This window comes from Dermacentor silvarum, chromosome 6 (assembly GCF_013339745.2).
Source record: "Dermacentor silvarum isolate Dsil-2018 chromosome 6, BIME_Dsil_1.4, whole genome shotgun sequence".
NCBI classification, from domain to species: Eukaryota; Metazoa; Arthropoda; class Arachnida; order Ixodida; family Ixodidae; genus Dermacentor; species Dermacentor silvarum.
The window spans coordinates 139,280,834-139,402,729 of NC_051159.1; the positions used below are offsets into that span (position 1 = coordinate 139,280,834).

General features: G+C 45.4%; 2 protein-coding genes across 2 annotated transcripts; one reads left to right on the plus strand and one right to left on the minus strand.

The window, feature by feature from the left end:
- The first annotated feature begins 56,896 nt into the window (after window positions 1–56,896).
- Window positions 56,897–121,199, plus strand: LOC119456919 (transmembrane protease serine 9). The gene is made up of 13 exons (XM_049669139.1): window positions 56,897–57,127; window positions 59,522–59,610; window positions 60,780–60,877; window positions 63,829–64,121; window positions 65,211–65,344; window positions 66,965–67,149; window positions 82,236–82,407; window positions 110,289–110,391; window positions 112,679–112,773; window positions 113,421–113,509; window positions 114,052–114,332; window positions 118,442–118,617; window positions 119,667–121,199. The coding sequence occupies exons 1-13, from the start codon at window positions 57,040–57,042 to the stop codon at window positions 119,823–119,825; spliced, it is 1,962 nt and encodes a 653-aa protein (XP_049525096.1). The 5' UTR covers window positions 56,897–57,039; the 3' UTR covers window positions 119,826–121,199.
- On the minus strand, window positions 67,894–96,259 carry LOC119456089 (transmembrane protease serine 9). Its single transcript, XM_037717690.2, has 6 exons — window positions 95,850–96,259; window positions 93,932–94,026; window positions 86,315–86,403; window positions 82,320–82,609; window positions 76,644–76,822; window positions 67,894–73,081 (listed from the first exon to the last, which is right to left on the minus strand). Exons 1-6 carry the CDS (start codon window positions 95,929–95,931, stop codon window positions 72,917–72,919), a joined length of 900 nt encoding a protein of 299 aa, XP_037573618.2. The 5' UTR covers window positions 95,932–96,259; the 3' UTR covers window positions 67,894–72,916.
- Window positions 121,200–121,896: the final 697 nt, after the last annotated feature.

Here is a 121,896-nt window from a genome sequence, read left to right on the forward strand (position 1 = left end):
TGCCCATGGAGAGGGATCTCAGCTAAGCGCCTTGATTTTGTTACGCGTTCTCGAAGGCTTCTCATTTTTGTTATCTAAAAATACTCTGCTGTGTTACTATTCCCTTCCTTAGCAAACCGAATTTTTATAAGCTTATAGTTCCGCAACCATATCTCTCTTCCCTTTAGGTCAATGAGCCATACTTAGTAAATTAAGCTATATAAACATCACAATATCAGTTAATGACAGACTGATGCCGAGAAGTTCTCTCAGCCTCCGCCTTCTAGCACCAGACAGACAGTCCAGAAGAAAACTTTCGCAATAATGTAATTTGGCATTTTCAGCTAAACATTTTCCTTGCGCGGCAATAAGATGTGTTTTAGGTAATTCCTGAGTTTTGAGTTCGCACATTAACACGATTGTCGCCACACGTTCCAGCGTTCACTAAAGCATACGTGTTAACATTCGAGCCATTGAGTTGCGCGGTTTTATAGCAACAATGTTAACGCCAGTCGTGAGATAACTCAAGTATATGTCGCTACAGCGAAAAAGAAACTTCCTGAATAAAAAAAATCTTCACCTCACACTGTGCTCACTCTTGAACGTCTTCTTAGTCGGATTACATAAAACAAAACCAAGGAAAACAAAACAAGAAGGCTCAGTATTAGTGATGTCTTATGCGCATAATAGTATCGTTATTTTTCTTCCTTATCAGGTCACTTGGCGCGCGTTCGAAGCTACTGTGTCTCTTTGTTTTGTTGGTGCTTAGCTCGAAAGTTAGTTCAAACGAGGCCGCATTCGACATCGGCGATAAAGACATATCTCCGGAAGCAGAAATAACAAAGTCGGACGCAAAGCGATATACCGTGGATTTAGGGTCGGCATAAGAAACGAAGAAGGAGAAAAAAATAAACTGGGGATTTTTCTCTCGAAGAAACATGTGCCTCGTCGTCCATTTTGCTCGCTATAGTGTTTCGTTTTGCTTCGTTTCTCCTGTGAGTCGCGCCACATTCCCATAAGGAGCTGCTGTACGCTCGACCTGGCAAGCACGCGCACCGCACGACAGCCCCAAATCCCCCGGAAAAATGCGACGCGTGCTTTTCGAGGTCGCATGACGCGAGAGTATAGCAGCAGTGGCGGCGGGAGGGCTCGGCGAGCCCAAGAGTCAACTATTATTTTCGGTAAGCTTCACCGCGGAACGCACTTGTGATTTATGGACTGTCGCTCCTGCTCAGCGGAGAGCGGGCGCATTAGTGGCAGGCGTACATTTTGTGTACTTGCTGCGTTGCTGCTCGTCTATGGCGCGTTACAAAAGCGCACAGGTGGGAAAACACAGTAGCTATACGAAAACTTGCTATAAGTTGTTTTCTTCTTTTTCATAAATGCGAATATTCGGATAAAACTGAAAAAAATAGGCATTTGAAACAAAAAAAGTTGTCCGGGGTCACTAAAAGTAGGTTTTGACCTTTCTTTTCTAGGCTCACACATTCTATGCGACAGGTGGCCGCGTGTCTACACTGACGTGACGCGACAGAATTACATCGCTCGTAGTCTATAGAATACGCAGGGCTGAGTCAGTAGTAGCCGGTGAGTTGTTTCTTCAACCGAAGGCCGTTCCTTTTCATCGCCAGACTTTCTTATTCGATTTATTTGTCTCGAAGTGAGTGAATAATTAAGCCACCAACCTTTGCCAACATCCAGTAACATTCCTGCAACCAAGTCTACCGAAGGAATGTGCTGTAAATAGGGATCCATTATTCCAATATATGGCTGGCAATCTGCTTGAAGTGAATCAGATGTAACAATTTCATAAGACTACCAGGAGCTGTCATATTAAACATAAAATTACATGGCTGTCTCGCGCTCATTTGAGCTCGAAGGTCTCCTAATTTACATTTGAATGCGCTCTCGGGAATAAATAAAATAAATTCCAGAGCTTGGGGAGTACAAGAAAGTTCTGCTGCTTCTCCATATGATGGCTTACAAAAACGGTTGACTTTTTCTTTCATCATATGACGAAATGTGGAAAGCCGCCAAAGAACTTATATTCGTGTATGCACGAAATCCCCATACAATACGAACATGCAGGCCTTCTTTAGCTGGCCTAAATGCTGGAGCGAGAGTAATGTGGCCTAGAGTTGATAGTCCGATAACTTTTTATGACCCAGTACATGCAATGTTGCAGAAGATGCGATGAACTGTCGAGAAGAATTACTTACATCTGGATGGGAAGAAGGCTATTATCAGGTAATAAGAATATGGAGTGCTTATACATCACTTCACACTTTCCCACTGAATAGATTTGTTTTGAAGGGCATAGTTGCAATCTTACTGCGGAACGCTATGACGAGAGAGTTTACTACCACCAGTAAAAGTGGCTGGCCAGCATGAAGACCACAATACGACAGCACACTCTCGCAGACAACACCATTTATCGCGCTGTTCCATTCAGGGCTTATCATCAGTGTAGCGAATGTGAAACTCAGACTGTGGACCTTTCAAACCCTCCCCTGTGGTATTTTTTTGTCCATCCATATATTTTTAACGGGAAAGAGCAGAATGAATGAATGAGAGTGTGGCAGGCTTTATCTTCATATTATGCCCCCGGCCTGGCAGATATGTGCGCAGAACGCCAGCTTGGCTGTCTTGGGGGAAAATGATGACGACGAACTGGCTGCTGCTCACCCATTCCTTTGACACCATGACCGAAGTCATGGTGTCAAATAATAATAATAAACCGATGCAATATTTATCTTTGCGGCGTACGGAGCATCTACAGTATACGGCTTGCCTTATAATCATATCGGAGTTCTGGCACGTAAAACTCGAGAATTTAATCAATTAATTACTCAGTTAATTGCGCCACGTAGCCTACCTGTTCTCATGGCTGCCATCGAACAGTAGTGTCCATGCAACCTCAAATTGAACTCTGGCGTTTTACGTGCCAAAATCAGGATATGATTATCAGGCACGTCATAGTAGGGGACTCCAGATTCATCCTGACTACCTGTGGTTTGTCAACGCGCACCTAAATCTAAGTACACGAGTGGTTTTGCATTTCGCTTCCATCGACATGCCGGGATTGAACCCGGGACCTGGCGCTCAGCAGCGCAACAGCATGGCCACTGAGTTTCACACGGCGGGTCCACGCAACATCGAGAGACCATAGAAACAACAATTTTCGCGAGCGTGTATGCCGGCATTCACTCTATTCCTCGCGAGAACTTCACCTGAGCTACAGCTGACGTCCCACTACCCTCTGGAACGATCACCCAGGTTCGTGGTTCACCGAGACTCAGAATGGGTCGTGTCGTAATCGTTTTGCTGCTGATGCTTGTAAGGACGAGTTGCGTCTCGAGGTACTTCCACGACGAAGTCTATCAGAGGTCCATGGCCCTCGGTGAGACACCTTATATGAACTTTATATGACACTCAGGAACGCTCTTCTAAGCCACATCCAGTAACTCCTCGTTACCAAGGAGCTAAACGACAGGTGCGCTACCCAATTTATTCGTATATTTTCTAAACTCTGCTTGAAGACATACTTCCTTGAAGTGTGAAAACACGCGGTCGTAGACAAAAAACTGTCAGCCTTCCCACTGGGGTGGAGATGGAAGACCAGCGAAGCTGTACTATGGTGGGCATTATGTATTACCAATTAGGACTATTAAGATGTCATGGCGTAATTGGTTATTTCAACTATTAAAGGATGAGAAATATATATGATGTGGTGGTTTTAATTTATTTAGTGACCACAGGGACCATGGCCTTATGGTCACTACGGTACACCGCCATAGGGTGTACGGCAAAGGTTGGCATATTCTTCGTAAACATGTCACCAACGCCACGCGCGTTCGGTGCGAACGTGGGCAAAACGCCGCCGCCGTCGACAACAGTTGTGCGCGTTGTTTGTGTGACCGCACACAACTGCTGTCAAAACGCTGGCTGCGTGACGGAACGGTTAAACGCCGTTGTCGTCACTGTTAGGGGAGAGGCGGGCGAGAGCCCAGAGAGAGTCAGCGGCACAGGCGGCAGAGGCCAGCAGGGCTGCGCGCATGCACCGCAGTGGGAGAGCGGGCACGCACACGCACCGTCTAGGGTACTCCTCGCCCACCACTCCCCTTACACTGTGAAGTCACGTTTGCTCTCCGCCGTGCGTTCGCTCCCCATGAAAGCGCGCGTCCCTCGCCCTCGCGCGCTTTCACTCGCACATACAGCATACGGCCAATGAGTTTTTTTTCTATTGCCGGACGCGACATCGAAGAGTGAGCCCTTAGCAGCTTCGCTGTAAAAACACAATTCAAGTGCTTGTGTTTCTTGTCTACAACAGCGTCTTATCGCACTACAACAAAGTATGTTACGCTAGTAACTCACCAAACTATCGATTCTTTTTAAATTCCTTGACGTGGTGGTTCAGCGGAAATGGTTTGCGCAATAAGTACCAGTCAACGTAAAAAATGAGCATCTTCACTGACCATCACTGCTCACTGTCCGACAATGTCAACGGCATAATGTGCGTCTCGCCTGTAGCCGTCAACGCTGTATTTTGATTGATATTATTTATGAACAGGGCAATCCAGATTAGCAGATTCGCATTAGAGTCACTTCATTATACTAGTATCTGATTACCTAAGTGTCTCAAACACACATTCTGTATGTCACCATGCCAAACTGCAGCAGGGACCTTAACTAGACTATTAATACCTTTAGTCTCTGCCTCCACTCAATGAGTGATCGCTTTCTTCTCAACTTTCTTCTGTGCCACCTGGCACCACATAAAATGCAGATGCGGTGACCACAACGCCGGCAGTTCAACGACGGCTATCTATCGATGAGAAATAATTGGCAAGCTTTCATTCGAAATAGGCTACGCTTGAGAGCTTGAATAGTAGCGACATATTGCCCCTAAGAGTAAACGACCCTTTACAAGGCGATGAAGCACGACAGACCGTCAAAAACGTGGCCTCATGCTGCCGCATACTATAGTAGTGCGACCGGCTGCCGTTTCCATCACCTATAGTGCAACGACTATACCCTGAAGCTGACGCATGTGTACGCTCGATTTCTTCAATCCTTGATAACTTATTCATGGCACAATAGAGTACATTCACATACATGCAAGCACTCACACACAACACCCTTTCTTGGGCTTTTTTCGGGGTGTTTGTGTGACACACACAAGCACTCCCAGAAAACCCCAAGAAAGGGTGTTTGTGCGTTTGAGTACGTGTCAGAGCGCGCGTGTATGTGAGCGTGTTGCCAAGACGGGTTACCAACTAGCCCAGCTGCAAGTTCTGCTTCAATTATCCCCGAAGAGCCATAGGGATTAATCTAAATGTGCATCTTCGGCTACCCTGAACGGATGAGAGTACTCACGTGAACAATGTTAATCGGAGAGAAAGCTCTTCAACAAATCCTGCCGAGGTTTGCTTAGTGCCATGCCCAGCATGCGACTCCAGGTGGGTAGGATAAAAAAATGATATCCTTAAATTATATGCATAGTTCCCGTCATAGACAAACAAAATACACAAACAACATTACACACAACATTCAAGTTAGCTGATGTATCTCATTGAGCCAAGAGTCTCTAGTGGCACATTTTACTGGTTTTATCGCTTTCTTATAGACCCTTTCCCTGTGATTCCCTGGGTACCTCCATGTTTGATCATGTGGGGCGTCTGTTGGTTGCCTCAGCTACCTCCGTTGCCTCCGTGTTTGCAATAGATGTGCATGACGTCCCGGTGCGGCTCAGCAAACTTCTGTCTCTGCGGATTTCGGACGACGGGGTGAACAACACGACACCTTGGCCACAGCGAGGACATGTTAGCGCTTTCGGAGCTCATTACGCCTTTTCCAAACGGCGCGAGCTGCTTATACGGTGCTTGTTCTAAAAATCGGCGCTAGGATTGTATTACCAGCTGTCCAAACTTTCCGCTTATGAATTAAATCAGGATCAGTGTGCGTTGCTCTTCGTTCTTAATTTGTCAACACTTTAAAGCAGCCGTTTGTCATGTGTCTGGCTCAGTTAGGTTCCTCGGTGCGATCACTATCTGATTGGTTATCTTCTGCCTAATCGCTTGCGGGTGTGCTCAGTTGCAATACATTTGTCCTTGCTGCGCCCCCAAGGAGTTTGGAACGTACAGATGTGCTCTACTTTGCAATAGCTCACTCGCCTACTCCTGTGGACCGTCACAAAACATTCAGCCGTCCAACATTCGTTTGCTGTTGGTGTAGTAGCCATCACCCATGCTTCGCCGCTTTGTTTCAAGTGTGCACCCATTCACTTATCTTTGATGCGTTGCGAGAAAGAGAGCGATAGAGTGTGCATAAGTTTGCGTATGATTTGGGTTAGATGCGTGCAGATAGCGTGCAAGAAAATGACTACGCAGGAAGCGGTGACACTCCCTTTTTCACTGTGTAACGAGCGGTGCTCACTTTTGCCGACGTTCCGGTGTTGAAGTCCTTTCTTTGGAGGTTAGCGATACAATTAACGCTGGCGGATGAGTGACCTTTTTTTATCCTCGAGGAAAGCTGTGCATCAAGAAGGGCCGGCAACACAGACAGTTCTTTGTAGATGCGGTCCATGAACTTCGTCACTCAAATTTATTTATTTCCTTGTTCTCCAAATCACAACACTTGCTGCCAACTAGAACACACGTCATCAATCTACCGCTCCACATTTTGCAGCATGAGTGGAGCACATCGCGTTAGCAAACACCGAATGGCATTTCCGACAGGTGATCGCAGCACCAGGGCAGACTTGGTAATGGTTTCGTGTTCGTGCGCTTTCACTGAGGCAAGGTGCGGCACACCGCCGAAAGCGCCATCTCGTTCCTCTAGAGCAAACCGCTCCGCGAAAAGGGTCTATGCTCGGATTCCACCGATGCCAAGCCTGCTACAAATCAAAGCCAGAGGAAGTGTGCCCTAACCGAACGTATACAGCGTCTTGCCAGAGCAATCGGCCGGTATCGGAAACCTGTCAGCACTATTTCGCGCCGCAGGCACAGCAGGTGCCGCGGAAACCACGACAATTGCTGCAGCCACGTGACCAGAATTCCTCCAGATCTGAGGTCGCGCTCCCAGAGGTGAGAGTACCTCCGAGGCGCTCTGATCTCGAATACGGTGCTCTGCAAGAACCAGTAGCATGTGTTCCCACTGGTCGATTTCAACCAGCCGAATTTACCACAAGCAAGGTAACAACTCCTTTATTGCTCCAGCCGCACAGGGAGCATCTCTTCTATGTGGCCAGAAAACACTAGACCTCTACAATGCTTGAGCTACATCTACTCTTAGAGCTGTTCTCACCGGCCATCTGATCCACGACAGGCACTGCGTTTCTTAAACGCGCTGCACATGGCACCTCGAACACAGCATGAAGGTTAATCTACAGCAGAGTTTGTCAGTAAGCAAGCACAGTCTCGCAAGAACTTTTGCAGACAAAGTTATCATTTTATTTAATGAACCTACTCCAGCGCTTAGCAGTGCAACGAACTATGAAGAATAATGCTGTCATCTGAAGAAAACGCTTTGATGACTTAACAAAGCAATTCATAATTCTTCAAACAGGCCTTGAGCACACCAGTAAGGTGATAAGGGGAGCTAATATATAACGAACGATACTGAAAAACACTGCAATGAGAGGATACACGCAAGGTCACAAGATGCAGCATCGGCCCGGAAAATATAGAAATATATTTTCCATTGCAGTTGTCACACGCAACAGGTCACGCCTCTGTCAAACGACTGCATGCGTTCTGCTTTGCTCTCATTTGTAACGTTAATGTAGGGGTTAATGTACGGTATTTAAAAAACAGTTTAAAAAATAAAAAAAATGTTGAAAACCTCTCTTGCCGCTTCATAGAACCATGAAGGATAGGTGCACGAAGTTCCCCAAAGAGGACAATGCACATAAATAATCATGGTTCTCAGTTCTAACGCTTGATCAAAAGAGCAAACAAAATAGAACACGTTTGTGTGGCTCTTTATTATGCTTTTTCTTTCGACACCACCGAGTACATCTACTTCGATATATCAGCAACCACGATACGCATCGATGTGGCGGTGGTTCGCGGCTACGATCCTCTCGAGGGAAACATTCTCCCATACAGTATTCTTCGTGGGGGGTGCAGAGGTCTTTCACGAGTCGTTATGGCCTGCTCTGTCTCTCTGTCTCCTTCGACCCGCGACGCCTCTCGTTGAAGTAACTGTTTCACTATACGCATAGACGCAGACCAGAAACAAACCAATCCTTTCGCTTGTTCTGCGGAATCTTTTTTCGTATTGAAAGTAGGCAACGTAGATAACACCACGCGGCGGTCGCGGCCCATCGGGCCGCGCTGCATGTCGCCTACCGCATTCATACGCAGTATGCATTCAAGTTGCGCCTGCGATCACCATCGCCTGGCGGAGACCTTTCTTTCCGGCTCGCGCTGTATATAGGCATCTCGCTCGAACATCGCGGTTTCGTCTGGGTAGTTTCGTGGCTTCCCAGACGGCTGGGCTTCAATTTGTCTCTCATTGCCAGCCCCTGGTAGAAGAGACGCGTACTGCGGGCCCGGTAGGTCGTCGAGTCCTTCTTGACAGTTCCTGCCAGGACCGCTGCGAAGGCACCTGATAGCGAGGTACCTTCCTTCGGAACGGCAGAGAGAGGGGGTTCCGGAGTAGGTGGAAAGTGGAGGAGGGCATTTTCACGGCCACGAGTTCGCGTCTTAACTTGGCAAAAGAGAGAGAGAAATGGACGGAAGGTACCATCACCACCACCGCAGGAGGGGTTCCTTTTCCTGCTTCATCCATCGTGGCGTGCTATCTGCGCCACCCATCCTCTTCTGGGCTCGGTGGTGCGCGCAGGAGGACCAGACGACGATAGTGGCCTATGCTTCCCAGCGCCGGTCTTCGGCAGCGATATAGCTTCTCTCCAGTTCGCTGCGTCGAGATGAATTTTGACAGTTTTGAAGCCCCGATGGAAAAACAAAAAGCCAAGCCCCGTACGCCCCTCTTCGGAAGATCGTGTCCCTTTTATCGCTCGGACTTCGCAGAACGCGGCTCTCCGGCAGTGGTTGCCTGCCTGCTTCTTCCCTCCCCCTTTTGTCTGCGACCTGTACGGTGCTGCCAGGCGGGAAGCCGAGATTAGAGCCGTCTCGCTAACTCCGTTCTACGACGGGCGAGATGGCATTAATGGAAGCAGCAGAAGCGTCGTGTGTTTGTCTTTGCATACTTGTGTGTACGCAGGCGCGATCACAAGTGTGTGCGTATGTGTGTGTGCGTGTGTGCGTCGACGTTCTGTATTCGCATGAATCGAAATATAGTTTCGCCACAGCCTCGCTCGCCCCCTCTCCCTCCTAGCCAACGGCCGGGAAGGCTATACTCCGCTTGTCCGCTCGTCGTCGTCGTCGCAGTGTGCTGGGAGGGGTCAAGTCCGTCGCCGCTGATAATGGTGTCGCAAACGAGTTCCCAGCGTGTGACATCGGTCATAGCTGGCGGATGAATGATACGCCGGAAAATATTAATCGTCGTCCGGGCTGCCTTGTATGTACAGAATGAAGCTGGACGCGCCGTGTCCGTATACACACGGGGCAGGCCCGCGTCGCCGAAGATGGTTGTGCCTCTCCGTATCGCGCCGAGTTGATATGCGACGCCGCTGGGTTGTGGATGGACCCGGCACTTGCTTCCTTTATTTATTTTTCATTCTAGCTGAATTACAACCTGCTGACTGGCTGAAATGCCAAGCTACTCTTTGCTAAGCTAACTGGCTCGAATACAATTACGTAAATGCAACGAGGTGCCCCACCTGCTTTCCGAATTGCTCATTTTGTAACTACGTCTCAAGGCCGCAGATCTGCCGTTTTATACGCCGTTCGCGCAACAAGGTTAATGACAATAAGCGATTACACCCTTGACTTCCTGAAGTCAAGGGTGTAAGATTATGAATTAATCAGAGCACGAGCTACCAGCGCGCAGATTATGAATTAATCTGCGCGCTGGTAGCTCGTGCTCTGATTCATTACTATATTAAACATTATGGCGACAACAGATGCCGATTATGTGAGATTAATATATAAAGTTGAAATTCCTTTGCAGCAGGACAGATGTCTGTCCGCCGGACTCTCTCAATCGCATCTTGATGACACAGCATTTCACAAATAGTGCGCGGTGGAAAAGAACGGTAAAATGGACGGCTACCATCGCGTCAGATGCTTCTTCGCAGAAGGCAGTGATAGCAGATTCGAGGACAATACGAACACGTAAAATATATAGTTTCAACTACTTCATCGAAAAACACCAAGGGATGACTGGTTCTTCTTCAAGAATTAGTGACGCAACGATATGGGGCAGAGCATGAGGTTGACGCAACGCAGCTGCAAAATTAGCCTTCCCTAAAAAATTGGTCAAAGACATCGCGGAAGCGACAAAAAAGTTGCGTAACGAAGACGTTGACGAAGGCCTCCACTTATTGGTAGAACTAAAATTTTATCCCGTCTCTTCCAATCACAACACGTGCTGAAAGTAAACGTGACAGAAACTCGATATAACGCTTCCAAATGCAGCCATAGCTATGCAATATATACATAAGACGGGCAAACCGGACACACGTTGCAAGCTTCAGTGCAACTCAATTTAGACGGACGCCACACCTGCCAATAATTCATTTTACATTGTATTTCTTTGTATTCCGCCGACCAGAGAGGATTGTTACTCCGGTACTAAGAAAGTGTGCCAATAACGAAGGTCATGCTTTCACTGTATTCCTGAAGAGAGATCTGTGATCGAGCAACATGTGTTCAAACAAAACCCTGAACGTCAGTCACCAGTGAGAATACACGCAGCTTACACGCTCGCCCCATTGCTCGGGATTTGTAGCGTGCTTGACGCCGACTCTGAGAACCTTGCTTCTGCGCTATGAAAACCGTAGCAGACAATACGCCAACGCTACGTTGTTGCATAGTGCAATGCAGCAGTACTTCGCGGTGCGACGTTCGTTGTCGTAGTACTGCCGTCGTTGTAAATAGGTTGTCACCATGCCTGCGCCGTCGTCTTTGTCATTTTGTGAATGCAGTTAACTGCACTCATGCATGCGATCCCGTACAAACCCCTCAATTGAGGGGTTTGTACGGAATGGCATGAGTTAAGCTGACGGTGTTGTGGGGAGTCGCAGGAGTAAGTGCTGTCGTAATACCGTCATCATCATCATCATCATCATCATCATCATCATCATCGTCATCATCATCATCATCATACTATTTTATGTTTACTTCTGGACGGAGGCCTCTCCCAGATGTTTCTATAGTTACCCTGTCTTGCGTCAACTGATTCCATTCTATGCATGCAAGCTTGCTGATTCCTTCACACCACTTAGTTCTCTGTCGTCCCCTGCGGAGTTTCAGATGTCTTGGTACTCATTCTGTAACTCTAATACACAAAATATGGTTCGACTCATATCGGATATTGGTTCTACTCATTACATCCCCTTCTCAGCTTCATTTTTTTCCCTCGTAATTTGAATCCTGCACTTCTTGGTTGTCAAATCCACATCACCGTCTTTCTGTTCTTAGTGTTACGCCTATCATTTTTGTTCCATAGTATGCTGTGCGATCCCGAAAGGGACACTAAAGGTAAATACTAAGTCGAGCTAAATATAGAAATTAGGCTTTTCTAAAGATAATTCATTATTCGTCACAAGAAAAGCGCTTTCGCGAGCGAGAAAATGACTAAAGTGGCACCACCTGTTGTGGACTATGGCACCTCTCACATGTGACGTCAGCACGGCTGATTCTCAGAGAGCGGCTTTGTCCTGCCACTGCGAGCCGCGCTGCCTTCTCTGTTTACATGTAACCACCGAGGCCACCGAGACTCAAGTGACCGTACCTGAACCCAAGAAGAGCTGCGGAGCGTAGACTCACGAAAGTGGAACACTTGCAGCCACCAAGCAGTACGCTCAGTAAATAAAGCTAAATAAAGAATTTCTATAAGACATAACAGTGGCACAGAGGGAAGTCATCACACATGGATGCCATTCAGGGATTACGTCAAATCCTCCGTTTTGGCGCGGGCAGTTCAAATTCAGAAACAGCAGTGGGACCTTCGTTGGCCATTTTCTACACTACAAAGTCATATATTGCACACAGAAAACGATGATATACTTCTAGGTGAATGCTCTATTGAGCTATTCTTGACTTATTATTTTCCTTTAGTGTCTCTAAGTTTTTCTCCAGCTTGTTTAAATTACAAGGTTCTGTCCCGTATATAAGTACCCGTAGAATGCAATGATGGTACAGTTTTCATTTCAAGGATAACGCAGGAAATGCGTGCAGTCAAAGAAGTCCCTGAAGCCGGCTAACTTTCTTGCGTGTGTTATTAAATACCACATGCTGGGGAGGGGGGGAGGGGGGGGGGGGGACAATACTAGTTGCGGCACCTTACCCAAAACGTTGGCATTTCATGCGTCGAATTATTTTGCTATTTCATTGACAGCAACACACGCAAGTGCTCACTAGGCAAGCTAATAAGTTATCTTAAAGTGAGTTGATGATGGCATAGTTGGCACCTACTTCACATAGAAAGGAATCGGAAATGCAAGAACACACTTTTCTTTTCTTTTCTTTCGGGTCGTGTGTGTGTTTTTACCCTTAGTTACAATTTACTACTTACTTATGTAATAATTCATCGCTTTCGGATATGATCTGCTGACTTGTCTCATGGGCGGAAATTCTACACGATCTTTAAGAAGAAGGGAAAGCTCTGTATTCACCAACTATCACAAACGAAGTAGAATGTGGTAATACTGAAATGCAAAGTTAAGCAACAGATGAGGGCGTAGTTCTAGCGCTACACACGGCGCACCAAGAAAGCACTAAAGAACGGCAGCCATGGTACTCGTTCATTCAATGCTTATCTACAGCTACGCAGGCGGTCCCGTGATATTGTCAGTGGCGGTGCACGGCCATTCCATCAACGACAGGAAGAAATAAATAACGCGCGGCAATCAATAACACGCCTCGTAACAATATCAGCCTGCGTATGGGGAAGAGGGAGCCAGCGCTTATCTGCTGCCCAAGGGTTGACAAAACACGCTTGTTCCCGAAACGGCGCTGCACGCCGACAATCTTACTGCGGGGCCGGGAATTAAGCCGGGCGACGACTGGCTTCCTCCTCGAGCAGGCTCTCTCTCTCTCTCTCTCTTGTAGGTATGAAAATTGCATTATGTCATGTTCGAGCGTGTATAGCTATAAGCATGCTACGCATACGAACCCGAAAGTGCGCGGGGTGTACGGGAGGAGCGAGCGGGCGAGAGTAAAGCAGGGTCAGAAGGGCAGAAACGCTGAATTTCTCGGGGAGAGGACCCCCACGCCCCAATCACCGAAAGCGAATCGAACTCTGCTGCGCGTATACGGAGGACGCGGGCCAAGAAGGAAGGAAGGAAGGAAGGAAGGAAGGAAGGAAGGAGTTGGGAGAGGCGACCCACGAAGGATTCACGATGCTGCATGCCGGGCACGTAGCTCCCAGGCACGTCTGGAGCGTTCGGCGACGCGCAGGTATCGGTACAAGTGCAGAAGCGCGGGTATATAAAAGCCAGGCGAGGCTGCAGTTGTGGCGAGGCGAGAGCGAAGAAATAAAGAAAAGGCGGCCCCGCGTCGTTGCCTCGGGCAGTTCACGATTTTAACCCTGACCGAACAGTAGCCACCTTCCGTTCCTTGGTATATTTTGCTACCCGGCCGCCTCCCCCTCGCGGGTCGGCACTGGCCTCCTCCTCTTCTTCCCCGCCACCTCGAGACACAACGTCGTTCGGGCGCCGCACTCGCTCCTTCTCTGTGCGTGCGTGCGCGCGGGTAACGATATGTGCACCCGTGTAAATACCTGTGCCCCAAACTATGGAAATGACAGATGGCCCTGCGCGGCGGAGTAGCCTATGAAATTGGCGGTGAGGAAGCGGCGAGGAGGCACAAGCACTGGACCTCTTGAGGGCTGGAGGAGGGAAACCCCGCTTAGGTATTTTGGAAATTGCGGCGGCCGCAGAATAGACTCAGTTGGCGCTCTTTCAACCACCGATTCTCTGTCTCTTCCTTCTGTTCTCCGTCTCTTTGCTTTTGCCTGGCAGCTCTCACGCGCGCTTCGCCGGAGACAACGTTCGAGAAGGCGCTACCTGCTCGTTAACGACCTTTTATGTATATCGCTGTATGACCTGGCGCGGCGACGAAGCCCTCGCGAGCAAAGGCCGGAGTGGAGTAACGGCTATTTTTAATTTTAAAAGCGATTAAAGAGATACTCGTGGGTGAGATCTCTCTGTCTCCCTCTTGAACGCCTGGGAACGTGACCTAGCGCTCTTGGAGGGAAAACAAATGCTTTCTACCTTTGGATTCATGCTCGTCTGCGTTTGTTCTTGTGGTGCAATGGCAAGCCAAACCAATTAATGTCTTGTGTGCGGAATACCTCGAGGGAGATGTTTGCGAAATAAAAAAAAAGAAACGCTCAGATTGCTTTCAGCTGGTGGTGTGCCTTAAGGGCGAGCTTTCACTTAAGCATCAGGTGAAGCTATACTTAAAAATAAAGAGCGAAGAGCGAGGATTGTAGTTGAACGATTACACGAATGCCTTTTCTCTCGCTCTCTCTCTCTGCAGGAAGAATCACAATTTAGCAACTTTCGTACGCAATCACTGATTACGAATCACAGTGCGGGACCTGTTTGCAATAAAACACTGCATCAGTATCGTACATATGTTAAGCAAATTTAATTCATATGTGAAATAGTCGCATATATTTCTGTTGAATTCAAGATGTACGTCGACGGCCGTATTCCCAGAAAAACATGAATGAAATTATTCCTGAACCTAATAACTCTAGCAAATCGGCTTGAGGTATATCATTTATTTTTTTCTCATTGCATGTGTTATCACAATGAACTGCTCAAGCAAATAATTCTTCCACACTAGTAAATATCGCTAAGACTTGATACCGTTCATAAAGTTGCTGTCCTATATTAAAGGGCTACTTCTTTTTACATTCATACCTGCCAAGCATACCTAATAAGTAGAATTACCATTCCGCATCCGTAGCTGCTGATACCACGAGGCAGTTATGAACATAAAACATGTTTGCTAACTATGTGGGAGAACAAAGCTTGTTTCTGTGCTACTTGTACTAATCTGTGTTCTTTAGATTGTTAAACGTCATTTAATTCCTAAACTCTTCGTGTGTTTCAGCCGTTATGCTTTTAAGAGGTATAGATTTTGTTAGTTGACGCATTAATAGAACGATCTCTACTGAATATTCCGGCAGGTGACGTCGAGTTTACTCGCGTCTATTGTGGACAGAATAAAGTTCACTCACTCACTCACTCACTCACTCACTCACTCACTCACTCACTCACTCACTCACTCACTCACTCACTCACTCACTCACTCACTGTCTTTAGCAGTTGCACTATATTATTAGCAACTATTTTATGCGACTGTATGCCTCTGTAGTGTCACCTTTTTTTTATCCAGCGGCCGTGGTAGTGTAATTTGAGGTTGAAGGTATTATAAACTGATAAATTTATTGACAAAGTTCCTCACAATGCGGTTACCCATCGCGTTGGCTTAGCGGCTATGACGCTGCACTACTAGGCACAAGGTCGCGGATTCGTTTTCGGGCCGCGGCGGCAGAGCCGAATGCAAGAACGCTCGGGTACTCACGTCTATCATCACGTTAAAGAACTATAGGTATTCAAAATAATGAGGAGTCAATTTCTTTATATACACGCTAAACGCCGAAACGTTACCATTGTACCAATCCTTGATCGAAGTGAATTAAATTTGCTGCAGTTAAGAGAGAAAGCGAAATCCTACCATCTGCTGGAAGTAGAATCCTCATTTATGCCATTAGTCTTATTTTTAATTCCTGAGTATTGGTAAACAAAGAAATAATAAAGCATAAAGATCGTCGAAAATGAACAGATATACTGCATCAGGTTACAGCCTATGCGAAATTGTTACATTTCTTCGTATGCCCTATGAACAAAGTTAGAGCATAATTTATAGTGGTGCATAAAATGTGGTTTTTCTTTGATTTGTATATCTGAATATACGCGAAACTCCAAGGCATTCCACGGAGTTTACTTTGTATTAATGAGCTACAATCTCGAACTTCAAGAAAAGGTAAGCTGTGCACAAGAAACGCTACCGAATTGTTTGGTCATGGAAACAGCAGATTCAATATCAGGCTTGTTTGTAAATATAAAGGCGAGATCACCAGCATCCACTAATACTTTTTTTTTTCGCGTAACTTTCGCGATCGGTAGTTTAGGCTGGGCTTGGGCGCCAAGCAGCCTGGAGGAGTGGTGGCGTCTACGCATGTATTTCGGAGGCAGCAGCAGGCAATAAAACTTGGTTCACTAAAACTTGTTGCTGGGCGAGTTGGTTCATACTTCGATGAAAAAAACAATATACTGCGCAAGATTCAAACCAGGACGAACATTGAAGGACATGCGTGTCCCTCACTTCGTCCTTGTTTGAATCTTGCGCAGTATATTTGTTTGCTTTTTCCTCGCAGCAGGCAATACTGTAGCGGACGAAGGCAGAGTTGTGCGTATGGCAAGGATGTGCTTGAGACGATTATGGTGTCAACTCTGACACCCCGCTGTTGTAAAAGTGAATAAATTTAAAGCCGAAGCAATCGCTAACATTTGCTGATTTTCTTTTTCTTCAACCTATGCCCTGCTTTAACGTCGAACGCAGCTCCTTCGCGTTGGTGGTCAGTTAGTCGACCGACGGTGGGCAACCTAAACTTGGACAAAACTTATCTTGCGCCGACGACCTCTACAGCGCTTCCCCCAGGAGACCGTTCTTTATCTTATCTCTTTTTCAAAGCTGTAACTTTCACACAACGCAAAAGCCGTCAGCACAAATTTCAAAACGATGTCAGTTTAAAAGAACACTCCTTGTAAAGCGCTTTTCAAGTAACTAAAGAGGCACACGTCACATAAAACAGCGTGCGCACGCCTCTCTTCGCTGGCGTGCACGCCCCAGTGTGTCTTGCGTTTCAGTCCAACGACTCTTCCAGCGCTTTGCGCACTCGATTCCATTTCAATGTGCAAATAAAACCTCCCCAACACGGACCATCGATTCTCGATCCACTGAGAGAGGCCCCTGCGAAACGTCGGCAGTGGTCACCGGCAGAAGCCGTACATGAAGATATGAAATTCATTAGGTGTCTCCAGTCAGCCGCAATGACGCACCTTTTCTTGCACGCCTGGGAGTGTCCCGCATTTAAATGAAGCACACACGGGAGCGCAGGGCAGCGATTATCGGTCAACCGCCCCTTGATTATCGAATTTGAAAAGAAGCAAGGCAGCAGACCCCGCCCTGCTTGGTGAAGGGCGTCGAGGGACTTTCTTCGCGGACGCGTGCGTTTCGTGATCGGTAAAAAGCGAGGCGGTTGCGTTAACGCTTGCGGCGGTTTCGTCGCGTTTGTGTAGGCGTGCACGTGGCTTACGACGAGCTGAGCAGAAAGTCGTTGGGAAAGAGACTGTTCTTTCTTACATTTTATTTCATCAGGACACGGGTAGCGAGTGTCCGTGTGTTATGTGCATAGCAGCTTCAATGTGGAATGCAGATGGCGCTGAGCTTCATGGCAGTATTGTTACACAACAAGATAATCGGTTAAGACAGACATGGCCAACCAAGCGAGTGCAACCAGTGGAGCGCGTACTCTTAACAGCGAAGCTGTTCTAGCTAACCGTAAAATGTGGCGCCTGATGTCGCAAAACCTCGCCGAGCTATGGCGTCACTGCGTTGCCTAGCAACCACCTCGCGGAGCGGCGTGTGCCTCGCCTCCTCTCCGTGCCGTGCACATGTTGCCTTGACATGGGACGTTAAGGAGAGGGAAGGTGGGCATGCGCGCGGCGCGCACAATGCTCGGGAGATGGAAAGAGAAAATGAGAGCGTGATAGAGAGAGAAAGAAAGTGTAGTAGCACCAACGAGGCAACACGCAAAGCTGCTGCCGACGCCACCTGCGTTGAGCAGCCCGCATGCGTCGAAGCAGTAGCGATGACGTCACTTCACGTTGCCTAGTAACCACCGGCGACGTGCGCGCTCGCTTCGCCCGACACAAACACGGCTCCTGCCTGCCTGCCTGAGTATGTGGCATGCCAGGAATGCTGTCGCTCGTAGGCGCCAACGCGTTCAGCGCTAGTCATGCTAAATGTCGCGAAAGGGAAGGTACCTCCGAAAATGATCGCTCGCGAATACCTTCCCTACATGCGTAGTTAAGTTAAACCAAGTTAAGACCTAGCAGTAGCAGCCAGTAAGACTTGAGGATTGACACTTTCGCTGTGCCTAAGCTTTGCACGACCGAGTGCGAACTTGCCCGCTTTTTTCTGATAGAAAACGAACAGACAAACAGCAACAAAGAAACTTCAACATTCAAAATAAGAACACTGTGCTATAGTGTGAAGGCTCAAAGCAAAGGAGCGACCACGCGTGTAGAAGTTTTCGATTCAAATGCTTTTATGGAGGGAGTGTTTTATTTTAGGTCCCGATTCGCCTATGTGATGACATACCGAGGGTTGGTTATGGTTCGTATAGTTGCGACTATTGAAAAATGAAGCCCCTCGGATTTACTGGGCTTTATATCAAGCCCCTATTCTTATCGCGCATGACCCACTAGTGGTGAACGATGAGTGGCTAAGTTAGATTACATGCAGTCCGGAAAGACATGGCTTCACCGCTTACAAATTTGACTATGGTTGAAGGAATTTACGACGCTACTGAGTTAAATTGTATCTCTTGTTTGACACAATGGTGAGTGACATTACACTGACCTGCAAGGAACTGTGGCCTCGGTGTTTTTTTCGCGATGTCAAAGTTCCTATATAATCCATGTGGGCCGGACTATGAGTGTTGTAATTCGCTAAATGCGGAAGCAACACCTCATTGTAGGTTTAATAGGAAACACTTTAGTTTGTCGTGTTGGACGGCCACGAGCCACGCAGAATTGGGGATACCTTCTTGCTCATTGCGCTTCGCAGCCCACTGACGGAATACTGAATATATGCTCATCTATATAGTGGCCGTTTATGCCGATTGCCAGCCAGTAGCTACGCCATTCTGCCGCTTAGCGCAATGTCAGAGATTCGATGACAAGCCCTCGATGGGCACGCTCTGATCTGAGCGTAAAATAAAGAACGCATGTGTGCCAAGTTATATTGGCTACACATTAAGGAATTCTATGTGGTGAAAATTATTTCTGAACACACCAACCCTGCTTTGCTTTGATACATCCTTCAATAGTAATGTCACTTGCAAACATACATAATGATTTCTGTTAGCTAGGGTAATTCTCCACAAAAAATAGCGCTTCCCCACTTGGTGATGAACGGATCTATTCGATGACGTACGGCACCAGCACATGAAGAGATCCCGCCGCTGACACATTATGCAGCTGGCACATTAAGCGCCCCCATACAGCGCTGCCCACACATGCATCGTTCTTACTTCTGTTGAGTGTGAACTCTGCAGCATAGTTCATGTCGGAAGCTGAAAAGAGCAGAATTCGAGAGTGCCCACGAAGCTCTAATAATGGAGCTCGTTGCACATGGCAACGCTTCGTGGACACGCGCACGTGATGCTTGTATTGCACCCGCAGGCGACAATCGAGCACTCGGCTACTAAGTATACGCGTGGGTATGCGTGTCTTCCCTTGGCTGCAGTGCACGCCCGCATGTGGCGTTCGTTGAAATATACCCTAAACAGGCGCGTACAAAGCTCAAGGGGTTTCAGGCATGGATATGCCTCGTGATGGGTAAGGGTTCAACAAGGCATGTAACTAATGCGGGAGGGGGGTTAAAACGTTTAAGGCATTCACTGTTGCGCGTCTTCGCCAAGTGCCATATCACGCAGCCGATGGAATAAAAAATGGTAGGCCGAAAAGCGACTACTTCGTGCGATAGGTTATGCGTCAAACTCGCCTACTGAGGAGTTTTCGACGGTGCCGGTGAGTGCGCTGTCGCTGCCTTTACAGCTAACGGCGCGCGATGTGCGCGCTCAGAGGAAATGCAACAAAAACAACAACAACAACAACAACAACAACAACAACAACAACATAATAATAATAATAATAATAATAATAATAATAATAATAATAATAATAATAATAATAATAATAATAATAATAATAATAATAATAAATAAGCATTTTAATTTCTAGTAGAAGTTTACCCTATCGAAAAATCCATATGCCCCATAACTCCCATATCCAATAATCCGGTATGAAACATACAAGATCCTATACAAAAACATATACAAAAACCCGTTCTTTGTATATGTCATATCATGTAATAAATTGGATATAAGAGTTATGGGGAATACGGGTTTCTTTCAGTAGGGAATGGCTGCCTCATCGAATAATTTAGATCAATTAAGGGTTAGAATTGAGCTACCTACCACAGGCAAGTTTTAAAAAATTGGGGGCACATAAAATGAATACAGCCTATATACGTTTTGCGTTAATGAGTGAGTGATTTGTTCTGATGACATTGGAAATGTTGTCAACTATTTCGTCGCCGGCTTCTCCTCAAATACTAGATTGTCCAATGAGCAAGGGATGAGGTGATATGAAGAAACAAAAAACGGTGCGGCAATAAGGGACATTCCGTAAACACGTGTAAACAACGACAGTCAATACAGAATAGAAAAACAGCACACAAACAAACCTATAACTACCACAGAAAAATAACACACAAGGACAAAGTGTTATTACATAGATACAATGTCACTCTCAGTTATGAAGGTTACTAAAGCTTTCAGAGCTCATCGTTGTAATAATGCGTTATCCCTTGACCCAAGCAACTTTCCTATGCTTCAAGGACTATTATCAACAGTCATCAATGTTGCCTTCAAAGCACATCTTTGCTGTTTGAACTCTAGGCATCTTAATAGAACGTGTTCTAAGTTCTCGCATGAATGACCGCACGTGCAACAAAGAATAGCTGAATGACGTTTACGATACAATAATCTACCTGTATATATACAGGGTGTCCCACGTAACATTATCCAAAGTTTAAAAATATGCAAATTTTATGAATACCCGCGAAATTTTTGCGCGACTGGCCGCTCGAGGCATATTGTGTGTATTCGCGGGCTCCTTTCACGCAGGGAAAAACACTTTTATGTGGCAGGTATTGAGCAACAGAAAGCTGTATCGGGAGTTTTTTATGTTTCTCTACAATTTCCTCATAGGCACTTTTCATATAGTTATATTATTTAGAAGTTGATTATTCAATTACCACTAATTATGCAATTAGGCGGAATGCAATATATCAACTGAGTATCTCCAAGCGACGGCAAACAACACTATTTTGGTTCGGTCCAGCTACGTGGCATTAGCCTATTTTTAAAGTTTGGCTAAAGTTACATGGGACACCATGTTTACACGCCACTCCTAACCTGATACGATCAATGAGAGAGCGTATGTCACGGCCAGTATCAGTAAAAATCGGAAAATGTAGATGGGGTTAACTCTATGACAACTTTTCGGCAAATCGGTAAACCCGTGTTATAGGCTTGCATAGTTGTTTTGTTCTTAATTTAGCATCATCCATCGGGAATTGAATTATCGTGACAGCAGCGGAATGGCGTGCTTCTCTATCCATTTTGTTGACTTCAGTGTTTCCTGCGGTACCGGCACGTCCAGGAATCCATTTCAGCTTCGCTTGATGTCCTGACGACGCAGTTTCAGTTATTTAAAAGGAAATCTTAAAAATCATAATTGCCCTTGTAGCACGCGTGCAAAAGCGCCGCAAGCATTAAAGAGCCGACTTTGAGCGTGTAAGAATAGACGGTTCGTGTGGCTAAGGCTATAGAGAGGCTTGCAGAGGCGCACCGTGAAACATTGATTTCTCTCAGCTTTTTTTTTTTCCTTTTTTTTAAATTTTGGCTTACTGGATTCAATAGCTTTTATTTCCAGGTATTGCTTTTCTTTAAAGGTAACTTAAGGAAGCACATTAAATTTGTCACAAGACGAGTGGTACGAACTGAATAAGATTTAATCTCTTTAATCAACTTCCTTATTTTCTTAAGTGTACGGCAATGTGCGCGTAGAAAGCTGCTGTGCTAGACATGCAGGCTAAAGAAGAGGAGCGTTCCCCCGGCGCCGCAGAATGGGCGTTCACACGGGGTAAGTTACTCGTTTACCCCGATATGCAGTTCGCAGCGAGAGACGAATTATTCACGATTTCGTCGACAGGCTTTCATTATTAACTGCTCTGTCACTTAGGAGACCTCCCTTCCCTCCGTGCGCACCCGAAACACCTGTGCGGAGCCGTGTCGTTGGGGGGTTATACCGAAATTACGAACGGCAAGAAGTATGTATTGCTCGAGCGCGTCTCGCGGTGCAGGTAGTCGTCTTTGTGCCCGCATCTCAGCTGTTTATGCAGGCTTCAGATGAGTCGTAATTAGGATGAGCACTTATCCAGCTCAGATCAATCATCTGAATGCCGTGTAAATTGCCGCTGCAAGGACGTGAAATAAGAGGGCAGCGATGTGAGACAGTGTTTATGGGTGCGTGTTTATTTTTCTTATTTTTTTTTTGAAGTGCTGGTTTTAAGATGTGTGTTGTTCTTTGACACGTCTGCGCTACACTGTATCCACGCTGGATGCTATATACAAAACACGTTCTTATTCTCGGAGTGCACGTGTCTGTTTATTGTTTCATTTTTATTTTCGAAAAGGAAATACAGTAAAGTACATTCTACGAACAGGTGGTATTGCAGATGAATTAACTAGAAAGGTGCACCCTGTATGCCACGTAAAGCTGTTAGGGACAACTCAGTGATTTTTACACCTTTTTTAATACACAAATTAACTTTCAATAGATTGAATTTACGCAGAAGAAAGAACGAACTGGCTACATAATCAATTTTTTTCAGGAAGCCATTCTGAAGCTCCTTAAAAATTTGGCAAAAAAAAAAACGGTGTCCCCGAAGCATGCACACGATTTTTAAGAAACTTTTTTTTTTAACCAACGAGTGTCTGCGCGCAAATCGTGAGCGGGTGCTCCAGCAGTACCGTAAAGTACGTCACCTATCAAAATAATTTGTTCTGTGTTTCGGATAACGAGTGCTTATTGCATTAGACACCGAATTTCTAGCGAAACAGTTTTAACTGTTTAAAGAATTCAGAACTAAAAAAGACGCATACACAAGAAAGGGGGGCCAATTCAAGCGCTAACACAAGTCCCGGTTAAGGAACCGCTTTAGCGTGTTTACTGTAAGGAATATGTGGCCCACACGGCCTGTGACCATAACTAACTTCTGGCAAATCCGTGGGTTACCTGCCACATTCCTATAGAGAACCCAAACTCAGAAATGTGAAAAAAAATTGTTTTGGCCTTCACTATGCTTAGGTGCGTTGGTCAAGCAATAGAATGCTCACTGGTGCTGACAAGGTATCCGCTTTTTCCTTAGATGCACAATTATATCCTGCAGATGCTGGTGCTTCATATACCATTGACGCTGTTGTAAGCCTACCACGCTGCACCTGTGGGTAAGTCAACGAACGCTGGATGTCTTTGGAATGCTGAATGTATAACAGAAAGACAAATAATATTAGACAGACGCCGGCGCTGGCATGAGATTTGGGGTGATCAAACTGCACCTTCATGATGAAACTCGCCACTCGTCAAACAGACCGTTCAGACGGGCTTAGCTTCGCCGTTAATTGCGCAAAAGATATCATGGCAACATCATACAGCGACGTACCCTTTGGTATACGACCACAAGCCTCAGGCAGTCAAAATTCAATAAAAGCGGTGTTTCTCAACAGAAATGTCTAGCTCTGGATCTTGAACATCCAATCAGGACTTCCCATCGAGACGACCTATTATGAAGCATTACGCGGCGCTAAATGTCTACCCTGCTATCAACTGAATTAACAAATACCTCGCTCCCAAGGACTAGGTTGCCTCGTGCACGTTAATACCGGCGAAAATTCATATATATGTATCAAGACGTTTCATCATGCTCAACTTTACAGTCTTAGAAAACACACAAACCTACAAATACAGCGGCCAGATCGACGAGGCCACACAATAATGTCGTGTTTTTTTTTTTTTTTTTTTTTTTTCTCGGGACTTGGCGCTCCGCAGCAGTGCACGTCGTACCACAAATCTCGTGCATTTTAGTAATCAACCAGAAATTGCCATTAGCGTGAGTGCAGATACGATCTTCCGAGTCTTACAGTATTTCCTTACCGTAAGCACTCTAAGTATGCGTACGCCTCGTAACGCGTGCTGATAAGGTGTTTTTTATGTATATATTCTTCAGAAAGACAGGCTTACATTGAGCGAGAAACGGCTTACACGCGCGCAGGGAATACGTGACACATGTGTGTTAGGGGCCACGGGCAAGTCGTTGGAACACCGAACGTCGTTCGAATCCACCACCTGTGCGCCGTTCACGACGCAGTGGATGAGCGAGGCATCTACGTAGGCCGCCGGTTCCGGTGACTTGTCCGCGAAGCGCTATCTTCGTCGACATTCGAGGCGAGTAATGAACTGTACTGATAGAGGCTATATAGGCGAAGGCGCGGAAAGATAGGGGGAAAAAAACTGCCGTCTTGTAGTGTAACCCGGCGAGCGCGGTGAACCGGCAGGAATTGATTTTGACGCAGAGTGCGTTATCGCTCCCGAAGAGTTCTAACTGGTTTTGAGCAAAGGCGCTACTGCAGCAACAGCGGACTCGCAGATGCGGCTCGGCTGCCACTGCACGACAGCCGCATATCGTCGCCGCTGCTTGCGCGGGCGCTCTTTCTGGGAATAATGCGTGCGCGGGCAGCGCGCGGCCAACGCGTGATAAACTCTGCTCGAAAACTGGTTTCTCATTTCTCTCTTTTTCTCGTTCTATATAGCCAGGCTGAGACGGAGTGAGGCAGTTTCGTTATGGTTCCTGCCATGGCCTAAGGTGAGGCGTTTGTTCTTCGGGAAATAAAATAATGTCTTAGCGAACGAAACGAAATACGAAAACAAAAGGGAGGCCAGCAAGTAATGACTGCAGCGGATGCATGGCTTTCAAGTTCAAGAAGACACCTTTCGCTTAACTCGAAGGGGCCTAGGTTTCCGTGCTCTGGGTGCCCGTGGTCGCATATATTTCGAGGTATTTCGAAATTCATAGAACGTCGTTTTCGCTGCTATGCACTGGCGCTGACATAAGCTGTAAGAAAGAATTGTGAGTAGAACAGAAATAGTGGTATACAAGCATTTATTCGGAAGTACCGATTCCATATGTGGCCAGAGTGCCTGCAGGAGAAATCGTCCCTGTGAATGATGGGATAGGGCTACCGTATGTGCTCCCTGTAAAAGAAAGATAGTCTCTTGATTGAAAACTCTAAAGGTTTGTTTGCCTGGTGGAACGCCTAGCATGTTACCCCTGATGAATGCGATGATAAATGAAATGACGCACACAGGACATACGAAGGACACATAACACACATCACACAGACTTAAAGGAGCTCGTTGAGACAAGTGTATCGCTCTAAATTTTCAACTGCCTTCTCAGCGCCCGACGCGCAGGGGGCAGTATTCTATGGCCCAAGCTCGTGGTCCCGGCATGAGCACATACAGTAGCTCTACGGGTAATGGTAGACAACTGCTCTCTCCACCTCAGACACCTAATGCTCACTTTCAGAAGGCATTGCTGGAGAACTTAGAGTACAGTTGCGGTGCCCAGGTTCTAAAAATAACAATGAGTGTCTCTGCTGCGACGTATTCTAAATAGTTTTAACAACGGCTAATTGCAATTAGAGGAAATCTTAATCCTTTTTACCCCGGTTGTCAGGACGCCGTGGTTTGTCGAAAGTAAGCAGTGGCCCACGTCCACTAAGAGCCTTTACTATTCAATAGTTCAATTATAACCTTTTGTTAAAATAGGATTTACTTTGTACCAATAGCACACTACGTGAGAGAAGAAAATCCGTCTTAACTAACTCGCCGTGGACAAAATGAGTGTAATTATTCAAAGAGAAATATTTGTGACGCACTTTACCTATGCCAAACAGATGTGTTCGAGTTTACGGTGCAGATGCCATTGGTCTGCTCATCGGTTACCCTTGTTCAATATGCTCCTGCCCTAAGCGTTTCAAGATCCGCTCTTGTAATCATGTATGCACCACCGGGTCTTTTGGCATCTCTAACATTTTAAATAGCTGTTTAATGATATACGGGTGGTCAAATATCAAAATGTTCAAACAAATTTATTAGAACTTACAGAAAACTAGGTCGCATATTTGATAGACTACCGATAATTTCCCAATTAAAAAACAAAATAAAAGCAAAAAAAAAGAAAAAAAGGCAAAAAATAAAGAAAGAAAGAAACCGGTGCCCCAATAGAGCTGGGCTGAGACAGCATCGGGAGGAAAGCTTATTCGTGTCACTCGATACAGTACATTTCAAGCCGAGCGACAAAGCAAATTCAGCTCGGTTCGATAACTTATCGATGCGAAACCAATGAAACTCGGGAGACACTTAAGCTTCGCCTTTAAGAGTAGAACGCGACAGCATTCAATGGTCCCTGACTGCTTCTCACGCTTCCCGGCAACTGCAGCTTATGCACCCGTAATCTTTACCTTGAAACGCTTGCGGCGCACGCTATGCACGATGGTGAGCTTTCTGGTTCTTTTTCTTTCTTTCCCACGAACGGCCGGCGCTGCCGCGGAGGCGAGCGCCATCTGGTGGTGCTGCAAGGAACCGAGCGGCGCGCGCAGCTATGTGATTAGTATAAAGGCGGCTCGCGCCGTGCTGTGATTGGTAGAAAATTGGAGGACGCTTAAGCTTCGCCTTTAAGAGTGGAACGCGATAGCGTTATCGGGCTCCGTTCGCACCACACTTTTCTTTATGAGTAGGCTTCACTGCAACACACAACGTGGGAAAGCCAGCTTACAAAGACCAAGCTTACACTGATCCCCTTAAAGTCGGCTTCACTTTTAAGCACAACGGCATTGCTGCGAAGCCATTTTTACTGGAGCAATTTAAGCCATCTCATATCAAAATGTGAAGGCTCTAGGACCTCTTAGATGCGAAGCACTTTGTCGGGGCTATGTCACTCTCTCTCTCTCCCTCCCTCCCTCCATCCATCCGCCGTACGACGTCCACATCCGCACTGCGCATGCGCACCCTCCTCCCCCTCCTCTCCTTGTTTCATCTCCTCTCCTCTCGGCATTCCTCCTCTCCTCTCCGACGCTCCTCTCCTCTCCGGATTGCGCAACGAATGGCAACACCTGCGGCAGCGCGCGATAATGCGAAGCAGCTTAGGTTAGAGGCGCCGGTAAGCGCTGCGTACTCCGCTGGGGGGCACCACTGTAGCTCGCGGTATAATAGACAGTTTTAGTTTAGCGTTTTTACGCTCCGCTTAGCTGCTGAGTGGAGCGGAAGCACGAATGCGCATGCGCTCTCCGCTTAGCCGCAAGCGGCCTAGCGGAGCGAGAATCACGGTCCGCTTACAAACTGCCTAAGCGGAGCGGGGAGCGTTGCTGCCGCCTTTCGCTAGCGAGGGTGGGCGATGCACGCGCCCTCTCTCGCGCGTGCATCGAAACACCTTGCATCGAGGCACCAGTCGTGCGAGCGCGAATAACTTGTGTAATACACCTCCAACTTGTTCTTTAAGGAAATAAAGTGAACCGCACAGCTAACAAAAACGTCGCCTGCGCATTGGCGTCACAAAAGATTGGATTGGATTCGAAATGCAACCTCGCTGGCTATCACGTGGCGTTCACCAAGTCGAAGCTTCATTTTCCACTCGATAAAATGGACCGGTAACGCATTACAAGCACCCGTCTAGATACTTCATGAACAAATAAGTTATATATATATATTCGTTGTACTTTGTAAAAGTCATAAAATAGTTTTTTTATTTTGTTTCACTACGCTGAATTTGGCCAGAGGGCGCTGCAACTACGAAAGGTCCGCTCCGCTACGCTACACGCATAACTAAAACGTGAAAATCGCCCGCCGCTCTGCTGTGGCTTAGCGGGGCAACTCTGAGCGGAGCAGACCGTAAAGACGCTCAACTAAAACACTCTGATGAATGACACGCGCGCGCTCCGCTCCTCTCATTCTCCTCCCGCAACGCTGCGAAAAGTGCCACGGACAGCGCCAGCGTCAACGCCAGTGTCAGCGCCGTGGACAGCGCCGCGGAGAAGAGGGCTCGAGCCGCTGCCACGAAACGGCAGCGGCGACAGGCCGATCCCGAACTTCGAGTCGACCCCATGGCTGCTTCGCATACTGCTCAGGGTTCCCCTACGGGAAGATAGTGTAATTTTTTTAATGAATTTATTAACGTTTTCCTGTTGCCCCGAGGCAAGCGCGTGTCCAAAATTTAGAAAGGCTCGGTTTTCAACAGTCGCCTCAATTTCGCCTAGAACCAAAGTACAGCGAAACACCGTCAGAATTGGATGACGCCTAAGCTTCGCCTTTAAGAGTGGAACGTGATAGCATTCAAAGATCCCTGGCGGCTTATCAGGCTTTTTTCTCGTATATTCAAATTACAATCTGACGCTATCACACCTGTAGGTTGTGGCTAAGTCGTACTTTAAGATTTTTCTGTTGGATTTTACTTTGAGAAATTAAATTTTTGTTCTATAACGCCTTGCTCCACGCGGAGGGCCTGTGTGGTCGGGGTGGTTTGGGGTGATGTGGTTCGACATGATTATTTCCGCCAGACGCCAAAGCTTAACGCCGACGCCGAAGCGAGAGCAGACGCCGGATTTTCTGCGACACGGGGCCCTTAACGCTGTCGCGTTAAAGGTTGATCATATAAGCAATGTCAACGATAGTAACTGCGCCTAAGGTCTTCATAGAACCACTTACGCGTTGCGTTATTTTCGTTGTATTCGTTAGAGTAAACATTGAAAATTGCCTTTCTTTTATATATATATTATTTGGTGGAAACCTGGTGACAAAGAAACAAACGTCATCGTCTGCTGGCGGCAATCTATGGTCTCCAAATCCACGCCCCATAGCGTGGCGCCCCCTGGATTTAAAATGCGGATCTTAAAGGCTACGCTTTTGCTGGTTAAATGCGGCGGTAAGGATTTCCGGAACCGAAAACACGTCACAGCCGTCTTGTTTTGGACACCACCTATATTCCTCTTGTTCACAGCGGCTGGATTCTCAGCCGCTCTCGGTCCGAACTGTAGGCAGAGCATCTCAGCCAAACACTTTTAAGCGTTCCTGAGCGTCGCGACCGACTTCCGCACTTTGCGCAACATTAAAGCACCGTCGTTTGCACATTTCGACGTTTCACAAAAAGCTGACGCTCAACGCACGGACCAGAAGTGCAGCATCATCATATCGTTTTAGGTTTGTGGGATAATTACCGTGACACGCATGCGCCGCCTGTGCGCGGAATTGTGGCATTCCACGACGTCAACATTTAGCATATAGTCATCGCGTACTCCGCTGGACAGTACAAGTAAATTATTGAGGCATTGAAGGATTACGCTTGTGGCGCATTTCGAATAGCCAACGCATGAACAACGTTAAATGTTGTGGCACCACCTAGCAGATATAAATCAAAACACTTTCGCGGATAGGTAGCATCTTATAGGCCTAATAGCGCCAAAACAAAAACCTGGAATGGTATTCTGTAAGAGTCCACCTAGTGGACTGTCCATTTCGGCGACCGTGGATTCGTTGCTGCTTGACGTGCAGGAAGGAGACTGGCTGGCACCTTCCTGCACGTCCAGCAGCAGCGAATCAACGGTCGCCGAAATGGACAGTCCACTAGGTAGACTCTTACAGAATACCGCCCCTGATCTCAATACTAAATACAAAACGTCACCAATACTTTGTCCTCAGCAGGAGATGAAACAATGCGATGGCTAAATTTACCATTTATGTATTGTTACTGCCACGACGAATAGCACATTGCAAAGGCGAATACGAATTGAAGCGGGCTGCCTATAGTATATATGGGCGCTGCCATGTTGTTACGCAATAATGATAGTCGCTGCACAAGCGGAGATAAAGTCATCATAGCATGGCCAGATTTCGGAGCCGATCCGATGGAACCATTGGGGCGCCTCCGTGTATTCTCAGCTGGAGTCGATCGCATGATTTCAACCAGCCGAACACAATTAGAGCGCTCTTTTTCAACCAGCTGAATATGAGGCAACAGTTAGAGGGCTCTAGAGCGTTTCGTTTAACGACCAGGTGAAGATATCACAAGAAAACCGAAGCTAGTTCCTCGTAAATCGTTAGTGTGAACTTTCCAGCTGCCGAAAAACGAGACTTCCGTAATTACGCAAGCACAACACGAAAGAAAAAAAAATCCAAGTTAGCTCAGTAGCCGGTGCCTCTGGTAAGCAAGAATTCTTCTTACTGCGTCCGGTGTCATTCAGGAACGGCTGTGTATTTACGAGTGAATTGATTTCGTAAAAGAAATTGGTAGCCGCCAACGGCGACGAGCCTCATTTCGCTTCTGAGCCTCCCTTCCAGTGACCGGAGTAATCGGTCAGTATTAGCGAAGATTTAAAAAGCTAGAACATTAAATTCTCAAAACGAATAGAACCCGAACATTAAAGACAACGCGATCTGCATGTAAAGCTTTGAACATGCTTGAACATGCGCGCATCACTACATGAAGTCGTGATTCAGTTAAGACGCCTCCAGTATCGCTTTGAATCATGCGCATGAATTCGCGCACGTTTTCTTTTTTTTTTTTCCTGTGAACTGCACTGGTTGGTTGCGCGGCCCAAAATGAAACCGAAAAAAAGAAACGAAAGAAATTACGAGTAAAAGCGTCAATTTCTGAAACGATCTAGCCTAACAAACGCCTCACGCGGAAACAGGCACGGTTATCTCATATCACATGCGTATATCCCCATGGGGAGCTCTAAAAATTTCCGCCCTCTTCCTCTGAGTTAGTGAAATAGAGCTCAAAAGCTATGACGTACCATAAGCATTTATAATTATTTAGCTTGCGTTACTAAAAGAAAATAAAGAAAGGAGAAAATAAATTGCATAGAATAAGGTCAAGCAGCTTTACCACAACACCTCATTATGAACTAATAGTTTTTTTTTTTCTCGCCCAATGTAGGAATGAAAAAAATATGCAGATTGAGCGCACATTTTGGAATCTATGTGAAGCGAAGCTTTCGTGAAGCGGTTCATTAAATGCTATAAAACTGTACTCCTTCTGCAACGCGTTTTGCAGCGCAGCAATTACGTACGCCTGCATGGCTAATCTCCCACTTGATCCAGGCGAGCACGGATTACGCAGTCCCCAGGATCAGCCCACTTTACATCTTCACCATCTCCAGGACCGCTCGGCTCACCTTACGCGGCAAGAAGCCGACCGAGAAGGCGCGCCAAACCCAGGAACAAAATGACGAAGAAATCTTCGCTTCAGTAAAAGAGTTATCTGCTCGAAGGCGCATATTTGTTACGCTGAGGACATTTAGGTACCATTTGTTGTTTTACAGCGTAATTCCGGAAATAGGATAGCCGGCCGCAGACAATCCGTAGGGGTATAGTATTGATGGGGCTACCTATAAACCGGCTCAGTACATGTGCACACGCCTGTGTGCGAGCTTTTCCGCAAGACAGGTCAATCACTAAAAGGAAAAAAAATAGACATCACCAAAGCAAGAGCATATGTATTCTTCGTAGCATGACTATCTATAATTCCCCGTAAAGCGTTAAATCGAATCATGACGTTAGTAAATACATATTTATGGGAAAACAAACCACCGCCTGTAAGAAAAATAATTACTTCAATTACCTAGACACAGGGGAGGACTAATCCTGCCAAACCCCGAAAGAAGTCCGCGTGTACTAGCCATAAAAACAACCATCACGTATTATTGAAGACGATAATTTTCAAGGATGTGATCTTGTAGCATATCGGCTAAACACGCTCAGGAAGTACTTCGACATCAAACAACACAATATTTCAACTGGAAAAGACAACGGGGAGTACTCCCTACAAAATAGAGGCTTTATAAGTTCCGTATTTACACCCACAAAATGTCATAGCTAGACACGCACTCTTCGAATGCAGCTCAGACCATCCACTATCGAAGATGGTGCAAGGAATATTTAAAATCCGACATTAAATACTCACCTAAACAAAACTTTTTTGAGCAATTAGTTATTCTAATCCCGATGTTTGTCATTTAGGAATGCAGCAGTAGTAAGTAAGAAGCCCAAATGAGCAGCGATCCCCGCCATCAAAAAACTTACACTTATGTTATGGGAGTTTCTGTCAAACAAGTTAGAGAAAGACGGGAAGAGAAGCGTCCTTTTTAAGATACTGGCACACAAGAGGTTTTCAAACGAGGGAAGGTAAACTTGAAATTCTTGTGACACCGTATTGGGCAAAATAGAAACAAACACACACAGAAAAAAATGATAAGAGTAAACACAAAAAGAAATGTGATAGACAAAGAGCGCGATATAAATCTTGTAAAAATTTATAATGTTGTTTATGAATGCATTTGGTAGAAATGTATTGCAAAAAGAACCGATTTATGAAGTGTTTGCTGTATAGCTATTATGTAGCAGATTGAATAAGGTTCTGTTATCCTGCATAGAAGACACAGTGAGTTATTAAGTATAAGATTGATGAAACATTGGAAATAATTAAGAGCATGTAGATAGTAAACATGATACAATATTCAATAAACTACTCCTATGAAACAGCAGTAGCATCCGTGGTCAGCAAGTCCGAGAGGGTTCGTCGAGAAAGGTTCGCTTTAAGGATCATTCAAAAGAAAGGACAAGTTGGCACGAGTTATCGAAAATACCAGTTGATCAAAAGCCGCAAAACGACAACTTTTGACTGAGTTGTATTAGTGCTATGGCACCAAACTAAAAACAACTCGCATCGCCTATCGTGTGCAAGTTAATGATAAAATAACCAGAATAACAATATAAGCAAGTTGCCCTAATAATATCAAAATTTGAATATTCAGTCCGGGATATCAAATACTGCTGTTAGCCAAGCGTTCATTAAAGTCACTACAGCTTAATTAAATTCGCAGTACTCCCTCGCATTCACGCAGTGAGGAAATCATTCTTACTAGCATGTTTCCGCAACATTTCGTTCTTCAATTACCCAACATTTCTACGTGTGCTATTCATTTTGAAATGTCGGAGGCGTAAAATCAATAAAGAACTGGCATTGTTCTGCAGGGGCTGTAAGAAATATCGTTCTATACACTGATAACAGCCTTCTGAACTTCACTGAAATATCGTTTAGTACGTGTTTCATGTGCAAACATCTACTGCAAGAACGAATAAGCCGCCTCTCCACTGCTTTGCTGCCACCTCGTGAGAAGTAGCAACACCACTTGTATAATGGTTTGTTTTAGTGCCCTATGGATGGCGCTGCTAGCTCAGTGCAAACCGTTTCGGGAGCATCAGATGCATATACAGACTAGAAGTCTATGCTAATTATGGTTTTGTATTGTACCCATTTCCATTTATGTTATACATGCGAAGCAATAGGAGGTGGCTAGAGGCATATAACTTATGTTATAATTCCCGTGCTTCGAATAGTGAAGCATCCAAATCGAATACGAATATCCCGGACAACGACGTGTTGATATCAATCCAATAGCGAATATTTGCTAATTTACAAACAAAGTGATGGCTTGCGTGGAGTCCATTTTGTAAAATAATTAAAAAAATGGCAGTTTCGCGCGAAGACCACGAATTGAAAGTGCTAGAATATAATTTATTTATTTATTTATTTATTTATTTATTTATTTATTTATTTATTTATTTATTTATTTATTTATTTATTTATTTGGATGCCCTCAAAACCTGGAGTGACATCACATCCGGGGGGGGGGGGGGGGGGAGGGTTGAAACAGGACGAACAAAAATATTCACTGTGCAGTTAAATATGGCAATTCAGTAAGTAGACACGAGAAAGCAAGGCTAAGTATAGCATGGTGAACCAAAACTAAAAACGAAAAGCTACAGTACTAAAACAGTTCAATATAAGAAAAAGAAAAAAAAAACACATTTTTCGATGTACAGTACGTCTTCGCCACACTTCAGAATACAATGAGAGCATCAGGTGGATAACTTTCGTGCTTTGTTTTAGTTTCTATATAAAAACGGCAACAGGCACCTCATACAAAAAGGAAAACTATTGTGAAATTCCTTGATCTTCGAAAGAGGAATGAAGCGCTGATTGAAAAGATTGAGAATCATTGATAGTGGCAATGCTAGATGGCAATGAATTCAATTGATCTATTCATAGTGCGAGAGGTGAATTCCTGTATTTTTCAGCATGAGCGAAACTTGATTTGACTTTCTACGCGTGATCCAACCTAGTCGAGATGTGATGCGCTGGAGAAATATGTGAGCGGGAAAATGCCGTTACTATGGTACAGGGTGTGAAAAAAGGATAATCGGGCAAATGTTCTGCTCAAGGCGAGTGATCGCATTCTGAGGGTGTCTTTCAGTTTGGTGATGCTTTGAAATCGCGAATAAGATGTCAAGATGAACCGTGCGGCTTTGTTTCGGACCGTTTCGAGATGGTTAGACCAGGTGACATGATGGGGATGCCAAATGATGCAAGCATATTCTAACGAAGGCCGAATGAGCGAGTTATATGTAATAGTCTAGTGTCCCGGGTTAAAGGCACCGCTTGAGTAGACCGAGTTTCTTCAATGCTTTGGAAGTTATGTGTTCCATATGATCGTTTCATGTTAAACTAGAATTAAATTTTATTCCGGTATTTAAATGTCGAGACTGAATCAACTGGTATATTGTTAACTGCGTATGTATTGACCTGGGTTTTCGATGCCGGGCTAAAATTGAGATTTTTTGTTTTATTTATGTTGATTTGCAACTGCCATACAGAACACCATTCTGTTAGTTTAAGGACGGCATACCGCAGGTGAGTAATGTCGGTATAGGGCTTGCTATTTCTTCATATATTACGCAGTCGTCTGCGAATAATCAAATTGTCGCATTTATGCTAGTTACTATATCATTATATAAATTAAAAATAGAAGTGGGCCCAACACTGACCCCTGTGGTACCCCTGATATGACGCGTGCGCGTCTCGTGATATGCTTTTGTAGTTTGACGGACTGATGACGGTTTGTTAAAAACTGTTCGATGCAATGCGTTGTTTTGTGATTAAGTTTAAGATTATGGATTTTTAAGACTAGACGGTTATGGGGGACGCGATCAAATGCCTTTGACAAATTGACAAAGACTTCATCGACGTACAGCGATGAGTGTAGTGAACGGTGAAGATCCCTTATGAATTCAAAGAGTTGAGTTTGGCAGGAAAGGTTTTTCCGAAAACCGAGCTGATTGATGAGACGTAGGTTGTTTTCGTTTAGATATGTTATCATATAATTTTGTATTAGATGTTCCAGCAACTTACAGCTAATTGAGGTTAATGAGATGGGCCTGTAGTTGCTTGGAAGGGAACTGTCACCAGATTTAAATATACGTAGGTATTATAAACGCTGACTTCCAATCTTCTGGTACGCATCCTGTGTCGATGGATTGCTGAAATATTATTTAAAGCAAGGGAGCTGAATACTGACTGGTTAGCTTTAGAAGTTTGGTGCTGATGCCGTCGGGACCAGGACTTGCTTTAAGCGGGAGGCGTTCTCTTGCACGAGCGACGCCACGTGCTGTAACTACGATGGGTGTAAAAGGAACGGAACGTGAAGTTGTGAGAGCTGAAGTGAACTCTCAATAGGCAGTTCATCTGTAAAAACCGTGGCAAAATTATTGTTGAATTCCTCGGCGCCGTCGGCTACTGGTAAAGCCCTGCCGTCTTCCCCCTGAAGTGTTGTATCGAGTGTTTATTTTTTGGGTTTACGACTTTCCAGAATTTTTTTGGATCGGTTTTTAACATGTTGGGGAAGCGTGATACTAAAATACTGATTTTTGGCTCCAACAATAGCTTTTTCAGCCAATCCAGATATGGCTTTTGTAGTTCTGACTGTCAGAAGAGGTGTTCATTCGTGATGCCTTTTTGTACGATATTTTCTTCTTATTTAAGCACCTGTTCACTTCTAGTGTGAACCAAGGATGGTCAAGACGCGATTTTAACGTAGACTTCGGCACGCAGGAAGCTTCTATCTCTTTTAACTAATCGCGAAATATGCACCAGTTGTGATTAGTCGAATGGTATTCGAAGTCTTCTTAAAATTTGTTTGAAAAGGTCTGCAGCATTCGGTTCATGTTTTCAATGTGAGCTCGCGCATAGTTCAGAATTATTTTTTTTATTTGTGTTTTTTCAGCATGTCGAAGCGAGAAGGAACACTGCACTACTTTGTGGTCACTGATGGCTTCTAGAACATGTGTTTCAGCATTATCAGGGTTGTTCGTGAATAAAAGATGCAAAATGCGATTACCGCTCGTGGGGTCGTGAACTACTCGTAGTTGTGTGACATCATGGTAATGAAGTGAATCAAGAAAACGAAGGTGTTCGGCCCGGTTAATCTGTGTACTAACGGATGATGTTGACCAAGTCTATGCCAGGGTAGTTGAAGTCACCGCCTATTATTAGGAGGCAACTACTAAACCTGTTAGTAACCAGCTCGACTGCTTCATTAAATAGGTCAGCAAACTCAGGACGGCTGTCTGGTGGCCGGTAGAAGACGCCTAAAACACACCGTGAGTGGACAAATTTGAGAGAAATCTAAAGTGCTTCTAGGGCTGCATCGACAGCAAGAATAGACGCTTGATAGGCCTCTTTCACTGCAATAAGCACGCCATCTCCTCTAGAACTAGTCATATCATAGCGCAAAATTACAAACGATGAGGGGAGCGCGAGATCATTGCCATATTGATGTCATCTGAAAGCCACATTTCCGTGCCAAGAATGATATCTGATGAGGTAACATGAATGATCCCTTTCAATGTGTTAAGTTTGGGGAAGGTGCTGTGAAAGTTTGCTAAGAGAAGTGACATCGGGCTGTCATTAGTCTGCATGTTGTGCGTAATTGCAGGCTGTCATTCGGTTTGGCGCTTCTCTGCTTTTATAGGAATTACTTTGTCCGAGGCAGGATAATACCGGTAAATTCTGGTGCGCATGTGCAGTTTCTTAAAGCACACGGAAAAGCGTTCATTTGGTTTCCGTTTTTCTTTCGAGAAGTCACGCAACTTCTTTCGCAAAGTTGCACCGTTGGCGAAAAATCTTCTAAACAAACTTAAAGTGTTTCCAGGTCCTTCAGCTTTCTTGCATTGCTTAAAGTACCCATTTTCGACTTGAGGTTCAAAAACTTCACAATCATCGGCCGTTTCGCTCCTTCTCGACGCTGGCATACGCGGTGCGCACGTTCGGTGTCCCCTGCCTCTATGTCCAGGTGATTTCTGAAGAATGCTTTAACAATTCGTTCCTATTCAATGTATCCCTCCTGCTATTCCTCGGGAAGTCCTTTGATGATTAGACTGTTTCTTCTCTTTCTGCTATGCATGCCTTAAACTGCCTCCTTAAGCCCAGTATTTGTTCTCTCTATGTTAACCTTGACTTCCTGGACGGAGTCAGCCACCGCATCAATGTTGTTGTTGAATGTCGACACGTTCTCTATACTTTTTTCAACAGCGCTAACACGGTCCGTTATGCTGCTGATTTCTCGCTTGATCTCACTCAGAGAAGCAGTGGTTTCGGCATGACACTCCCTAAGCGATGTCAATACATAATCGATCTTTGGTCGTGGGTTAGCCTCCGCGTCACCAGCGCGGAGCAACTGTAAGGCAAAACACATAGACAACAAAAGCGAGGAAGGCATAGGAATAAGGTTGTGGGTGCAGCCCACTCGCGCCAGGCAATAGATGTCATGATTGCACTTCAAACACTAGCAAGAAACAAATGATCCGATGCGCGCGCACGATACGTGGAAACGTCGACACCCATTTATACAGCAATGCACACTCAGCAGCGGAGATTGGCGGACACAAAATTCGCGCCTAGGCAGTTAAGCCAGACAAATGCGAAGCCTACCTAGAAAAGCGAAGAGCAGAGGTTCAGCATCTGCCACCAGTGGACGCAAATCCCTGGACGGTGATGTCTCGTCTCTGTAGCCTTCTGGCCCTTTCAAGCGCGGGCTACGCAGGCGTATCAATATCGTGATAGCGCGACGGCTGGCGGCAATGGTGCGAACGCACCTCTAGGAGTCTTGCAATTGCTATTGAAATAAACGAAATAGTTATTTAATTATTTTGTATACGCTTGCCGTTCGCAACATGACGCCCGGCCAACTAATGCGCTTGAAAACGAGGAACAATTGGTGTCATATCTGGAGAACCATGACAATGACACTAATGCTAAAGGGAAAAGCCCTTCATCAGATGCACGCAAATTGTTGTGTTCGTTGAACTAGTCAAACCTAATACTACAGCACCACATTCGCCTTCACGGGGGATGGCCCACATTCCCTTTCAATTGTTTCTCGATTCAATCAAAGAAATTTACTATTTGACTAGTTTCACCGTGTTTTCATGCCTTCAAAACAAATTTGTATATAGGCTGCGTAATAAGGCATGATTTCTTATTGAGTGACTGCCAATTATTCAGCAAAAGTTATCTTCCCGCACATTTGTAAAGGAATTGTGCATCTGTACAAAGTCCGCCGGCTCTCCTGCGCCAAAATCATTCGGAACAATCAGACTTCAACCAGTCTCCCTCCCTGAACAGTCCGACGCGTTTGGAGTCACGACTACTCGAACAGAAACAAATATTCCGGTATATCTAATAGTGAATTTCAGAATGGAATACGAATCGAATAGCAAGGGCTCTTTGACTAGTATTACAAAATCTGCGGACACCAAGCCCGTCTTATGAATGCGAAAGCATTCATGTTCAATTGAACGCCGCTCAGCGTTCTTTCGAGTTTTGCGCAGCGAGTAATGTACCATAGCGGTACGTGCTGCCCGAGCCAGCAAGAAGCACCAGCCTGATATGCCAACGTCGCATGCCACCGACGTCCTGCGCGACGAGAGACCGAGGAAGAAGCCACAGCGGCCACCAAGGCCGGCAGGCGATAGCGGTTCCGTTGTCAGAGGGCGTGCTGCCCGAGCAAGCAAGCTGCAGCAGCTTGTGGTGCTGCCTCGGGCACCGTGCGCCGACTTCCGAGAGTGATAGTGAGGGTGACGAGGCGTCGCGTCGATGCACTCTCCCTTCACGCAACACCTGGTGCGCTACCAACCGGCAGGTATTCCCTTTGGCTCGCTCTGCATGCTCCGTCGAGGCGCGCTCGAGACATGGCGTCGCAGCCAATGGTACTTTAGGTGCCATTTAGCTGCTACAGAGCACAGACGCTGGCTTTTTCGGTGAATGCGCTATTTGACGCTATCGTATCAACATTTTGAATATTCTCACAAGGCCATAGTTTTAATATTTGATATAAATAAAATGTTGAGGTATGCCTTACAGGTTTCATGTATAAAGATGACATTGATTTGTTAGCGGACATTCCGACAGATATTTAGAGTAAAGAACTCAACGGAGATGGATAAAGCCGTTCTTCAATTTTATTGAGCTTCTTTCTCCTCTTCCCCTCCTCCGGTACTCGCGCCACTTCGTCTTTGTCTTGACGGCACTCCACATTCTCCGGGGCCTCTGACTCCATCCCTCCTGGGATGATACGGGATGATGTTCCCAACGGAGCTAACTTCTAGTGTCTTCACCGGAGTCTCGTAGTACACCGACTTGAGGATTCCTTGCTGGCTTGTCGTTTTGGTGACCATGTATGGACCACTAAATTTGCACTTGGGGCCGTTCAGTCCTTTCTTGACGAGTATGAAACTGTGAGCCCTTACTGTGAGTTTAGTTCGGATCTCGCGTGGTATGTCATGTTTGTCGCCGTGTTGGGTGTGGTAAGAGATGCCGAGATTCTCGAGTATCTGGCGGCCTGGCTTAGTCTTGGACAATCGCTCGTATTGTGATATTTGTTGTGCCTCGATAAGCTCCTCGAGGGTATTGTGTAATCCCAGTTTAAGAAGGAGGTCTGTGCTGGCGTGTTGTGGCAATCCTAGTGCTTGTTTATGTATTCGCCTAATGAGGCTGTTGAGTTTTGCCTTTTCTGCGACGAACCATCGTTGATAGGCTGCCGCATACGTGATCTGGCTGAGTACGAATGATTGGATGAGGCGGAGGATGCTAGCCTCTTTCATGCCTTTGTGTTTATTGGTGATGCGTTTAATAAGGCGCATCGTGTTCGATACTTTTGCGTCAATGTTACGAACTGTCTCGCCGTTTGTGCGCTTACTCTCGATGATCAGTCCTAACACCTTAATTTTATCCACGGTTGGTATGATGCGACCGTTGCTTGTCGTGAGTGTTATATCGGCGTGTGTCTGTGCTTGGTGATGTTTGGGTGGTCGGCCCTTGAGTGTAGGGCGATATAGCAGTAGCTCGGGTGTCTCCGCCGAACAGGATAGTCCTGTCCCTTGCAAATACCGTTATACTGTGTCAATAGCCTCCTGTAATATTTGTTCTATGGATCCATCACTGCCCTCGCATACCCGGAGGGTGATATCGTCAGGCATAAAGAGTGTGATGGAGTCCGGGGATTGTCTGAAGTTGTGACGGAAGGCCTAGGAGGGCGAGGTTGAACAGCATCGGAGAGATCACGGAACCCTGCGGGGTGCCCACGCTTCCCATGGTTATCTCGGACGATGTGAGCGCTCCTATGGTGATGGTGGCTGTCTTGTCCGTTAGAAAGGCTCTGATATAATTAATTGTACGTGCGAAGGCCCAAGTTTAGGGTGTTGATCTGATTTAGGATGGTACTGTGTGTGACGTTATCAAAGGCCTTCTTAAGATCTAGGTCGAGAATGGCCTTAGTCTAGCGGCCTGTGCCGTCTATGATGTGGTGTTTCAGCTGCAGCATGGTATCCTGGGTCGAGAGATGCCTGCGGAAGCCGACCATGGTGTATGGAAATAGGTCATTGTCCTCTAGGTAATTTGTTAGTCTATCCAGGAACATGTGCTCCATCAATTTGCCCATGCACGACGTTAATTAAGGAGATGGGCCTAAAATTGTTAGTATTTAGTGGTTTGCCTGGTTTGGGAATGAGGATCACCTGGGCCTTTTTCCACTGCGGGGGCAAGCTGCCGGCGGTCCAGCATTGGTTTATGTACTCTCTGAGTGGCGTGAGGCAATAATATTTGTTTTTCTGCCAATATTTCTCTCTTTTTTTCTAGTGTGTCATTATTTCCTCTGTGTACACATATCAGTACGACCCGCCGACTGCCCAGCCTCGCACACAAGCAATGTTGCTTATGCGGGCTGGATTTGTAACTGCGACATGGTAGGATGTAATAAAGATTATTATTATTATTATTATTATTATTATTATTATTATTATTATTATTATTATTATTATTATTATTATTATTATTATTATTGATAGTTCTTTTGAAACTATCGATAGTGCGATTGAAAGTAACCAGTTACACCTTACCAACAAACTTATAGTTCTGATATTTTTATTTTTAAATCACAAAATGCCATATAAATTTGAAGCAGTGCAGTTCCGCCACATTTAACGTCTCCCTTTTCACTATAGCTGAACAGTTCAACTTAATTATCACGCATTCTGAGGAGGGAACCCAAGCATGTCAACTTTCTTGCCCTTCAGCCTGCTCCTCCTATCTGAAATGATCTGTCCGCCGCTGAGAATACGCGTTCTGCGGGTACCGACGTTAGTGGATTACACAAGTACTTCCTAGCCACTTCAGAGAGTGTGGTTGCGGAGCATTGCCAAGACTTCCCGAATGCTAAAGAGTTGCTCTTCCTTTCCTGCGGATGTAACTCCAGATACTGGCGAAGCATTAGCTCTGCGTTCGAGGTTGCGGTTGAATGCTCCTGTTGCTGTATCTCAAAGAACTGCAGGATCCGGCTTCCTTTCGGAGCTTCGCTTGGAACCGCCTGCTGTCTAGATGGTTCAACTGGGACATTTGCGACACTAACACATTATCCAGCAACTGTACGTACAGTAAGTCTGCAGAGCTCGGTGACGGGTAGACTGCAAATAACGAAGAGTGCGGTCATAGTTACCACCACCACCATATACCACGCACTCGGGGAACCAAGTTTATGCTGCAATGAGTTCGCGCTGTTGATTTTATACCTTCAATAGTACTATAGAAAGTACAATCGATAGTACTATCGATATTACTATAGATAGCGCTATCGATAGCTTTTTTTACCACCGATAGTTCGATAGTGAATCAATTATCGATGGTATCGATAGTACTATCGATAGTTCTGCATCACTAGTTCCACCACATATGCTCTGCGCAACCAAGAGATTTCGTCGAGAGGAAGCCTCCCTTCTATATCGAATAAGGATAGGATCTGTTAGTACACCAGCATGGTTATTTAAGACTGGTTGTATCAATTCTCCGAACGGTACAACATGCGACGAGACAGCAGACAGTGAACACTTTCTGTGGTCATGCCCGAAATTCTAAGATGAAAGAGGACCTTCCGCATGCGTGCCTGAAACACCTTGTGTTCACAGAAGGATCTGTTATAGCCCGCAAAGAAACTTCGTCTCCTTATCGCATTCTTAAGTGAGACGGGGTTGATGGATATGTTAGGAAACACCGCAGTGATATTATAAGAGACGCTCGGGCGGAGCAAATGCCGGTCTTGACCGCCAGCCTATACCCACTTGTTGCTACAACTCACCACCGCTGCCGCCGCCGTTAGGCGTAGAGCGCATTGGTGAATCTGCCCACTGAACTTCGCACTGAATGCAGTTAGATGTAGGCCCGTTGAGTCTTATGCGCTGAGGACACGCTTGTTCTTGCTGACTAAGGCTTCGCGGCACATGAATGTCACAAGATGTATCGATATCATTTGGGGTCCGTAGTGAATGCTTCAATCACACCAGGGAGACCACTGCGAGGGCCAAGCGACTGTAGATACGGGCTGCCGCAGACCGGTATCTGTATCGATTCTGTCAAAGCGTAGAGTGCGGTGGCTGACAGTGCGGTCTAGAGCACTGCACGGGCTCGGGCTTACCCGAAAGCCCGGGCCCGGCCCGGCCCGTGGGCCGGGTCGGGCCGGGTAGGGCAGTTCTTTCACGTGCTCAGGACGGGCTCGGCCACGGCATGGGCTTTTTGACACCGGCCCGGGCCGGGCTCGGACTTTCTGGTGATGTGCATGTAACGGGCAACGAGTTATCTTCGCGCGTCTCGACTCTGAAAAACCTGTGGCCCCGGCGCAGCTAGAAGCTCGCACAGCTACTCTGTGTACTTCCCTTTTCTTCTTCCGTCGTATTTTGCGCTGTTTCAACAGAGTGTAAAAGTCCAGAAAGTCCGAAGTCGCCTGAAACCAAAGCATGCCATTGTATTCCTCACTTAAATAAATGTAAATAATGCTTTCAGCGCGGTGCAAGCGCGTTCGCGACTTGCCGATTCTTCTAAGGCGAATTGGTAAAACGATGACTGGTACGGTAAGATAATTCGACACGCGGCTGAAATATGGCACTGCGTCCATCTATGATTGCACGCATGTTCTCAACCGGCCGCCTAGCAGCAGCGCATTACGCTGCACCATGGACGAACGAGAAGCTTTCTTTCTCCATTTACTCCATCCATATGCTGCGCTCACGACCGGTCGGGGCTGTGCTTCGGCTATAGTACTAGAATACGGTTGAGTGGGACGAGCGGCTGCGGTGGCGCATGCTTTGCAGTGAGGTGCCCGACGTGGAAAAATGCTTTGGCGGCACTGCGATAGAAGTGTATTGGGCCACATCAAGGTCTCGCCTTTGGAAACTGCTGGCGATACTACTCGGCAGGGTCATTCGTACTACTTTGCGCGCTGGTATTTGCGTTCAGACCGCTCAAATAGTGTTCATAATTGCATATGACATGTATTTATGCCTTAAGAATAAATTCCTTTCATTCTCTTCTTTATTTTATTTTTTAATGCCACTCAGTGGTCTTTTTCGGTCTCGAGCCGGGTTCGGGCCGGGTTCGGGCCGGTTTCGAGCCGGGCTCGGGCCGGGCTCAGGCCTGAGGTAAAGGGGTGGCGGGCCGGGCCGGGCCGGGCGGGTAACGTAGATTATTTCCGGGCCCGGGCCGGACCCCGGTCTCGCCATAAAACTTTTCGTCGGGCTCGGGCGGGTAGCCCGACGTAAAATCGGGCCCGGGCAGTGCCTGGGCTGAAAAAATCGGCCCGTGCAGTGCTCTAGCGCGGTCAGCCTAAACGTTGCATTTTGTACCACAGTGTGTGGGTAACCGCAGAAACACCACATGGTGATGCAGCTCATGGGCGCTTATTGTTTATGACTAGTCGTTCCTGCGTGCGTAGAGGCTTCAGAGGCTGCATGCAGGGCCGCTGGTGAGCCGCAGAAGATGACCCCAAGACAACTCCCTAATTCACAACGTAAACAATATCTGCCCACAGTGCTAATTCAGTGGCTGAAACTGAACAGATAGCTGAGCGTAGAAGAGATAGTTCTTTCAGACGGAATACACGCACCAATGACAAAATGTTGTGGGAGTTGCACAGCGACTAGAGTAGATGTGATAGTGAGCCCTGTAGTAGGTGTTATATGCTCATGAGGAAAAAGTATGCCGGGGCAGGCCCAGGAGTATTTAGCTTGGTCTTGAATCCAGGCGTCACGATTGACCACGCAAGCAATTTTTACGGTGATTCTTCATATAGAGGCTCTGATAGTTCGCTGTAAGCAAGTTCTGTACATTCGGGCCCCTGCTTCACAGTAGACAGTACCGCCTTCTACCTAGGTCGGGACGGAACAGGTCATAACGGAACTCTACTGCAAGTATCTCATAATGCATCGTCCCGACTTTAAAGGTTACGGGATGGTCCTCCTGTCGACACTGTGCAAAGGCTTGCTAAATACTCCCCCCCCCCCCCCTTCTCTTCTGAAAAAGACGTACATAAAAAAAAAAAAACCTCCGCGCTAATGCAATAATAAACTCGGTGGTAATGCAGTTCCACTCAACGTGATAGCTGGGGAAGTGCGGAGCAGTGATTCGCCGGTTTTTCCCTTGTGTTTTCCTTGTGTTTATCTTGTTTTATACTGTGTCAATCTTGTGCTTACCAATCCATCATCCGTTTTGACAGCTGCGCTAAGGCACAACTGATGGGAAACCGCCACGCATATGGAGCCAGCCACCATGCACATGAAGCCAAAGCCTTTGCTGATATTTAGAAGTGATTTTAGCCTATTTCTGTTAATAATTGCTCGTAATGCTTGATTATTCCTGTCTTTTAAATTATTGCGAATCATGTTAGTTTATTCAGAACTGGTTTTCATAAATTCTGCACTTCTTTTGACCCTGTTTTGAACACTTGTTTTTGAGCGTGATCACGCGACAGACGCCGGCAGCCCGGGCCCCTAAAGTGCTTCGCACTTAAATATAACTACAATATACAGCTTAATAAACCAAAGCCTTGCAGGTATTGAAAATAAGCAGAGACTACACAAATTGCTCGTTGGTTTATGACCTATACTGAGTAGCCCTTATACCGCAGGGCTGAATGTTTGCAGCACTAAAGGCTTGAGCGCTCTAGCCGTTTCTGTCTCCCGACAACTTTCGTGGGTAAGCGCGCATCTGTATACCAAGCAACACTGTGCGCACGCTCGGCGTGAGTACTTACGCTTCCGTAAAGCCGGGTCAGCGGAGCGGCCTTGGCGAAGGCGTGTCTCGCTTGTGGTAAACAAACTGGGAAAGCATCATGAAACAAACAGACGCTGTTTATCGCCCACGGAGGCCATACAGGAAATGCAGGAAGCGTATGCGCCTATCTGCAGCTGCAGCCGTGGCATCAAAGTCTTGACGCCAGCTGTTGCGTCAGTTTTATTCAAACCTTGATACAGTGACACGAATGAATGTGCGTCAAGGTGCGTCTCCCGCATTCGGGTCTTCGCAATGCGGCTGCATAACTAAATGTCTACTTGAAAGCTTGCGCTAAAAGGCGAATGCACCTACGCCTTACGTATCACCTTGACTGCTGTAATACACAAGCTTAGCATTACGCATTATGCATTTTTTCGGAGTCCCCCAAAATATTCGCCTCTGTTCCACTCTGCACGTAAGTGAACGCTCTATTGGGTAACCACCGTAAAAATTCCTCGCGAATATGCCAAGATGTACACAAAAGGCGTCGCGTAGAACATGAGTGAATTTAATAGCCGGAACTTGATGCTTGGTCACCGTCGGGGAGTTTTGTATAATCTTATCGACACTATTTCTTTTTTTTTAAAGCGGAGATGTTTAAGCCGGCCGTAAGTCCGTAACGCGTCGGAAAAAATGTGGGCCGATCGTGTAGTGCAGAAAGGGTCCAAGTGCAATGGCACATTAACTAGCGAAGCTAGTTAACTAGCGAAGCTGAGCCTGGCTAAGTCTAGCTAAGCATTATTGGGACTAGCTACTTAAGCTTAGTCTATCATCGATGGCCAATCATTAGCTAATTGATAATCTCCAAATAATGAGTAAATTCCGGGAAATGCTGGGGATGACTTGGTAGTGCTTAGCCTAGCCCAAAAATCAGGAGTAGCTACGTGTCCATCAGCTCCGCTGTCTCTTTAGCATTGCGCCTCCAGTGCAAGCTGCGCTAATTGTTACTCCTAATAACTGTATTGAAGGAGAGGTTGGTGCATATATAGGTGGCACCTGCTGCTCCCTTTGATGTGTAACTATGCTCTAAATGATAGTCAAAACGTAAACAACAATTAGTAAAAGATACAGTGACATCATTTCTTTTTCTAGGCAAACACCTTATTGAAAACGATCCCTATTAGTTGCAGCTTTATTTACAGCCTTATTTAATGAAAATCCTTGAAAGCTGTAACTAATAGGGATAATTTGCAATAACATTTTTGCGTAGAGCAAGATATAATGGCACCGTAGCTTTACAAATCGTTACGATTTAGGAAAGTCTTCCTAATGAAGTTTCTGTGGTGAAGTGCAAGAAATATTTCAAGTCGAGAACATTGTTTTAGCTAGAATAAAGCATGAATGAATGAATGAATGAATGAATGAATGAATGAATGAATGAATGAATGAATGAATGAATGACGGATTTAATTTAATGAAGGGGATGGCTATTGTTGAATCTTGAGTCAATAAAATATTAAAAATGCTAGTTTACTATTCTGCATGCACAGTAGTCGAAATTGGATCCGATTCTTTAAATTAAGTGATACAAAATGTATCTTGTAATCTTCGCACCTCGAAGACCCCTATCTTCAAATTAAAAATATCAGCTATATGAACTATAAATTATTTCATACCTATTAGAAAAAGGCTTACAAACAGGCAATAGCGATCAACACAAGCACCAGCAGGTTACTCGATCTGGGTCTACACAACACGCTGGGGGAATTGATAGAGGCACAGAAAGCGCAGTATACGAACGCCTTTCCAAGAGCAGGACGGGCAGATACATACTAGGTAAGTTAGTTAAAGGGAAACTCTCCACCTAGCGGATTTCTGCTGAACTATTACGTCATAGATAAGTTAGGCATCGGGTATCACGCTCAACACGGCGTCAAAGTCGACGTACCGAGCAGCCTCAGGGACAGGTTGGTCGTCCCTCCGCTACCGAAGATAATGCATCCGGAATGCCACAGGGGTAGAAGGGAAAAGAGAGCGCGGGACGTACAGGAGAAGTACGGCAACAGTGAGAACGCGGTGTTCGTGGACGCGGCCGGGTACGCGCGCAGGCGCGGCTTCACGGCCGCGGTGGTAGATCACGAGAACGCTTGCAAGACTAGCGTAACAGTACGCACTGTGCACGCGGAGACGGCGGAGGAGGTGGCCATCCTGGCCAAAATGATCATCAGCGAGTCAGCGACTCCCAGACGGCAGTTCGCAACTTCGCCAATGGCCGCATCTCCCCCGAGGCGTTACGAATACTACTCGCGGGCAAAACCGAGAATAAAGAAGTTTACATCGTATGGGCGCCCGCTCACACCATCTCGCTCGCCGGCAACGAGGTGGTGCACGGGGCGGCTCGAGGGCTTACGGACCGAGCCACCAACGACATTATTAGAAAGTTAAGTATCGGATAGCTGACGATGTTTGGTTACAAGAGGTGCCTTTTTCAATGAGACAAGTGTTTTTAACGCGTTAAGAGTGTCAAACTGAAAAAAAAAGTGTGTGTGTGTGAAGTGTGGGAAGCCGGTCACCTGGTAGTAGTAGAAGGGGATGTGAGAGGTTTGGCTTGGCTGGTTCTTAGCCAAACTTGGCCGACCGCGAGTATCGGGACGATACTCGGGGTCAGCAAGCAGTCTTCTAAAGTTAACTTCCTAGTCCGACGTAGCGTTGACGCGCGAGCGCGCTCGGCACGGGGACGCCACGTCAGCGAAAGCACAGCACTTTATAGTCCGACGCGAAGCGTGGCCGACGTATCCGGCGTTCGTCGGCGTTCCCCGGCTGCAGCTGGCGTCGAGATGCGACATGCTGCATTTCGCGCCAGCCTCTGGCTCTCCTGGACCAAGCCCAGCGAGCCGCTCAAGCCAGTGGGGCCCTGGACTAGGGGCTCTATCCACATTTTCCTTCTTTTTTTGCAATTTCCCAATAAAGTATACTCTCTCTGTCATCACCCAGAATGGACCGCATCCGCGCCTCGTCGAGCAAGATGGGCTGATGGATACTGGTGGCGGCACGTGCAGCGAGTTCTATATATATATATATATATATATATATATATACTTGCACAATATTTCCTTGTGGTCGCTGTGTTAGACGGTCAGAGGCTCTTCCGTTGCCGATACACGGGATCGGCCTTACGGGCACGATCGCACTCGCGCTTACGTTCGCGTACGGCAGCCTCTTCTGCCGTGCAATGCCGGGAATGCATTGCGTGACGCGCGTAATGCAATGCAGATATATGCAGTTTGTCTGGGTAGCGTGGAGTTACAGTTCCCATTGTTCTAATCGGTACAACTGCGAATGTAAACTGTAGTGTTCTACGATACGTATGTCGTGCGCCATTGTTCAATTGTGTGCGCAAATGCGCAGATGGTTCCATTGCGTAAGTTGGCTTTCCTGCAGTGCGTTTTCTGCGCTCATGGACGAATCAGTCAGACATAGAAAGCTTCGCTTTAAAAAAAATTGCGTAGCTTGCACTGGAGGCGCAATGTTAGAGACAGCGGAGCTGATGGGCACCAAGCTAATCATGGCTTTTGGGCTGTGCTAAGCACTACCAAGTCATCCCTAGCATTTTCCTAAATTTATTTATTATTAACCGATTTTCAATTAGCTATTGATTGGCTATCGATTGGCTATCGCAAGGTATTGGCCACGTATTTGGGCTAGGTTAACACTACCATGTCATCCCCAGCATTTTTCGAAATTTATTGATTATTGATTGATTACCGATTAGCTACTGTTGGCTATCGATTTGCTAACGCAAGGTATTGGTCACGTATTTGGGCTAGGCTAAGCACTACCAAGTCATCCTCAGCATTTTCCAGAATTTATTGAATATTGATCGATTATCGTATAACTATTGATTGACCATCGATTGGCTATCGATAACTGACTAAGCTTAAGTAGTCCCAACCATGCTTAGGTAGACTTAGCCAGGCTCAGCTTCTCTAGTTCACAGGCGTAGGTGCTATTGTGCTTGCACCCTTTCTGCACTACTCCCAGGATCGGCCCACAGTTTTCTGTCTACGACAGACGGTTTACGATGGGCATAAACAGCTCCGGTGTCAAAAACTACAATAACAATTTAAAATGCCAGCAGCATGGGAAGGGTGAAGTATAGCCGTGAGACATTTCATATTTTCATAATTTGCACTAGGATTTTCATTTTCACCTTATGATATGCCTGACAAACAGGGTAAGGAGGCTCGAGGAAAATAAGGTTGCAGTCCCTCATATAAATGGCCCGGTGTGGTGATCGAGGAATGCCAGGTTTAATGTAGGTAGGTGACTCTTTTGGCAGATATCTTAGGAACAGGCCGAAACCATGTTTCCTCTGTTTATATAACGAAATCAGGTTTCATGATGTTTAATAATATTACTCATCTCAGCATAGGAAAATTAAATACCAATGAATGAAGAATTCAAACACCTAAAGATATGTCTTTATAGAGAGAAATATTTACATATTAAAGCATGAACACGTAGTTATATCTAAGGGCAAAGAAACACAGCCATAATAAATATGCAGTGTTATGGGGGTACGGCAAGTATGATGTAGTGGGTGTCATTGAAGTTTCGGAACGCGGTGTTACACTAAGAATCTAAAGTCAAATCAGGCCTAGAAATTTATCTACAAGCGGTTGGAAGGCTTGGTTTGTGTGCGTGGCGGAAGTACAAATCACATCACAGAGATACCTATGAACTGAGCGAGTTTCATACTGCAGTAGACTCAAAGGAAAGTTTGATTTGGAAAAGCGTCGAGGAATGTGAACGAAAACAGATGGATGTTCACGGTAATTAGGTCCTTGTACAAAAAAAAAAGAGAAAAAGAAACGTTGTCAAAGTCGTGTTTTGTTTACGCCCGCATTGACATAATTATTCATTAGAAAGCTGTAGAATGCGCTGGTAAGTATTATATAAATGTTTCTCTTGGTCTACGATTTGTATTTTGTTTTGTTAGGACAGAAAAGTGAGTAGATGCAGCTCTCCCTACAGCTTGTCCCCTGTGCCCTTGACCATATTCGAACCAAAAGTGAACACATGCTTTAGTTTTGTATGACTCGTTTACAGGCCTGAAAAATAAATTCTGAAGATATTTACCAGGCAGTTCGCAATTTTGTTGCGAAAGCGGTCGAAAGCTTTCGTTACGTCCAAGTTAAGAAAATTGTAATATCATATTCAAATTACCGCTAATTTCTACACCAACTCCGTTAGCTTTTAGGCATTTGTTAGGTTAATTTGATTAAGCTGGAGGAAATACCCATATATGAGGCGCAAGGATGGCAACTAGAGCAAGAGCTACACTTCCTTGATCCTCACCGGCCTTTCTCGCTCGCAAAATTGCTGGGTCCATGGCCATGAAAAATTGCTCAGCGAAAAGCATTGAACGCACTCGAACATTTTTTCGAAGGCACAGGCATCCTTAACAATTACTAGACATCGCACCGAATAGGCACACAGTGTAACTACAACTTGCTTCTATTATTTGTAATTATTAGCGCTTGTATATCACGTGTTCTATATAATCTTTTGTATTCTGTGTAGTTTCATCTGTTTACATGCTCATCACAGTCTACATCGCGGCCGCTTGTGTGTGTTTGTGACTCTGTTTACAAACTCATTGGGGTGTGGCTTGCCTTTGCCTTTTATGTATGTTTGTGGGTGTAGAGGACTGTGTGCTGTGGAGATCTGGCCCTGTGACGTTTCTTTTCATTTTCTCACTACCTACATTTTTTATAGTGCTGCTTCTGTTATGCGAAAAGTAGTAGCCATCACCATTATAGGGTGACTACATCACTTTCATTTTATTTTATAAACGATAGGACTGATGATGATAAACGATAGGACTGATGGCTTATTTGTTTGTTTCAACTTTGAAATTACCTTAATGAAAAAAACATTTGTTATATACAACTCGACCAATATCTTCTTAGAAATTATTACTTTCGGCTGCTTAGAGCCACACGTATTAAATTTGTAAGTCGCGAGAATTTTCCTGTTTAAAAGAGAAGGAAAAGAATAACATTCCTACAGGTACGTATTTTCATCAAATAGAAGCAGGCGTATTTTTAAATTCACTGTGCTTTCTTTTCATTTTTCGGTGAACCTGTGAATCGGTTTTTTCTTATCAACAACGACAAACCCGTTTCAGTGTCGTCATGCGTGTGTCATCTGCACTTCTTCAGAAGTGGCGCCAATAGAAGTAGGTTAGGGCCTCTCGTATTAACCGCGAATGCAGTTTCATTATACGCCGCAATGAATCAGACCTCACGACAAGGCCACGTACGTGCAAATGGCGGTGCAAGCCGGGTCGTTACGATTTGACTAGCAATGATCCTGATTCAGCTTCTGCCATGGGGCGGTACGCGACGACCGAGCTCAAACGCACATCCAGGACATGGAAACGTACGCTCAAAACACGAAGGCTACAAAGGAAACCCGCCGTATTTGCTCGACTTTCCCGTGTTCTTTATGTGCTGGCTGTCGGCACAAGTTTACGCACCCTTAGTGCTTTGTTTTATATTATAGAGCAACTACAACTCATGGCAGTACAAATGCGATGTGGGGAGAGTAGAGCTAAAGGATTAGATTTCTAAAGTAGCGATGCTAACTCTCAAAAATACTTTTTTAGGATAACCACATAAATAATATTCGTGACTTAGTTTGCTTCAACATTGCAGACGATAGAAACTACAAAAAGACAACAAAATTTTTATAACATTCATACAAAAGAGATGTGCAGCCAGTATGATTTTGACGGTGTTCAATGAGGGCCCGGACATGAGTTCCACGATTGTTGGAGCCAGCTCGAAACGCTCCTTTTTTTAGGTGATTTCACTGGTTCGTAAGGAGGGGGAGAGGAACAAAACAATTCTGCGGCCTCAAGCTCGTCCCTAACATTGTCGCAGAAAGCCGCACTATTCGGCAGTGTGCTGTCAGTAGCCCCGGCAAATTCGTTGGTGCATGTGGCATGATGCTAAAAGCGGTGTTTTTTTAAGCATGAAATGCTTTTAGCTCCCGTTGTCGGCGAACTTCAAGAGACCTTGAGCCAAAATCCAGAGCCGTTATCCGGGCATCATTGCGAGAGCAAAATGTGATCATCCGGGCAACCAGTCAAAACATGAGAAAATGCGATCTCTGGCCCCTAACCCTGTGTACAGGACCGAATTACATACGCTAGTTACTGCTCAAACAAGTAAAAAAATATTGCTTCCGATTTCTTCCTAATGTTTGTTCACAATATCACTCAGGCTGTAAGTTCTAGTGCGCTGAAGCTCAATATGTCATTTCCAATAGCGACGTTCAAAAGGCAGATACAGTGCACCATACAGTTCATTGTCATCTTTTGGCGCTGAGACAGGGTTGTCTGTGCTCTTTTCAACGCCAGCGGTCCGTGAGCTCCGCGGCGCGGGTTTTGCGCAGCCTCCTTCGAGAGATGGCACCACGCTGCGTGACCAGGCCGGCAGCATCCGGCGCGCCGCGGATGGCTGTTTGGCCGAGACGAGGCTTGCAACGAGGCTCAGTTGAAAACAGGTTTATTTCGGCTCGGTAAGCTTTCAGGCCTGCGTAGCGGCACCCATCTCCTTTAGCGGTAGCCATTTCATGCTTACATATACTCTCGATTACGGGAGAGCCAGCAATTTCTTTTCTGGGGTTTTACTTGCCACAACCACAATCTGATCATCAGGTACACCACAGTGTTAGGCTGCGGATTAAGTTAGGCCACCTGCGGTTCTTCAACGTGCACACAGTGCGTGGTACACGAGCTTTCTTGCATTCTGCCTCTATCGCAATGCGGCCGCCATGGCCGGGATCGAACCCACGCCCTCGAGCTCAGCAGCTGAGCGCCGTAGCCACTGAGCTGACGTGATAAATTCAGTATAAACGTGATAAATTTAGTATACCAGGCTTTGCCGAACGGTTTATGCCGTTTATGCAATCAACCTATGACCAATAGGAGACACCATTTGGTGTTCAACGTTAGCAAAATGACAGCAGCTCTTGCACAGAACGGATCGTTGACGAGTTGCGGAAGCTTGCTCACTTTCCGGGCTCTGGTTCCCCCGACGCCTGCAACGCGGCGTCGACTCGGTTGCCGTCGCCCGCGGAAGGTAACGGCAGCACTCGAGGCTGAGGTTTTTGCGAAACGCTGGCCGCGTACACAGTCAGCGTGTGTAAACAGGGAAGGCCTCGGTGAAGCGTATTGGCGGTCACGAACCCGCCCTTGCGCATCAAGGTACGACCTCCGCCGATAGGACGCCGACCGGAGGGCACAACGCGAGTGCTGGAAAAATTGTGCCTTCGGAATAATTACTTCCCTTTTCACTGTTCTTCAACGTCGGAACTTTTGAGCGCACTTTTTGGAAGTCGTGCATCAAGTGCAAGATATTTCTCGTAATTAAATTTCGTTGCATTGCCTTATGATTACAGTTTAATTTGGATTGGACGCGGTGCACTTCAGTGGAAAGAACGTATTATGATTGGCAAAGAAGGCAATAGTAAATGAGTACAAGGGCAATATCAAAAAGCTTGTCCCATGGGGACAACAGCGTGTTCGCGCTGGAGACCGACAGAATGACAGCTATCATGGAATAAAAGAATGCACGGGTATTTATGAGAAAGTCAACTACATCGGTTCGCAGAAGTTCACTATGTACAAAAATTAAACACAGAATCTCCTTTTGGGGATGTCTAAATGATGCATAAGCACTTGGTACAATCACCTGCTGTTTTGCCGTCTTATGCATGCCGTTGTGTTTGGTACAATTGCGAGAAATATCGCGTAAGAATCATGAAACGGAGAAGCGCGTTTGCAACACCGAAATGTTAACTGGGACCAGCATGAAACGACTAAGAGGCGAGTAGTAGCAATGTTCACTGATGTTACATGATGGCGCATTTGGATGATGCCGCAGCTTTATGGAAGATGAGCACTGGCCGACGCGTGCTGTATAGTACGTGACGTAACTGAACAGTGTCACATATGGTAGACCTCGTACGTAGACGTGGTGGATGATGCTGCCTCCTCTCGATGTGAACAATTATCAACTGTGATCAACCGTATTCAGGCGGCGGTACAGCTACGTATGGCGCGGCCGCGCGGATTCTATCTTGAAAGCGATCTGCGATGGGGACAGAGTGCGCCGATTGCAGATAGCTTCGTGTGCGCTGTGACCTCGCCGTTTAGTTTGCGTTGAAGCGAGAGGCAGCACGAAGGTCAATTCCCTTGCTGCTGCGGGCCCTATCTTGAAAGCGATCGTCTTACGTAACGGACGGACGGACGGACGGGTTTTCTCGTTGGGCGGGCATAAAAATGCTTGCGCATTTAAAATTCACTAGACAGAAATTCACCATGAAAAGGAGGCAACCAAACTTCGCTGGGCAACCGTAATTAGGATAAGCAAAAGAGGGCGGGGGCAAATATTTTGCAGTACTTTATCCATTGTCTTGGACTTCTTCAATTATTCCTATACCTTCCCTCTGTAATTGCTGACCAAATCAGTCACTGCGCACTACTTGATGCAAAATAGACCAGGCACCTCGCCTAGATGATATTCACGAAATAAGCCTTCTAATAGCCTATACTGCCGTTCGCCCAACTGTTTGGCTTCTGTAAATAAGAGGATAAAACTTGGTTGTAAGGTTTTCTGCCAAATAAGTGGTTATAGGGCGCATTTTGTCACCCGTCATAAGTGCTGCTTTTTGAAGCTCCCTGCGCAGTTTAATGATTAAGACTCTTACAAACACCAGTTTTCTGCACGACCTCACCTTACCTCACATTCCCCCCTCTCCCTTTCTCTCTAAATGCTGTGTGCGTTTTTCTTTGTTAGCTCTTTGTCAATTTAATAGACGGTTTCCATTTGATCACATAACCATGATAACAGATTAAGAATCAATGCCAACATAAGATGCGGGCAGATTACTGCTGAATCTGCAATAGTAGGCTTGCAGAACCGAACCATGATTGCAGTCTTATTAGCGACCAGGTCGTATCCGTAACGATAGAATCGTGTACGAGAGAAGCAGTACAGTAATGTCCTCAAAAAATTCTGCAGTGAAATCTACTGCATTTCTGCAACCGTCGCTCACCTTAGTTCGCACAAATCACAATTTTCTTTGTTACTATTCTCTCCGTATTTCTCTGTCCTGGCATTTCACTACTCTCTTCAAATCCTTCTCAATATTATCTAACTCTCAATATATAGGTTATATCTGCGCATTCGATACTCTCTACGGTGAGCTTTATAAAAGGATTTACAAAAGGATTTATTCTGTCTCACTTAGCATTTATTAAGGAGCTTCAGTCTCAAGCACACAGGTTGGCATAGGTAATTTTATCCAGAGGGTAAACCTCAACGAGTACGCCAAAAAATTTAATTGTTTACTAAATTCTGAGGTTAACGTTACGTGCCAATACCACGATACCTTTAGGCGGCACGCCTAGTGGAGGACTCCGGGTTAATTTTTTACCATCCGGGGTTCTTTAACGTGCACCTAATGCACGTTGCACGGACATTTTTACATTTCACCCCCATGAAAATGCGGCCGCCGCCGCCGGGATTTCATCCCGCGCCCTCGGGCTTAGCGGAGCAACGCCAAAACCACTACGCCACCACGGCGGTTATAGTACGCAAGGAAGCCCGCTTGTTTTCCCACCTGAACATGAAGAACACGAAAAACTATATCCTGTAACAACAGGACCGAGCACGGTCGGCCTTTGGAAAGTGCCTCGGAAGTGAGGTCAGTCGAGGACTCGTGCGACCTTCACAACTGCATGGCGCGGGGGATTCTGCCGCCCTCGAAAATACGAAATCAGTCGCCATCGCACTCGAAAGGAGAGAAGACCGCGTCAACTCATGAGTGTCGTCATCGTCACTGACACTCGCCCTCGCTCGCTTCAGCCTCGCAGCCGTTCCGAGAAAGAAAGAAAAAAAAAAAGTAGAGAAAAGCTGAGCACGCAGAAAGCTCGGCAGCATGCGCAACAATGAAGATAACAAGGGGGAAGAAAGCATAGAAAAACAAAACAAAAAGGGAAAGGGGCGGAGGAGGAGGAGGAGGTGACGGAAGCACGCGAAAGTGTTGCCCATACGAAAGGGATCCCGAGAGGGGCGGGAACAGGAGAGGGGGGGCAAATCGGCGCGAGCATATGCTGCCGCGCGGAGGTGTGTGCCATGTTCCATTGCCGATATCGTAGAGAAAAAATGGGTCAATGAAAACCTCTTTCCTCTCACGAGACCCCGAGCGTGGTGCGCGCACGGGCGCGCGCGCAACCTGCGTTGAACATTGGGCCAGTAGACACATCACACATTTGGAAGGACAACCGAGGAGACGTTGTATGGTGCCCATGCTTAAATACACCGCCGAATCCCTGTCAAGACCAGTGCGCCGCGAGAAACTCAAAGGTGCCTTCACCAGCGACGCACAGTGACGACCCCCGACGCCCTTTACCGGAACCCAAACGCAAGTCGACATGCTGTCAGAAGTGCAAGTCCGTCTGCTCGGCGTCTTCGTCGCTGTGTTATGGCTGCTGGATGAGCCGCGAGGCACCGATGCGATGGGTGAGCCCCCACTCAAGCTTGAGACTCAGCAGAACGGCAGCTACCCGCGTCCTTACTTCCTCTTGAGGACGTTCTTCCTCGCTTCCGCCACTGGGCACTTCCGGTGTTCCACCAAGTTCCGATCCTTCCAAGCGGAAACGTTGGTGCCAGTGAGAGTTCGTGGCAGCAGTTGCTGCTGTGCGCTGAGTCAGCACTAAATTAAGTGCTCTGATTGCTTGTAATCCTAATACCTCCACCATTCAAACATTTCCTATATATATATATCATACTATTTCGACCACCGTTCGATTAGACCCACTGTACGTTGTCATAGTTGGCGCGAACTTGTATGTAAAATTCTGGCGAATGACAGATTGGTTGGAGATTCAAATTAACTTTGAAATTCCGGCTTCCTGCTTTTCTCGGCCAATAACATTTTTCTTTGCAATGTGTACCACTGCAAATTGCACAGAGCTATGAAGCCAAAACGAATTTCTTAGGAAAGCCTTCGCAAACCACGTAATTAGATCGAAAACCTGGAACATTTCACGCAGAAGCTTCTTTCCACAAAGAAGGTTTCGTTCCGGGTTGCATTGAGGATATCACCCGCTATTCTATACTCAGAAGTTTTAGCTGGAACGATCATTGCTGACAGAAAGGCTTGTGCGCAAGCTAGCTAAACACCCCTCTTCAATTGATGCGGTTGTCAATATTTTAAAAAGTGATATGCATGCAGTTGTTCAGCAACATACACAATTTCGGCACTCAAGTTAAGCAATATCACGCAACGCAAATTATGCTTTCTACCGAGAATTGTGAGCTATTTGCCTAGCTCGATGCTTTCGGTGTTGAGCAAACGCTTTCAAGGTCACCGCTAGCCAAATGCCAAACTGAAAGCATTGCTTTTTCAGGTCAAGGCCGTGTCTTTCTAATATACAAGCACGGCTATAAATGGCACATTAAGGTTTCGTCAAATTTTGCATCTGATTTCTAAAATCAGAGCCTCTGATCTAAACTCGGCTGCGTAAGTACATAACGCATGAAAGGAAGCAAAACGACTGCGCTATTACGGTGTTGCTGCTATGGCATAACTCGGGTGCTCCCGCCGGCGAGATGCCAGAGCAAAAGCGAGGAGGGCATAACGGTGCGCAATTTCCAAGCCACCCTTTGATGGCCCATTTGCCCAAGTCGCCGGATGCGCCGCGGAGGTGCGCGTGTGTATACGCCGCTCGGATGCCAAGAGCGCAATTAGCTTCGCTAGAATTGGGTCAATTGCATACGCTCCAGCGACATAACAATGAGCACGTGTTTTGTGCGCGTTTAATGGATGAAACACTGTACTTTTCCATCTGAGTTCGCCGCTAACATTGGCCATTTAGTAGTTCTCGCGGCGGAACGTCGTTAATTCGCTTTTCAAGAGCACGGTTTCGCAGGCATGCCTAATTCAGCGAAAGTCAAGGTGAAGCTTTTCTTCTAAGACTACATGTTGTCCGAAAAAAATAACAACATAAAAATTCACCGAAGATTACGCTAATCCCTAATGCGAAATTTGAGCGCAGCTCTATGCGTGTTTTCATTTCGTGATATATTGACCGGCGCGGACAATCTGTCTCGTGCGGCACGTTGCAAACGGAGCGAAGTGTGGCTGGAACGCCTCGCTTATTGGGAGATCGCGAGAGGCATTATAGTTTAATTAAAATTAAAGTTTATTTAATCACGTGGGTGACGCATGGCGCGATTCACAGCAGCCACCGCAGACAGACCTCTGCTCATGCAGTGCTTTGTTTCCATATATGGTATCGGTGGCGTCATCGGTGAACAGACAACGCGCGCTACTCTGGCGCCATCTCGTAGACGCTTTCGCCATGCCTTCCTCTTCCGCTTTCATCCTCGCGCGCCATTCGCTATCGCCGTCTTTCATCGCCCCGCTGCACTCTGCGTTTGCTCTTTCATCCGTCGCAGTGCTCGTCCGCTCGGTTACGAGGGCCGCCGACACCGACGCTCGCCACCGGAACGGGCGCCTAACAGTTACGTTCTCAAAAAGAATGCGGCAATGAAACTGGAATTCACAAATTCGCTTCATTTACAGCGCACCACAGCGCAAGGTTTCACACATCAAATTAACGAAGTAGCATTGTTGCATAAACTGATCGCCATCGCCATTAGGATAATCACATCCCAATTTTACTGCAGTGCACCCTGATTAGCCACGTTTCCTGTCAATCACACTTACCACACACACGTAAACTTCCCATTGCCGCCGATTTATCTGGTATTCTCCAGTCCAAATATAACTATATAACTAATATACCTAAGGACATCATGAACTAAATGCTGCTTCTGACAATTACAAGTTTTCTGTGTGTTTCAAGTTGCTTTTACGAATGCATCTCTTTTTTTCTCGTTTTACTGCAGGCCCCCATCGGACCTGCGGCCTTCGGACTGCAAGACGTGCTCGAGTGGTTGGGGGCCAAGTGGCATATGACGGAGAATTCCCCTGGCTGGTGAGCAGGATTCACATCACCTTACGCCTCAGTAATGCATCTAATTTGTGAAGCACGCGTACCCAGTATTTAACGCGTAAAGAGACGCTCAAGTGGAGGAATTGCCGACCAAATCTCCCAGGTTAACCCTGTCTGTAGCAGCATCACCAACACCACCCCCCACACTACCACCACTACCAGTACTTAAATATTAACCGTGGTGAAAGAAGAATAGTATAGTTTTTTTTATTATGCATTACTCAGGAAAACGGGTGGATGAAGACTTAAAAAACGTCTCTGATATGTGTTTCCCAAGTCCATACTTGATAACTCATCATGATGTGCTGCAGCGTAGTATTCATTGCACTGGAACGGATGCACACTGAACTATACATTCAAACTCAGAGGTCATCTAGAGTTTAGAATTTACCTCGGTGTTTACAAATCCCGCTGCTTCGGCAGATGATACTTGCTTCAATAGAAGGTACGTAGCACATAGTACGTATCACAGGAACGGCCACGTCGACTAATATTGTTGTTCTTGTTCATTCTCTTGGCCGTATGGATAACCTATAACGCACACACAGGGTGTCCCAGCTAACGCTAGCCAAGCTGTTCAAAAAAAGAAAAAAAAAGGTTAAAAAAAAAGCATGGCTCAAGATACAATAATAAGACCTATTACGGTGTTTGGTTGACATACCTGTGAAAACCGAACACCGTAGGATTTATATTTGTATATTGCACTATTTTTTAAGCCGTACTTTCATTCAGCAGCTTGGCTAATGTTGGCTGGGACACATAGTAGAATGCCTTAAGAGTAGTGCGTGAAGGAAGGGTAGCTGCTTCATTAACACACCATTTGCACATAAATACTTTTCTTTTTTCAATTGCATGACATATAATGGTGCTGCACTAAGTTTGCATACCATTTTATTGAATACACGTAACATTGAGCTATACCTCTGATTACAGGTAATATCAACAACCTTGGGCAAGCCCAATACTCTTGCAGATATATACCCTTCAATAAGTAGGGACTTCTTTTCACTGTAGGTTTTCATAAATCGACATTACGGTATACTCAGTCAACACCTAAGAGAATTTCTTCAAAATACTGAAGATGTTGCGATTTTGCAGCTCTGAATCATAACTGAAACGGCGCCTTAATATAGTTCTTGTATTTTTTATAGGTTTCCGTACAGTTTGTGCCGTCAATGGGGGAAAATAAGTGTGGCGGTACTATCCTGAATGAACGGTGGATTCTTACAGCGGCTCACTGCTTTTACGGGTAAGTATTGGCGGCTTAACAGCGACCCACCGCGATGGCTTAGCGGGTATAGTGTTGCGCTGCTAAGCACGAGGTCGCGGGATCAAATCCCGACCACGGCGGCCGCATTTAGATGGGGGCGAAATGCAAAAACGCCCTTATCCCATGGATTTTTGCCACGTTAAAAATCCTCTCCACGTTAAAAATCCCGAGTCCGCCAATACGGCGCGACTCGTAATTAAACCGTGATTTTGGCCTATGAAACCCCAGAATTCAATTGCGTGCTTCGAGATTAAACCAGTCAGACTTAATGAGGCAAATTCCGGAAAATTTATTGTTCTGATTTATACATGTTATGACCCATGCCTTCTTGCACAGTTTGTCCAAATGATTGCAAATTCTATTGGTTAGAAAGAAAGCAACTTATAATTAATGCAGAACACGACCGCATGCTCCGAATACTCGTTTAAGTATACGAGTATAAGAAAATCGAAACTAGTTCTCGTTCGCTTGCGGTCATGCTAACTTGTATATCTCATAATCGCGAACTAAGAGACCGAAGGGCACACTAGAAACGACGGCGGAGCGCAAGCCACTAATTGTATTTTTCGTAAGACCTTGCACATGTAATAGTGGAACGCCTGATCATCTAAAAATGAAGCTTACAATCACATCTAAACAGCGGGAAGAACCTTAACAAAACAACACAGCGATAAACTAAAGCGAAATTTCTTGGCTTGGCGCAGTTTTCAGAAAGCCCTAACACACAGGTTACTACACTCGAGATAAGAATTTTTTTTAAATTCAGCAACCTAATAGACAACCCATAGATTCGAGAATATTGCAAAAAGACCTGGCGTTCTGGTGCTCTTTTTTTGCCTCCGCACGCAGGCCTAAATGAAGATGTAACAACGTAAATTCGGCAGAAAAGGAAAAGTGCGATAGAGTTTGCGACGCCGAGAACATCCATTAGCCAGCAGATTTCATGGGCACTCTTTGACCATGCTCTCTCAGGTCAATATAAAAAATTATGGGGTTTTTCGTGCCAAAACCACTCTCTGATTATGAGGCATCCCGTAGTATGGGGTTCCGGTATAATTTGGAACACGTGTACCTAAATCAAGTACACGGGTGTTTTCTGCATTTCGCCCCTATCGAAAGGCGGCCGCCGTGGTTTGGTATTGGATCCCACGACCCCAGGTCTAGTTAGCGTTAACAAAAAGTACTTTAGTGTAAGATCAAAAGGGAAACTAAGCAACCTGAAAAAAGCGTTTCGTCGTGTTGTTTTGTTAATGTTTTCCTTCAGTATATCTCTTCAGATGCCATTGTGAAGTTTGCTTCTTTTTTCGTCACTCGATATTCAAACCGGATACGGGCACTAGAGTGACCAAAGAAGGACGCGTCAGTATCCAGCCTAACTCCCATGTTCAAGAACGTTCGTCCATTCAAGCAATCCACCTCAACTCAAGAAAACCATTCGACAGAATTCCTCCCCGCTTATCAATGGCACTGTCCGGCAGTTAATAGGAAGCATTGCTCCGTATTTAGTCAAGGGATGGCGCTGTGCTCAACTTCGTCACTGTAAGTACACAACCAGGAGTCATCAGAAAGAAAGAAAGTGAGGGAAACCGAGACAGTGAATTAGATGCAAAGAATAGGAACAAAAAAAAAAGACCATGGAGATTTACAAGAATGACAAGAAAGAAATTAGAAGGAAAAATCTGTACGATAACCTGAAGAGAAGTGCCCTGCTATGTGAGGCTCGAGCTGGTTGCCTAAGGACAAAAACATACCGGAGCAAATATTCGCAACTTGATGAGGCACTAGTATGCTGCAGCCAAAATCCGGAGACCACTCAGCACATCCTAAGGCAATGCGGAGGGATTCATCCAGTGAGACTCCTAGGTAACATACGCCTTCCAGAAGCGCTTGAACTTAAAGTGGACGGAAGCATCAACCGGTCAGCAGTCGAGATAAACAAGAGACGTTTAGAGTATTGTTGAAAAAAAGCAGGGAAGAGATTGATACGACCAGATCCGTTACAGGCACAGGATATCTGCCCGATGTGCATAGAGAAGTTTTGAGGAAGAGAAAAAAAAACGATTAAAGAGATGTATACAACTTGAAACTGCAGCGCGCACACAAGAAACGAGGACAATAAGGCGAAGGTGACAGACAGGCGCAGTGCGCCTGTCTGTGCGCCTGTCTGCGCCTGCGCCTGTCTGTCACCTTCGCCTTATTGTCCTCGTTTCTTGTGTGCGCGCTGCAGTTTCAAGATGAATAGTTACCAACTCGCCCAACTATCAGTACTTTTAAGATGTATACAAAAATGCTAGAATGAAAAGCATGTATAGCATACCTGAGTAACTCAAGCAGGCTGGGTGACTATTTGTCACAGCCCCGTTTCAAAGCGAATGCCAATAAATCATCATCATCATCAAGCGGAGAAAAGCTTCAAGTTCAAAATCATTTGAGAATACGGCAGTAAGGCTTCCTCTGGTTTCCCTGGAAGCTTCTTGCAGCTCAAAGCTTCCAAACAACCAAAACCTGGGCAATTTGGTATGCATTGATCTTGAAGACCGAGCAGCAACATTCTTCCTTCGTCCTTCGCCTGCTGAAGCTTGGTCCTGAAGATGAATACTCAAGGCTTAACTTCTTCGCCCACTGTTCATCTCCTCATCCTTTGTCTTGCTTGAACTTACACGTGCGTTTCTTCACGCAAACTAAGTTAGATGTTTGGTAGATTGCTGTTCATGGTCATGTGCAGTGTGCATCATTCAGTGCCCTTATTCGGTAATGTTAAATACTTGGCACAAATACACAAACACAGGAAAAGGTTCATGCAGTAAATTTTTTGCCAGCTCTGAGGATCATGGTTTAGAGAAACGTCGCACGAGCAGCGTTTTGTTTGCAAAAACAAACCTGATGCTCCAATTTTCTCACCTTTCTATGTTTGCTTTGGTCGCTTACAGATACCAGAAGTCTAACTTTGTTGTGCGTGTGGCGGAGTATAACCTTCGTGCAAAGGAGCCCAGAACGCCCGCCATAACGTACACCATCGACCAGTTAATCATGCACCCGGACTACCGCAAAGTCAAGAAGTACGACAACGACATCGCGCTGGTTCGGCTGAGCCGGAAGATTCGCTACAGCGAGTACGCGCAGCCTGCTTGCCTTCCGAGTCTCACACTGGCCGACACAACGGGCATCAACGTTACCGTCGTTGGCTGGGGGCAGGTGTCCGAGGATGTCCCTAAGACGCCAGGTCAGTCGCCTGCGCATGCTTAGATGTGCAATTGTGTGGGATCACGACGGTGTGGGATTGTGTGAGCACGCAAGTCTGCTTTTTGTTGGCAAGCACTGCTATAAAAGTGAAAAATTACTTTTCTTGGTATGAGGAATAAGGATTATAAACAGGGATAAGGTGCCTCAGAAAGGCTGGCCAACGTTTCGATAGGAGGACCTATCTTCGTCAAACGCCTTTGACGAAGATAGGTCCTCCTATCGAAACGTTGGCCAGCCTTTCTGAGGCACCTTATCCCTGTTTATAATCCTTATTCCTCGTGTGCTACTCCATTAGTCAGCCATCTTTTTTTGATTTTCTTGGTATGATGAGGTGCCACATAACCGTCCTTTATCGCTTCACTTAAAAATTAAACTAAGATAAATTTAAATTTCAGTGTACTGACCTGTGTTGTGTTGACTTTTGAAGTCATATTCAAAATCAATACACCTGCCAGGTTGGCTTAGCGGCTATGGTGTGGCGCTGCTAAGCACGAGGTCGCAGGATATAATCCCGGCCGCGGCGGCCGCATTTCAATGCAAAAACACCCATGTCCCCTGCATTGGGGCACGTTAAAGATCTCCTGGTGGTAAAAATTAATCGGTAGTTCGCTACTACAGCGTGCCCAATAATCAGATCGGGGTTCTGGTACGTAACACCCCGAATTCAATTCATAAAAATCAATACATAACATTTCTTGCGACCACTGATATACGTTAACACAGAAATTTTTTCGTTGTACATGGTATTTTTATTTCTGTCACTCAGAATATAAAATTAGGTCCCACATCACCCTCTGTACCTTCGTAATCTTCAGTTAGGTATAACCTCAGCGACAGCCATTTTCTTAATAACATTAAGGGTAGAGTTGGTCTTCATAGTTGTGTCGGTTGTTCATTTTAACGTAAATTAGAAGAAATTAAAAGAAAAAGCTTTATTTTGCTTCTACTTTAGGCTTTGATGGAAATCTTAATGTTATGCCGGCCTTAAAAGTTCAAGTCAACAGAATTTATTTGATTACCTGTGAAAATGAGTATGTTTATTTTTACTCTTTTGAACACTGCAATGCAGCTGTCCCACTGAAAGCGGTCCTGACAGTCTTTGATAACCAGATCTGCAACACCTGGCTCCATAATCACTCCATGAGAGTCCTCGACAACCACATGTGTGCGGGTCTTGAAGAAGGTGGAAAGGACGCTTGCCATGTGAGTACTTCAAGCTTATTCAAATATTTACGCAAAAAATGAAACACTTGCTAAATTAGCAAAATAAAAGGTAAAGTGGCATTGCAATGTAAACTTAAACCTGTTGTCCATCTGAAAACAAATTTTCCAAGACAACATGATTGCCTGGCTTGAGTGAAAAATGTCGACTCTGGCACTTGCATGATAGCTAAGGCAGACAGCAGCAAAAAGAGGGGATCAAGAAATGTCAGCGCAGGATATAAATATAAATATCACTTATGTCTCCGAAGCGTTATCGCGTTTCATTTATCGTAGCAGGTGCTTACGCCACTGCGATATTTGCACTAGAACCGGCACAACTTAATACGACACTGCCCCAATCTTCTAGAACAGCTGTAGGTAGTTTGTCAATCTGTGAAGCTCAGGAGCACTTTGGCATAGGCTCGTTGTGTAACTTGGACTATATTAACCGCATATTCACCAATGATCGTCACCAAGCATTGTATTTTTGAAGATATTTTTACAATAAAGGGGCCCTGAGCCACTTTTTATCGAAGAGGAGAAAGGCATTTGAATTGAAAATAGGTTATTTCAGAAATACTTTGCCATAAACAGACCTCCAATGCGTTCAGCAGAAGTGGAGTTATCGCAATCAAACGGGGCCTCCGCTGTGCTCCCGTTAGTTCTTCAATGCCTTGCACTGCGAAGGCTACGGTTTAGTGGGGCGGGGCCACAGTGCTCCGCCTTCGAAATGTCACCATAGCGCGCAGTTCAAGTTTCATTGGATGTTAACGTAGATGCCACAACTTCCGATTGAGGTGCCTACGACGCTCTAAACGTAAGCCAAACGCGATTGTACTCAGCGAGCAGCAGTGCACTTAGCCAGTGGACTCGTGGCGGCACCCCGTGGCCACCGCCGTGTAGCCGACCGTCACGACCAATAGCAGCCGCGTATGGTAATGCGCTTTATTACGAAATAAAGCACCCAGAAAAGAGTGAGAATCATGGCTTCCATTGAAACGAGAGCGTTTGAAAGAAAGGTGACTTCGCGCTCCGCTAGCGACCTCCATGCACCGCGTACGACAGCAAAACTTTGCGGAGTGTTCACAGCAGCGTAACCCTAAGTGAGAAGCTGTTAGTGCAATAGCTTAGAAATAAGTTGCATCCTTTCTGCATGTTTTGTTATAAATATTGTGCACGACTATCGCGCGGCTATGCACTGCGTGAATGATTTCTGTAATAATACGTAGAAGTTTCTGCACAATGTAAGAACATGTAGTCACCTATGTAGCCTTACACCGCGTAACGTTTACGCTATTCTCCGATTTCGAACTCTAAAGTTCAGTAGCAGAAGTGAAACAAGGGCTGTCACTGGAATCATTGTTCTGTCAAGGCGGCTTGACTTCGTCAGGGCCTGAAGAAGACACGTCCCCTTAACTGAAACGTTAGCTGCAGAGATATGCTTTGTTAAATCAGTGTTGATCACTTCAAGCCTTGATTCTCTTGTGAACTTTTGTCTAGTTTGGACCTCACAGAGGCTGAAGCTTTCAGAGCAGTTTTTTTTGTTATTGATTTTTATCGAGACTGATAGTTCTGCACCAGATTTCCTTACAGCAATTTATCATTGTGGACCGTACACAGGGTGACTCTGGGGGACCCCTCCTTGCGCTGAACAACCGTCGCTACGTGGTTGTGGGTGTGGTGGCAGCAGGCGACGGCTGTGCCCTGCCTCGGACGCCCGGCATCTACACGCGTGTCACGGCGTTTCTGCCCTGGATAATGGACCACATCGCTCCGGACAGCGGCGACATTGAGAACATCGCTCGGTTTTGATGCGACGAGCTCTATGCTTGCAGGCAGTAGATGTGAACGTTGGTACGGTAGGCATTGCAGATATCTACGTGGCGTTCCTTGCCACCTTGAAACACACTGGCTGATTTTCGGAAGTGTCCATGTAATTTCCAGGTCTCATAGCAATGTGGACTGAAACACAATGATTGTATTGAATATTGGCTCTGAAGGTATAGTTCAGATTCAAATGATATTTCAAACGTGGCATTTCTATTTAGAAACGAGGCAGCTCAGACAATTCTGACAAAGCGCTATTGCATTATCTGGTTATTTTTAACCTAGACTGCTTATCCTCTTGATGACATGTGGAACACTGGTTTGGTTGGTGTACACCTCATGGAAAGTCTTCCAGCCATATCAGATACAAAAGATTTTTGCCAGAGCTGTTGGGTATCAGCCAAGTTCCACTGCTCCAGCAATAGCTCTGTGTAACAGCTATTGATTGCAGGTGTTTAGGGGTAGCTTTGACTGGTATTAGGGGTTGGTCTAGCCAAGCCAACTCTAGCTAAGGGTAATAACGCAGTGAAACATCTACGTATGAAGATTGACCTTAGTTTTCAAAGCACTAACAGATATGCCCCTGATGTATTATAGGTGTGACGGCTGCTATGCAGTTAAATCCTGACTTACTACTTCCGTTGCTCTAACAACATGCTTTAATTATGGAAGCCGCTAACACGCATATTCTCTACAGTCAAGATTGTTATTTACTACTTGACCGGCCCTAATTTCATTAATAAGAGGTAATGACGCAGAAAAGAGCACATTTGTGATAGGAACATGTGATCTCTACTTAAGTATGCATTATGTTAACGCAAGCTGCGTATGGTAATCTGCAGAATTCCGGAATGCATGAGGTTCCGCCATTTATTCTGCCAAGGGAAGATCCGCGGGCATCAACATCTCTCTAGTAATAGAACTGAGCGGATAACCGTGATGATGATAACATTTACTGCATGCTTTGAAGTCGGACACATTAGTAGTACGAGACTGTACTACCCAGTAACCACTCCCCTGCTACCGTCCTAATGCAAGCTGCAGTAAATATTCAGTTTAGAGTTATGCTTACACCATGCTCCAAGCGCCGTGTTAATTTGTCTAATTACAGTAATTTCTTTATTGTAAGAAACTGATACCTTGAAAATTACGCTTACAAGTTCCATTCATATACATGCATTTAATGTTTCACACATGAATATGAGTTTAATTACAAATGTGGTCCTTGTATACTAAGCGTGGGAATACAGGGTGTTTCAGAAAGAGGGTTACAAAGAAACATCGCATGAACTGTACAGAAGCAAGAATATCAAGGGTGTGACCTGTTTTCAATATTGCTTACAAAAGCGTTAAGTGAAAATATTCTGGCAGTGCCTCCTCGTACCGGTATCTTAAAGCTAAGAGATTCCAAGAAGGAACAAAGGCAATTGCTATGACGCCAGCGGTAACGTACGTTCAACTGATCAACATCTAGGAGTGCTCTGGTGTACGATGTGTTCCTTGTGTTTGTTGCTAGATGATGTACACACAATTGATGCCCTTATATGCCACTATATACATCATTTTTACTAGATATCAAAGTTGCTGATTATAACGCTCAGCATAGATTATTTATTTCTGTACAGAGTAGAATGTTTCACGTATTTCAACGTTCCTGTACATAAAGACACGCTTAGGGCATTTTGCATCTATCGTCATACGCGCACTGTTATAAAATATCTCATCGTCACAGCAGGCCATTGTGACCATATGGATAAGCCTGTGCCTTTAATATTTGACTTCGTTCGAGCACTATCGCTGTACCTTTGACATGCACTGTTAATTTTGAGAACACTGATCAAACTGTGTTCCAAATTGCTGGAAGTATACAACAAACATGCTCCCAAGAGTTGAATTTGTGTCCATATTCAGTGTAGTTTTGTCAGTGTCACATTTATTGTATAGGCCACAAATTTATGCACAATGCAGCTGGTGCAAACACGGAAAAGGTATTCATGTTGCACCTATGACATCATCATAAATGTTTGATTGAAGTGCTTGAGTTTGAGAGCTCAAGTCTTCTGTTGAGTGCTCCTAGTCAATTCTTCGTTTCATGAGGTTTTTATATTCCCACCATGAGCGTTCCTCTCTTCTCCGTTCACCGCGATTGGATTTATTATTACACCTGTTTTACACATGCACAATGTTCACTTTACAAATTTAGAGAACACTATTGTTTACTTTGTGTTCACAAGGTTTACTACATTGTTGGTAATGTCCGTTGCAATTTACTATCGGTATACTAACAATGCAAAACCGGATGAAGACAGACATAACACACGAACACACAGTGCGGTAATCACACAAACGCATACAGGAGTTGACTACGGTAAGAACACATCCTTGGATACAAAAGTGGCGGATACTATCGCCGAGTTGTACGATCCAATGTTTCACACTGTAGTAAACGTTGCAGCTGAGTGCTACATTCATCCTGTGCAAGCTGTCTGTCCCAAGAAAACAGAAACAGTTATTCCATGCAAGTGATGAAGATAATCTCTGACATTCAGCTTTTGCTATAGATAACACCAAATTAAATAGATAATTATCAATGGAAGCAAGCTGCAATCATAAAGCCATTTTTCCCGACTTTCTACCAAGCATAATTTATGATTTTGTTGTTTGCCAATCAGTTGTAGCTAAACACGCACAAAATGTAACAGATCTGGGCGATACACTTTCTTGTAAATATCTGTACATACAGTACAACAGGTCAGCACGATAAAGTTTTTTTTCCTAATGAAGGCTATAAAGTGATATGCCAGCTATATACACGGTTATGAAAGTAGATGTTCCTGTCATTATTTGTGTCTTAATATTTGTGGGTTCTTTCTCAAATGAAAGATCGCTGTTTTATTATTTCGTTGAACTTGTTGGCGATGTGTTTTATGCATCAAATAAATTTTACGTGTGCAATTATCTATGGTCTCATAATTCTTGAGTTGTGTTTGCTCCAACTTTAGGAGCATTGGTTCCAGTAGAACCAAACATTAGGATAATAGCCGTGGCAAGCGTTTTAGTTTGTATTCCGTGACAACTATAACTCTGAAAAGACGTAGGAACACACTGAAAACTGCTAAAAACTCGAAGTTCACTTGAACAAACAAAGGTATAAAAAGAGCCAATAATTTCATTTAAAATGGGACAAAATATCGAAATCAACTAGAAAATAAAACCGAAACCACCATCACATGAAAAGATGTCACCGTTATTGGTAGGCATACGCATATGCCTTCTGATGAAACATATTGACATTTCATTGCCACGTGTTTCACTTTTAGTTTCTATTTGAAGTGTGTTACATTTCCTTAACCATTTTTTCAGTGCTCAGAATATTTAGGTGCACGTTCAAATTATGAATTGACACCAGGCAGTTTATGGTTAACAGTCGTTTCTCGCACTTGTTTGCGTCAGTAATTTGTACCAGTTTTGTTTTATTTCGCCACATATTTCCACACTCTTAGAGCCATCACCATGTCTCCACAGTTCACGGCTGTTGGCTTCAAGTATATCCTCCGTACACTGAAATCGTCGTAGGGTATACTTTGCAACAAAAATACATTCAGCAAAACAATCTGATAGTAATACAAAACAATTTATGTCTTCATATTCTTTATTGTGGTCGACAATCTGCAATCATTCCGCGCACGGCCGCTTATATATATTGTTGAAGTCACAATAAAACCGGACACGTTGTTTTGTCCTTTGCGTACAATGAGCTCTGGCGTGGTACCAAGTGTATGGATTCAACAGTGATATTCTCATCGCGGTCACACTTAAGCAAGTTGCACCAGAAACAGGCGTACACCACAGTTTATATGGTAAAATTGAAAGACAATACTGAGTGAATCGGTGATGATGGCTTTATGTACACAAATCATTCCACAATAATACACGCAAGTAACTAATTACGATCTGTGATTGCTTAGTGACTTTGGCGTTACACTGCTAAGCACGAGATCGCGGCACCAATTGTGGCTGCGGCGGCCGCATTTCCATGGGGAGGATGCAGAAACGGCGTTGTACTATGCATTCGGTGCATGTTAAATATCCCCAGGTGGTCAAAATTAATCCTTAGTCCCCCCGCTACGGCGTGCTTTATAGTCGGATTGTGCTTTTGGCTTAGAAACCCCCAGAAATTATTAAGTATTGAAATATGATTAAAATTCTGATGCCTAACTAAGTACATCAAAGCAACATACGCCACCAACTCTTAGAAGTTGAGAGCTCAAGCATGCACAAAGCATGCAGATGTAGAAGACATCTCTTAACATTGTCACTTGTTCTAGTCTTGCATGGCTAGGACTTTTCATGATTGTCGCTCGCCATCTCCTCATTCACAAACATTTTTCTTTGCTTCACCTAAGCCACCTCTATATTTGTCGCTCTAGTTTGCTCCTCCCTCGCAAGTTCTATATTATCTTAGGTAAGGAATACTTAATATAAATATAACAGGCAAATACTACTATACCATCATATTCACTTATGAGCGAATCAGTCTAATTACAATTTGTGTTCAAGGAGATGTTTGTGCCTAAGATGAGCGCTGGCAACTCCTGCTCTATGATCTGACTGATGTACTCAAAATAATGAAAATGGTAAAGGAAATGATAGGACATAAAATAAAGTGGCATTAGTTGCAAAATTCCCAAACATACACACATGTACACGAGCACAAATGTTCTTAGACAGTTCACAAGACACGAGGGTTCTTGTTAAAGCACAAATTAGGTGTTTCGTGAGTTCGGCATGCTAAACCTAATATTTGCGAACAAGCATGCAAAAGCCACAGAAACAAGAAGAAGCAGGGATACAAGAACAAACAAAGAAAGACACAAATACAAGTTCTTGCCGAGCACATTCAACTTTAGTATTGTTTAGATATTGCTGATTTTTCAAGAACACTAAAGTAGTGTATCATGCCCATAGGCTTGTGACGTAGTGTCACAAAGGCACCTATACATGATAAATATTGCGGCTTCCCTTACGTGGCAGAAAGAAAACACACTACGCAGAGGAAATGTACCCAGTGGCGCCGACAAGCATTCGTCAAAGAGAAACAGTCATCTATGTGAAAGTAGCACTAACTCACAAAAAATACCCTGTTTGGGTATTTACAAATGTATAAGCGAATGTTTCTTCAACTGGTAAGTATTTCTCTGAGGAAACCCATTTGGGCTTCTTGAGCAGCTTCGTGCTTCTTTCGGGTGAATGTCAATTTTATCCCGTATAAATCTTCCTTTCAGTTTGCAGATTTCAGCAAAGCTCACTTGATTACTCAGTGCTCCCATGCTTATATTTGTGGATTAATTCGCTCTCTTTTACTGTCAACTGTGAGCTTTCTTATTAACTCTGTCGACAACTCCAAAAGAGTGGTGCTGACGGGTTCAATTCTGAGACTAGGGCGAATGTTTCTTCAACGGCGAAGCTTTCTACTTCAGGAACTGGTTTGTTCTATCATTGTGCTACTTTCGTGCTACGCTCGGGTCAACGACTGTTTTCTCTTTTATAAAACTTTCTTCACATTGCGGATTTCCACCAAAAGGATTCCAAAATCACTTCTATTAGATGACACCCAGTAATAACTAATGCTCTTTGCGATCTTTGGCCAAAGTAATGTTTCGCGCTCTAAGGGAAGGGGATCAAAAAAGATCAACTGATGATTAGTGCAGTTCTTTCTCGTTGGTCGTACAGCAGGAGAGGCAGCTAGCGGCTGCTCCTCAGGTGACTCATTATCCACGGCATGTAGGAAGTGATGCGGGTGTAGAGTCCCGGGAGCAGCGGCCGAGCACACCCAATGCCGCCGGATACGACGCCGATCACAACGTACGTGTTATCTGCCACGACCATCAGAGGCCCGCCAGAGTCTCCCTGCGGTATTCAGAGTGCAAAGTAGAACGATGTGCTTTAGCCACTAGCATTTGGGTTTAACTTCAGCAGAGGTATGCAATCGCTTTTTCCCCTGAATGGCACTTAGTAGGTGTGCAAATGCATCGATAACGTTGACTTTCAGTGACATTTACACATCTTGGAATGCATGGAGACCTTTGTTCGTGATGTTTAATGAGGATGAAAACAAAGCCTATATATCATACACCCGAGTAAGCTCACATGTATATAATCATGGAGTAAATTCATGGGCACCCTACAGCCACTTATTGCGCTAATATTACAATGACGTGGTGCGAAACAGGAGGCACTGGTAGTCTTAGTGCGGCCAAATGCAGAACACCTGATCGACCAACTTCTCAGTTCTAAAACAGTGGCCCAAAAGATCATGGCCCATATAACCGAAAAAGGAGTAAGATACATAAACATCACTTTCAATGATTGGCGACGCAGTGCTATTTCATCGGAATGGGAGACATCCTCTGGTATAGAACTCAAGCGTGTTTTTCTAAATGAATATCATGGTAGCTTTTCATGGTTTTCGATGGAGCAGAAAATCCCATGAGTGCTATTGAAGTTTACGAAACCGACTGACCTCAGTGACCAGTTACAGCGTACCATTCAGCCCCGAGTTCGGGCACAAGTGTTATTACCATTCCTATTCTCCCTATGCATCCGCTTATACCCTTTTCGTAGGTATAATGTACAAAACCAGACTCACTTGATTTTTAATTTTTACTCACATTTTTCTTATGTGAATTCGAAAGGCGCACTCATGCGGATTTCAAAGTGTCAGACTGGTCAGATCTTGTGGCAATTTCAGAAAAGAATCCAGTATGATTGCTGACCCGTACTCGTATGTGGCTGCCAATAAAGCGGTGCTGAGCAACCTATGAAGAAGGCCGCTGTGATCGCGTAATATTAGAAACTATGGAATTACATGATTGAGTAGTGTTAGTAAGAAGTCAAGATAGCATCCCTACAAGACTGGTAATTACCATATAATTCTTTTCCATCAATGTTCCTTCTGCATTGTCATTCTACAAAAATGATAACTTACTCTACTCTTGGGTGGAATTGTATTCGCAACCATAGCATGACACAGCTATCGTGTTTGTTATGATTCCTTTGTAATGAGAATTCTTCTGGACAACAAGGGCTCAACCAATGCCACGTAGGTTCCTGTAAAGTATTGGATTATCTTAGTGGGATATGTTGTATGGCATGCCTTATAATACAAGGAAACAACGCAGTCACATCAGTACGGCCCTGTCAGGACCTTTCCGACGCTATTAGACCCTTTGACAATGACTTGCTAAGGTGAAGATGTTCAACGTCTCAACCGAAACTGAGCTGGACAATGAGAATGGGGATATCATTTGAACTTGTGAAGCATATTTCGAAATTAAGAGAAATTTGCAGTACAAGTACAAGAGTAAACATACCAGCAATGAACGCAAGGTACGACGTTGTTTTTAGTAATTTGTTCAGAGGTGACTTAACCAAGGAAGATCAAACAGGAAGTTCATTGTGCGTGAGCAAGCACTATCTGAAGAGGACCATTCAAGAAAATTGACGTTAAACTGGAAAAGTGTGTTCCTCACTATCAGCTTGCAACCATGTAAACGTCATCAGAATATGTAAATGCACGACTACAACGTGCCTGGCCATACTTAGGAACGTGCAAACACCATAGTGTGAGAGACATGCTTCTATGTGGTCATCACAAAGTCAGCGTTTCTGTAGTGTGACAGCATGGCGATTTGCAATGAAGAATGAGCACTATGGTTAAACTTGTCCTAATCCTAAACGTCCTAACGCCTCCCTTGCACCATAATGTGACAGCGACTGTGTCTTATGGGCAGCGCAAACGGCAGTTGGAAACAATAAAAATATGGCTGGCTCCCCTCTTAAAGAATCAGTATCCCACTATCCCTAAAGATGCAACCTTTATTAGAAACTTGCCAAACATCAAGAATTATTAAGGGAAGAATATCGTACTCCCCTATGACGCGCGGGGACATGTGTCAGGTGGGACGAGAAGCTGAATCAACCTAGCAACGAGTAGCCTCACTAAGAAAGAAATGCTACTACGTGTGACGACTATCTTAATTTCGAGTGCAGATGCTTCTCTATGGTCAAACATTCAAATATACATGCAAATATTCTACGTGTAAAGCTACACAAGCTCAGTAGCGGGTTTTGGACCTATTTCAGGGAGTGTGACTCCAACGATAGCATTTCTTATGAAGGAAGGCCTCTTAAAGCCATCATCAGAAAGCAACATCTTAAACCTATAGAAGTCGTAGTGGCATCCCACTATATCGCAATCTGGCCTAAAGCATGCTAGATGAGTTCTGCTCATCAGCGTCAGTGGGCAGCAACAAGTTTTGTAGCGTTAGCTACACTGGCCTAGCCAAGCCCGTTTCGCGCGGCACATCAAGAGCCGTGCTGCGCATGCGCAAGGATCAGTGATGTCACACGGCTTGCGCACCGGAGCCACCGGAGCCGGCACCTCTCGCGCACTCCGCCGCAGCCGCGCGCGACTCTCCGCCGCCGGTCTGCGAATTCCAGAGGAGTGACGTCGTAGCCGTGGTAGACGCACTGGCGCCGGCGCGCGCTCGCATGCAGTCGCCGTCTGACACTGCGCTGGAGCCGCTGCGCTTCTGACTGGCGTTTGCCAGCCATGGAGAAGGAGAGCGCAAATGCTGCTCAACAGCGCAGAAGAACGGAGAAGCTTGACTCATCGGATCCCGAAGTAGTTGCCTGGCAATTAGCGGTTGAGCATAGGAGACAACCAGGAAAGCTAAGAATAATCAGCTGAACCTTTGCTAACGCTACGTATATCCTGGCATAGCCGAGCTAAGCCACTGCAACTTTTTTCCCATACACTCCTCTCGTTATGACACATCTGCGTCCAACCCAAAGATCTCCAAAATTCAAGATTTATTTTTTCCGGCAACGGCCACATCGCAACATCACCATTGCCCGCCGTGCTGGCTTTGTTACTTTGATGTTGCGCTGCTAAGCATGAGGTCGCAGGATGTAATCCCGGCCGTCGCCGCCGCATTTAATCGAGGCGAAATGCAAAAGAGCCCCTCTACCGCGTATTTGGTGCACCTTAAAGAACCCTAGTATTTGGTGCACCTAAAAGATTATTTCAGTATTTTGGTGCACCTTAAAGAACCCTAGATGATCGAAATTATTCCGTAGTCACCCACTGCGGTGTGCCTCACAATCTACCATGCGCTTGACATATAAAATCCCAGATTTTATTTTATTTTACCCGCACCCTCATTTACCGCACTGTGTGAGTTATTTCAGATTATGACCTTTCCATGACCGTGCTATTATTGTCCTCCACCGTCTTCAGCGTTGCTAGCATCTGCATTTTTCATACACTCAGAAACGTAAAAAAACCAGCTCTCGACGGCAAGAAATTTTCACTTCCGCTGCTGAATTTTTATAACAGTGACGCTCGTTCTTTGTTCACTTCTGTTCGTATTATTAGCTCTTGTGCTTTTTAAGTTGTGCAGCTCCTCACCGTGCAAGCATCCTTCTTGCCCTCTTTATGCCCAGCGCAGAGTTGCTCCCTGCTGACGCGGATGGACTTTTTCGCCTCGCTGTAGAGGCCATTGCACTGTCCGTTGCTCATGAGCTGCACCTCCACCTTCTGGAGGACGTCCGTCATGTATGCACTCAGGCTCTCGTCCTTGAAAGAGTCTGCACATAAAAATACATTCATATTGGCCACGTAATGTAGGAAGGATATTTATTTTTTACATTATATTTCATGACAGTGAACGTTCGCGCTTCCAGCTGCGGGTTTCGCAGACAGCGGATGAAATGTTCTCAGCAACTAGAGGAGAAACTTACTTTGTTGGTGAAGGTAAAAACCTAATATTCACAACAAATCTTAGTTTTCTCCAATTTATGTGAATAAGCATGCATTTAGCAGCGAGGTTTCAAACTCTCCTTCAAAAAGATGCATGATGTTCATGATGATGATGTATGAAATTTAATGGCGCATGGGCCAGTTGTAGCCAAAGAATAGCGAGAACAAGGTGCATCAACGAGAACGAACAAGTTTGCGCGGTATTATGGTCGATCCAGTGCATAAATATTCAGGGATCGCGTAGTACAGAGAGGCACTGACTGTTCCAGTGTTTTCTTTCGCAGTTATGCATGTAATACTCATCGCCAATTCAAGAGCAATACCCGTGCCACTTTACTGCTAAAATATTGGTGATCAATCTGCAGCACGTGAAAATCATGTCTTATTGGGCGTTCTTTTTTCACGCTATTGTACTATTAAGCACTTTAGCATAAAATATTGACGTAGTTCAGCAGCCCCCGTTTGTATTATTATAGTTCTCAAGACAATCTCAAGGACTGCTTGCCGATGTATAGTGTATATAGAGCGCATACAGCCACCGAAGATTGTTTCAGACACGTAAGGTTCTGCACAAAATACAGAAAACAAAGCGGAAAGAAAGACAAGAAAGAGCAAGGTTTTCCTTTTCGCCTTCTTGTATTTTGTGCAGTAAGTTACTCGTTCCGTATAAACGAACTAGTCCGTAACAGACTACTACTGCTTTAGACAAATTCGTGCGCATTCCCACTGGCGGGCTTTGGAGTCCGCGCTACCGAACTGGTCTCGAATTTAGCTACAAGTGGTTGTAACGGCGGAAAAGCAACCTTTCGCGTCAATCGCTCGCTGCTCGGTTAGTCAACTTCTGAGCTTCGACGCGCAGGACCCGGATGTTGGGATAAGCTGACTGCTTATTTTACGTGGCGATCATGGTGCGAGCTACGAGACGCTCATGCCCACTGCCATGTTCTTCTCTTTTCATTCAGGAAAGGAACCCAACGCCGCAGCTGAAACCTCCGTTTCAATGTTCTTGTAACAAGCTCGTCCTTTAAATAAAATGACCAGTCTAAAATATCACAGGTAATAATAATAAAAAAAAACGCGAGAGGCAAGGGTTCGCGCGATAGACTGGCGTGCAGCACGAGTCGGTGCGGACGGTAGAAAATTTTGCTCTCTTGAGCTAAATCAGATTTTTTCTTGTTATTATGCCTTTTCTGCTGCATCATCACAAAAATCATCGTCACTGGCAGGCGTGAACGGCGCCTATATTGATACATTTTGGTGTGGCGATGGACAGGTCCCGCTTGCCGGTGCAGACATCGGCCACCACGGGTTGCTTCCTTGTCGCCAGTCGCGGTCGGTAGCGCTACCTCTATCAGCGCAACACACGCGGAGGAGATTGCCATCGCTCTGGCCCTCACTAATCCCACGTCGACACACATCATCACCGATTCGCGAGGGGCTTGTCGGAACTATGAGCTGGGGTGGGCCCCCCCGCTTGCCCAGCGCATACTCCAATCTAGCTGTCTATACTTTGATCCAACTCCGCGTAACCTGATTTGGGCCCCCAGTCACCAGGGACTCCAGGGAAACGAACAGGCCGATCAGGCCGCCCGCGCACTCTCTCCGCGGGCTGTCTCCCTGTCCTTGGAAGCCTACTCCCAGTCAGACAATCTGGCCCTTTCATTCAAAGAAATCACCGATTACTATAAGGAGGAGCACCGGCGTTACCCGGCCCCTTGTAAGGGACTGGATCGCGCTGACGAGCGCCTCCTCATCAAAATTTTTACCAACACTGTACTGTGCCCGGCGGTGCTGAAGCATTTCAACCCATCCTTTGACGGTGCATGCCAGTTCTGTGGGGAGGTGGCTGACACCTTCCACATAGTATGGGCGTGCCATTCAAACCCATCCATCCCCCCCAACCCCAATCCCACCAGAGAGGACTGGGAGGCGGCCCTGCTCGGCTGTCAAGATCTCAAGACCCAAAAGGCCTTGGTTCAACGGACGCGGGCGGCGTTGCTTGCCAATGGGGCCCCGGAATAGGGGCTCCACCTAGTACTGTGAGGGGAGGAGGCCAATAGGGCCCTAACCCAATCACCTCTCTGGAACTAGTTCAATAAATGTTTTTCACCACCACCACCTCTATCAGTTGCCTATGTTAAAGGGGCACTAAAGAGAAAAATTCTTTTAGCTTTATCAGTGAATTATCCTCCTACAACACCACTTGTATCCCTATTTCTGGGGAAAGAGGCACGGAATTCCAGAAAGAAAGCAAAAATGAAAGGCAGGTAGTTACGTTTGTCATCATCATCACCTTTTTCATCAGTCTATATTTATGTCCACTGCAGGACGAATGCCTTTCCCTACGATCTCCAATCGATCTCCCTGTCTTGCGCTAGCTGATTCCAACTTACACTGCTTGAGTGCTAATCGCCTTAACTCTTATCATCATCATGAAATTAGTTCTGCAGGATTTTTTTTTTAAAAATAAAGCTTTATTTCACAACCATCCCGTGGTTTGGCCTCGGCCGGCCGGTCAGTTGGCCGGTCGCACGTCAGGTTCTCGCCGAGTAGACATTCCTCACTCATGAAAAGAAAAAGAAGGCAGCGCGTCCGGCGGCGAGATTCTAAAGTCAGTATTTCGGTGTAGAAGCCAGACAATTTACCCATTTGGCCACAGTCGGAAGTACGATCGAAAGGCACCCTTTTAACACGGTGGCAGCTTCGTTGGTTGAGCGAAAACCCAACGCGCACGGAAGGGTGGCGTCACCTGGGAGTGAGTTATCGAGGCTTCACCCTGGCCAGGTTGGCGTCTTTTGACGGCGGCAAAAGAAAAAAAAAAAACGAAGTACGGGAGGTGTTCATTACACACTGACATTTTCCCTGGTTAAGCAAAAACTCAACGCGCATGGAATGGTGGCGTCACGGGATGATGGAGTTGGGAGGCTTCTGAATCACATGGGTGGCGTCACTTGGCGGTGGATGAAAGACGTAAACGCAAAAAATATCGCAGTTTCACCCGAAAGGCGAAGCATCAATTGCGATAGCAAAGTAGTACAGAGCTATACGAAGTAAGGATAGTAGTTTTATCAGCTGTACAAACTTGGACATGTAGCAGCACCAGCAACGCGCAGAACTGTTGTCGACGCCGTCGGCGTTTTGCCCGCGTTCGCACTGAACGCGCGCGGCGTTGGTGACTGTTGCCGGTACCTCCGGCGGTGGCTCGGAGGTTTTCAACGAAATCAGAACGGGACACTCGTCGAGCAGCGTCAGAAGTCTTTACCACCTTCTCGGCTCGCAACGTTTTTATATAAATACGCGTTTGGTGCCGCAGCTAAACGTCGCCTACCCTCCGTCCCTCCCGTCCCCCCACGGACTTTTGCGCGACGGAAGAAGTCGCGTTTGCTTTCCGCCGTGCGTTCGCTCTCCGTGAAAGCGCGCGTCCCTCGCGCGCTTTCACTCGCACATACAGTATACGGCGCGCGGCGACGATTTCATCGCAGTTGGACTTTATACGGAGCCTCACGGCGACAGCGACGGCGACGACGGTAGAAATCCGCTCGGAGTGTCCATATAATTGCTATCACAATAAAGGGCATGACCTCCGAGGTCATAAATCACGTGCGATCTCGGTGGCCTTGGAAAGGCACATTTGTTGCCCGCGACGGCAAGTTCGTCGGCATTTCTTCTGTTAAGTAAAAACCCAACGCACCCGAAAAGGTGGCGTACTTATTAAAAGAGGGACGTAACCTAGTGGTGAACAGTTGTGTGAATGAGCCCTAAAAGGCAGGTTGAGATGCTTGTGTTTTGTAAACATTTCTTTGTAGCGTCAGAAAGTTAGGTGCTTCGGTGATGGCATTGTGTTTTGTTTCTGCAAGGTTCACCGTCGTGTCTGAGGAGGGTTGTGGGACGCGACGCGTACATCGCTGAAACCCACCTGGCATCTAGTTTCATGATGCACCATTTCATCTTACCGGCTCACCTAAGCTTCGCTTACATTGATTCGAACAGTGCGCTTGCTCTGCATGAGCTTTTTGTTCTGATGCAGCGCTGCCACATTAACGTGCTGAACAAAGACAGTGGATAATTATCATCTTAGATGGCGAAAAATATGCGGCTGTCTCACCCAAAGCAGTCCCGTGCAAGAGTGGCTGTTAACATATGAGCTCCCTTTCAGCGTTGCTGCAACCACATCCGCGTGGAAGACAGGTGACCTAATGCGGCTTTAACCAGTTCTAACCGGTTCAATCTCGAGTCGCAAGGGTGTGAAGTGAGCTCTTCCTACAAGCACAGGTTCCGGACTACGACAGAAAAAAACAATCTGCAAGTCGTTCGTTACTGGCGCGGTCGTTAGCGCGTACAGAATGCCGGATGCAATGGAACTGGAGCTTGACCTTCCTGATAAGGTCGCTTTGTGACTAAAAGGCGCAGACTAAATCATGCACGGGCGTTTTTTCCAGGGTAAGGACAAATATGCGTCTGCTATCAAAAAGGACATAGTAAAACTTTATTTCCATATTTTTGTCACACATTTTGTTCAGCACTTGTATTTCTCAGAAAAAAATATGAGCAGTAACCAGGTTTACTGGTTATAGCCAAGCGCAGCTGCAACTCACAAGAGCTGTAATAAACATCATATATCAACGTTTCCCGAATATTGCATCGCAGTCGCTGGCCATCCGGCTCAGTGATGTTCTTTTCTCAACACATTATATGAGAACTTAACATTTCATTTCTGTCATTATGGACCACGGGCTACACAGTTCCTATTAAAGGTAGTCACATAAAACGAATGTAAATAATCACTAAGCATCATAATTCACATTATCTTCAAGTAACTTGTAACGTGAAGTAAACGTATCTCCCCACCCTCTAATTATGAGGCAAGTTTTTATGAGGCGCCCAACACCATCAATAACGCTTTTAGATGTACATCCCTAGTTTCAACCATGGCACTATGCCCTGCGTGTGCTCCAAGTTACAGGACCCCGGACGTGGTGTCACACGCGGAACAGAAATCAATACCAGAGCAGCAACGCACCCCGCACGAGCGATAAAGAACATTTAAGCGCGTCATTTGTGGCAAAACAATCGAGCATTTCATCAGCACCGCCGAGCTGGAATAAATTCCAGGCTAGTAGGCATGAATCTCGCGACCTTGAGCTCATGCTGGGGCCACCCTCATAAAAACTAAGCGTTCCGGGGAATCGCGCCAAGGAGACATCCTTGCACAAGTGTGGCGGCGGTGGCTGGGAAAACCAGGAAGCGCGCGCTCGCGCTCGAACCTACAGCTGCAAGCGTGGGGATTCCCCGCCCTCACGAGGAGCAGCAGAGCTGGATGCTCACCGAGCCGCAGTTCCCGGACGTATCCCCAGCCGGCAACTGTGCCGTTCCTGCCGGCGGCGTAGAGGCTCCTGTCGGAGGCCGACGGCAGGCAGGCCGGCACCGCGAATGCGCCCAGAGGAATGTCCGAGGCAACCCGTAGCAGGCCGATGTCGTTGCTGAGCCTCTTGGGCTGACCGAACAGCGGGTGCAGAAGCAGCTTCTCCGGCACCAGGTCCAGCGATGAGTGGTCCAGCTCCGCCTGGTACAAGTGGTACTCGCCCACGCGAGCCCGCAAGTTCCGCAGGGTGGCCCTGCGATCACGCCAAAGGCCTTCGTACAACGTCCCGTCTCCTTGATGCGCTTCTTGGCCGTGGACAAACAGGCATGGTGAGAATGAATTTATGCATACCATACTAAGGGAAGTGAAAACCTGAACCAAACATTCAATGCGCATAGAACGCTGCCTGTCGAGAACGTCGCAATAGGTATGGCGGCACCCTTATTGTTCATTGAACAAAGGTTACAACATGCACTTTTTGTGGTTATGAATACAGCTTATTAGTTCACAGCATGTTTGTGTGGTCCCGTCACCAGCGTGCAAAGAATGAAGGGGGTGTTCGCTCCAGATGTTGCTGCGAGAGGCATTTCTCTATTGTCGATTCGGAACATGAAGCACATGATCCTAGATTCAGAATCTTAAGTTCGCACACACAAAAAAAAACTACTATACTTGGTTGTTTGACGCTTTGGTTGTTGATCTCGTCTGATATCTCAACTGACCGAAGCCTGTTCTTTCCAATTAGTTGCATGCGAAAACGACTCTGTGAATCCCAGTTAACCTTAAGAATGTAAGAGACCGGTAAGAGTCACGTGCTTTGGTTCCTGAAGAGGCTTTGCTAGAAATATACGTGAGCACGGGCGACCCTGTTGAGCTTGTATATCATGTAACCCTGTTGAGCTTGTATATCATGTAGAAAGAAAGCCGCGTTTGAACATTTAGTTACATCGAAGGCGCACACCAGTGCACCACAATGCGGTTGAGACGAAGCGAACTGTTAGTTGTATGTCCATGTCCATCCCCTTTGTTGTTCACTCGCGCTCCACCAACACGGAGCAACCACGGGGTGCAGCGACAAAGGTGATCGCTAAACGCTAAAAATTCTGCTCGTGGAACATGACTAACCAACCTAGCTAACACTCATATACATGTCAGCGAAAGTTGTAGCATTTCAGCGTAGTTCCTTTTACAATACTATTGTTTGTTTGAATGTAGGTGTTTTCTGCAGCCTCAAGATGACAACTGCATATTAAAAAAAGTATTTTTTATATTCTTTCAAGATTGCCAACACATCCGTCGGCAAATTTGCGTGTGGAAGCCATTTATGAAAACATTTGTAGCAGCGCGGGATCTGCACCGCTGTATTTATATATTAAAATATGATATAGCTAATAAGATATGCTATACCTGATCTTCTAAGTACACGCAAGCAAGTTGTCTTCGCTGGCTGGTATAGGAACGAGCTGCATGAAAACCAGCAAGATGCATAACTTTTTCTCATGCAGACCTCCACGCTACGAAGGTAGTACTTGTCTTTTCTCGTATTTAGGAACAGTTAATAGCCTCACAGATGACGTATTCTTATGTTTGTTCGTTTTTCGCAAGTAACCCATCGCGTGTTTCTGTTTTTGATAAGCTTCACGGTAATACTGAGAATCCACCAGCCTGCCATAACGGCTCAGCGGCTATATAGCGTTCCGCTTCTAAGCACGAGGCCGTGATTCCTGGGCGCGGCAGTGGCGTTCCGATGGCGGAGGAAGGCGAAACGATTGTGTACCGTGCTTTGGGTACACAATTAAAAAAGTTCAGGTGTCCAAAATGCTTTCCGAATTTTCCACTACGATGACTCTCACAGCTCCTGGGTTGCTTCGGGGGCAGCGTTATTTTTGTGCATAAATCAATAATAAAAAGAATATCTAAAGATCGTCCTATAAGCTTGATAGAATATCCTTCTTTATTTCTTAGTTAGTCTTGAGGCAACATCATTAACTTCTACTGCCACTTCCTGCGTGCAAGATGGTAGTGCAGTAGAGGAGCACTGTGTATTACTTCTCAGTAGCCCCGCCCCGTATACTTCTTAAATGCAGGACTAAAGACAATACTGGTAGATTAGATTTCTTTTAAAATTGCCTAGCATTTATCTGTGTGAAGATATTGGAAACAAAGAATAATCATTTTTCGAGGTCACACTTTACTTTCTCACTTTAGATTACACAAGAAAAAAATGCACAAAAGACTACGCATACTACATGCCTCCATATGCTGCATTCATAGCCCGACGGGGCAACAGACTTCGTGCCACTAGTGCTACAGCATAAAACAGCATAAACATAACAGCATACACCGTAAGCATAAACAGTAAGCCTAAACAGTAACTGTATAGGCGTCATGGTTGACGAGGAGGGCAGGGCGCTTGAAAACATTTGAGTCCGAGTGGTGAGAGACCAAAATAAAGGGGGGAAAAATCGGCTCATTGCACCATGCGTTTGGTCATAAGACGACCATCGAAGGCAAAGTCGCAATTGATGTCGGAACCAATAGGGAAATCATGGACGTACGACGAAATTTCACAACCCGGATCTCGAAGTTTTAGGGAAAACGAATACTGGCGTCACTGCATAAAAATTTAAGGTCATATAGCAGTTTATTTAAACTGAATCTTTTAAAATTGCCTGTTGAAAATTGCGCAACTCTACCTCTTCAACTGCAGTACTCATAGAGACGGGCATTACTTCCACGAATATTGCATCATCGGCTAACTACCAAAACTTGACTAATTCATTTTTGCTGTTTATTTCAAGGCACATATTGCAATTTATCAAACAGAGCTGGTGAGTTCGCAAGGCACATCCGCTTGCAACGAACTCGGAGCATGTCACCAATTTTTGGCATATGCGTTCCCAGATTTTACACCAAGATTAATTAGTGTTAGGGCTAAATTTGTCCTGCAATGCACGAAGGGATGTTTTGTTAAAAAAGCTGAGTGGAACAACAACGCAAAATAACGCAGTTCTGACAGCGCGGGTGTCAAAACTGGCGCTAGTTTCAAAATATTTCTAAATGAATGCGCCTTGAGAACTCACTGCCCTCAGTTCGAGAATTATTTCTTACAAGTTTAATTGGCGGTATGGCTCTGCCTGTGATGGTGAATGTCTTATGGTGGCACCTCTGGGTTGCTAGTGATGAAATCTCTCGAGCTGATGCAAGTACGGCATAATTGCTTTCACTCTCACAAGGAGTGATGTCTTCTTAGCCTTCTACCAATATTTTGTTAATTATTTATTTGTGTCCCTTGATTTCATGTGCAAGTAATATCCACCTCTTCAAGTAACCCAGCTCAAGGGTTAAAATTGCGCTATCTGCCAAATGCGAGTTTTTACACAGACATTATGTTCGATAAAAATAAGACACCTTGCTAGTGTATCCTTTTTAGAATTTCTTTTTCCTCTTCCAATGCAACTCAATTATTGAAAGGTTATAAACAGTAGGTTAATTTGGAGGTTGTTCGCACCAGGAAGCGTGTCCAGAAAGACGAGGTTTATAATTTTCTTTTTCTTTTATCTTTAGCTTTTAAGTATGTTGCTATAAACACGTTGTATGCTACTGTTTTTCACGTGTATATTCCTGTAGCTTCACATAACGTTATTCCTTTGGTGCCGCATTAAAGACTGTTCTCCTCATAAACCAGCAACAAAACAATATCGCACTCAATTTTAATACTTATTCTTAGGGTGAGTGCATTAATTAAATTACTGTGGCATCTCGTTTCTTGTTTTGGAAATGTTAATGGATCGCTCTAAATAATTAAAAAAACTCCAGTTAACATTTTTTATTACTTTCCAGGGCATTACACTAACCAGGAGAAAATTCGGTGGGTGCATAGTGTACATTTCTTACGAGTACATTCTTTGGTCACCTGAAATTAAAGTTGAAGAAAGCTTTCATAAAGATAACATACCTTTGCAGACAATGTGCAGCTGTAAGTATCCACCGCTTTCCAATAATTGTGCCCCCGCACTCATGTTGCCCGTTTATTCTCAAGGATACCTGAAAAACACGTAATCAAGTTATTAACCAGTCAGCAAGTCAGTAATCAACAGCCATAGCAATGCGGAACAAAAAAAAACTGCTCGTGCCTAAGGACATTCGAGCACTTGCTTCAAACACCCCCCTTGGTATCTCTCTCTCTTTCTCTTTTTTCGGACCGCAAGGCATAAGTTCTGAGTAACAGCAGCAATACAACAGCAATCGCAACAAAATAATGAAAGAGAGCACGGACTCAACTAATTAATTATAAATTGTCAACGCTCTTTGATAGCCACCGAAGGTTTCGCATAAATTAAGCGCAATTAACTAATGTACACGTAAATCTCTTTGAGCAGACCAGTATTGTTTTTCATAGATTAAAATTATGAACAACGACAGTAACGAAAGCAATTGGTTTAAGTCGCATATCGCGTCGGCATATGCTAGCTTTATTATCATTGGCAGCAGCTAATAAATAGTAGTGACTACGACATACAATAGTAAAGTAAATCGACAGGATGATATTTCAAGCATCTGTCTGTAGCTGAATGAATGCGTTTCGTGGGTGCTCTAAGAAACACTCGATTTTTTTTCAGAGCACGTAACAGATCTGCTAGAAGAGTGCCGCTAGCGATGGTGCTTTCATGTAATGCAGAAATACCTGGCCAGATTTTCTTCATTCTCTTTATTATTTTTTCTTCCTTTTGTTATTCGTCATCAGCCGGCATTAGCCGCTCAGAAGACAAATGACAAGAAAAAAATTTATTCGGACGAAAAGAACCCTTACAAAGTACGGCCCGCGATTCTGTCTCATCAGCGGTCGCCCTTTGCCTGAGTATCAGACGAAGTACGCAGAGAGAGTGAGATAGAGAGAGAGAGATGAGTTCTTTAAAAAAATTGAGACGTTCGCCAGGATGACGGTCTTGCATGCAACTCCGAGCATTGGGTGAGAAACGTGGTATACACATTCACTGATCAAAAGCACACAGCACACGCACGCACGGACACACATACACACACTAAATCTTTCCAGTCTCATTAAGTCACGTCGCTTTCAAAAACATTAGAAGCACTTTTGTTGCAGAGAAAGCGCAAGGACAAGTCTTGCGAGCTGCTCAGGCTAGCTCAGCGCACTTTCAGAGCGAAGTCACAGCGCCCCTAGTAGCCAACGTGTGGGTGCGGAGAAGGACGACGTGGATGGCCATACTTTTTTATATAATAATAACAAAATTGCAGCAATGTAGACTAATGTGCTCTTAAAGGAAACACACACTCCGTGTTTTCTCGTCGATTATCTCTGATGCACAGCATATAAAACCTTCATAAACGTTTCATGTATAAGTCTACAGGGTGCCCCAGCTAACGTTAGCCAAGCTCTTAAAGATAAAATACAGAATAGACGAGGACGCAACCACTGGTGTACTGTCAGCAGTCACGCACCGCACTGTTAGTTTTTTTAATAATTTTACTATCGATAATTAGATTATTATAATAATTAACGAAGTTTTTAATTACTGAATTGAGGGCACGAATTTTGATAGAAAAGTAATCATTGTGTTTTAGAATACCCAATTAAGTTGTTTTCAGTCTGCTATCTCTCGGTAATTATTTTTCCGCGTTATAAAGAAAACGCGCCAAATATGAAAATTGCCACATGATTACGCGTGCGCCCTCTGCGACACCAACGGTCCCTGGCGTTACTCGAAACAATTAACTCTGCTCAATGCCTGGCTCGGCTGCCACGTGAAAATGACGAGGCCTCGGTATCGGCGTTGGTCACCGCGAAGTGCGAGCTGCCTTTTCCGCGTGAAGCACGATGTCAATGCAGTGCGCAGTGGCATTGAGGAAGAGGGCAAAGGCATTGAGCAGAGTTACTGCTGGTTAGATGTTCCCTCCAACAGTGGCCCGTATACCGTACAACACACCACGGACACTCGCATCGGAAGTAGGCTCACAACTCTTTTCTGCTAGAAAGATTAATTTAAAAATAAGAAAGTTAAAGCTTTAGTGCAAGATATCTAGACAATGCGTGATACGCAAGGAAACGGTGGAAAAAAATTGTGAAACGTAACTGCGGTCTTCCATGTTGCGATTTTCGTATACTCCGAGTACTGAGTTTTGTATTCTAAAATACACAAAACGTGTTGTCCTCTTTGAATACCATTACATCAATCACCCCCCCCCCCCTTTTTTTTTTCGGCAGCCAGCCATTTCAAGCACATTCCTGTAATGCCCACTGCAAACCGGTGTGAGCCCTAGCTGTGTAAAAAGCAACGTTCGCTTTGCATTCCCACGCAACTGTTCAGAGAGCAGGCGGTATGGGCATGGACGTATTTGATGACGTGTACGCACTAGAATTACTTACTTTTATGTTTTGAAATGATGCTGGTGGATCTGCCGTATGGCCGCAAACGTATATAGTCATTTTCACGCCGTCGTGGTCATTTCATCATCGTCATTTTTTTTTGACATTTTAGCGCAGCGCCATCTTCCCATCGTCGTCACGCCATCCTAGTCATGTCGTCGTCATACAGTCACCATTACATTGCCGTCATTCAGTCATCATCGTGCGTGGAATACGCATGTTGGAGTGCCATAAGTATCTGTTTAGTGAGGCGTTGCCCGAACAAATTGTGTCCAACTTAGAGGTCTACTGCACAGCCTGACACCCCCTTGAACTAGGCTGTTCCTGAGTTTACGCGAGAGCTACATCTGAACCGATTTGAGTTGAAGCGAGGATCATGGAGCGCACGACGCGTTACTTTGCCTTCTTCACCTCTGGTCATCTTCGGAAGATGTAATCATCTAAATCTGCTCATGCCGCGTATACCCGTGTTTGCGCGACGATGTAAACGCTATGGCTCTTAGCGGCTACATCGCGATGGCAGAAGCGGGAAAAAGGCAATGCAGCGTCTGCACTGCGCATTTCCCGATCCTGCGGTATTTTCCTTCGCGATCGCGTACGTGAATAACCCTTAAGCTTCATCGTGTATTATCGCCTTATATTTTGACAGGTGCTGTGGCTGTAACCATTAGACGCATGCTAAGTTCATTTCAAAAATTGTTAAAAATTCTAGGGTTTTACGTGCCAAAACCACCATCTGATTATGAGGAACGCCGCAGTGGGGACTCCGGATTAATTATGTTCACTTGGAGTTCTTTAACGTGCACCTAAATCTAAGCACACGGGTGTTTTCTGATTGTACGTCCTGATGCCCAGTTCGGAACATTTCACGAAAAGTATACTATCGCATCTCGTGGACGAATACAATTCGCTGATCATTAGCATGTGCTCGAGCAAAGTTTGGTTCGTAAAGCTACGTGCTTCAGAACACACCGTAGCTCGTATGGTCTTCGTACCATCGGCTCAATTATATTGTAGATAGCAATGATAATACAATGAGTCGCAGTATCTATATACCGAAGTCAAAGTCATTTCTATAGGAGTCTGTGATCCAGCACAGCTGGGTGGTTTTCTTTGTACAGAGTGGAACAATTCTGTTGGCAAATCCCGGCCAAGTGCGCAGGCAATTTGGATGTAGCAAACGACCGCGACCTTTTCACGCAGGCAGGCTCCATGCTCTCTTGGTGGTATCGATGATGTTGCTACAGGCGGGGATAGTTTGGCATACCTGGTAAGCAAATGCTCCACCTGAGCGTATATCTCCCCGCCAAATATGCCAGGATCAGACCAGACCAGTCTCTCGTAGAAATATGAGATGAATGCGCGACACTTCCTTGCGCATTCCTCCTCCTGCGCGGAGGAGGCTTCTGCACGGCATGAGAAGAGGGTTTCCTCATGACCATGCAGAACAGTTTGTTTTCGCAGAAGCTCTGTGCTCTGTCATTTATGTTGTTTTTTTTTTTGTTACTAATGACACGAACCATTCTCCTTTCAACGTGCCACATTTCTTTACCATTCGCCTCCTACAACAGCGGACAGGCGCCTGTACATAATGCACCCAACTGCAGCGAACTAGTTATTTGCTCCACACAAGACCACAAATGACGAGAAGCGCGTTTTAGACAGATTACACCAACTAGTTTCAGTTGTACGAACTACTCGCGGAACAGCATGGTCTCCGATATGGTGCGGCGCATGCCGCCAGCTCTTCAAAACTGTACTGAAAGTGTCTATCATGATCGGCCTATTTTTATGTCCACTGCAGGACGTAGCCCTCTCCCAGCGATCTTCAATTACCCATGTCTTGCGCTAGCTGATTCCAACTTGCCCCTGCAAAAGTGTCTTTATAGTCTCTATAGGAACAAGCTAAAGCACTATTTGCAACACGCGTACATGGGAAGGGTACTGCAGTGGTTCGGATGAGAAAACATGCATTGGACAAAATAGTACAGGTGACGTTGTCGCATCAGCGCGAGCAACCACGAACTTTCTGTGCAAACTATATGCGCGTGCATGTGGACGCGGATGATTGGTCGACGGCATCCAATGCACCTTCAATTAAGCTTCGGGCACAAGGTCCACTTTGGGCATTTCATTTGACCTTGATAGTAAATTTCATATTCAGAATGTTGCCTTGGTTCGTTTCGAGAACATCTTAAACAGAAGCTTAAGCAACCAGGCTGCACGCTTGTTTTTGGCTGTTATTTGCCCAGCAACCGATGCCTCACTGAGAGGCAAGGTGGATTCAAAGGCGTCGCGAAACTTCGGGCGAGCCGCGGTCAAGAACTAATGATCCGTGATACCAAAGTGTCAATAACGGGAGCTGCGATTGAAGCGTGACTAGGTGAGGAGGAAACAAACATTGTTAAAGAAAACAAAAATTTTTTGAAATAAAAGGAAGATAAAACTATCTCATTGAACGAAATAAAATTCCTAAGCAGTGTAAATATTAAATACCTCGTTTTCAGCGCCCGCTAAAAAAAGCTCCTGTGTGCAGACAGGCGCGCTCGTAAAGTTCGCCTACTAAACGACCCTCCACTCCCCCCCCCCCCCCCCCCTTTCACACGTTGTGTAGTTTTGATCGTCATCGTTCATCTGAATCCCGGTGGCGCGGTATCTGCGAGGTGTGTTTCACCAAGGGTCAGTCAAAGGTAGTTTACGACACCACATAGTAGAGAGCTTTAGGTTAAGGGTCGCAAGCCCAACCCAAGCGTTGGGGGACTATAGCACCGGGCTTACAAAAGAGCCCAACACGACCACAGAAGAGCGCGAAGGGCCCACAATGGAGTTTTCATCCCCCAACGCTTGAGTGCGGCTTGCATCCGCTTACTTAAAACTCTCTAATAGGAAGTTTAAGGTTAGGGGACGCAAGCTGTACCCAAGCGTTGAGGGCCGCAAACTGCATTGTTGGCCCTTCGTGCTATTTTGTGCTCGCGTTGGGTTCTTTTATAAGCCCGATAATTTGCGTCCACCCGCACTTGGGTGCGGCTTTCGGCCCTTAATTTAAAAATCTCTAATTGTTCACTTTACCTGCTTTTGTGTGGTTGTACAGGCCGGCGAGTCTGGAGTCTGACCCCAAGCGCTTTCTTCAGCCCTCAAAGAAACGATGTTCAATAGATGTGTGATTTCGACATCCACATGGCTGTCGGTTTGCAGCAGCTTTCCACGCTAAAAAGCTCGAAACGCCCACCGAGTCGAGCTGGGAGACATTCGGAAATACTGTCCTAATGACAGGCCATTAGGACAGTATTTTGCACCTTTGGCAGTATAAAAAACTTTTTTTTTTTGTTTAAACGGATATGCCATAACCATTTTTTATTCCGTCGGACGTGTTCCCTCGTCACACAGATGGCACTGAGTTAGGGAAATGACTAGAGATACTGTATAGGCTCCTTAACCCTAAAGGGAGCCTAAGCAGTAACGGTAGGAATCACATAACCATATAGCCAATGGGGTCGATTTTTCTGTTGTCACGAGCACTTCCCGGGCGCTGAGGCAAACGCGTAAAGCCTGTCAAGTAATATGTTTATTGACATCCTGGTTTCGTTTCTTGATTCTAACGATTTATTTATTTTGCCAATAACTTCTAAAAATGTATTAGGTTCTTGTTTTCAGGTTTTACAACAAAATGACTTAGTAATCTCTGGACATTGCGGAAGACCTATCGAGCTTGGGCACGTCATCTGCCTTGCGCGGCAGCGGCGGTGAATAAAATGCAAATGTCGATCCTCCAGCGCTGAAATAGTCGCTGCAATCGCCGCTGTCTCGTTCGAAAGCGCTGGAAGAGCTCCCCGTGTAGTCAGAAGACGTCGTCAGCTTCACTTTCTTGGCATCAGCACCACGTGTATACTGCATGTTTAGCACGCGTTCTGCGCGTTTACGTTACCGTAGTATAGGATCTGACACCATCAACTCATCGTGACGTCGCACCAAGCAGCTATTCATTTTGAATTCGGTACAAGCTTGTTGATTGGTTATTTATAATTATTGATGAGTCTCTAAGCAAACTTACCCACCCTACCAGTGACTGGACTGACAATGATATTTGAACATGACAGAATCCTAATATGGTTAAAGAACTCCAGAGTAGCCCTTTAACACAATATATCTGTCACTTGCAATAAAATATTTATTTCTGCGTACAAAAATGCGTAGCTCTGTGTACAATTCTCACGATTCCCATGGGTTTTGAGGGGCTCTAGCGAAATGTTTGTGTCAACGTCTTGCAGAGCTGTCGCACCACATTGCACAGCAGTAGGCATGGTAATAAGCCCCACGCCGGTACAAAGCTGATAGAACTGCACCATGTAAGTTATTGCAATGCTGATGTACAGAAACCGTCAACGCGGAATCGCAGCGATAAAGCGAATCGTTTGCGCTATCGCTCACGCCGTTTGCTGTTGTCTGTTTTGTCGCTTTCGATATCGAGGCGCATCGCTGCATTACCACCACACATGGGCTCACTCCGTTGAAATGGCCACCGGCACCAACGCTCACGACCCAAAACTACCATGTGCGCTGCCTAATATATATATATATATATATTACACGTCGGCAAGCAAAATTAAAATGACCAAGTATTCATATATGTTCCAAAAAAAGGCATACAGCAAATAGGCTTGCCTCTGGATGGAGAGGCACTGCCGTTTTTCTATTGTGCCGTCGTCGTACGGCGTTGTCACGAAACATGTCTAAGCACCATCAACCGCCGGTGAACCGTCATGTTTTAACGTATACGCTTCTATGTAAGATTTGCTACCACGTATACCTTGGTGAAAGCGTCCGCAACAATCATGATGGCATGTCACAGATGGGGCAAGCCCCCACAGCTCGCGAACGCATGGCACATCCCATTTCATTCTACGCGACCACAGCTTCATTTCCGTGTGGCGCGTAATTGAAAGGCACCCATGCATTTAGATGTATAGGCGGGACATAAAGGGACCCGGCGACCAGAATTTATACGGAGCCGTTGATCACGGACACTGGATAAACAGCCGTGTGTTGATTCAGTGCGGCATCTATTGCGGCACATCACCTCTCGAATGCCAAATCCGACAAGTTTCTTTTTATTAGTACACACAGACTCCTAGCACGAGGAACAATGAAAGATCGCTTTTTTACAAATGACCAAGGTGTACTCACGATCCAGGGAAACTCTCCGTCGTAGGCGTCCCGTCCTCCGACGATACGACTGCGGCGCACCAGCTGCCGGCCGCAGCGACAGCTCCTCCTGAACGCTGCGACAGGACACGAAAAACTAACGCACGGGACACGGGTGCAGGCCTTCCCGTCAGCACGGGGGGAAGAGCAGGTGTATGTACAGGCAGCTCGAAGCGCGCGCTCAACTCGTTTCTCGCAACAACTCTGGCCTAGCTGCGGCCTGATCGTGCGGTGGCACACTTTGCTCGAATGTCACTTGCCCTCGACGATGCGCTCACGCAGCCGTGACGGGCCCTCCGTGCCCGCCGCTGTTTTTTCCTCGAGCGATAGTTCCACGTGCACCGGCCAGCTCGCAAAGGCGACACGTAATCGTTCGGTAATCAGCTCGGCGCCTTAGGCTCGACTGTTTAACACGTGAACGCGAGCGCGACACGAGCAAGACGCGATTTGAGTCGGCGGGCTTTCTTCGCGAAACTGTGCGACGCCTGCCCGGGGATACGCGGTGTTTTCTTTGGCTAATGCGCTTCCGTTCCCGTTTCACTGCTATGGCGAGTGCATCGCGACGTTGCCGAAATGCAAACTGTCTAGACGGTCTCTCAGCGGGGATTTGACTAAAACACGGTGCGGCCGGTAGCGCGAAGAGTCTTTGTAAACTCTATTCATGCTTACTTTGGCTCGATTGAACCCTTCTTTGTTTACGTTCTTGCGCGCTACCCTGCTTGTATCTACATAATAAATCATTAACGCTCCTTCACCTGGATGCGAGGTTCATTACGTGGAAGAAAAAAATAAGTGTAGGGAATTTAAATCACAATGTGTACGCTGTCACGGAGAGACAGCTGTAGCGCTAAAACGAAAATTGGATTCTGAAAGCAAGTTAGAAAACTAACATGACGAAACTGATTACCTTCAAGGGTGTACGGGGTGATAATTTCTATGTTTTTTTATACATCACCTGTGGCAGAGAGCATAATTGCATTCCTTGAGCTGGAATATTCAAAGTGGTGGTGGACATTACTTGCACGAGAAGTCGCAACACATGTTCAACTAATTCCCAAGAATTCAGTGAATGACCTCTTAATTAATTAGTCTGTGGCACAAATTGCAAATTATGAATTCTAGCCGGTTATAGTTTGCACGGCCTATCTAATAGAAATACATTTTGAGGATGGCCCAGGTTCCGAGATATGCGCCATCAAACTCACGGTAAAAATGCACTGTTATCTCACTTAGTTTTTTAACAAACACTTCATTTCATGCATTGAAGCACAAAAGTAATTGCAATGCTAATGCATGCCATCGTATACTTTGGCAATGAATATCTCGAACTGGTGTGATCCTGAAAATTCATCCTAAGTGGATACGCGTTGCCCGGCTACACTTCGTAAATTGCAATACGGTAATTGCAATAAGGTAAATAATTAAGAGGCTAATTAGCGAATTTTCGTTCGTTCAATATATGTTTCAATTTCTCGTGCAAGTAATGTCGCTTTTGAATATTCCAGCTCGAAGAATGAAATTGTGCTATTTGACACAGGTCATTTTTTAAAATTCTGTAGAACTTAAAAATAATCAACCGGTATAGCTGCCTCTCAAGTTTTCGGCTGTCATGCAAGCCACACAGTGTCTAGCACACTGCTTTAATAGATCATTTTCCCATCATCCAGAGCACTTATCTGCAGTCTCACTCTAGCGCCGACAGCCGATATTTACTACAACGTTCAATAATCTAGGGAAAATGAATACGATGTTAAAGCTCGGTTGCACTGTACTGCACATTAACTGTGGGTCCTACAGCTTCTCCGGAGGGGCATGTACGCAAGATATACCGGTAAAGCTATCGCTGCACAAAATCGTAAGACTATCGCGTTTTCAAAGAAAGAAGTCACCGACCACTTACCTGCGTCGACGAACGGTGCGCAAATGAACAGGCACGCGGCAATCACAACCACACACCAAGACCGCAGGCCCTCTTGCCACATCCCTCAACGCGCAGCCCCCCCTTTACTTTAAAGCGTCTTCTAATGTTTTCAGCTACAGGTCTATACGCGGACTTTGGAAGAATCTAATACTATTTCACGTCTCGTATCGGTTGCACGAGTGTAAGTCACGAGCTCGTCAACTCTGCGGCGGCGTCGGCGGCGGCTGAGCGCATACGGACGAGCACGAGGGCTGCCGATGAACGCGCAGCGGCCGCCTAGAGAAAGTGCGTCGTCGCGCGCACCGATCGTGTCGCGGGCAGGGGAAAACGTAGCGTTTATAACGCACGCCTCGGAGCGGCCGGGCGGATGGGAATGTGGGTTAACGGGAGCCATCCTCGCTTCACTTAACAACAGGCGACGCTTGTTCGCCCTCAATTTTGCCCGTCGCCTAAGCGATCTGCACCGCGGAACTGTCGATGACGAATCGCGTGTAACGTGATTGGTGGCCCCAGAGGCAGTAGTGGCACCTTTGTGTCCCAGCGAATCGCTGAGGCTTCCTCAATGAGATCGTCTCTTGCCCTACGAAAAGGGGGAGAGGGTCATGGTCTCAAGAAGATTAGGTGAACTGCTTTGATGACTGATGATGATGATGATGTTGCAAAGTGACCATCTTACGCAGCCCCTGCCTAATAACGTATCATTGCTATAAACGGGTAATGGCGGACGTACGCACTCTTCCTTGCTCGTGTCTTACAAACCTGCATTCGCGAGAAACCAAGAACACGGTCGTATATCGTCTTTTATTTGAAGAATAAAAGAAGCGAATGTGATGCAGGGTTATCGCAAGAAAGATTCGCCGATTTCCGCATGCATTGTGCGGACGAAATATCACCATTCTCCATTATTTACTCATCGTGGAGAGCAGTGCAAGTTTTATTTCCGTGTTCAGAATGCAAATGATCCTAGTACGAGCTTGGATTACGTGAAAGTTTCTGCAAAGGCTTTTTTGCCTATGTCCGATCCTGAGGCTAAATCGGGAATATGTTATTTTGTGCCAGAAGACCGAAAACTATAGTTTCATTTCTCGGCATGTGGAGCTTCCAGCTTATTTACTAATTCAAGAAGATTTGGTATATGAAGCACTCTGCTAGACTTTTTATCCCTAAGTGAGTACGAACTAAGGCTGGACATTCATTAAACAATTCTGCCAGATGAATCGGAACCTCTATATGAAATAATAAATTCATCAGTCGGATTTGTGGATTTATGTTCTTGGGCTAAAATTATGAACTGACGACTTTCGTACACAAATTTCGAGGAAAAAGCGTCAGTTGCCCTGTTATCACGTCTTCGGAACATTGCTTGAGGTGGAGCATGCAAAAGCCCAGAATTCATTGTTATTGTTTTCCACAGGCTGTAGGAAATTGTCACCATGTCTATATTCCTATGCTTACCTCCTGTAACCCCCCCCCCCCTTATGTAATACCCCGACAGGGGTCCTTAAGGGAAAATAAATGATGATGATGATGATGATGATGATGATGTTGATGATGATGATGATGAACATTGCTTGAGGGAAAACATATTAAGCATATGAAACTCCCTCAGTCAAAATCATAGGTCCAAATAAATGACAGGAAAATGTCGTGTCGCTTTCTGGCCCAGTTGGACAACTGCCGCTTCCGCAATCATGGTACGCATTACGCTTCAGTTCCTCGAACGGCGAAAAATTATACCTTGCGACACATTTTAACGGGATTAATTCAAGAAGTGCACCAGATTTCTTGGCGTAGGGTTTGTTTACAAGGACAACCGCTGTACGTCACGAAAATTGGCCAGTGATAGAGGGGGGGGGGGGGGGGGCGCCACTAGTGTCTAGGGGAGCTGCAAAGCAGGGTGGTTCTGCCAGAATGGGAACGATGGGCAGTACAGGGATTTGCCTCAACTTCGTCCTTCTGGCCCTAAACGGCTTCGTGACGTTGCGAAGGGATAACTTTTAAGACAGTGCTGCGCTACAAATAATTAAGTAAACATTACTAAAATCGTCCGACGGCAGGATTATACGGACTTCTAGCACAGAACACAGGACTTCTAGCACAGAAGCCCGACATTGACAAGCATTACACCATGGACAAGTGGAACCACTGAATTTAGCAGCGATTATGCGTGTTTGCAGAGTCCTATTACCTTCTGCATTAAAAGAAGTGTAGATTGCTTTGAAATTTACGCCAGTGAAGAGAGATAACGCGTAATAAACGAAGCCAAAAGAACGTCTGAATCCATAAGCACGAAGATCCGACAAATCCATGTATTACCCATCATTGATTCCCATCGTGGCTGAACGTTAGCAGAGTCAGCGTTCCCTGTAGTAACTGTATACGAAGCTCTATGGGTGCAGTAGTCGAAGTTACATTGTGATAGCCTTGTCGAAAGCTTCGGACCACGTGATAACAAGAGAGCAAGCTTGCTAGAGGTTCGATTGCGCGACATTTTGACGGGACACACACAAGATCGAGAAGAGTGTGTGCTTCTCTTCTGTGTGTCCCGTCAAAATATTGCGCAATCCAACATATATGCTATACCAACACGCCCAGTCTTCAACCTTGGAGAGCAAATGTGAGAAGAAGGAAAGCCCTGCGCGTTCAAGCTTATTGTCCCGTGTGGAATGCGGAGAAGCGCAGAGTGAAAGAGGCAAAATTGGTTTATGTGGCGTGCGTCCAGCTTTGAGGGAGACATGGTCATTGTGTGGCTTGCGACCTCTGGACAATGCTGACCGGCGCATGCATCAGCAGCCTGTGACCACTACCTGCGATTTTCCTGCCGTGGAGAGATGACTTGAAAACAAACCTTGCACCAAGGTGTCGCTCTATTCGGCGCGAATTTTGAAATGTTCACTTTAAATATATTTCGTCTTTTTTTTTTTCACGTTCAAGAAATTCCGGCACGAAACGGTGGTTATGGGACCGACAGCTATTTGATAAAGAGGGAAAATAAAGTGCTATACAGAGTTTTACGAGCCGGCATCGGTGTCAATGGTTTCATGAATTTTGCGGAAGCCATACCGGCGACGGCTGACACCTGAATGAGGAGAAGGGGAGTGCAACACAAAGGAAAAATAAAACAATGGGGGAAAAGTAAGTTACGGGGAGAAGGAAAGCAAAAAGGATATACTTGGTGTACTTGCCGCATTTACGACAGCGATCTTAGCGCAATTTACTGGGGTTATTTTGCCTCCCGTGCAAGGTGCATCTTGAACGCGTTCCAGTTAAGGTGCAGGCTAGGAGGCACTCTGGATAGAGTGATTTTCCCAACATTTGCAGGATCCCCACTATTGTTCACCGACAAGTGCGGAGGGGTTTTTGAAGTGGACACAAAGCTTGCCTTCACCTCCTCCAAACTCATTGGCGCGCACACCGATATTTGACAGGTTTATATCTTGGTTAATCTAAGTGTCACTGCGAAATGCACAGAACAAATGTAGTTAGGACTTCTATACCCTTTGTAACACAGTGGCATATACCACTTCTGGGGGTTCGGAAAATAATGGGCACATAACCAGTGGCACAGCAGCGATATAATATCATGCGTTACACCATTGAAAGGTTTGCGTGCTTTCGAAATACATATAAGCAGCCATTTTAATGTACTGATTTATTACAGTGGTTTATTCTTCGATTCTGCCGAACACAGGTGTATTCGCAACCTTAGGTGGTGCGGCTGTTCATCCAACATGGCGGTCGTGGAGATGATCGTGACGTTGCCGTAACGTGCACGTACGTCTCGAAGAGAGAGGAGTTCTTTGCGCTGCAGTTTTTCTCCGATTTATATTACTACGTAGACAAAGAAGCCATCAAGATTTTGTCATAACTTAAAATATATTCAGTATATGAATGTACCCCCTTTAAGAAAATAAATGCATACAATTGGTAACACTGAAATCGCAGCGGCTTGTCGCGTTGATAACACGGAATCATTGATAGGAATTTATCGCAAAGTATGAAATTATCACACACATGGCTCAGTAAAGTGAGAAACATTCTCAGAGACGCGTTTTAGCGTATTCTTGCCAGCTCTGTATTTCGCGGCATAGCGTTTAGTTCAGCTCAATGTGGTTCAAGGGCTGTCGAATTGGGTGTGTTCTGCAGCAGTTTGTAGATATACGAATGCAAGATGAAAAGGTTGAAGTGGAGTTTGCGCTTTTGTGAGCAAACAAAGTGAAAGAATTGTCGTTTGCACTTTACGACTGAACAGGAAGAGTGAGTCTGTAGGCGTATACGAATGCCGGCAATGCACTTATATTGCATATTCTAGACCAGCAAACGGTATAAAATGCAAGCAAGAAATCGGTGACTAGCGAGAAAAACTAGTGGAATGTCAAAATCGTCATTTTAAAGAAATATTGCCTATTTTTTATTCTAGGTTTTCTGTCTTTGAGGAATGCGAGGAAAGAAGGAAGATAATGGGTGGGCACGACAAACAACCAGCAACAAACCAGAGGGAGATATATCAATTGCAGGAGATGTGAAGGTCATGGATTACAGGAAAGGTACTTTCTAGGCCCTTGAAACTCGGAATAAATGCGACGGGCGTTCTAAACGTGGACCTTTCGTGATGCATTTGAGTCATACTGTAGGGAGCCTACATGAAACGCTGTTGTATGTATACAGGCTCCCTATCAAACTGCGTATAGCAGCCGCATGCGGTGTTCTTTCTGTCTCACTCGAAAAAAGAATTGCGTGCACGACGCAGGCATTGAATCTCGGTCCCCCAACACAGCAGTCGGATGCTCTTATCATTACGCCACAACCACACTTTTTTCTTTATTACGTGGTAGTAAAAAAACATACTCTCAAAAGTCTGAGCAAGCAAATGCAAGCGTCCAATAAAGACATCCAGACCGGCAGTGATTCTATAGCTGCATGCAAAGTGCGAACTGAAGCAGCAGATTCCCTAGACAACGATCAAGTGGTTCCTTGTGCTTCAACGTGCGTTCCTGTAGCAAATTCTACTGCACCAAAGGCTATGCAGGCTAAGTAATGTGGACATGCATCGTAGCATGTGTCACAGGGACTTTTAAAGGAAGAAAGCGAATAGTGTATGGTGCGACATCTAAATCTTATTTTAGTGTTCTCTGGAGCACGTCCTAGAACATGGCGTCCCTGCAATTTACAAAACAGTGATCAATCGTTTCATCACGCGGTCACAAACGACAGTTTGTTGAGCATGGCATGAAACAGCCTCTCTTCTACAACCAAGATTTGACAGGAACTGTTGCGTAATGTCTCTTAAAGGAAAAAAAATGTTTTGATACCTGGTGGAATGATCATTCGCCGGACACATAGATCTAGGCAAGTGCATTCCAAGCACGGAGATTCCAAGTAAGGTACACGGTAAATGGGTACAGGGAACAATACGTCTACATGTGCAGTAGATTTTTTTTTTTTTGCGGGAGACAGTGAAAATAAAGTCATAGTAAAGCGAGCCTTTAGAAAGCAAATACTTTCGACAACCTTCCTTCAAGAAGCGTTCCATCGTGCGTTTGGTACTTTTGTCTAAAGGTCATGTGCGGAGGCAATGCGATGTGACAATCTTTTTCTTCCTCTTGTGAGAGGAGGCCTCGGCCTGTTACACCTCTTTGTTAGGCAACTTGTATCCCGCCTATTCTTCTTTCGTTGTGTCAGTAGTTCATATTTGAAGTAAATATTGCAACTTCGCTTATGCAACTACCTTCCTGAAATAGCCGTTTCGTCATCTGTCAGAGATGTATACCAATGGCTTCATGAGGCCACATTCGCACGCATACTTATATCATGCCAACGCCAACTATCTCTTTGAGATGATCGTCGCATGTTCATTATGATCATGTTTTCCGTGCTATGGCAAATACCCACAACAAGAATTTCACCAGTAAGCGGGCGGTATATTTAAAATAAATAAGAAAAAAATTCAGAGCCCTTCCACTACTGTGAAGATGGAAGCCAGAGAAGCTGTGACTATGGTGGGTCTGCTATAGTGAATATTACTATAGTGAATTTATATATTATCACTATTGACTATACTGAGCGTCCTCGGCATGTTAGTCAAAGAGCAATCACACCGGCGTCTTGTTTTCGACTGGCGCAATGTCCAAGTAGTTCGTTTGCTGCGCCAAGCCGCCCCACCGTCATAGACTAGCGTATGAGCCACAGCGTACATAGTGTTGTCAGGATCCTGGAACATGTAGTTAAACGACCGTCCGTCCCATAGCGAGTCCAAAGGCCAACTGCTGATAGCAGCGCTAGCGCGATCTCTACGTCATGAGACAAAGAGGCACAACGATTGATGGGACGTCCGGCCGCAGAGTATCGCGACATTTGTGAAAGAGGCATCGGCGGTGGCAAGAGGTATAACAATGGGCCATCCATCATCCATTTTGACACCTGTGCTAAGGCACAACTGGCGAGAAACCGCCACGCACATGGAGCCAAACCACCACGCATCTGAATTGTTGTACACGCCGGTCGGTCTACTATACACAGACGCGATCTCCTGGAACCTAGCCCTTAACAGCTTCGCCGTAAAAAAATCAAAAAATACAAGTTAGTATGAGAGTTATCATATTGGGCAGCACTGGTGCGCTAGAGTACATGCACGTGTGCAAGTTTCATTTACGTGAAAGACGCAGGAATGAATTGGGCGAAATTAAATCATTACATTGAACACTTCACCAAAGCTTCATTTCACATAGATTCCAAAATGTGCGTTACACCTACATAATACTTTGATGCGTTAGCATTAGGAGCGTCAAAGTAGAGGTAGAGAGGGAATATATATATATATATATATATATATATATATATGATGAAACTGGGGTGGTCTGCTTTGCACCACCGTGGCTCATCGAAGCGACTGGACGTATGTCGAGTAAGCTCCTGAGCAACACTTTGCAAAGTGGTGAACGCAGTTCCAATCATGAATCCGGTGCTAAGTATTTCTCTTGCATTTACCGCTTTATCACCACTGAAGTTATTATTTTTTCAGCGATTTAGCGCGCAATAACAACATCTGTTTTGTTTTTCTGAATATACGATATAACTCCTATTTTGGAATAGATAGGTAAGTTGCCCTGCACTTCTTTCTGTGCCTGAAAATGCAGTAGTCGCCCGTTCCGCCGAGGTCGGTCATCGCGTCGCTGGTTCACGAACAAACCGGAGGGTGCCGCCACTATTTGTGAAAATTGCGATCCAGCTCGCTGCATTGCACGAAATATGTTAATAGAAAGTTTTAGTTGAGCATATTAAGCGTAATAGCGGGCTTAACATGATAGCGGCCTTAGCGGTATAGTGGGATTGGAATGCGCATGCGCAGAACGCTGAACGACCCGCAGAGTTTATAGCGTATGCACACTATTTCTGAGATTTAGCGTTAGCGTCTCTGCGTGGTTTAGGTAGTTTACGCAAGACATGGCGGCGTTCCTGGCCACCCGTTTCGAACAGCATTTGGGATTGTGTTTGCATAATCAACTTCGTTCGTAGAAAATGACTGTGCAAGCGGTTTTCGCTTAGTCTTAGGCCACTGCGATGACAGACAGAGTATTATGGATAACCTTGCGGAGTTTTAGAGATCACTTCCCATTCCTAACGCTTCGAGGCCTAAAGAAAAAAAAATTCTGGGATGGCAACACCACCTATCGGCGAAGTCGAAAGCTAGGTGTAAATGCATATGGCCTGTGAGATCGCGTGATGTTGGAGGCCATGGATGGTAGACTGATACTGATTTCGCCGCGGGTTGGCAGACATGGAAAGTACAAACACAACATGCTCAAGGCTGCCATTGCGCTGCCTATCCCATTCTTTTTTTTTTTTTTTGACGCGCACGCAAAGCTTGGTGGAAGCTCTCGACCGGGCTTACGTCAAGATTAGAGAGGCAGTCGGCATTAGCTAAGAAACAGCCTACACCAGAATCTGATAGACCAGCAGCCTTTATAACAAAATATTCTAATGTCCTCCAACAACATCCTACGAAAATACCACCCACTCAATTAACGACCGTCTGAAAAAAGCGTTCCCGGATGTACCAAGGGTTGCCTATTGCCGCAACAGAAACTTTAAAGACATGTTAGTGGACGCAAAAGTCAGCCAACATCATTCCTCCGTAATAAAAGCATGTTCTCGCCCCAGGTGCAAAACCAGCAGGCACCTTCAAAGTGACCTTAAAATTAAAAGCACCGCAAATAGCTATACACGTGAAGTGAAAACTAGTTTTACTTGCACTAGTTACGATGTAATTTATATGCTTGAGTGTTCCTTCTGCAAGAAACAATATATCGGCGAAACTGGAGGATCAATGAACGTCGGGTTAAACGGACATCGCACGGACATCGCGCGGATACAGCTAAAACGCTTCCCAAAGCCATTGCCGAGCATTTCAACCAACCAGGTCATAACTTTTGTGCATCTTAAACTCTACATACTACAGTCAAATTTCCGTTCTGCGCATAATAAAAAATATAGAGAATCATACCTGAGCCATAAGTTACAGACATTGCAACCAATAGGCATGAACGTTTCAAAGGGAGCTTTAGAATCTATGCGCTATGCTAAACTTCAAACTACAGGCAACAACACTTAGTTATTTTTCATTGAGTTGCTTTGTTCTTTTGTATTATTTTATATTGGGTTGTCAATAATATTCCAACCTCCCTTTCGTTTCATTAATTCCTTTCGTTATTTTATTTCTATATATTTCCTTTTTTTATTTTTCCGCGAGCCCCATTTTCTGCCACTACTCTATTCTCTCTTTGAGAGACACGAAAGTTCACTGACCTCCAGCGCAGTAGATTCCCCTCCCTCCCCATTGCCCAGCCCCCTTCCACGAAAAGAGGAACCTACAATGACACGTCAACCGGCTAACACATGGCGCTGCCTCAAATTCCTCCACCGACTATCAGTCGCGCATTATCTTTCTTTTCAATTCAACACCGTCGCTCGTTACCTCGCACACACCCCTTACCCTCTCTCCCCTTTAGAAGAACCGCACCTATATACTGTGCCGAGGATAGCATATGTCGCCTTGAAAAAGACAACTCCACTTGCCGAAACGTTGGCTCGTGTTGCTCATCGTCCATTACACTTTAGCAAGATAATGCCTCTGATATTTCGATTTCCGTGGAAACCACCGGCTGCATCTGCAAATAACGTGCATCAGAATATGCATACGCCCTTTGCAAGATAAACCACCTGTTCGTGTGAATGTCTTTCCGTCATCCCGTTCTTGCCTCTGCGTATTGTTGGAGAAGTCTGCACGCGCATAGCTTTGTAACAGAGAGCGTTTCCTGAAGCATCTATGGATTCTTCAAAGGAGCAAATATTGCGAAATGAGTATTACTTGGATCAGAACATTTCACAATGTAAAAGCTTTCTCACGACGGAAGCGAAGTGATGAGCGGTGCTTCTCCTGCAGACACACATGAACAAACTCAATATAATCGGCACACATACATTCCTTAGTGTTTCTTTTAATATATACAGACCATATAACATTCGAATTTCTTTTCACTGCAGAAACGGTCTATAACTATGTTCTCTCGCATAATTTTGGTATCAAAATGGAACGGTTACTACGTCATGATCCGATCATGGCGGCGCTCAGTCTGCCCGCTTCAGACGAAACGGGTAGCCGTTTCTAATTCGTCTTCACCTTTCACAGGAAGTGAGTGACTTAGCTTTATCTCGTGTATATAGCGTTGCAAGTGTATATATTTATAAGCTTTCATGTAATGCCCGGAGAAACTGATTTGTGTATTTGTGTGTAGCTGTAGAGCGAAACTGGGCCCTGATTTATGAAAACTTATTGTGTTAGGATTGGTCGTAAGAATGAATTACACCGAATGCTGATGCTGGAAATATCATATACCAAAGGCGACGAGTCAGTATATGACCGAAAGGATCTGTGAATTTGGCCCCTGCTAAAAATCTGAGGGCTTCCATTTTTGCCGCAATACTACAGCCTACCATTTAGTTTTTGCCCACTCTATTTTGGTCAGGAAAACCGGAAGCGTGCCAGTGTCTGTAAACAGCGGCATGATTTATACTTTAGTGTTCGTTCTCTTCCACTGCGTGTGGTGCCTTACGCTGTTTCAAGTTTGTGAATTACAGTGAGAGTATCCTCATTTTCGGTACATGACAGCGAGAATCTTCAGTTAGCGCATGCGATACGATCATGATCGTTCTGGGTAGTTTAAGCGAGTTTCATGAAACGAACGTGGCTGTAGCATTTTCAGCGAAATGGGCATGACAATTCTGATGAAACGTCGCAGTCACTTATACGAACAGTTCTGTCGAAATAACATTTTTTTGTGCATGGGGGCCAAGATGTAGTGTGCAATGCGCTCATTAGAAGTAATGCACATAGAAAATGTGCGAGGTGTGTACCTACGTCTGCTGTGCTCTTCACTGTGCGCCATGGCCCTCGAGACCTTTTGGCATGCGCCCACAGATCTCTGAAGTCATGCGTGCACATTTTTATTTTTATTTATTATTACCCTCAAGGCCAAATGCATTAAAGAGGGGAACGGAGGTATAAGTGAGAGTCGTTTCCTGAGAAATGGCGCTTGCCCCTCCTCCCCTGTACAGCTAGAAAACACTGTCCCATGAATTTATTTCTATGCTATCACCTTTCTCTATAACCGAGCGTGATCATTATTTATTAGCGATAATAACGATTGGCACCATGGGGAATGCCATAAAATACATTGCCATGCCATCATGCTGAATGGACCACGTGGTCTTATTTTCAGTATTAACATGTACCCCACACGCTGTGGCTGCTTAGTGGCATTGGTGTTCCACTGCTAAGCTCGAGGCCGCGGGATCAAATCCCGGCCACGGCAGCCACTTTTCGATTGGGACGAAATGCAAGAATACCCGTGTACTTAGACTTAGGTGCACGTTAAAGAACTCCAGGTGGTTAAAATTAATCCGGAGTCCCCCACTATGGCGTGCCTCATAATCACATTGTGGTTTTGGCACGCAAAACCCCATAATTTAATTTTTTTAACGTGTGCCTTGCCATTTACAATGGTTCACGTTTTATCACGTGGCCAACATGTGCCTCGCGTGAAGAAGGGGTGTGCTCCGTATGTCAAAACAGTCGGTAAGGAAACTCATTTTCCCGCAGCTATATTCAAAAGGCGTTCTTGTGCACTTCAACTAGCGCAAAAAACCGTGCACGTTTTTAGCAGAGTTAACACTCCTGAAATTTTAATGCCGTTTACAGACACGCGCGGCTTTCAGGAAAATTAAGCATGACCTATTTTAATTTGCCACCCCGGTAAAATTTTTCAGGTAACTAATCGTTAGCATCACACCAGTTTTTTTTCTACTTTTCAGGTAATGAAGCTATTGCAATTGTGGCTTGAATGACTGCGAGCGTGGACACTTGTGGTAATTTCATGCTTCTTTTCGAGTCAGCAGGAGGTTATGTTCTCAGGAGTCTGCAGCCACTGTACGTATTCATTGATCTCGTGTGCGTCCAATTGAATTTTCATTGCGCACTTTCAAAGCCGGAAGGCTGTGCTCTAATTATTCTCAATCGGCATATTGAGTTTGTTTTGCGATATGTACGCAAACTAAACAGCTGATTCACATTATATCCCTCTGTTATCCTGCCTGTGATAAATATGCATAAAGCTCTGTGGTTCTTCCAGTGCACAGCAGTGGGAGAAATGTTAGGTCCTGTTAAATTTCAGGGTTTAATGTCCATGAGATGAAAAGTGGGCCATGAGGGACATCGCAGAGGCAGTCTCCGTATGTAATGTTCACCATCTGGTGTTTTTTGACTACCCCCCCTAAGCAGGAAACACGAGCATTTTTTTGCATCAAATCTCTCGGAATGCGGCCCCCGTAGTGTGGAATCGAACCCCTGGCCTCCTGCTAAGCAGCGCAACGCTTTATAGCCACCGAGTTGATTGATGAAGCAGGGAAAATGGGAAATGGAAGCAATGAGTTTGAATATGATGCTATTGATACTTTTGACACTTTCTTTGAATCTCTTTTTGAAATTTTTTGTTCCTCGCTTTTGAACTGTCAAAACAGTATATATCTTCTTCCTGCTTTCACGAAAAATGAGGCTCCTGGGATTGAAAGGCCCTGTTTACACGTGAGGACTTTTGTCTATTTCGTATTCTTACTACCACTTGAAAGAATCAGCTGCACCTCCTTATTTCACACCTCCTCCCCTATTTCTGTGGCTAACACACGGTCTCCTTCTTGAAACTTTCGACTTCTGTCAGCTTACTCTACACGCCCACTTTGCAATTTCATGGCTGCGTGTGTTCATTCAGCGTGCGTGGCAATTGTTGCCTCGACGAAGACAAGCCCCATTGTTGAAAGGCTGGCTAGAAAGGAATCCCTTCTTCAAGCAATGTTCATATTTTCACGTGAATTGAATAAAGAAGTGGCCACGTGCAACGCGTGCGGGGTGCAGGTAGCGAATGGATAAGCGGAGGAACCGGCTGTGAAAAAGAATGACAAGCGCTGGCGGCGGTGGAGAAACTAGACGTGCGCTGAAGCACACAGGACACTAGCGTATTGTCCTGTGTTTCTTGCTGCCATCCCTTGTCTTTTAAGCACTAGTTAATCATGTCTCAAGTTTTTCTATTCCACGCCTGCATGTGCATCCCAGACAGAGAACATTACGAATGAATAACTTACGGAATCAGGAGGGCACAACATCTGCACAACACGAGCAGATGTTGTACCGCACCCGCTGCTTTAGCCTCATATGTTCACATATAAATCGGGTAGGCTGTATCAGGTACGCAGCCACAGTGGGATACGAGAAACATCTTGAGCGTGCTCCAGAGGGCGTATGTGCCCACGTGTACAGAAAAGGAGAATCTACATGTACAAGTTAAATTTATTCACGCATTAGAAAACTTATATGTGTGACTTAAGTTACAGCTATTGGGCATCAGCGATCTAATTTTGCAATCGTTCTCGCTCCATATTCGTAATGGGCCAGCTTGTTATGCAGAGGATGTTTGGTCAACACATCATTTCTGGACATCGCGTGTCGAACGCGGGTGGGCAATAATCGAGCAAACATGAAATTTCTGGCAGAAACTACACACTTGTAGGCATTTTATTTGCTTATGAGCACTGGTTTGAGTGTAATGAATGCGACTGCTCCTGCTCGGATTGATAAAGGTATGGCCAAGCTATGCCTCTCTGAACGCCTTGCGAGAAGATTAGTTTGGACTGCGTCATGCGTGGCGCAACAATGGCGCCATTTGCTCACGCCACACATGCGTGATTTAGTAACTTGTCGCCACTACACCACAACGACACTAAAGTGAAGTGGGTGGTAGTAAAGTTGCATAGATATAAGTAATAATGCTATAACGTATTTAGTTATGTCGGTTTTAGCTACCGTTTTCAAAGTCGAATCACGTCAAAAATTCAATGAACGCCGCAGAGTACGGTAATGACCAGCGCCGCGAAACTGTTGACTGTGTGGAAACAATTTGAAAGGAGCAGGTGCCGCAGGTTCTAGCACTCAACTGCAAGAGACATGTACAAAAACAGCTGTATCCAGTGCAATATATATATATATATATATATAAGACGGGCCTGTATTCCCGCCAAACCTCACAATCCGGCTTTGTGGATGGTCAGTAGATGCCAGGTAATCTTACGCGGTGCATATTGATGCATTGTTTCAGGAAAGCCTCTGCGGAAAACTTTTTTTTCCTATTCATACAAATCCGGATTACCGCGCCGCCACCGTCTTCGAAAGCGGACACATTTTCCTTTCACTTAGCAAGTTGCGGAAAGGGAGCTAGAGAGAAGACCCCGTCTTGACCTTTCCTAACACTGAAAACAACTTTCACCGACCCTGACGTCGGGCCCCGCTCACCGGCCTGGTCCATTCTTTTCTCCTCGCCTTCAGCTCGACGAGTTAGTTCATTCGGAGTAAGGCAGCGACATGATTGACCCCCCCCCCCCCCCCCCCTCCACCCCTCGCAAGAATTGCGTTCCTTTCCCAGAAGCGATAGGTTGGCGAGAGTAGCGAAAAGTTCGGGCGAAATCGGGGTCACTGGGACGTAGCCCCCGCCAGACCCTTTCCCAATGTTTTCCTCCTCACTCACTCTCCCTCGCTACCCTCTCTCCCATTCCTCCTCACGATCTCCCATCCGACGGCGCGCGCGTCCGATGACAAGCGGCCGTAACTAAACGGCGCCCCTGTGTCCCTCGTCGCCGTCACGTTTTTGTCCAAGGTCCGCGGCGCACCCTATTCGTCACACGACCACTCGCCTGACCAGCCGCGGAGCGAAGAGACGTCGATCGCATCACTATCGCTGTCTGTGTTGAGTCGCGTGGTAGCCAGGAAGTCGACGTCGGAAGTCAGTGGACCGCGAAGGCGTGTGACGATATCAGAGTACACACATGGCCAACCCGGTGCACCGCAGCCTGCTGGTGATATTGGCGGCGTGGAGCGCTTTTCTTTCGTGCCCGCTTGCGTCGTACGCTGCTGTTCTTGGTAGGTACCCTTTTTGTTCCGCATGTTGCGACATTCGACTGGCACAGGAACTTGCCTAGCCAGCGCGGGTGTGTTCGATAAGAGTAAATATAAAAGGTCAAGGTGCGGGGCAAGTATTTATCCGGTCCGTGACGCTTTGTGTTTATTTGGCTTTTTCTCATATTGCCTCAGACTAATCGTGTACTCGTATGCCTCACTCGTAAATACAACTTCGATATTCATTCCTTATTCACAGCTTTTCACGAGTAACTTATGCAACTCAAGTTTTATTATTTGCATTTCTGGTGTAACTAGTGTGGCTGCTAAGCTTTTCGCCTCATAGTGCTGCTGTCGAGCACTGCTGTTAGCCATTGCGACGCGTTTGTGTGTTCGGTATCAGCCGTATCATTACGATGGTGTGAAGGCAGTGCCCCTCATTTTAGCGGTTTCTCTATTGTATGTAAACAACAGGAACCAGCGCTACTTCTTTCCTGGCGCTGGCTCCTGCTTCCTGGCTCCCTTCCACTTCCTTTTTCTTATTTGTTCATCCGCCCTTGCTCAGAGCAATCAGCAATTCTGCTGTCTAGCAGCAGCATCAAGCTGTTTCCGACTTCCTTATTCACCTGACTTGTGTCTGCTTCGCTTCCCACTGATGCGCTGCCGCGTTGCGATCACTGGGCTGGAAAGTGCTCCAAAAAATATCCTTCACGGCTCATAGATCACATCGTATGGCATTGTTTTTCCTCACATCGGATGTTCAGTGTTCGTGCATACTGAGATTGAGCACCTTTTTGGCGCAAGTAAGGCCTTAGTATTTTCCCCCTTCATTTTCTCATCTAAGCCGGGTCGCCGAACTGCATGCATACTTGAAAAAGAAAAAGAAAGAAAAAAACGTGAATTATCGCACTTCGACTCCAACACGTTTATTGAAACGCGAGATGGATTATGCGGATAGCATAAAATTGCGTTTTATTCACTGTGGCTTTAATTGGTTACCAATTTACCTTAGTTTCCAGCTTTTCCATTTTACGCATGCCAACTTACAGAAGCTATGACAGGCAACGGCGCATCGATTTTTTTCTTCATACTCAAGTAAACACCACGTGGCCGGAGCATTTCCGCGATTTCCCGCACTTGTGTTGGACGTTCTGCTTCGCTTTGACAAATAATAGAATGGCACATTGGACTAAAGCTAAATGACGCGTTTTCCAATACATGCTTCAGTCACGCAAAGCAAACACTGCGAATGTTCTTTTTCTTTTGTACAACCCCTATCATAAACTTAGCAACCTTCTTGCCTGCACCAGTGCTTGTGAAAGCTTTTAGAACTTAGCAACTAATAAAACTGACAAATTGAAGCCTTTCAATTTCGCAGGCATTCGAAGGACCTCATTTACGTCCTTGAGATGTGATTCGCAGCTTTTCTCTTTTTTTTTCGTTCTGCACGTGCAGCGTTTGCACGTGGGCGAAACAACTCGTAATGGGCGACTTGCAAACATCTTTAGGTTACTACGACGCGCGCCGTGTTCCGTCTCACTCCACCGTATCGTGCTCCTATCGCGCTGGTGCGAGGTGGTCTTTCTATATATAGACGTACGTGGAAGAAGTAACTGCGTCAAGTTTTCCCAGAAGTACACATTGCTTGACGTATTGTACTTTAAGTTGTCTGCTTCTTCTTTTTGTAACTGGAAAGCAGCTCAAACAATTTCGTACCTGGAGCTCTCGTTTGCTCAGTGCATGGAAAATCATAGAGTCCTGATAATGCGAGAGGCAGCAACCAGTCATATTGCTGTAGTCACAGCAAAGCTGGCAAGGCATATGACGGCTGCTCCGCACGCACGTGTACGGGAGCCGTCTTAAGTGAGATTGAAAATGGCGGAGCGTGACAAGAAAACTGGTTTCACAGTGGTTTTGTTCGCATTGACCCCTTCAAAGAATGTCGCCACCCTGCACATAGCTTAGAAAGAGGTGTGCATTTAGGCCCCCTAAACTTGATTTCCTCACACACCGTGCTGGCGAAGAGTCGGGTGTTAGCTATTGACAAGGCAGTTAGGGTGTGTCTAGCATAACTATTCTCTCAGTTCCAACTATCAGCGGAAAAAAATCTGGCGAAATTCCCGGCTTGTCTGCTTTATTTTTCTCTAGAACTGAGAAGGGAGTGCATTCTGAAGTACAGGTTGGGACAGGAATGCAAGGCGGGGAACTATGCAGGTGGCTGTGATGGGAGCGTTTGCTATTCATGAGTCTGGCAGGTGCCCTACCTCACGTAGTCAACTCACACGGTTGTCTCTCTTTCCTTTTTTTGCAGCTCAACAAGCAAGTTACCAGTGTGGCAGGCAGATGATACGCGATGGAAGAATCGTGGGTGGACACGATGCTTATGATGGCGAGTTTCCTTGGGTGGTACGTGTACAAATACTGCAACCATGTACTGTCTTTCATTATGCCGTCATCTAGCACTCTTCCATAAGCTACAAATACTGTTTTTCAATGCCAGAAAGCAACTCATGGGGGCAAAAAAAGAACAGGAAGGTTTAGAAACACAGCCTTGCATACCCGAAACTGCACCCTCCACTAGGTTCTTTTATACGCCCAGCCGACAGCGCCGCTTCTTAAACCGTGGAATGCCAGGGTGTTCGTGTCGCTGATAAATGAGTATATATGCTCCAGAGCAGTTTTATTAAAGGCATTTGTTAAAAAAAACTGTCTTTCATTTTACTATTATTGCGATTGTATTTTGTGCGATGAAAGCCAACCTCTCTGAAAATAAAAACGATGCGCTGGCAGCCTAGCAAATGTTCTTAACAACTTTGATCAAATTTACAAAACTAACTAAGACTAAACTAACTAAACGTAAAAGCTGTTGATTAGTAGCAAGCTGTTTTCGCTAGTTGCTTTCGAATGGTTCAGGCGTATTAACGGCTTAGTGAATACGGGTCTTGGGCGCGTATTCATAAAGCAGTTCATGCGTTATACATTGCAATGCGTTTGCATGCACCCGTTTGCATGTAGCAGTACAAATAACGTCTTTTTCATTTCTTCTCTCATAGGCTTCTCTGCGTCTTTACGGTCAGCATTTTTGCGGTGGCGCCATTCTGAACAAGCGCTGGATTATCACGGCCGCTCACTGTCTCCGCAGGTAACCACTGGTTTTGCTGTATGCACACTCTTTTAGCACGCACGCTGGTTTTCCAAATGTATTTCCTGGGCTGCATTTCAAAGCTGTTGTTTGCTGTTTCGTGCAGTATGTCGCGAGGGGTATTGAGGATTTCAGTGTCAACCATAAGATCTGTCACCCTACCCGTACCTGTCAACCACAATGTTATTACAAGTCCTTGGTCTCTATCTCTACTGGGTTACTTTTCCTTCTATCGGCGGTCCTCAGAACATTCCCCGTTGTCTTAATCATTCGCAGATAACGATGCTTGATGCCTGGATGAGCTACTAAAGCTTTCGTTTTATGCTAAAAAAATTTGCTGCCCGGGTTATGTCTCGGTCAAGATACCAAAATAAAAAGCTGCTGCAAGTTCGAATAAAGCACTTTCGACAAAAAAGACACTGCAATTGCGTAACGGTCATTATCAGTCATCGTCACATATACGTGGCTTTTATTTCTCGTTCGGATCGTCCGGAGACAACTTCTTAGGCTTTGTTCTGACACTTCGTTTTTTTTTTCTTTAGCAAGCCACCACGGCTCTTCAGTGTTCGATTGGGAGAGTACAGCATCAGAAAGACAGAGGAAGACCATGAACCGCAGGATATCCGCCTAGTCCGCTACATCATCCACCCGCGTTACTCGCAGCCCAGGCGATACAACAACGATGTCGCTCTACTAGAGCTCGCCCAGGATGTAAAGTTCAACCGCTACGTCATTCCCATCTGCCTTCCCGAAGGGCCGCTACAGCTGAAAGGAAAATCGGCTACTGTCGCCGGCTGGGGCAACATCAAGGACATTGACAAAGGTACGCTTTTGAATGATTGACCCTTCAACTGACACTAATGAGAAACGCCAAATAAGCCTAAACTGATAAAGATAAATTGATTTCATAACTCTATTTTTGCAGATTTCAAAGGTATAGATCGATTATTTGCAAAGAAAATGAAAGCCAGAATGAAAAGCCTCACACTGGAGCGCCAGTGTGAGGTAGGTCAAGGGGAGGTCACTGATTCCAAAGCATATTTTCGTGACTGGGCCAATGCGGTTCAGTAAACGTTCTTGAGAATTTCTCATTGTTGGCTGTCCTATAGAATATAGTTGGATGTCTTTACCCATCTAATTCACAAAGCGCGAGCAAACGGCGTCAAAAGCCATGATGCCACAGTGAAAATTAAGGCAGCTTCATCACCAGTCTTTCGTTCTCGCATCTCATTTAGGTTGCCAAGTCTGTTCTCAGAGTAAGACTTTCCTTGATTTATTAATGATGTCGAATAGCTTTTACTAGTGCAACTCATCTTATTTCTCTTTTTAGTATACCTTTTGATGCATGCGGCTGGGACGACGTGATGCTGTTTGTTTACGACGCTCTCTCTCACACACACTTGCATATGCTTTAAATTTAATGTGGGCTAAAAGCTATCGGCAATAGGGCTTTGTATTCTAGAAGTGTTCAAAATGATAAATGCATCATTTGCAATATATAGTATATGTCTTCGATTGCTCCGGTTTTCTAAAGAATTTATTGAGGTGGCCGTGAGGTGGTGCGGCAGGAGCTCCCGTCGTTCTAGTGTAGCGTATTATAGGCCTTTCGAATCAAGAAGTGCAAGGAATGTGATAAGGTTAGTTGGTATGAGTGTTCGCGCTACACACAGCTATGGAGGACAAATATGCATCAAGCGTATTCAAGATAGTGCAGCCCGAAACTTTGGTCCAGAAGCCAACATCTAGGGGTTTTTTTTCTCTCCAAAAACAAGACGAACGTCATTTCGCCTCCCAGAAACGATAACTCTTTTCTTTTGTGAGAGCTAAAAAGGCTTGCGGCTTCTACAGGCTGCTCGCAGCGGTAGTTATGGTGGGTGAAGTTCCCGGAGGGGTGCTTGGAGTATACAGATACTGCAAATATTTAAATGGTCAGGAAGGTTTTACAGAACCAGCTTGGTGGCAAGTGTCGCTCCATTTCAAAGCATGCTCTCATCGTCATCAGGTACTTCCCATTTTGCAGTAGAGGTCCAGTGCGAGACGTCCCATGTATAGATTAATACGTCCCTTCGGAGTAACCAAAGGGGTTTCCGCAAAGGACCGCCCATGTGTCAGGGGTATTAGTGCTTCTCTTTAGCGTCCCTTAAAAGCCCCCGGTGCCCCTTTCTTTGCAATGGAAAGTGGTGACACAAAGCAGCTAAATAGCCTCGTCTCAATGTTGTTTTAACAGCGGAGCTGTTTAAGCCGATCGTTAGTCCGGGCAGAGCGAACAGAAAATGTGGGCCGATCCTGGCCGATATTGAGCAAGACGTGGCCGAGTTTCAAACATAACCTCGCAAAAACTTGCCCGAACCGAGATAAAGCTAGGTGGGTTCGCCAGCTTCGCTGTTTGCCCAGTCTTCGCACCACTAGTGTGAAGCTGCCCCTAATTTTTCTTTTGCCCCTTGCAGAAAGGAGTTGCGCTGATTTCGCACAGCAGCGCACTAACTTCTTTAGGTGGTTCCTCAAATGTACGCCGCAAAAAAAAAAAAAGAAAAAAGAAGCGCTGCTTGTTAAAGCAGCAAGAAAGAAAACATTTACAAGAAGCTGCGCATGTAGATTGTATTTAGTGATTGCAGAACCTAAAAACATTTGTTCCCATTTTTGATGGCTTATAATGCCCATATTCAGAATTCAACATGGCGGCGCTAGCGACGAGGTGTGGGCGTTTTGGAGTATAGCTAGAGTAAATATTCACTGTTCAACAAACCACGTTACCGCAAGAAACTTAAACATTTTCCAAGGTAAAAAAATACTTATGGGACACCGTAGTTATGTAACATGTTTTCTTCTATTGACGAGTTGTGCACGCTGTATGCGAGAGTACACCTTTCCGCTCGAAAAGTAGATGCCCGATCTTCTTTCCCGCAAATGAATTTTGCCGGGAGGGAGATACTCCTTTGTCGTGTGTCATTGCGCTTGAACGCGTTTCCAGTAGATGTCTCCTTGCCTAAAGGACTTTATAGAGTGCCCGTGTGCCAGGGGTAAAAGTCTGTTTAGATTGATTCATTCGGAACTCTATGCTCGGTAATAGTTACCTCACGTGGCTTTGCGCACCAAGAAACCCAAACTCCCCTCCCCGCATTTTGCATTATCTTATAAGCCTGTCCGATAGCGTCCCTCACCTTTGGGTCACCTCAGTTTTAAAGCTCCATAATTTCGCAATAAAAACGTTGATTACAAGAAGAATATAAGCCAAACATTCTGTTATTGAATTTGGTTCAAACTCAGAGGGCTTGCAGGTCAAATGTGACGTCCCACGTTTCAAAGTATGTTATCATGGTTGAGCCATCGTATTGTAGTAAGTGTTCTCGAAACTTGCTACGTTCAATCTTTGGTTCATTTATAATAAAGTGTAGTTCACCTTATCCTGTAAAGAATAAACTGGGCCCGAGGAGATGCCGTTAAAATTCATGTCGTTATGTTAGGCTGAAGCGGGAAGTACTAGTTTGGTTCCTGCATCTTTCCCGGCTTTCTCTCGCGATATAACTGGCTCTTATGGTATTGTAGAAGCCTAATTTACTATTACAGCTCAACATTTCTCCATATAGCCACCTTAAAACAGAGAAGGGCGATCACTGGTCCTGTTGGAAACCCCAGTACCCTTCTCTTAGCTCAAGAGGAAAAACACTGCAATTTGTAATGCCCGCCGACTAATGTCATGAACATTTTCAACTTTTTCTTTGCGCCGTTCGAAACCATTTTCATCCATCACTTTCATGTATTTGTAAACTTTACACTTCTGAGCATCATTCACCTGCGTTTGCCACAGGCTCTCTTTGCTGCATGAACAAGTGTTTGAAGAATATATTGTTGCGTACTCCAACTCCCGCGAATTGTATTGCAATGATTACGTGATGTGACCGATATCTTAATTAATAAATATAGACTGCATGTGTTAGAGTTCACTGTTTGCTTCAAGGTTTTCCAAAGCGCTAAAAATGTGTTTTTATGCAGTGCCTAATTATCCCTAGGAATCAAGATATCCAGCACTTTGTTATTTTTGGCCGAGGTATTTAAAGTTGTTTTTGGTGAGGACCGTGAAGCACAATTTTATGCCGCATTAAGTTACTGAAGTTTTTGATTGTGCTCATAATATTGCAGGCGCAAGCTATGTTTGTGGCCGAGATGCTATCTTAAAACACTTGGACAGCTTCTTCTACGATGCATGGTTTATTTTCTTCCTGCAATATTTTTTAAGCATTATTGCATCCTTGTTAAAAATTAATGTTGCTGAATGCCGCTGGAGGCTTACTGAAGCTTGTTCAAAGTTTACTTTGCGGCACATCGGCTGAGACGAGCCTTATTAAAATTCTCGGATTTTATCCATCACTATACCTAGAAAACTTTTATCCAGATTGATGTTAAGGAAAGTGCACTCCACTAATACTTAGTTTTTTGTTGAGTGGATTCGCCTCAGAGGTCATTCAGAAAGGGACGATCTGGAAACACAATGCATTGTTATTTCGAGATACGAGCGTGTTTAGCCGCAATAAGGTTAAGCCTTCTTTCTTATAAACTGCTACCTAAAGCACGGTTAAAGGCAATCTTCTCAAGTTCAACGCCCTGGTGTATAGCGCTTGTCACCCATTGCAGCAAAAACACGCATCGCGGAAAACCAGACTGTAGCCGAAAACGCCAAAGACAGCAGCATCGCCGACAGTAATGGAACGTATCAGTCGAAAAACATTCAGAGCAAACCGGCATTCCTCGAACCCATTCAGTGCAGGCAAGAAGCGAGGGTAAATACGGGGGCATTAGCGTTCCCGGTACATCGTAACCGTCGCTGTTCGTCGAATATATATTGCATGGAGCGGCCGTACACTGTTGTCCCCTGTCATTTCACGCTGTGCGCAACGTGTACTGAAACGCATTGGTCGCTTGTCCCTCCGTTAGATTCCTCGGGGGACGGCTTCGCCGGAGTGAGGAAAGACATTCTGCAGAAGGTGACTGTTCCCATCGTTTCCAACGACGAGTGCAACGGCTGGTACGCCCAGTCGGGCAAGCTGGTGCATCTGCAAGATACGCAGCTCTGTGCGGGCTTCAAAGAAGGAAAGAAAGACGCCTGCCAGGTAAGATAACCACGGGTCTTGTCGTCTGTCTGAGCGCGATTCAAGTAACCCCGCTCGCTCGCAACCGAGATCATTGTTGTACAGTGCTGACGTAAGTCGCATGCCTTTTTCACTGAGTCACGGAGCGTGCTCCCAATGACTCGAAACCGAAAAGAGGGTTGGCACTGGATATTAGACACGATTCTCTCGCGTCTGCTTATGTTGGATATTTAGAGATCATGCTAGCAGGCTATTCGGGGAACTGAGGTGATCACCTTGTTGTGATGCGCGCGGAGACAATAGAAGCTTCAGTGCGCCTAATGACATCGTTCTTGGACTCCTTTTGCGGGATGTCATTGCCAAATGACGTCACCTGATATTGTTTCTTGTTGGTAGTGACATTCCCGATAGGTTTTAGTAACTGAAATCACAGGGCAATTCTGACGAATTCTGAACTGGTTGTATCTTGTTGAAGAGTGGCCAGGACGATTGCTGAGGGGACCATGATTCTGTCCATTTGCATTTAGACTCTAGAAAAGCCTATCCATTGCGGAATTTAACAATGCATAACCCAGAAACATGTTAACGAAAAGTGGCAGTGCGTCAAATTATGCCACCAACGGTGACATTTCCTGTGTTTTGTTGCTTTCATTTTTTTCTGGTTAACTAAGTCATGTTGAGTTTTAACCTTTGTTTGGACAGCAGCAGAAAGACTGGGGAAACATTTGTCAAAACTTATCTTGCGGTTTTATACACCCAAAATCATTGTAGTGCAGTTGCGCGACTAATACATAAAATACAAAAGTACCGAACCAGTTTTTGAAGGTGCAAAGCTTATTATCAAAATTTTCATGTGAAGCTGTATTAATTTTTATTGGCACAACGTAGCTGAACGATTTGTTCGATTCAAAAAGAGAACTTTTGATTTGTCAGTTGAGCGAGCTTCATTGATGCACCTGAACTCATTCTTTCGAAGCATAAGGTTCCGAGGCACAAGCCATTTCTTAGTGCTCTTCTAACCTCTTAATCTGCGCTTGGAGAACTAACCGATGTAATTTTTACCGCTGCAGGGTGACTCTGGTGGCCCCCTGATGTTCTACGACGGCTCCAAGTACGTGCTGATTGGCGTCATCTCTGCAGGATTTGGCTGTGCACGGCCCTTGCTTCCAGGCCTCTACACAAGGGTGTCCGAATACAAACCCTGGCTTAACAAGTACATAAATTCTTGAAGAGCGGCCCTGTGCAGTGCTAGGAAATTGCTGTAAATGTAGCTGCTGCAAGGACACGAACGCGTGAAGTGATATGTGTCACGGAGATATATCGATCATGACCGAGCAACCAAACAGCCTGCCTCTGGATCTCCTACATCGAGATTTTGGAGGAAGTTTAGGTCAGCTTACACCATTCGTGTAGCCTAGTCTCGTACCACGACAAGGTTGAGCGCCTGCTCGTGTCTGTCGGGGTTGCATTCAAGCACGTTTCCTGGCTAGATGTGTGTGTTCTGTTTCAGTCTTCTAAAACGCACTGTGTAAGATAAAATGTAATACTGCAACAAAGAAACAACGCATGTAGAATTTCTTGTTTTCAAGCATCAAAGGGTACCAGCTCAGCGCAGACGTATGCCCAAATACGTGTATAGGAATGGCAGTGCTGGCAGCGACGTGTTTTGAAACTGCGATTAACCATATTGATTTACCAGCGTTCCGGTTCTATCAGGCTGGCCAACATTATCCGCAAAAATTATTCCTGTGACGCCAAGAGCACGAATATTGGGATAGGTGTACTAGTCACGTATCCCGATTTTTGTTTATTTGACACAACTTTCAGCAACACGTTTGTGAGAAGTTTTAACTCTGTGACAATGCCCGTTCTTTCCAAGAAGGAAAAGTGCTTTCGCAATACCTATGTCAACATGTTTACCCTAGCACTTGAATCGAGCACTGTGATAGCAGCACTAGGTCAGCGCATTTTGATTCAATGCAGCTGTCACCAGATATCGCCACCAGCACTGCTGTTTGATTCTACACTTTCCGGTGTGTCGGTATACGTCTACGCTAGCATCTCGCGCTATGCTAAAACCTTTTATAACGTTCACTGCACCATGCTAATAACGAGTGCACGGAAATCCCCTTCTGCTTATTACAACACCAAGGCAATTCATAAGCGTGCATTATGATAATGAGTGGTGATATCGTTATTTACCTATATGGTTAAGAGGTGCAGAATTAAGAATCAATTTTGCGTCGAGAATGTTTATATTACAATTCTGCTATCTTATAATTTGACTTCTTTATCAGGCCATAATTTTCTCCATAAACATCTGAAGGGAGATAACTAAGATAAACATGGAGTGAAGGTGTTCGAGCCCCCTCCGGAGTCAGTCGAAAGGAGCAGACAATTTGTTATATTTTGACTGTATGTGCACCGTTCTTGTTTTGCATGTTTAAGTTGACGTGTTATTACGTGCAGTTCTCGGTCCCTTGTACTTTAACTAGTCACTTAATCTTGTGAGCCCAATGTATTGTAAACCAATCTTGTAAACCAGTGTCGCTTCTCTACCCTGATGTGGAAAACTTGCAATAAAATTATAAATATCTTTGTTCTACCGGTTCCCTTGTCCTATGGTTATTTTCGAGAGGCAAGCTTGCGCAGAGCATTGCACAAGTGCAGCATCATATGTTCCTCACTCTTTAAGTGTGCTAGCATATAGTACTGATAAATTCATGTTATTTTTCTCTATCATTGCGTTTCTCGTACTATTGGCCCTGCACAAACTGTTTCCTAACACCTGACCTACAAAAAAAAAAAAAAAAAGCGGTGATTGACCTCCTTGCCACAAAGCGCCGACATGCAGCGACAATTGCGAGGTGAAATCTTTCATATTATTGTGAGCGGCTTTTTTAATTGATTCTGGGGTTTCACGCGCCAAAACCAGAATATGATGATGAGGGACACCGTAGCGGGGTTCTTTACCGTAATGATCGGTACACAGGCGTTTCTGCATTTTGCCCCCATCGAAATGCGGCCGCCCCGGCCTGGATTTGATACCGCGGCCTCGTGCCATAGAGTTTCACACTATAAAGCCTAGAGGGAAATGTGGCGCTGCTGTGCCGTGGTATGCAAGGGTGTGCCGGTATATTGTGGATTCGGATTGGCATCGTTCTTGGAGAGCCAGAACGTCTTGAAGACGCGCCTGGCTAGCACTAGAGAGACTAGAAGGGAGAACCCTTCTAGCCTCTATACTAGCACCGTTCCGTCTGTCACAATGATTCTTTTCCTGACAGGACGTAAAACACTACT

Coding starts and splice junctions, on each gene's coding strand:
- LOC119456089 (XM_037717690.2), bottom strand. CDS start 95,931: ATGTGGCAAGAGGGCCTGCGGTCTTGGTGTGTGGTTGTGATTGCCGCG. Junction 86,404..93,931: donor ACGGAGAGTTTCCCTGGATC/GTGAGTACACCT, acceptor CGTGTTTTTCAG/GTATCCTTGAGAATAAACGG. Junction 82,610..86,314: donor GCTGCACATTGTCTGCAAAG/GTATGTTATCTT, acceptor GCGTGATCGCAG/GGCCACCCTGCGGAACTTGC.
- LOC119456919 (XM_049669139.1), top strand. CDS start 57,040: ATGCTGTCAGAAGTGCAAGTCCGTCTGCTCGGCGTCTTCGTCGCTGTG. Junction 110,392..112,678: donor GTCGTACGCTGCTGTTCTTG/GTAGGTACCCTT, acceptor CTTTTTTTGCAG/CTCAACAAGCAAGTTACCAG. Junction 114,333..118,441: donor CATCAAGGACATTGACAAAG/GTACGCTTTTGA, acceptor TCCCTCCGTTAG/ATTCCTCGGGGGACGGCTTC.